Here is a 143,709-nt window from a genome sequence, read left to right as displayed (position 1 = left end):
GCTTTTCAATTTCGACCAGTATTCCAAGTTAAACAATATATATATATATATATATATATATATATATATATATATTGTCCAATTTAGTTGTTCCACTAGTCTCAAGCCTTCCTCAAATTGGAGCGTATTCAACTTGGCTAACATTTCATTTCCAATAATTCTCTTGTTCTAGGTTGATACTATGTTGAGCTGGTTTGGTACTGAGGTGATTCTGAAAAAAGCTGCTATAAAAAAAAGCTGGGAGCTGTTTTTGTGTTTGGTAAACACTCAGCTTCAGCTTTTTTTCACAGTTTTGGATGAAAAAAAGCTAAAAACAAGAAGCTGCAAAACCTAGCTTTGAAAAACTGGCTTTTTTTCACATCTGTTTTACATAAAAGTTTATCAAACACTCTAATACTGCTTTTTTTTTTTCAAAAGCACTTTTACAAAAAAGTTTACCAAACACTTTGCTGCTTTATTTCACAGCTGCTTATTCTCACAGCACAGTAGAAGCAACTTTTTTTCAAAGCACAGCAATACCAAACCAGCCAGTTGTCCCATCAAATGTTTTAGGCTTGTCACGCCGCTCGTGATACCAAGTGATCCATCTTCGGTGGCCAAATTAGCATACATTTCCTATGTGCCAAAAGGAAAACGTATATTTCCTGCATGTGGGGCATGCCATGTACCCTTTGGTGTTTTAGCCCGACAACATACCATAAGCTGAGAAATCATTAATTGTCCGCATAATCGCGTCTCTTAGAGTGAACATTTCCCCTGTAGACCTATCGTACATTTTTACACGATTTGGCCATAAATCTATCAACTTGTTAATCAAACACCGCAAATAAACATCCATGAAATCGCCTGGTGATTTAGGTACTAGTCATAAAAGGCTTATGATTGTAAATTCTTTCTTCATGCACTTCTAGGGGCAAGTTCTAAGGAAGAACAACCAGTGGCCAAGTTCTGTGCTCACTGGAAAAATTCCCAACCGGATTGACGCCGTTAGAAGCAAGTCTTAGTTTGACATTTCTTGGTATTGCGGCAAAATCGGGTAGATTTTATCAAATTCTTTCTATTCTTCACTGTCAGCCAGATGCCACAACACATCATCATTAACCCGTTCCTCCTTGTGCCACTTCATATCACGAGTATGGGCAACATGTACAATCTTTGTAATCTTGGTGTTCAGGGAAAATAACCCAACATCTTATTCAAAATCTTGTTCTTTTGATATATCAACTCATTCCACTTGGGACATTTATCTAACTTCTCAAACTCACGGTAAAATAATACACAATTATTTGTGCATGCATGGTTATTGTCATATCCCAACCCAAGATCTTTCTTCGACCCAGAATGATTTGCAGGAAATGCATTTGGTTGTGGAAGCATACATTTAAAAATCCACATCATCATAGCATAGTTCTAATTGGTCATATTACATTGTACTTTCATGTGCATCAACTCTACAACGGCTGTTAGGACCAAAAAATCTTCACAACTAGGGTACAATTCTCGCTCAGCTTCCTTCAATAATTTATCATACTTCTCGGGGTTTGTGGACAACTCTTCGTCCATATTAAGCGAAGCATTAAGGAAAGCATCATTCTATATGTCCACCACTTGGTCGTCATCAAGACGTCCAGATGCAGAAGGTTCATGCCAAAGTGTTCCACATCCGAAAGACATCAACGATGTAATGTGTGATTCTCCATGATAAGTCCAATTAGAGCAAGTGTGTACCATCTCATTCAAATACAAGAGATATTGGTCTTTGTCTTGTGTCATCTAAACACAATTATTACATTTTATTAAATTTCACACAAAGACACCTAATACGATTCTGAGCGCTAACATGGTGCCTTGCAAATTGAATTAAATTGTCGATCCCATCCAAATATTAGTTACAACTTTTATCTTGCAGTTGATCTACATCTTGTCCATTGTGCCTATAATCAGAGAATTTAGCCATCATAATGATTTAAAATACGCTTTATTGCCCCTTTATGCCTTCGGTAATGATCCTATTCCATTCAAAAGTGCACTTTCTATGTTGTGGTTTACGAATGACGACTATTTTAGATCGTAGAAAATCCTGCAGCATCTCCTCAGGGATCCTCAAGTGCATGACGTATATATTACAGACAAATATATAGTATGCACTTGAAGAACATTAGGTGGATACAACCAAATTATCCACAAACGAAACTTAGCCAAGTTCATTGCAAACCATGAAACACATACTAGTGCACTCCCAAACTGTCTGGATTGGACAATTCAAGATTCATTTCGATCACGAAGCCGCATATTGCGTCTACACGCACGTCCAACAGAATCTCAAATGGGTCTACGGTTTTTTTTTTTTTTTTTTTTTTTTTTTTTTTTTTTTTTAATGAACAAAATGATGCACAATTTAAATTCTCCTAATCTACACATATTTTAATAACACAAACTCAAAATTTCACATCATCCATAATTTCAACATATTTATATAATTAAATAAATTCAAACATTATCTATAATTAAGATAAATACATACGTTTCTTTTAATTATTCCAATCACAAACCTACATAAATCAAAATTAATTAATCACACTATTGAAGAAAAAATTAATCAACAAATAAATATAAACTAACCTTTAATTATTTGGGAGAGGAAGAGATGGAGGAGAGTGTGTATGTGCGTAAGAGAGAGGGAGAGGGCGAGGGAGAAACAATGATGGCCCGCGGGAGGGGAGGAACCTTACGGAATTCCTTGTTGGGCACCTTCCCTCCCGTCGTTGAGCAAACATGGTTCCGCTCGTTTTTGTAATGCGTCAGCGTGGTCCTTTACTAGAAGAACTAAAACCATTAGTCAACGGGAATTGTCCATTGAGCAAACTGAACTTAGCCAATGAACCATTGTTTCATCCCGCAAGCCTCAATGAATTGCGCGCCAAATTTTTTCCTCAACGCCAAATTCTTGCCGACAAATTTATCCTTGCCCTACGAAATTCTTCCGTCTCCTAAAGATTTTCAGTAAAGCCTAAACGGTGATCAAATTTGCCCCACAAACTGGTAATTTCGTCGGGTAAATGTTTGTTCGCCGATGAATTTGTCTTGGTCGGGCAAGGTTTCACAGGACAATCCCAATTTTCTAGTAGTAATACCAACTCAAGTGATGTAATTTGTTCAATCCGAAGACTATAAATAAACAAGGATCAATCATCGTAAATCATATCCCAAATGAAAAGTTGCATAGCAAAAAAAAAAAACCAACATATATGCATTTGGCATAGGTCTCTTCCTAAGTTTTTGAGGTTAATTAGGTATATTAAAGCCATGAATTATTAAACAAAAGATCAACAACAATCAAATTTTATCAACGAATAGTTCCATATAAAGTGAAATTCATATATAATAAAGTAACTCATAGATGATGACAACATCTAGCCAGCTATTTGTAGAATATAGCCAGCATTGTCACATGATAACCCAACTGAAAGAAGGGATCATCATCTGATTAAGGTCGCGGTGCACTTAGTAACTTCTTTTTTTTTCTTTTTTTTTTAATTTTTTTTATTTATTTAATAGGAAGCTGTAGATCTCTAATTTTTTGTGTGAGCGGTAATGATCGTCAGAGGCTGAAACCCATGCACAAGACTTGTTTGCCAAACTTTGTCGCTGTTGGACATGGTGTAACCACACTCATGCTCCTTCCATCCTTCCAAGGCATGCACTATGCCCGCAACTCGCCATGCACTCATCACCCTTCTTGGCAACCAGTTCTGTCGTCACAAAAAAAAAAAAAAAAAAAATAAATAAAGTGTTTAGAGCTTAGGGTTTCGGAAATTTTGACGAATAAATGAAAAAAAGCTTTACCTCGCAAGAGTGAACATTCTCAAGAGATGCAGGAGTCTTCATTGCTGGAGTGTAATGATAGAAGCAGTCCTTGCGCAATTTTTTGGGTGGGAATTGTGAGAAGGGAACAAATAGTGTTCCTTTTGGTGCACGCATCTGTTCTTTTTCGGTCAATCCATCACCCACCAACCATATCTGCAAATTAAATCAATTAGCTTTTATCATCCAACGTATATGAATAGATAGAAAAATATTAAAAATACGAAAATATGGGCGAGGAAGGAGAATTTTGAAGCAAATAATTGATATATATACCTTTTGTGCATAGCTTTTTGCAACAATTAGGTCACTTTTAGTGCCATTTAGTGATTTGGTGAGTTTCAAATGCTCAGCCTGGTATAATGTAGCTACCTGAAATATTAAGAAAATTCAGGTTATAAGATAGGAAGAAACATTATCTTAATTACAAACGATCAGGACCGACACATTACATGATCACGTGACCTTCGTATGACAGTTCTACCCTTGTTTATCTCCCCAATGATCTATATAGATTATGTATGTATACCTGGATACCCTTCTGGCTCAAAGCATAGGCAATGGCATAAGCAACCTTTGTGAGATTGCCTCTAAGGACGACTTGAGTTGTCCCTTTTGGAATGCTGTTTAGGATTACAGCCACAGCTAAGCTACTTCCATCCACCACCTTGACTTTGAGATGTGGATGCCTTTGAACATAGAGACCGCCGTATCTATTCAACTCTTCACCCTGCATATACATAATATATAAATTTAATAAATAAACAACTGTTTGAGTACATAAAATGTGACAACAAAATACAGTGCGCAGTAATAAATATGGTCCTTGTTCAAGGAAAGAAATTTATATAAAATGGATTAACTGTAATCATGTCATTTCTAAGTATACAATGTTACATAAATTTTATCAACATAATTTGCATCATGGAATCAGACTGCCTCGTTTCATTTACTTATTTCCAATCGAGAGTTTAGCAGTAAATGTCGAGTCCTAAATTAAGGTCAAATTTTAGATAAAATGGTTACGTGGTAGAACCTCGAGGTGAGCCCATGTATAAGACAGATGATCACTTTACTTACATGGTATACCATATGGCTGGACTAACAGTGAATTAAATTGTAGAGTACCCTACTGGTATTCTGTATAGACAAATACTTTTGCCATGGACCATGCATTAACTGATACACAGATATAAATACATAGACAAACATTTATAATACATATTATCTACCACAACGCCATTACTAAATTGGGAAGATTTAGTGAGGACTCTGGTAAAATTAATTAACTTCTGCTTCAACCAGCGATTAAATTGTAAAAGTTAATTACTTGATTTAAGCCACTTAGTATTATGGTCTAGTGGTATTCCTCTTCATTTGTAAATGAGATGTCTTAGGTTTGATTTTTATCAAAGGCGAATTTGAATGACATTAGTGCTAGCTCATTATGAGGCTAAACCTATTCCCTTTCGTTTAGTGTAGATAATATTGTTTGTTAAAAAATAATAATAATTACCTGATTTAAGAGGCCTAGGCTTAAAACTTTGACACCTTTTTCCTCTGCATCAAGTATGGCTTCCTCAATCAAGCCATTGATAGCTTCACTTTGCCATTTCATAAAGTACTGAGATTTACAAATTAACAAATTAAATCAGATCTCATTAAAAAAAATTAAAAACAAGAATATAAATGTAAATAGGGAAATGTTATTGGCACTTCAAAAATCTCATTCTATATTCCTCATAAGTGTATTTTTCTTTCTTAATATAGAAAGTTTGAAGTATATAATAAGATTTTTAAAGTACCAATAACAATTCCTTATAAATAAATAAATAAACAACAAGAAAAAGAAGAAGTAGACACAGATTTAATAGAGAAATTAAGAATTGGGCCTCACTTGCAAACTGTACTTTGGAATAGCCCAAGTCTGTAATTTGAGCTCGTCAAAGCGGTGCCTTTCGACGACAAATGTACGGCCATAGATCCAAGTTATCATCATGGACCACAACGTGAGAGGCCACATCAACCATAAGTACCACGTCCTTGTGTGGGGCCTAGAGGCCAAGGAAACAAATCCTTGCGGTAGATAATATATGGACTCGGGCGTTGTTAGATGGGTTAGATGGAGGACATCTGGCGATTCCTCCCCTCTCGTGAGCGAAGTTTGATAGAGGGAATCACTTGATTTGTCCATGGTGCCATACATGCAGTCGTAGATTGGCATGAAGAGAGAGTAATTGGTCCTGAATTGTGTATGGTGCAAAGAATGGTACCTGCATTTATATGCACGTTAAATTTGAATTGAACTCAAAAAGATACGTGTGGAGTTGCTATTAGTATTCAAAAATATTTAAATTATTAAATGTTGACAAAGTTAATTAGTCAGACTATAAAACTACACTGTTTTGGCACTTGTCACATAAAGGTATAAAAGAGTGAATAGTTAGTATAAATGTGACATTTCGAGCGTTGATTACGATTGCATGAAGGTATAATAATAAATAATATAAGTTAACAACAACAGTATATATCATAGGTACAATATGATGGTGAGGCAACCCCTAAAAATGAAATATATACGTGGACAGCCAATCGCACCAAAAAGGATTTTCCTGTAAAGACATTTATTGCCCGCCCGCCCGCCCATTTATTGGGCATCATGTGCCTAAAATTCTATTAAAGGAAAGGCTTAATCGGGAGATAACTTTTGTGATAAAAATAATTAGAATTTAAATTCTTATGGTATAATTCGTTAGTAAATTTAGTTTAAAATTAATTTTTTTTGTTAATTATCCGTTAAATGCAGGAATAAAAATGTATTTTGACGTGTTCTTCTTCTTTGTCTCTACTATTTATCTCTCACCAAGAAAATAATGAAAACGGTTAGAATTCGACTCCTGTATCGTTATATAGCACAAACATCATAGCATCCTGTAAATTTTGAGAAGTGTTTCAAAACAAATCTGAAAATGAATAAAAACCTTGTTAACCAAATCCATCACAATCGCATCAAACCAAAAACCAAACCAATCCGACATAGCGAAATCCAGTCAATAAATAAAAAAAAAATACTCTCAAACCCATCAGCCAATATACAGCACGTAGAAGCAAAGCAGCTCATGCGGCTGTATCGTTGGTGGTATAGAGAGGCTGTGTTCATCGAGATGGGACTCTATGCCCCCTCCCTCTCTTCTCGCTGTTCCGTCTAGGGAATCGGGATGGCCTCTTTTGGGAGTAATTTTTCAATATGACCAGAACACAGGATGATACACCACGTGCCATTATACAAATTGTAGGATATGTGTGTTAAAAAATTTATAACTGAGAAATACAAATTCCCACAATTTATATAAAAACATGTGGTGTATCATCCGTGTTCCGATCACAAGGAAAAATTTATCCTCCCTGGGCCCTTTCTGTATAATTCCCAAGTTGGGTTGGAAATAACCCCTCCATCTTGGTTGTAGGTAGATTTTTTTTGTAACCCTTTTGGCTAGATAGTTATTCATACTTACAGGAGCATGTATGTCCCTGATCTATGTAAGAATTGTGCTTATCTTCTCATTTTCTAAGGAGTTTTTATTTTTTTTGTATTGTTCTTCTCCTTGCTGCTTTGTTACTAGAATTCTTATTGACCAAAAAAAAAAAAATCCTTAAAAAACCCAATTACTACGAGGACCATTTATCCAATTAGACCTAAAGAGAATGCTAAATATTTTATAATATTAGTATCGAAATTGACGTTAACCAGTGAAGTGACAAATAGTCTAAGAGAGTCCTCTTAGCATCACTATTTGGAGAAATATTTTATATGTCATTATATAAGCAAAGAAAATATTTTATTTTTGTGCCTCTCTATCTGTGTCTTTTCACTTATTTGATGACAAGTGGAGCACCGAGTTAAAATATCGAGCACTTTGAAAAGAAATTCTTTAAATTGTTTGTGTATACATTTTTGTATTGCACTTGGATGAGATCAGAGATTAGGAGAATGTTTCATAATTGTTTCATAATTGTTTGGTGTGAATTATATGTTCTCCGTACTAAAGTACAACAATATATTAACTAAATGTCTTATAAGGACTATAATATCATATTATGAGTCAAATTTTCTGTACTTAAAAACTCTTTGTAGCATATTTTTGACCTATGTATTTGAGTGATACGTGTCATTTAACTTAATTTATTTAGTTTTTCATTTTTATTAAGGAGATAAGTTAAAATGTTAACATTGTTAAATACGGTTTAAATGGATGGTTAGGCGATGACAAATAAGATAAGTCACAGAGATGCCACGAAAATTTTTGGGTGCAGAAGATTTGATCTCATCATATTATGACACGCATATTTCTATCATATCAGAGTCAGGTTCATTTGAGTGCAACAAACTAAACATCTCTCACTAACAAAGGAAGATAAATATTATTAGATCGTAATGTTAATTGTGGCACAAATTATACCATTCAACTTATTTTCGATAAGATTAATTTTTATGGTATACTTAGTTGTGGATACCTTGCAACAATATCTAATTCCTAAATAATTGAAATTGAAAACAAATAGCATCTATAAGAACGTCATGAAATTTGTTAGAAAATCAATTGTACCAGAATAATTTTGAATAAAATGTATAAATTTATATGTACTAATTATGTATATGACATATGCATACTTCCCAAGACTTGCATAAAGTAATTCTTCCCTATAACCGGTTGTATTTGTATAAAGACAACGAGAGAGAGTGAAGCAAGACTTACGATGGAGTGTACATGAAATACTTGAGAGGGGGGAAAATGGTGAAGAGCCAATTTGGAATGAGCTCAAAATTGCAATGTCCCATGTTGTTCATGAAGTCAATATAAGTTAAATAACCAGCATAGACTGCGACAGAAGTTGTTCCGGTGAATATAGTTGTCAACATTGGTATAGCAAAGAGTATGAAATATGCGATGTGCTCCGCAAATGGGTGGATCACAGCTGCACAATACATCAAAAAAATATAAGTAATAATTAACCATTTAGAAAATTGTTATTAGCGGTCTATAAAAGTCTGTCTTGCACTCTTTGCTCCTTTATTTTTCTTTATCAACTAAAATAAGGTGCATGATAATTGATTTTGAAACGTCAATAACAGCTTCTATAGTATAATATTTCGTAAACAAAGAACATTTTCACCAACCAAGAGAAACAAAGAACATTTTTCAAAGCGCCGGGATTATGTGGCAGTACACCATATGCCATTATATTATATACGTAAAGCGAAGTTATATTTTCAGGTGCCCCACCAATTGTATAATCACACGCTATGTACCACCCTGTGTTCGAGCGCACTAAAAAAATCTCTTCAAGAGAAAGTGAAGTACAGAACTAATAAAATAAAAACAATGGAAGGGGTACTTGAGTAATTTTCTTACAAGTGATTGGCTCAGTGACAATGGAGGAATGGTGATGAGAGTGGTAGCGAGAGTATAGGAAATGGTGGTGAAGTGCTCTGTGGAACCAGTAGTAGAGAAACTCCACTGGACCAGCATGAAGCAGAATTGTTAGAATAACTCCATCTGTCCTCCACATTGGCATGTTTGAAGCCCCTGGCAAGTGCCTGCTCCCTAGGTAGAATAGAATTGAGTTGAACAATATTTGATCATCCCTGCCCAAACAAAAATTAAAAAAAGAAAGATATATAACTGAAGAAATTTAAATGAACTGATTATATATAAGACTACATTCGAGGTTGTAATCAGGCAGCGCATCTTTCAGCTTCGAATGGCTTTATTCTTTATACGTACCAGTTTCTTTCTCTGTCGACTTGTTCGAATTCGAGGCCCTTGTCAACAATCCGGCAGTTGCCCTTGGCCGTTCGATATCGAGAAAGAGAGATCCATAACTGGTTGTGGACAAACCTCCACAGAATAAGTGGAAATATGAGGAAATAAGATAGATCTTTATCTTCCTCATCGTTAGCAAAATACGAGTATGTACCGTGAATGATCCAAGGAGCCACGACCACATGCTGCATTAAAACCCCATATATATAGATCACAAATTTTAAGTTGTTAATACATCAAAATATGTAATGTATAAACAATGCATATACAATGAAAACCTTAATGGGGGAGGTAACAAAGTTTTCTAGTGTGGACTGGAGCATAGTATGCAACGAGATTCTTGACCGTTCTTAGCCATTACAATCTTGGCCTTGCAACCAGTCGCCCATCCCCTCGTTCATACTATGGGCTGGTCCATTCTAGAATTCTCAGTGTGTGGCACTGTACGTACACGAGAGAGAGAGAGAGAGAGAGAGAGAGAGAGAGAGAGAGAGAGAGAGAGGTAGGAGCTAGGGTTTGTAGAAGGGAAGACCTTAAAGCTTCCAAGAGGAGTCCATGGCCATTCAGTGAGAATTCCGGGAGTAGTAGCCATATCTTTTTTCTTCTTTGCTATTAAAGCTGGCTACTTAATTTGCACACAGACAGTTTTAGCTTTGGGTATGTATGAATATATATATATATATATATATATATATATATAGTAGTTGGTTGATGAGTACGTAACTGTTTTTGTTATTGCAACAGTGACTTAAATGTATGGCGGTGCCTAAAATGCAGGAGTTTTAAATTCGATTCGGAAATTTTGTCGAAGATGTTCACAAAATAGGTGAAGATGTAAGCAAAGTCCAATAGCAACGTGGTTAAAAGTGATTAAGAGTTGGAAATAGGTGGTGAAAAAATTGTTATGCAATTATGGTTGTATTGTACATTAATTAATGACATGCACTTGCCTTGTATAGTGTCATGCTTTCTTTTTTTCTTTTTTTTTTTTTTTTACTTTTATGGTTTAGATGTCAAAATGATTGTATCTCCATTAGTCAATTTTAGATAATTTATTTAAGGACCAGTCTCGATGATTTGATCTTGTGTGGATTTAATAGAGTTACAATGAAGTTACATGTATGTCCTCTCACGTGCAAAACACATGTATATTTTAATGGTCCTCTAACAGATTGTCTATGATTGGTTAGAAGAACATATACCACTTTGACCAAATTGACCGATAGGATAAAACACAGGGATATATGTAACTCAATTGGTACACATAGACTATTGTTGTATGAAAGATATTTGGTATTTTCATTTAAAAATGCATTTTCGTGTTAATGCATGTGTATTGCTTTTAAAACATAGTATACGTACAAGTTGAGGTCCATGATCTTGGGAGGACCATTTAAGCCCTCCGGGCCTCCCTTCTCTTTACTTCTCCCACCTGCTTTTCTGCTGCCCGCATTGATTTGGTCTTATTGGAGTCTGCAGTTTGAGCTACTTCTCACGTGATATGATCAGAGAGATGAGGACCGTGGACATACGCACTCCAGCATCTTGTCCTTGATAGAAGCATATTTATACAACTTTGTTAGCCAATTTCCTTACATTTAGTGAAGTTAGTTTCTTTTTATTATAGTGATTTAAGTTATTTTCGTGTGTTTGTGGGTTCAATTGGCTAAAGTTGCAAGAAAAGGCAATTTGGAGCATTTTAGAGCAGTTTTGGGCTTAGAATGAATAGCACATGCATGGAGCAAGGTGGATGGACGAATATGAAGTTCAAGAAGGGCTAAGAATATGCTAAAGAGATGGAAGAATTAATTCAAGACAAAGAAGATATGGAGCTTAACAAAGAAAGAAGGAACATGAGCCAAAATATCTTATTTTGTCTTAGCCAATCCTAATCCTACACTACTTTAGTTCAAGCTGTTAGGGGGATCCCTAACTATATTAGGACACTTAAATATATGTTTCTAGAAGGCTTAATCCTAATTCTACAAGGGTGCCGCACCTATTCCTTCTAGAAGAACCTTTCCTTACCGTGCACTCCCTTTCTCTTTCCTTCTAGGATCCTGCCGCACCTTTTCTTTCCCTTTCCCTCTTGGATTTTGATTTTAATTAGCCTTTTTCCTTGTGGATTTGGAGTGCAAGTCTTTGCAAAAAAAAATTAATTAATGCCGTGCCCTTTCCCTTTATTTTTATGTTTTTTCTGCCGCACCAAAATGGAAGACGAATCATCCATCTCTCATCACAATACACAACCACTTATCCATCTCTCAAGACAATTCGCTCTCACCCATCCATCACACACAATAACCCAATTTCAGAGACAAACACCTTTGTGTCGCAACTTTGCAAGGAAGGAGATGATAGCTTGTAGTCGTACCTGCCATTCAAGACTTTTTGGATTGTTGGAGTGTTTCTAGGTGTATTCAATCTTTTGTTTTCAATGTTTAAATTTAATTATACTTGTTTAATTGTGAACATGAGGAGCTAAACTCGTTTTGGCTAGAGGAGAATTCAAAGCCATGAACATATATGTGCGTAAAACATGAATGTGATTTACTTATCTGTTTGATTTATAACTTATTCTTGTATGTTGATTAAGGATGCATACTTAATTTGCATGCATAAATTTGATGCTAAAATATAAGGGAATTTCACCTAATCGTTATGAACTTATATTTATAAGTAGTGGAAGTCACTAATCATGATTATGTTAAGTAAATTCATGGCAAGAGTATCATGCTTTTCATAGTTACGAATGCTTTGTCAATTCTTATGATTTTCATAGAACTTAATGATCTTTGATATGTATCTCTATCATGCTATTCATATAGGGAACTTTATTAGAATAATTTGATTGCGTCACTGAGTCCAATTCAATGAAATTAGGAAAATCTGAGAGTTAATTTGTGTAGTTCACAATTAATTTGGGGCATTGCCATTCATGGTTTGTTGGTATAATAATTGGAAATCAATCTGTATGCATATGTGTCATGTGTGGAGAATGACCATCTAGCTAGCCTATCACCCATCAATTCTTCCCAAATGCGTATCAATTTACTTTGTTTCTGTAACTTGTTTGTTTAAGATTTAAATTCGTCAAAACCAATCCCCCTTTTTATATTTCATGTTTATTTAGTTAGAACCTGTTTGAATTTGTTTCTTTTAGTGTTTTGAGTCAAAGTTAATTAGAATTCGTCCAAAACCACCCCTAGTTTCTGCTTTGAGTCAATTTGCTTGTTTTGTGCTGTTTTGAGTCATTCTAGTTTGTCTTGAGTCATTAAAGTCTAGTTTTCTGTTTTTGGGTCTAGTTTAGTGTTTTAGAGTTTAAAATTGAGAGATTAGCATCCCTTCTAATCCCCGGCCTATAACAATCCCTACTTATTCATACTACAACTACATAAAAAGGGTTTAAGTTTGTGTGCTATTTTATATCACATCAGTCCTTTCTGTGGTTCATTGGTTATGTCTGAACAATTTCCTCGAAATGTGAATTCCCCCTGTCCTTTCTGTGTTTCATTGGTTCTGTCTTAACAATATCCCCGAAATGTGAATTCACCCCCCCTCCAACCCAAAACAAAACAAAAAAACAAAAACAATAAAAATAAAAAATAAAAAAACCAATAAATAAATAAATAATTATAAATATGATAAAGCACTTAAAACAAAAGTACTGAGCTAAATTTCACATTATAGTTAGGTCATTGAATTACTAGCGTAACCTACCCTTCTAGTTCAAAGTAACTAGAAAATGAGAGTGCTTAGAAATTAACAAGATTGATATCAACTAGTGGTAGTGGGATACAATTAATTGTTATTTGACAAATCTAGCAAATACAAATAATAATAATAATAAAATAAAAACATGTTGTAGGTGGCCTCACTGCAAATACATGAATATGGATGAGTGGATGACTACATATAATAGTCAAAACAAGACTCACAACTCCATTGGTGATAGTTAGTTGAGGTTGGAGTTGGGGTTAGGGTTAGGGTCAAGGTTGGGGTCAAGGTCGGGTCGGAGTCAAGGTTGGGGGTTGGGGTCACTGTTTTTAAAAATCTTCGCCTAGCTGTACTTAGGCCCAATTAGGCGTTAGGCAGCTGGTCACTGCCCCGATTAGTCTTTTAAGTGTATGAAAATTAAGAAATGGTGCCAAGACCTGCTTAGGCATCTGCCTAGATTGTTAAACATGATATCTTTATGTACCAATTAAACACCATAGAACTAACCTTGAGAAGTCATCTTCCTAGCACAACAAGGACTGCAATTGCAGTGAGCTTTCCTCGAACACCCTAGACTTTCAAGGTTGGTCTTCTGCACACTCACCACCACTGTATTACTCGAACCTATGAGGAGTTCTGCAAGTATGTGTATCCGTGGTGTATGCAGGGACCTTCGCTTAGTATTTATACTACTTCAACCCTAGCATACATTCCCATAATCATACGCTAGGATTCCTTATTGTACAAGGATATAATCTACCAAATCTCAATCCAAATAGGATAGTATCAAGAGCCTTTATTCTCCAATTATAACCGAGTTATATACCTTTACTTGGAGTCCAAGTTATAACTTATAACTAAACCCTTAATTAGTCTTATTTATGATTGCTTAATGCTTCCTATGAAACTTTCAAGCTATAAGAATAGCTTACATATATTTTTCGTGAAAAATTCAGTACATATGGCAATCAATCTCTCGGCACTACTAATTGCAGCTAATAACCTTTTGTTGCTACATTGTCTCACTGTAATATATCAGTTGCTTATGATCCTTCAACAACCTTTATTTCCAACAGAAAATAAGAATTTAGAACTATATTGAAACAATGTATGAATTAAGCAGTATCCCTTTATTAAACATTCAATTCAACCAAGTGCAGCAACTGGCTAAACATAAAACCAAAATTACTACTTACTATCACGATAATAACCAATATGCATAACTATGCTATATACTATCACTACTCCCACTAGTTCAACAAATCTAGGGTTGCAGTCACTCTCATACTGACTGCACGTTTGTGAAAAACTGCATTTGGTAATACCTTAGTGAGTGGATCAGCAAGCATTGCATAAGTGTCAATGTAATCAACCTTGATCTCTCCAGGCTTCAGTTTCTTCCTTGTCAATGCATATTTGGTGTTCAAATGCTTAGTTGACGAAGACCTTTTATTATTCTTAGAATAAAAGAACACAACTTTTTATCACGCCAAATTTGAACAAGCTTTGCAATTAAATTCATAATCTCAAGACTGATGATGAAATTTCTCAGCCATATAGCATGTGATGTAGCTTCATAACAAGCTACAAACTCAGCTTGCATAGTGGAATGGCAACAGTATCTTGTTTCACACTCTTACATAACACTGCCCCATATGCCAATGTGAATATATAACTTGAAGTTGACTTAAGTGAATCAAGGCAGCCTGCAAAGTCTGAGTCACTATAACCTACTAGTTTGAGTTTTGAATCCCTCTTGTATACTAGCTGATATTCTTTTGTTCTCTACAAGTATCTCAAAACTTTCTTGGCAGCTATCCAGTGTGCATTGCCATGATTAGACTGAAAACTTCCTAATATGCTAATAGCATATGCAATATCAAGTCTACATTCATATGGATACATGAGACTCCCAACGAGAGAAACATAAGGCTTACTAGCCATTTCTTTCTTCTTAAAATCAATCTTAGGGCACTGATCCTTACTAAGCTTTGTCTCCCTTTATCATGGTAACATAACAGCCATTCGAGTCTTCCATGTTGAACCTTTTGAGGACCTTTTCAATGTATGCTTTCTGTGATAAACCAAGTAGTCCTCTACTTCGATCCCTTGTGATCTGAATACCAAGAACACAAAATGCCTTTCCCATATCCTTCATCTCAAAACAGTTAGACAAAAATCTCTTGGTGTCACTTAGCAGTGATGCATTATTGCATGCTAACAATATGTCATCTACGTAAAGGATGAGAAAAATAAAATAGTTTCCATTCCTTTTCATGTAAACGCACTCATCACTAGGGCTCTTTTTGAAACCGTTTGATGAAGCAACCTCATCAAACTTCAAATACCATTGTCTCGAGGCCTGTTTCAATCCATAAATGGATTTGTTAAGTTTACAGACCAAATTCTCTTTTCCTTCTTGAATGAAACCATGTGGTTGCTTTATGTAGATCTCTTCCTCAAGGTTTCCATTCAAGAATGCAGTCTTAACATCCATGTGATGCAAGAGTAGATCGAAGTGAGCTACTAGTGCCATGATTCCTCTAAAAGAGTCTTTTGTAGAGACAGGGGAGAAGGTTTCATTGTAATCAACTCTTTCTTGCTGAGTATATACCTTAGCTACAAGTCTAGCTTTGTGTCTCTCGATATGACCCTTAAAGTTTCTCTTAGTCTTATAAACCCACTTGCAACCTATTGGTTTGCATCATTGTGGCAGCTCAACCAACTCCCACAATTTGTTTTTATTCATGGAGTCCAATTCTAATTGTATAGTTTCTTGGCAATGTGCATTATTGAGACTCTCAATTGCCTTCCTGAAGTTTAATGGATCTTCTTCTTCTTTACTGAACTCAGCCTCTGGCAAATACACAAGGAAATCATTTGAGATTGCAGGCTTTCTTGTACGAGTAGATCTTCTGGTTTCCATGTGCATAGGCTCAAGGTTCTCTTCTTGAATGGTTGGTGCATTGTTCAATTGCACATGTTCTATTGCTTCTGCAACTCAATCACTTTGCATTGGAATTGGTACAATAACTTCATCTATCATAGCATCACCTATGTTTTCTCCTTGTATTGCTTTGGCCTCTTCATTCCAATCAAGATTCTTTTCCCACTCATTATCATTAGCTTCTTCAAATCATTAGCTTCTTTAATGAACTTTGCTCTCCCAGTTTCAATGAATCTTGAAGTATGATTGGGACAATAAAACTTGTAACCCTTGGTTCTTTCTAGATACCTTACAAAGAAGCATGTGATTATTCTAAGGTCCAGTTTCTTCTCCATTGGATTGTATGCTCTGGCTTCTGCAGTGCATCCCCAAATTCTTAAATGATTTAGCATTGGTTTTATGTTAGTCCATAACTTGAATGGTGTCTTGGGGACAGACTTGCTAGGGACCCTATTTAACAAGTAGTTTGCAATTTTTATTGCTTCTCCCCAAAGAAAGGTAGGCAGTTTTGAATTACTCATTATACTTCTCACCATCTCGATCAAGGTTCTATTTCTTCTTTCACTAACTCCATTTTGGTCAAGGGTGCTTGGATTGGTGTATTGAGTAACAATTCCATGGTCTTGTAGAAACAATGCAAAAGGACCAAGTTGTCTTCCAGATTCACTGAACTTTCCATAATACTCTCCACCTCTATCAGACCTTGCTACCATGATTTTGTAGTCTAATTGATTCACCACTTCTGCTTTATAAATTTTGAAAGCAGCAAAGACACTAGACTTTTCAGCCAACAAGTATACATACCCAAACCTAGAAAAGTCATATGTGAATGTAATGAAATACTTGTAGTCGTCGTGTGTTTGTGTTGGAAAAGGTCCACAGATGTCTGTGTGGATCAGTTCTAGCAACTTTCTACTTCTATTTGAACCCTTCTTCTTCTTGTTTATCAATTTTCGCTTAATGCAGTTAGTATAAATTTCAAAATCACCATAGTTCAGTGATGGCAAAATTTATTCCCTAGTTAATCTTTGCATTTTTTCTTTTGAAATATGCCCTAATCTCTTGTCCATAACTTGGATGAGGTGTCGTTTATCAGTGCTCGTTTGTGCCCTATTGTGTTAACCACACTTGTTGGTATATTGCAGTTAAGCTTGAACATGTCACCAACCAATACTCCACCAATTAAATTGGAACTTCGAAATATTGAAAAACCATTCTCATTAATATCAAACTTGAACTTTGATTTAACAAGCCTACTAACTGAGACTAAGTTCCTTCTCATGGAAGGTATATAAGCAACATCAACCAAATCTAGCAAAAAACCGGAAAATAATTCAAGCCTAACTACTCCAATGAACTCCATTGCAACTCTAGCTCCATTGCCGACGAACATTGATACCTCATCCTTGTTCGGCACCCTTTTACTAATGTACCCCTGCAATGAGTTTTTCATATGAATTGTAGCACTAGTATCAAGCCACCAAGTATCATAAGATATCTCAACCAAGTTCGATTCAAAACAAACTGAAATTTTATGCACCATACCTTTGTTTTTCTTACTCTCTTTGTTTTCCTTCCAGCGTTTATACTTAGTGCATTCCTTTTTCTAATGTCCTATCTTCTTGCAGAAGAAACATTTCATTCTAACACCCTTATGAATTCCCAGGTGGTTATTGCCCTTATTGACTTTTCTTGCAAACCTTTTGTTGTTTTTCTATGGAAGGTTGTCTTTCTCATTGGGAGGATTGACACTCTCCACTGCATTGACTTGTTTCTTTCCCTTATCTTGTCGAATATTTTGCTCTCCATGCACACAGATAGCAATCAACTCGTTCAGGTCCCATTTTTCTTTATGAGCTATATAAGTACTCTCCAACTGAGAGTACTTGGGAGGTAAGGAATTAAGGGCAAGGTGCACTAGAAAAAGGTCATCTATTTTGATGTTAAGTGCATTAAGCTTTGTAGCTGCATCAACCATTGAGAGAATGTACTCTTTCACATCACCACCAAGGTATTTAGTGGTTATAAGAGTATTCATAAATGTTCCAGTTTTTGCCTTGTTTTTTGCCCCTTTAGGTTCTATTGCTGAGCTTACATGTCAGTGAGGATTCTTGGCAAATCTTGGTATAGACGATTACCGTCGATGGTATAATTCTCACCCTATCTTACTGTACTGTACTTATGCTCTAACATTACATGTGAAATAGGTTCATTCCCACTCACCAAGGTACTTTTATATTTAGGCAATTTTAGGTTTAAACTTATTCACATTTTCCACATCACTACACTTTATGGTTTCGTCACCCTCTCGGTGTCAGCCGGTATAGCTCGATTCGGAGTCCAAGTGGACATCCAGGGTCAGAGTGTGTCAGTTTGGTATCAGAGCATAAGTTTGGGCAGTATTGCATTCATCACACACGTGATGTAAGCATTCTTGGTTCTTAAACCTAATCTTCCAATATTGCCACCTTGTCGAGGACGAAAAATGTGTTAACTTTTTCTAATTTTTGAGCGACTTATACGACTTATCGATATTCTGGAACATCAATTTGGCAGATGCTTGTAGACTTTAAACGGAGAACCTCGCTGCCAAGGAAAATTCCCGATTTGAGACAAGTTGATGGCCCTGAAACATTGCTAATGTATCGATAGTTGTGTACCACTGGAGATTTACCCATCAATCCCATCATTATTCTCATGCCATCATTATTAACCTTTTCGAGATAGGAAACCAAAAATAGTTTTGATTCCTTGGTAGTATCCGTTAGTAATATCTTAAGCAACAACTTACTGCTAAAGTGGTAGCATTCGATGGAAAATCATATGGGGGATAGCCACTTTTGGTCCCCGATAACACTAATCTTTTCAAACACACCAGTGATCATTCCGGATCTTCAAGACGAAGATCGACTTCTGTTTAAGTCTGTTCTAAAATAGATTATTAACAAATTCCTTTTTCTAGCCTTAGGGCATCTCAACCAATACTAGTTCCCAAAATTTCTTTTGGTGTTGTACTCATCATTTCGATGAGTATAGGCTCTAAAGTATGGGTTGTTATACCTACGGTCAATAGAAATCCCAGTAAGTATTTCCCTAGAATTAATGAAACCACCTCCTAGGACCAATTCCTTACCAATCATCCGAAACCATCCACTCGAGCGAACTCTAACCTGTAATTAGCCTACGATGGTGCTACTAATTGACGATATTGTCCAATATCCAAAAGTTGTCAACCAGTATTCAGGCGGTATGATTTTTGATACCGGACGCAGGTACTAGTATCTGGGAGTGGTACCTTTATGCCAGAACGCAGGTTCATAGTTTTAGGGTAACGAACAATATCAAAAATATCAAAAGTATCATATATACATTAATTAGCAGCGCAACTAATAGACTGATTAACAGTGATTAACCGAGCCAAAGAAATTTAAATCGTGGAAACTTAGGAGCAAGCCTTTTAGGAGGACAATAAACTCACAGTTGTGTTAATTATTTTACCCATCTAGGTAACCAGAACATTCTCGACCATTCATCCTTTAGTTACTTCCACCGACAAACATTAGAATTGAAGCACGAGTTAATTTTTGTTGTAAAAGCAATTTGAGTGTCGAGAAAGCTGTGAAGACCTCTTAGCACGTGGCGTAGTGAAAGGAAGTAGTATGGTACGTTTTGAGGACGTATATCCCTTGCGTCATTTCTCAAAATTTTACCTGGGATATCACCAAATGGTGAAGTACATTATCGATCCACTTTCTCATACTACACCAATTTTCCTTCCATCTTTTCGAACAAGTCCTACATTATTAAGAAAACCTAGTTACCAAAGTTTATCTATTAGGAATTTACCCAACCAAACACTTTATCTAGGGAACCTCAACCTATCTGCGAAGGCGAAAGACCGAACCTTAGGATCGTACCTAGATTTTAGCAAGCCAATCGAGTGACAATTAAAACTGTTGGCCCCTACTTTGAGTTGATGGTCTCTTCAACCAACTTTTAGAACCCGAGTTTTCTTCCATAACCTAACGAGTTTGTAGTAGCCTTGTTGATGACTTTCTTACCTACTCCAGCAGCGAAATCCATTCTCCATACATCGATAATTAGCTTCACACCAAATTTCTCAAATATTACCTTTGTTTAGTTGGTACTTTTCTTGGGAGATGTAATCTCAGCAGACGACATTCTTGTTAATTTCCAAAAAGGTTGCAAATGTAGAAAACTTCATATTCCACAAATCGTTGTGAAATATGCCATATCCTTGGCCTTGTTGGTTTTATCGGCAGTTTATTAGTGACTTTCTGAGGTGGTGTTTTTCCTTCTATATTGGCCGAGGAAATATCAGTTTAGCTGAGACATGGGATATGATTAAAGTTACGACAATTGAGGTGTTGTCTATTTCCTACCCTTGTTCATGCACTTTTCGATAAAATCGATAAGTTCAGTATTCAGGATGACGTATCCTCTGAATGATTTGGTTGCGTACTAATGCAACATGGTGGAGTATCGCTTATGTTCCATCAGTCGAAACTGTACGAGATGAACCATCTTATTCATGACCTAAAGTCAACAGTTATCATCTTCATTCGAAAATCGGATGACACTTCTCTGTGGAGAAACGTGTCCAAAATCTTTGTCAACCCTAGACTTCTCAAATACATCTTTAAGTGAAAGGAACTAGATTTTGACATTGGTGATGGAAACACCAAATCAACGTCTACGATTGCACTATCATGTATCACCTCAGTTCTGCAAATGTAATTACTGTTTACCACAGCAAAAGATATATCTACCCTTGAACATTTCCAGCCTTTCCCATCCCATTCCAGCTGGAGTTAACAAGCATCGATTTGACGTTATTTTCGAATCATCAAGAAATCGTTTGAGTGGTTATAATCACTTCCTGTATCCAATGGAGATAGGGAAATATCACCATAAGCTCCCTATATGAACTACCATGTACATGTGGAGTTATGATTATGTTTCACTGATTATTGATCAACTTGACAAGTCAACTCGCCTTCGGTTGGTCCAGAGGGACTACGTTTAGACCATCTAGTAAAATTGCTCATTCTTGAATTTATTGGATTTTTTGGTGTTTCAATCATCATCTACTCTGACTGTGATTCATATTCACCTCTTGGTGCTGGAAGGCATTCCAGTCAACCTTGAGTACATGTCTACCCTACTGCACTTCGCATTAATTTGAAGCATATAAATCGTTAAGGAAGATCGCTCAGATATTTAATCTTTAGTTTTGACCATTAGTACTTCAATCACCCAACAAATACTTTGCTGAACGAATTTGACCATTGGTGATCGAATCTTTTAGAAGATATCATTGTAACAAGATGTAATACATTTAATCCAGATACCTTGTATTTTAGATTTGATGGATTTGTTTTGACTCTCAAATTCTTAATTGTTCTTTTAGTCTTCTAGACATAATTTTCTCTAAATTCAAGAGAAATTCAATTTGAAACTACTCTCTAAGGCGTTGTGAACTGATGTGAAAATTAACTTGACACACAAATTAAACCTTATCTGTGACAATTGTAGTATATATGTAAGTAAGGATCGTTCTAGGTCGGGGATTAACTAGGGATGCTAATCTAGACTTAACTAAACTTAGAAACACAAACTAGATTCTAAAAACACTAAACTAGACACAACAGACTCAAAACAAGTTAAACTGACTCTAAACAACTCAATACTATCAAATAGACACAAAACTGACTCTATGGGGATACTTAGACGAAATTTAACTAACTTAGACTCAAAATAAACAATGGAGACAGATTTAAACTAGTTCTAACTAAAGGACACAACTCAATGTAAAGGGAGGTTTATTTGGACGAATTTAAACCTAAACTTAACAGATTGCAAAACAACTTAAAAGACTTCAAATTAAGGTGAATTAAAGGGTGAAAGGCTAGTTAGAGGGTCCTTCTCCACACATGATATATGCATACAAACCAATTCCCAGTTATTATTTCTTTAAACTTTGAATGACAACACCCTAAGTTAATTGCATCGCACAACCAACCATCAGATTTTCCTTATTTCATTGAATTTGAATGAATACGCATTAGCATCAAATTATCTTTCTCAAGTTCTCTATATGAAACGCATGATAGAGAAACATATCAAAAGTCATTAAGTTTTATGAAAATCATAAGCATTGACAAGGCATTCATCACTATGAAACGCATGAGACTCCTGCCAAGGATTCACTTAACACAATCATGACTAATGACTTCCACTACTTGTGAATATAAGCAAATAACTATTACGTGAAATTCCCTTATATTCTAGCATCAAATTCATGCATGCAAACCAGATCCTCAATCAACATACATAAACAAGTTTTAATTACTTAGATAAGCAAATCACATTCAAGACTTAAGAAACAATAACTGGATGTAATCAATTCATATAAAACACATAATCATGGCTTCGAATTCACCTCCAACTATAAAGAAATTAGTTCCACATGCCTCTTAAAACTGAAAACAACATTAAAACCAACATTGAAACAAATCTAAAGATAGAAAGAACCAGGTACGTCCCAGTAACTCCAATGGCAGATTTTGAACCTCCTGGAATGCAAAACACGGCCAAGAATCCTTCTTCTTCTTCCTTCCTTGCAAGCACGCACAAATCTCCAAGACTTCTCCAAGGGACCTGCGGCACTTACTCTCAATTTCTCTGAATATAGGGTGTGTTCCACTGAAATTGGCGTATAAGAAGCATATATACAAGTTAGCACGACAAGGAAAGGAAGTAAGGAAAGGATTCTACAACCAAAACCCAAGTGGAATGGGTTAAAACAACCAGAAACCAAAGGGAATTAAGCTAGAAAGGTGCGGCCAAAAATCAAGCTTCTAGAAAGAATATGTTTAGACAGATTTCTGGACCTAAAGGGACAAGGACACACGACATAGGTGTAGAACAAGAATTACAACTCCTAAACCACCAAGGGAAAGGGATATATATGGCCAATAAGGGATAAGGTCTTCTAGAAGGGAAAACATGCTGCACCCTTTTAGGAGAGGGATTAGGGCTTCTAGAACCAGATAAATAGTTGAAATTAAGGCACAAACTGATTTGGATAAGATAAGATAGGATAAGATAAGGTTTGTTTGGATAATGTTTTGGATAAGATAGGATAAGGTTCCTTCATTGTAGCTGATTCCTTATCTTCAAAACTTCCAATTTTGCTTCTCCAACTCTTTAGCACATTCCTAGAAACCTTTGGTCTTCAAATTCGTCCATCCACCTTGCTCCACTCATAAGCTATCCAATAAATGCCCAAAACTGCTCTAAAAAGCTCAAAATTGCCTTTTCTTGCCAACTTTGTCATTAGACCTACAAACACACGAAAATAGCTTAAAACACTATAATAAGTAGTAATTAGCTAATTAAATGCAAGGAAACAACATAACTGAGCAGCATAAATATGTTCCTATCATGAACTATATTGTTTGGCTATATAGTATGTTTGTCACTATTGTATATCACCATGATAAGTGTTTCACTTCCAAGTCTTTGACAGTCATCTTGAAGGCCATGTGTACTAACTTTATGCTAGTACCGCATTTCACCCCAGACTAACGATTAGTTTGAACGAATTATCTAGACCTTGGTGGACATGTTGCATTTATTTGTTCTACAGTTTTAGTATGATTATGACTGACATTGGTCCATGTTAGAGTTATGTGTAACTACGGTTACAATTTTTTAGTTTTGGGTATGGCATCGTGTGAGACATTGTATAGAGATCTTATACATAGTACATGATTGACACAATAATTTTACAAATAGGTATATTGAAGAATTGAATTTACTATATAGTTAATTTGTGTGCTATATTAGTATTGCGAGTTGCAGACCGTAATATCAATACCTTATTCGTTAGGTTCATTAAGCAAGTAGACAAGTAGGTCCCTCTACGTTAGCATTTTTAGTTGTTTATTTATTGTTTGGGCTCTGCCCAAGGATACTACACATTTACCTTCGTAGTACGTGATGCGACGAGTGGGTAGGTAAAATTTTTCTATGCTCAATTATGATTTCAGTACAACTATTTCTATGTTATTACATATAAGTATTCTGACGTTATGTTTATATATATATATATATATATATATATATATATATATCTATTTTTAACCCTATGTTTTAATTAAACTATTATATTTTGGTATTGTACTAAAACAGAAGGAAAGTACGAGTTTGGAGGCATGAAAGAGCAATCACTGCAATTCGATCGCAACGGAATGACATTCTTTTTTATGCAACCGCTCTAACTTGATACCTTCTTCACATTTTTATTTTTCTGCTATCTTTTCACAACTTTTGTCTAACAAATGATTTAAAATTTTTGGGACGAAATTTTTTTAGATGGGTAGATTGTGACAACCCGTCCCTAATTTTACGTTTTTGTATAATTTTAAAGGAGTGAATTGGCAAAAATGCCCTTAGAGGCAAGGATTCTGTTTTCCATTGACCATCGTTAGAGAGACATACGACTTATTCTTTTAGTGTAAGTGCGTGTACACGATGATACACACGCGTAGGCGCAGGTGGATCCGAATTTGGAGCTAAAATGAAGATTTTACGGAATTCGAAACACAAAGGCAATTTTGGTAATTTTTCAAGTAGATATATTTTGCACTTCGGACCATTCCCGTGCTGACATGTGGCAAGATTCCCCATTTTTCTGGGGGGGGTCCTTTTCTGTCTCGTGATCTCTCTTTCACTCTCTATCTCTATTTTCTTCTTCTTCTTCTTCTTTCACTCTCACTCACCTTTTCTCCCTCTCTTCCTTTTTTGCCGACACACACACACACACACCTCTACACCTGCAACCATAGCAAGGCAACACCCTCACCATCATCCCTTGTAATCCTTGTGAGCCATTGGACCTAGGAATAGGAGAAAAACACCTTGAAAACTACCTCCCCGCGCTGCACAGTACCATCGAAAAACATAAAGGAAGGTCACTGTTCATTCTGGAAATTTCCAATCCATGGTCGTTTGGCCATTTTCTAGCTATTTTTCCGGCCAACTCCGATCTCCATTGGGCCTCCTAAGGGTATGAATCTCTTCTCTACAATTGTAACTTCAAAATGGCTTTTGAATCATCAATTTTGGTTAAGTATCAAACTAGAAATTAGCTATGAAAGTTGGGAAGAAATTTCCAGATTTCTGGAAAATAAGGCGAATAGACCTGTACTTGCGGGCACGTGGGCTGCACATGGTTACGCGTGGAGGAGCCCAAGATCCCTCCTTAGGTTTCTCGACATGTCAGACCCGAATCCGCTCTCCGTTTTTCAAAATTTGACCATTTTAAAATAGTTTCTTTATTAGCCATACTTTGTATGAAAACATGTTTATACGTTAGTATGTTACGTATTTACATAAATGGTTTCGTTTCTAGGCAAACCAAATTGCAAGGACTCTCGATGCTATGAAGCGGGTTCAATCTGACGACATAATCTGTGAGTGGGTCTTTTCTTTAATATATATATTGGTTAGTTTCCATATATACAATTATTAATAAATTCTCTACGTGATTGCCATGATTAAACTTATGTTTATAAGAAATGCCTTATTGTTGGGAAACGATGAAATAATCCTACGGGATGCACAGGTATGCGTACTTTTATGGGGTTTTAATTACAGCCATAAGTAATATCTTATTTATTATCATTATGTTGACTAGAATTATCAAATTACTATGGCATGACTATATTGATGTTATCTACTCATCGTTTGCTGAACCGGTGTTGGTACTCGCCCGGGCCAGGGCCAGTCTTTCATGTGTATGTGCACATCGCACCATATGCTAACTTTGGATCCATTGTAGGTGCCAATCTTGTCGTACAGGTTACCATAGGCAACTCCGACTCATATGTTCTGCGCATAGCGCCAGTCTTCACGTGATTGTAGTACTAGAATGTATATCATTGTTACACCCAATCTTGTTCATGTCAGAATACCTCTGCATGGACTCGTGTGTAAGCATGTGTCGATGAGCACTTGATAAAATATGTTTTCTTATGCGAGATTTTGTGATTTTGATCATCATGCGCTTATTTACGAGATATTATGCCGTAATGAATTCTTGAGATATTGCATGCTACACTAAGTATTTTCTAACTATACATAGTACGTATATTTTGGAAACTATACTTGTTTTACAGCGAGGGGTTATTATGTTTTCAAAAAGGTTTTTACAAAACTTTATTTTTAGGCCCACTCACCCTTATTTTTCACCCCTCTGGGTTTTATCGATGAGCTTACATGTCGATGAGGATTCTTGGCAAATCTTGGTATAGATGATTACCTTTGATGGTATAATTCTCACCCTATCTTACTATATTGTACTTATGCTCTGACATCACATGTGAAATGGGTTCATTCCCGCTCACCAGTGCACTCTTATATTTAGGCACTTTTAGGTTTAAATCTATACATTTTCCACATCACTACACTTTATGGCTTCGTATTTTAGACTTTTTACACATCTATTTACCTCTAGGCTACACACTAAACCAATCTCAATTCAAACCCCATGAGTTAGGGCCTTTTTAAAATAAATTAATCAGTCAATAGAAAAATTCCGAGTAACAATGTAGAAAAATTTTGGTTGCAAACTGTGCACCTTTCCTTTAGATGATTTTTTGTTTGGGAAGTATTTGGACGTATGATAGCTTAAGCTTTTTTTTTTTTTTTTAAGATTATATTTTGTGCAATTGATTTGAGAGAATGTTTTAATCAGAATAGAGACCTTAGTGGTGATGGTGGTGTTTTATCTATATGTCTATGATGACTTTTTTGTTGCCTAGTTTTCATCGACATCTCCTTTTTATCACTTTTTGGTTGTTTGTTCTTGTGGCCTCTGGTTTCTCCCTCTCTTTGTCAATTGTAAATCACTTTCAAACAAATTCATAATAATGATGAAACTGGAATTGGATTCCATTTGGATTCACTTTACCATTCATCGTATATCGTATGGTTAGAAACTATTTGACTTTTTTTATATTTAAAATTAGACACAAATAGTATCTGACGAAAACTGGGCGCATGATGTACGATGAATGACCTACAAAATGGATACGGAGAGGATCCTCTTCCGATTAGATTTAAGTCTACTTACTTCAAAGTACAAGGATTTGCTCTCTCTAATTTCAGTCGATTCATTAAGCCTTTTTTTTTTTTTTTTTTTTTTAAACAAACGACATTATCTACAATAAAAGAAAGAGAGTGGGCTTAACCATACAATGATTTAGCAATAATGTAATTCAAATTCGCCTTTGGTGAAAGTCGAACCTAAGATCTCTCATTTACAAATAAAGAGGAATACCATTAGACCGTAATACTAAATGACCATTAAAACCTAGTTTGTAGTTGGCAATGTTCTTCATCGGTCCATTTAAAGCCCCTTTCCCACACCATGCATATCAATAAATTCCATACCTACACAACAACAATAAAAATTTGAAAATTATGAAACCTTTAGGAACCGATTCATTTCGTTTTTTTCTCCACCGCCAGCCCAAATATATCAGACATACATCTGCCGATTTGTGAAGTAATAGTTAAGTCATGTCCCAAAAAATCCTCCTTCTAGCTAATAACTATGCGACAGCGATTTTACATAGCATTTACTACACGTGGAGGTGGAGTGGTTTATTTACATATTTATTCCCGTACTTATTTTAGCAGTAATGATATTTCTGCATCTACACGTATTTATTCCCGTACTTATTTTAGCAGTAATGATATTTCTGCATCTACACGTGAACATGTTTATTAAAATCTTGAAAACAAAACTTACATAGGAAGAAAATATATAATCGTTGTTGAAGCTTTTGGTTATTTTATTTGGAAAAGAAAAATAGGAGCAATTGAATGGTTATTTAGCTGTGAGGTTAGGAAAAAAAAAAAATTTATTTTGTGTTCATTTTACTATATTGCCTAGATTTTTTATTTTAATTATTTTTTTAGTTTTGGTGATAGGATTAATTTGTTCTTTAACTCTTTTTAGTTAACAAAGAGAATTTTATTAACAAGTAAGTTAGATATATTTTGGTTCCAGTCATCAAGTCAAGATTTGTGTGTGTATATATAATTTTTTGGGAGTATATTTGAACAATTTCACTTCTTTAAATGACACAAAAAAGGAAAAGTTTTTGGCTATGTGAAGAAGTGAAATTGTCCAAATACAAAGAGTGACAGTATTAACTTCTTTCTTTTGAACAAATGATATTATCTACACCAAGAAAGTAGATGAGTGAGCTAAGCCTCATAATACGTTAGTAATAATATGATTCAAATTCACCTTTAACACGAATCAAGCAAGAACCTGCCCTCCAAAAGAATTAATACCAACTTTAGATACTCCAATATAAAATGGAGGCAGATTGTCTGTCCTCTTGTTTGGGTGCCTTTTCCATCCCTTACTATTTGTGCGGTCACGGTTAAGCCAGGTCAACATTTTATATTCCTATTGTTTTTTGTCTTATTATTTCTATAAAAAAATCAATATAAAATATTAACGTGACTTAAACCGCACAAAATAAAAAATGATGAGAAGAACATCCAAACAGAAGGGTCGTACTAGTTAATTGGAACAGGTCATCCAATAGTCAAAGCTAAAATAATCCTAGCTTTTTTTAATTTATAAAAGTCCGTAATTATCCTTGTTATTAACCCGGCCGGTGTTCTCGGCCAAGTAGGTACAATATCGAGTGTCTATTCATGTGTCTAAATTAATGTAAAAGTTTCAATTGCTCTCACATCTTTTTAATAATAATTATATTTATTATTAAAAAGAAAATTTATATAAGCAATTCATAACTTTCTTTTTTTAGATTGTTGCTCTGTAACCACTTAGCGCTCTCACATCTCCTTAATTATAATAATATAATAATTAAAAAAAGATATCTTTGTAAACAATTCATCATCTTCCTTTTTTCGATTGTCACTCTGTCACAACCAAATAGTTGTAATTAAAATTGTGAATTTGTTGATGTGGGAACGTATCGACCATCCGCAGAACATGAGGACAGTTGATAAAGGTTTTGAAGGGGGCAGTTGTTGAAGGCAAGGCAGATGGGCTTCGTTTCAATCTTCACTTCCATGAAAGCTACCCTCAACTACTTGCTTCTCAACCCTTTTTAATCCCATTTCAATATTTATCCGGTGGGAGTGGGGGGATGTCGGCAGTTTTGCAAAAACTAATTACATTGCCCTTTTGTTTTTTATTTTATTTTATTTTATAAATTAGTGGAATGTAACAACCCAAGGCTTCATCTAAAATTGCTAGTTGAAGGTAACTTTACGGATGTATCATGTATGACCTTGCTCAAGTATAGTTTTTAAAGCTTGTAATCATCGCTTAGTTTCTCTTATACGTGGCTTAGTTTCCAATATAAGACACTATTACCTTCCATACACAACAGGAGTAACCGTTGTGTCATTTGCATTATCAGTAAGGATCCTCATCAAAACAACTCAAATGTGAGTTTCAAAAATAAGATTGTACCATCATTTGTAAGGATTGTTTTAAGTCTCTGAGAGTATTTTAGAGTCCCTAATGGTTGTCAGTGTCCGATTTAAATTTATAATATGTCGTTTCAAAGAGAACGAAGAGACTAATAGGACTCAATGTTTTTGGCTAATGCTAATGTAATGTTCATGCGTAAATATTTACCAGTAAATTTTCGTGCCAAATGAAAAAAAAATGTAAATTAACAAAGTAAAAGAAGGAAATATTAACAAGGTGAAGAAAAATAAAACAAGAAAAAGAAGAATGGGCCAAGAGGACTGTACCGGGCCAAGCCCAGCCTGGTTAACCATTTTTCTGTTGGGGTAACCGAAACGACGTCGTCGCTGATTTTGGCGGGTAAAAGATAAAAATTGAGGAAATCAATCGCTCCATAAACCTCTAGGAACTGGAAGTCTCTCTGTGCACACCTTCCTCACTCCTCACACTTCGAAACCCTGGCGAGTCAGAGAATCACAATACGGCGTCGTTTCCCCTGCAAAAATCTTGGACCATCATCTTTGCCGTTCTAGCATGTAAGTATCTCTCTCTGTTTGGTCATTTTCTATCGAAAATTCATCTGATTTCTCATTTGGGCAAAATTGGGATTGTGCAACTTGAGAAATGTCAAATTGTTTTTGTGTAATTTTTGGAATGCCGTTAGACAGTGTTTGGTTGCTGAGAAAATGCAGGAAAACGATAGAACGGAAAAAGGATCGGAATTAGCCTTTTGGGTTTTTGGGTTATGAGAACCGTAAAATGTTGGTGATTTGCAGCATCTATCCAAGAGCATAATTGTGGGGTTTCTGGTGTTGATTGGTAAACAGTTTCAAGCGGGTTAAATCCTGTTACCGAATTGGTTGATTGTTGCAATTTCCCTTGCCTAATCTGCGATTTTTAATTAGTTGGCAAGTTTAGATTGCATAATTAATTGTTACAATTCCAGAACATTGACAAATTTGATTTCTATATAAAGAGCAGAATTTTTTAGTGTATTTAGAATGAACATTAAAGATTACATTTGTGAGTTGTATCAATGGTTGTGATTCATTGTATTGTTTATTAGCAAGTTTCTATGATATGATTGTTTACCCATCTGGGCTACTAAAGAATTACTATACTTAACTATGGTGGTTTCTGTAGCTTCTTTGCTCGTATTTTTTAATTTGACACTGATAAATCCAAAATCTATAACATTTTCTTACACTTTAATTTTAGGCAACTCCAGTCCAGAAAATACAACTCAAGGCAATAAACGACGAGGGTTATTCATCATCTTGGCTTTCAACTTTTGATATTTTTTAGTGGAAGTTCGGACTTTGATGTAGATGTCTCATTTTTCCCTTCACAATCTGTCTCTGTGTGTGTGTATGGAGAAAGCTATGGATCCACCATCTCCAGGCTGCACTGGTGCTGAAGCAGTACTAAGTCTCCAACCCAACTCGTCAATTCCTATTACATATCACCCGCTTTTTGGTCCACACTGCACGAAAGGTGAGGGATAAGTTAAAACTACTTTCTGGAGCCTTTGTTCTGGGGTCAATAGAGTGTTATTTTTTGTTACTTACTTGCAGTTTCATCTCCAGGCTGCACTGGTGCTGAAGCAGTACTAAGTCTCCAATCCAACTCGTCAATTCCTATTACATATCACCCGCTTTTTGGTCCACACTGCACGAAAGGTGAGGGATAAGTTAAAACTACTTTCTGGAGCCTTTGTTCTGGGGTCAATAGAGTGTTATTTTTTGTTACTTACTTGCAATTTCTTCTGCACGAAAGGTGAGGGATAAGTTAAAACTACTTTCTGGAGCCTTTGTTCTGGGGTCAATAGAGTGTTATTTTTTGTTACTTGCAATTTCTTTTCTTCTGTTTTTCATTTCTAGAGTAACTGTTAGAGGACAGCCTGATGAAGATGCAGTCCTCTGCACAGAGTCAAAAACTTATGCAATGAAGTCCGTTGGAACTTCAAATTCTGTTTTTCTCATGCCCCCATGCAGTCAATATACTACTTTTGAATGCCCAAAGTGTTGCGATGAGAACTATCATGACCCACAATCTGTTGCTTCTGTCATTAAGGTTGCAACTGGTAACATGGAGCTTGTTGAAGTTGCGACTTGACAAGCTAAGGTTGCTAGTTTCCCAAAATACTTACCGATCTGATGAGGACGTAGAAATTGTGGATTTAGAGGAGATGGAGAGAACAAATACAGGACTGTATGGATAGAATGATCTTATCGAGAAGGTTCGAGCCAGTGATTACGAATTAAGGACTGGGTTGCAGGCTCTTTCAGCTATGGAGATAAATGGATACTGGAGAATTGTGGATGAGAAGTACATGGGCACAATTTTAAGGATGCTTTTGCACAATTCAGTGTTGAATAACTGGGCCTTGCCTTTGCTTAATCAAGATGATGTGTCAATATGTTGGAATCAGATGGCTTTCCTCGCAAACTTGCAGGCCACTGCTTGCATGTTTTTGGTAGTAAGGTGACTGAAGGTGCGACCACAAGTCGTGTCTGGAAGTTGGATGAGAGGAAGGTATGTGTGCATTTTGCAAGAGAAATCTTGAGACATGGGAAGAGGAACATGAAGAAGTTCATGGAGGAATAGGTCCGCAAGGTTCCCGAAGGGATGGCAGCTAGGTTTGACATATTGGAAGGTGAAGTTTTGATAGAGAGGTTTGGAGCTGAGACATGGATTCGAGCCTTCAGTTTTTCATCTCTACCCTACAATCCTGCAGAACAATTCTCCATCCTTTCTCAAGAGTGTCCAAAATGGGAATGGAAGGATCTAGAGCCCTTTATCAGGTTAGTTTGTATATTCTTGTGATTGTCCTTTTTCTTTTTTTTTGGGTGTATTCTTGTTTTAGAGATTTTGATCAAAAGTAATTTACATTTTCCTTTTCTGAATCTACTTCTTAGGGACTTGAATGTGCCGGGACTTTCTGCAGAAGGTTTGCTTCTCAAATACACTAGAAGAACACAACCAACTGCTAATGCAGAACCAGTCTTCAGAGCGAGATAGTGTTGGTGTATATTATTCTGCATTTCTCTGGTACTACTTTCACTTTGTCAGCGTGTTTGCACTTTTGAATTGGCTATATTGTTAACAAATCAAGTACTGTCCTCTACATAATATCGTTCAATGCACTCTAATCAAAAGCCTGCTTGATTTTGTTGGGATGCATAAACATGTAGAAGTGATTTTGTTGCTGCAGTCATGGTTAGCATTAGAGAAAACCTGCGTCACGGTAATAAATTGGTCACTTAGCAGGCCTTGTTTCTAATTATTGGATCTGGTAAAGCGTATGCCAAATGTGAATTATAGTAGCATGAACATCATATATGTTATGATTATAGAGAGATTATCTGCGGATCAAATTGCTTCTAGTTGTGTAAGTCACTGATACGATCACCTTTTTTCAATTGAATTTTCGTACTGGTTATTTTTCTGCGAAGTTTGTGGTTAAATCTTTCACTTGGGTCGGGCTTCCAAGCTAGCTTCATTTCAACTTGAAAAAGAAAAAGGTTGAAGAGTTGAGTCCTTTCTCTGATGGTTATTCCTCCTAATCCAGCTACCCTTGTATGTAACGAGGATATGAAGAACGGGAATGAAGCAAAGTAAGGCAAATCTAGCTCTAGTTTTGGGGCATCTTCTCTTTTGCTTACTGCGTGAGAGGATGCTTCCGAACCAACATATCAAAAGATTCCCGTTCTGGAAAACTTTCACTTTTCAAAGTCTACAAAACATAGCTAAGGTAAGGGACTTTGTATGGCACCCGCTCCGCTCTGTTCCGGTCCCAAGACGTTTTCGTCTGTGATTCATCAATCACATAGTTTATAAGGCTTTTAATATGTAATTGGGTTTAAAATTGTAAATGGTTTATTTTGACTTCTTGTAAGTTGTGGCCCAATTGTTAAATGGCCCATTAGCTGGTCCGCTTATAAGGGAATCACTACACTCCTTAACGGTCATAAGAATATTTTAAGGGAATTTTAAAGAAAAGCTTCCGGTACTGTTCATTTTAACAAAAAATTATATTTTTACACTAAAAAGTCAATCTTGGTACTATTCACCTTATCCTTTATTTTGTCGTTATTGTTAAAATTCAAAGTTTTCAAGCTCTTTTCATTAGTTTTCTTATATTTTAATAGAAATCAAATTGGCTTTTGCCTTCTTCCTCCTTCATCCATGTTCGCCATTGTTTTCCGGTCCTAGTTTCCCTCCTTGCATGCCATGCCATTCTACCACCACCCGTTTTGTAGACATAGATGCTCGTGTTGCTGTGCTTGAATCCTCTGTTGAGAATCTCCAAACCTCTTTTTTTGATACACTTGATGCCAAGCTGGCGGTGTATTTTCCGTCATGTACTAATAATCACGGTGTTGGTTCTTTTTCAAACCCAAATCCAACTCCACAACCGACTCTGGGTGATGCAGCCGATCCTCAAAAGGTAGAGCCTCTTCGCCATCATTGGCGTGAACTTGCAAAAACTGGGGGTAATGCTCGTCCTCCTTAGCAACTTTGTATTGAGTTTCCCCGTTTTGTTTCAGGTGAAAATCTGATTGCTTAGATCTACAAGGTAGAGCAATTCTTTGCTTACTACAACATCGCTGATCAACAGAAGGTGTTGACAGTCTCATTTCACCTTAATGGGGATGTCTTACAATGGTTTTGTTGGGTTGATTGCTTACACTCGACTCTTTGCTGGGAGGAGTTCACTAAGGCATTTTGCCGTGAATGTGGACCCTCTGAGTTCGAAGATGGTGTTTTCGTCAATCAGGTGCTCTTAAGGACTATATCTTTGAATTTCATCGAGTAGCTACCCGTACTACTGAGATTCGCCCAATATTACTGAAGAGTTGTTCTCTGGGGGGTTTAAAATGAGAGCTGAAGTATGATGTGAAATTATTGAGTCCTGCAAATGTTCATGAAGTTGTTGCTACAACTTTGCAATTAGATGCTGATAGAAACACATAAAATACCTGTAAGAGTACAAGGTAATCGTAGTATAGCAGCTCAAGTAAGGTCGTTCTCCAGGGATTGAAGGAATAATTTATGTAAAATCAAATCTTAATTAAGTATTTACAACAAAATTTAGAAAAGGTTGATTTTATGATTAAAAATAATAAAAACGAATTTAATTAAAATAATTAAACAAATCTGCAAAGCAAAGAAAACAAAAGAAAATAATTTTGAAAATCAATTTAAGCATTAGGGTTTCGTCGTCACCTCAACAATCCTATGTAGTTTTTCCAATTACTTATGAATTACACATGCATATTTGAAGGTTAGGTTTTCCTAATATATGCCTACTTGGACACTAACATAGAACGTATATCAAACATCCAATCCGTCTGTGGTATTTAGATAAAATTTAAACATGCATGACTCATTAAGTTTTATGAAACCTTTTGAAAAACCATATAACCCTTAAGATGTGGTATTCATCTTAAGTAAACTTGCACATATTAACCACAAGAAGCCTTCTTCAATTTCAAGACCAATCTCCAACCAAATTGCATCACATTACTTTTCTAAACATCATAATGGTAGCTAAGCATTAAGACAATTAGACAGTATAAAATAGTGATTAATAATTCAAAACTTGCATTCATAAAATCATAAGCAAATTGAAAAGAAACTACATATTCTTGGTAAGGCCCCTGGCCTCGCCCTAGCAAATGAAAATAAGTTATGAACAATTATAAAATAAAACATTATTAAAAACAAGGATATAAAACATCTTGAAATACAAATCGTCAAAGCCTAGCAAAGTTCTCCAAAACTAATGCGTTCTTCCCCCTCTTCTCTTTCAAAACCCTAATGGCTAAAAAGCCTTATTTATACCACTACACAATTAAAATCCTTATGATAAGCTCATATTTATATAAATTTTACATCAAATTCACTTGTCTTTTGTAGGATTTGTCAAGTAAAGAAAAGAAAAATAACACAAGTGGAATTTTAAGTAACAAATTCGTCAAAACTGCATGTGCAGGTCAGCTGAATTACTTTTATGAATGGATGACAATTGGTTCACTACTTGTCTCATTGATGAATTATTTATGTGTTTTCTACGGATGCATACTTAGTAAGTATATCTAGGATTCTAATGCTATGAATATGTGTGTGCCTGCCCTTGTCGAATGAGGACCTACATATGTTCTAGAGAAGTACTTGTTAATTGCGATTAACATGTGAAACAATTTCTAGGATAAGTAAGACAACGCTAGTACTTATGATGGCTTATGATGACTCAAACTCTTTTCGTTCTTAATGATTTCTACTTGTTAAATCTATGAACACACCATTCTAGATTGCATGTTAGGGACTAAGTTAAATTGAAAATGCCATTCTCTTAACATACTACATAAGAAAGAGTAATAGGTTGAGTTCTAACATTGAGCTAACTTGAGCATCTTCATCCGAAAATGAAAGGAATTTGAATGAAACATAACATGTTTGCATGATTATTTGGTGGTGGATAACAATTCCCTTAACTCATTTTTCTTAATTTGCGAACTACTTAAAATCTGTTTTTGTTTGATTTAATTTAAATAGCAAATCAACTCCAAAAATCCCAAAACTTTGTGTGAGTGTAGCTCTATGTGTCTAGTGTCTTCATATAAAATTTCGTAGACTTTAGATAAGTGTAAGTCGGTCTAATAATTATTTTTCGGTGGCTGGTCAGTAGGGACAGCAACATAGTTTTTGTAACATTTTAAGTAGTTAGATAAAACAATCTTTTGCCGGAAAGACCCTTATTTTCATATGCTACAATTGACAAATCTTAGTGTTAATAAGGAAAATCAATAGGACATTTGTGTGCTACTTTGTGGTGTGCATTTAATTCTATCAAATTTTTGGCGCCGTGTCGCCAGGGATTGTTATTTCTAATTACTTATTTTTTTATTGTTTTCTTTTCTTGTCTAATTAGTGTTTTTGTTTTTATTTAAGGTACTCTTCGTAGGATATGCATACTCGAAGGTCCAAAAGCATTGATCTAGCTTCCTACGATCCTGAGGTTGAACGAACACTTCGAAAGGTTCGAGGAACAATCAAGCAGAAGCGTGCATCGGTGTCTTTACTACCATCTTCTCCACCACATTTGAGTTCGAAAGAAGAGGAAGAACCACAAGAAGGCATGGTTGATGATTGTACTTTGAGGGAGTTAGCAACGCCAAATACGGATCAACAACCATTGTGCATCACGTATCCAAATGCAGAAGGAGGATTTGAGCTTAAGTCCGGCATGATTCACTACTTGCCTAAGTTTCATGGCTTCTCAACAAAGGATGCCAACAAGCATCTCATGGAGTTTCATGTGGTATGCTCGGGAATGAGACCAGCCAATGTGGATGAGGAGTAAGTCAAGTTGAGGGCATTCCCATTTACATTAAAAGCTAAGGCAAATGAGTGGCTTTACAATTTACATTCGGGATCAATGAACACATGGAACCAGGTGAAGCAAGCATTCTTGGAGAAATATTTTTCGGCCATAAAAGCTGTAAGCATAAGGAAAGACATGTGCAATTCGACAACAACATGGAGAGCCTTTTGGAGATTACTATGAGCGATTCACACATTTGGTTGCATCTTGTCCTAATCATCAAATTTCAGAGCATCTTTTAATATAGTATTTTTATGAAGGATTGTGTGGTACTGATCGTGTAATGCTTGATGCAGCAAGTGGAGGAGCATTCATGGATAAGACACCAACAAATGCTAAGGCATTATTAAAGAACATCGCTGGCAACACACGACAATTTGGAGGGAGAGATGAGCTACCTCTTAAGAAAGTTAACGAGGTAAGTGCTAACTCTAGTATTGAATTACAATTAGCTAACTTGACTGATCTTCACTTAAAGTGGAACAATCAAGACAACAAACAACAATATGCTCCCAACAACTATAACCGTCCACCTGGCTTTTTTCAAGCAAGACCGCAGACCTAATTTTAGCCTTAACAACAACAAGCTCCAAGTAAGTCTCTTGAGGATTTAATTGCTTCTTTAGCTAACTCTACTCAATCTCATCAACAGAAAACAGACAAAGCAATTGAAAACCTTGAGCGCCAAATGAGTCGGTTAACAAGTTTGATGGGGCAACAACATCAACCAGGAAGGTTGCCTAGCCAAACCGTGGTGAATCCAAATGTGGAGCAGATGAATGTTATGACTTTAAGGAGTGGAAAAGAAGTTTTTGAGCAGCCAAGGATGCAAAAGAGGACTAGAAAAGATACAAATGAGCAAGGGGAGCAACAAACCAAAAATCTTGAGCAAAATGAGGCTTTAACAGAAACTGAAAAGTCTCCTAAAGATACAGAATTGAACAAAAAAGATTCTGATAAGGTAAGTAAAGAAGTTCAAAATTCATTTAACTCATGTGTCCCTATTTCTTTTCCTCGTAGGTTTATGAAGTCTAAGAAAGAGCAAACTGATAAGGAAATCTTGGATACTTTCCGAAAAGTCCAAGTGAACTTACCTCTTTTAGATGCCATAAAACAAGTGCCCAAATATGCAAAGTTCCTTAAAGAGCTTTGTATGAACAAGAGGAGATTCAATGATCAAGAAACTGTTGCATTAAGCGAGGAAGTATCAGCTGTTTTGCAGAGAAAGCTACCACTGAAGTTGAAGGATGCCGGTAGCTTTACCATTCCATGTGTAATTGGAGGGAAAGAGTTTGGGAGAGCATTTGTGATTTGGGGGCATCCATCAATCTGATGCCATATTTAGTGTATGAATCACTAAACCTCGGAGACTTGAAGGAAACAAAGGTAGTAATCCAGTTGGCAGATCGTTCAAATAGATATCCCAAAGGCCTATTGGAGGATGTACTTGTGCAAGTGAATGAACTTATTTTTCTCGCTGACTTTTTTGTTCTTGAGATGGAACATGACCCTATGCCTACTGCACTTCCTCTTATATTGGGAAGACCATTCCTTAGAACGGCGTGTACGAAGATTGATGTCTACGATGGTACTTTAAGCATGGAAATTGATGGAGAAAGCGTCAAGTTCAAAATCTTCAATGCTATGAGGTACCCTAGTGATTTTGAATCTTGTTTATCTATTGATGTGTTTGACTACTTTGTGCAGGATTGTTTTAATGAAGGTGTGGGACAAGACAATTTAGAGAAGGCGTTAGTGCATAGCATTACACATGGAAAACTTAATTATTCTGAACACATTGAAGAAGAATTGATCTAGACAGTGGCAGCCCTTGAGTCTCTTTCATTAATTCATGGTAAGTCTTCTTCCTATTTTATTTCTCTTCCTACTTCTGACGAAAAAATTCTTCCTTCTGTGATTCAGGCACCCAAATTGGAGCTTAAACCAATTCCTAAACATTTGAAGTATGCATTTTTGGGAGAGGATGAAACATTACCGGTCATCATATCGTCACAACTCATAGCAGAAGAGGGGGAGAAACTGATCCGGGTACTGAAGGATCACAAAACTGCCATAGCTTGGAGCATTGCAGATATCTAGGGTATAAATCCAGCTACATGTATGCATAGGATTCTGCTAGAGGAAGGTGTAAAACCTACAAGGGAAGCTCAACGCCATTTGAACCCACTCATGATGGAGGTCGTCAAGAAAGAGGTTATCAAGCTTCTTGATGTTGGCATCATATATCCTATCTCGAACAGCAAGTGGGTGAGCCCTGTTCAAGTAATTCTGAAGCAATCCGGAATCACAGTTGTTAAGAATGAAGCTAGTGAGCTAGTGCCTACACGTGTGCAGAATAGTTGGAGAGTTTGTACAGACTATCGGAAGATAAACAGCACCACACGCAAGGATCACTTTCCAATTCCATTCATTGATCAAATGTTAGAAAAGTTAGCTGATCATTCTCATTATTGATTTCTTGATGAATATTCTGGATATAATCAGATTGCAGTTGCTCCGGAGGATCAAGAAAAGACGACATTCACATGTCCATTTGGCACATTTACATATCGAAGGATGCCGTTTGGACTTTGCAACGCCCTCGCCACATTTCAAAGGTGTATGGTAAGTATTTTTTCTGATATGATTGAGAAAATAATTGAAGTGTTCATGGATGATTTTTCAGTTTATGGTGATTCTTTTGATACATGTCTACATAATTTGTCCCTAGTTTTAAAACGTTGTCAAGAAACTAATCTGGTCTTAAATTGGGAAAAATATCATTTCATGGTTTCACATGGATTAGTTCTAGGGCATATCATATCTGAAAATGGAATTGAAGTTGATAAATCTAAAGTAGAACTTGTTAGTTCCTTACCTTTTCCTACTACTGTCAAGGAGGTTCATTCTTTTCTTGGACATGCAAGTTTCTACCCTAGGTTTATGAAGGACTTCTCAATGATTTCTAGACCCTTGTGCCGTTTGCTTCAAAAGGATGTAACATTTGATATGAATGAAGAGTGTGTGGTAGCATTCAACAAACTTAAGGAGTTGTTATCCATTACTCATGTGATCATGCCACCAAATTGGAGTTTACCTTTTGAGTTAATATGCGATGCTTTCGACTATGTTGTTGGTGCAGTTCTAGGACAGCGTGTCAACAAAATGCCACATGTAATCTATTATGCATCACGAACACTCAATGATGCACAATTGAATTATTTAACAACAGAGAAGGAGCTTCTAGTTGTTGTATTTGCTTTAGAAAAATTTAGATCTTATCTGATTGGAACTAAAGTTATTGTGTTTTTTGACCATGCAGCTTTGAAGTATTTACTCCCAAAAAAAGATGCAAAACCGCGACTCATTCGATGGATACTTCTGCTTTAAGAGTTTGACTTGGAGATCAAGGATAAGAAAGGGAGTGAGAATGTTGTCGCAGATCATCTTAGCAGACTTGTGCACTCAAACACAGAGGAAGATCTCATCCCTTTACGTGAGAGTTTTCCAGATGAGCAATTGTTTTCATTAAAGGTTACTGACCCTTGGTATGCAGATATTATCAATTACAAGGTTACCAAAAAGATTCCGGATGATTTTACACGTGCTCAGAAAGATAAGCTTGTCAAAACCGCCAAATACTACGAGTGGGATGATCCTTATTTGTGGAAATATTGCCCTGATCAATTGATTAGAAGGTGTGTCCCTGAATCTGAGTTTAAATCTATTCTAACTTTTTGTCATTCTTATGCATGTGGCGGCCATTTTGGAGCAAAGAGGACAGCCCTTAAGGTGTTAGAGAGTGGTTTTTATTGGCCTAGTTTGTTAAACTATTGAATATCATGTAAAAGAATTATGACTTGATGTTCATTACAACCTGTTAGCATGTTTAAGACTTAGACTGTGCTTAAGGAAATATGATTTCCAATTTGGTTTAATTCATGACGATATGATTTTGTCACAGATTAGGTTCAAGTGAATTGTTTCACATTTTATGGTGTTTTGAAAACTAGTGCAATGAAATTGTCGTTTTCTTCAAACTTTGATGCAATTTTCATGTGTTTTAAAACTTTGTTGCAGGTTATAAACCCAAGCAAGCCAGTTATATTTATTAATACAGGTTCACTGAAGTACTTTTATTTGTTTTCCATAATCTTTTCTTCTATATAAGCAGCGTTGGTTTGTTTGTCCCTTGGTTGTTCAGTATAATCACTTTTAGCAATGTAGATTCTTTACCTGCTTTTGATGAAAAGGATCACAAGATTGTGAGTAACCCGACAGAAGCTAACATAATTGTACAGGTTAGATATTCGCTTGAACATATATAACGCCATCATCCTTTTTTCCCCAAGAAAATATGTTTCTGATCTGTTGCAAACCGTTGAAGTAGCTTGTTTTAGCTATATAAAATTCTCATTTTGCTTATAGGTTGTGGAGGGACTAGTCAAGAGTGGAATAAAGGGGGAAGATATCGGTGTCATTACCCCATATAACTCCCAGGCATATATCATCTGGCTTGCCCTCAACCGCCTGACCTCTGTCGAGATACATACCATTGACAAATACCAGGTCCGGTTGAAGGTTCACTTTCTACGCTGATGTTATTGTTTTCTTTATCTAACTATTTGTTTTTTGAAAGCAGAAGGATGACGTTGTTATATCTGTTTTCGGTTGTCATGATTCCTCTATTATCTGATTTGCAATGCCTTCTTTTCTATCCAGGGAAGAGACAAGGATTGTATACTAGTGTCCCTTGTTAGGTCAACGGAAAATCCAACGAATTGCTCCTCCTCGCTGCTCCGAGACTGGCATAGGATTAATGTCGCTCTCACTCGTGCCAAGGTAAGAATCACTTTGGTTTGGCCTTCTCACTCTATTATAATGTCGAAGATCATGTTCCAATCTGAATTTCCAGATTTTCTATGTTTTCGGAGTGACCAAACTTAGTAACATGTTTTTGTTTTTTTATTTTTATTTTGGTTTGCTTTTGTAGAAAAAAATTGATAATGGTTGGATCGCGCAAAACCCTATCGAATGTTGTGCTGATGAAACTTCTTATCGAGCAAGTTGAACAGCAGTCGGGCATCTTAAATGTATCGAACAAGGATATTAAGTTTAACAGCGAGTTAAGGGGATGCTCTCAGGCTCAGGTCAGATAGATGATTGATTGTAAATTTTCCATCCTGTTCGTCCAGTTTTGGTTGGTGACTGTACTATGCTGCTGATGTATGAGGTTGAAAGTTGTATATTTAGAAATATCACTCTCTCTCTCTCTCTCTGAGGCATTCTTTCAACAGAAAATTCTTCATTTTTATTCTTTCCCTCAGAGTCTTCAATGCAACAGGGACCCTTTTGTATCAAGAGATCACAATCACCAATGCGCGAGTGACTGAACCTGGCATAATTCTAAACTAAAAGTAGCATACTAATGCAATATAAAAGTGGAGTGCAAGGGGTTTGCAACTCTACTGACAAGGATTCTGAGCTCGATTCATTTTGTTTTTATACAAGCGATATACTAAGTCTGTGTGCTCGAACTACAATATAGAAGGCAAATTTTATAAGGCAAACCCGATGATATCTTTTTTTGTCTCCAAAAGTTTCTTTAACTTGCAATTCTACAAAATTCTTAAATTATATAATGTAGCTTCATTCTTTAAACCCAATAGAAGTGAAAAGAATGGTAAGGAAAGAGGAAAGCAAGTGAAAAAAACTAAAGTAACAATTTAACTACAAGGCAATAGACAAAATAGCAAACTAATATGGTAGTTTGATTGAAACAATATGGTGGCAGACAACATTCACTTCTCAACAACTTATGGGTTAAGATGCTTTCATGGAAAAACAAGGTATTTTTTTAGGTAGGATGATGATTTTGAAGTTTTAGATCCTCCTATTGATGTTTTTAACGGAGGACATGAAACAGAATCGAGCGCAATGACGTTTTAGGATTTATATAGCCGACCTCACTTAGTAGGAAAATACTTAATTGTTTTTTTTTTGAGGTTTAGGAGCGTATTGCCTGCAAAAAAAGACTTTGTTAGCCCAAATATGCGTGTGAAACAACCGAATTCTTTCGAAATTAAAGTTGCAGCATGCGATTGTGCAGGCTTCATTCCATGCGTGTTTTTGTTTTGTAATTGCCTGCGAAACTGTTCGGTCAGAAGCTACCAAATAATTCCAAGTCGGTAGGATCTCACTAATAAACGGCCTCTTGGCTCCTGTAATACAGCAGCCCTCCAATCTCGAAAAGATAGCAAGCAAATACAAGACTCTAATGAATACCCATCTTTTGCGTAGAAAAATTAACATCATTCATTTTGACTGCTCTCTTGTGCCAACAGATTTCATATTGAATAAGTTGCAGAACATTCACGGGTGAAATGTAATTGGATGAGTTGTACAATATTGATTTTGAGTTTTTATTTTCTAAACGGGTGTAAAGATAGATCGACATATTGAATTGGGCTACCGAGGGACAATTTAGGTAGTAAATTTGGGCTTATTAATCCTTTAACACATGGATTCCAATACAAACTTACAAAACCATTTCCCTTCATTCTTGGCTATGGCAGCCCTCAATATGCAGGTAAACAACATAACGAAAAATAGCAACTCTCTACGCTCTAGAGACTGGAGATCGCAAACGAACTTGGCCTCCGTCCGTACCCTCTTCCCGAATATTGTAAAATCCTTGTATTTCTCTTCAGCATCGGCACGAAAATGATCATGTCAAATCTCTTTTTGTGTTCTACTCACTGACATTACAGATATCCCTCAAGCACAACACTCTCATTTGAAATCTTAGGCTGCAAATTCTCCACTTTCAGTCTTTTGCCCAGATCCTTCAATGCAACAGGAAAGTTCCGGACATCATTTTCATCCCACAGCGGCAATACTTCTACCACAATTTTTTGCAGCAAATTCTGTTCAATACCATCTTGGAGAAACTCTTCAAAATCACTAACATTTCCTTTTAAGTCGAACAAAACACTACACATTCCTTGAGAGTTACAGTATTCCAAAATAGCATTTAAGCTTATTTCATCAAACACCACTGTTTCGATACCTGTTTGAGCTCTCTCTAGTTCTACCGAAGTCTCCTTGTCTGCAAAGACTATTAGCTTATCTGTGGGTTCCACTTTGAGAGCAGAGATTTTGATTGGAGAACTAATATTCCTAGCTATTATAATCCGAAGTGGTTGATTGGCTCCAGCTTCTTTGGATGCGGGAATAGAGACGTTCTCCATTATTGAGGAAGGAGAAAGAATAACTGCATCATATTCCTGTAACAATTGCGAATAGTAACCACCAGACGTGGCAGCTCCTTCCCCAAGCTGATCCAGAAAGCGTCCATTGACTGAGATCGAGTATCTGCAAACAAGAGGAAAGTCTCAACTTCACAGTACCAAGCAAACAAATAAAAAAATTCTTTTGGTTACACAGCACAACAATCAAAGACATCACAGCTCAAATAAGGTATCATTTCCACTCATTTTTATGTCCATTGATTTTCTCTTGCTATTGACTACTGTAAACAGAATAAATTTACCTGATAGTGACAAAAGGATTCCCCGTTAGCATACGATGGATATACGCCTCATTTAGCCTCCTGCATAATTCTTCCTCTACGCACGTAGCAACATCAATTCCTGCATCTCTTAATCTATCCAATCCCCTTGATGCTACAATTGGATTCGGATCCACCATTCCGACCACCACTCTTTTCACTTTGGCTTTGATTAGTGCTTCACTGCATGGTGGAGTTCTCCCATAATGATTACATGGTTCCAAGCTCACATATGCCGTTGCATTCTCAGCCAAATCCCCAGCATCTCTCAGAGCAAAGACCTGTAACATTTAACTTCTGGGTATAAATTTTCATTAACAGCTACTTATAAAGCTCATGTCAAAAGATAAAACACTTAGACAGCATGTAGTATCCACCTATCCTTTCATTCTTTCAACTTCTAACCGATCTCTCTTGCTCTCTGCAAACGCACGGACACAGATAGACCCCACTATTACTAAACTAATAATTTAAAAACTTTATAAGCACAAAACTTTTAGAACGTCTGATGCACCTATAGCAAGAGCTGAAATAGGAAGAGAATTCCAGAATCCGGATTGCTATCCACATGCGAACATTTTCAGCTAAATGCTCCACAGTGGTGAAGAAAATATAATTGGAAATTTAACAAAAACAAGAGAGAGATAACCCCAGAAAGAACAGGACCATGCTATCCAAAAAATAAAAAGTTGAAAGAATCAGTGTGCAGGTATATGCTTTCCCTTCCTCTATTTATTTTTAGTGATCTTTCCAAAATATTTTAACTTGTAAGTTGTAAGCAACCAAACAAAGAGCAAAGTGACCAAAAATTTTGACCACCTCATTAGTCAAACCGGTATCCATGCATTGAGAAGGAGAACTAAAACTGAGGAAAAGAAGTTTACCTCAGCATGCGGCTGGCCAGCTTTTGGGTGAAAGCCTTCACCAACAACCTTGCCATCCTTGACAATAACACAACCCACCATAGGATTGGGGCTGGTGCACCCGATAGCCGTTCTTGCAAGCTCCACACACCTCCTCATGTAGAACCCATCATCTGTATCCTCTTGTTGTGCCACTCCACACGTGACCCCAACAAACTTACCATGGGTTCTTAAACCGGTTGGTGATTTCGACACCCTTTTGAGGGAACTGTAAAAACCCGATTTGGGACTTGGATTCAACCTCAAAAGCTTGGTAGAAAGTTGCTGTGATAGTGAGACATTGGGTGGACTTAGGGTGTAACTTGGGAGTGAAAGTTTTTGAACTTGCATTTCTTTTGTTTGTAAATGTAAACCTCCGATCAGAGTTTTGCAACTTCAGCCAGATTTGTTGAAATGAGTGCAACTCCCTGCGAGCCTCGGGTTGTTCCCGCTCTTTAAGGCCAACTTATTCACCGTAAGAGCTGAGCAGCACAGATTTTCCGTTGTTTCAGTTTCTTAGAAACTGTGTTTCTGCAAAGCAAATGAATCAAGAACTAAAGAGAGAGACTAGAAACGCAGATAAACAGCGGCCATATGGAGTTCTATCGCCTCAATCTCTTACTGTGAGATCACTTGTGCGTATATTATCTTCTGATAACAGATATTTTAACTTGTAATCTAAACCCCCATCAGCACAACCACAATTCCTCTAAACCCAACGATAAACTAAACCCATTTTTCCCCCTTTTCCTCGAGAAATCATGCCCAAGCACCTGATGCAGGTTCGATTCCCACCGATTTCCCTCCCCTGACAAATAACTATTTAACACACTAACGCTATCGGTCTACTTCAAAATAACTGAATCTGGAGACTGGAGATGCATACAATATAGAAAAAATGAAAGACACGAACTTAAATCTAGTCCCATATATACGATTGAAACCCAGAACCCAAGTACAATCAGTGTTACAAAAACTTGAACCAACTGAAGTCAAGAGTTGTTTAACAAAGAGAGCAAATCGTTTACCTTTGTGGCTGTGGGAATACCAGTTTCCACGAGGAATTGAAATGGGTGCAAATTCTTGTCAATCTTTCCCTTGAAAATGTAAAAATCAGGAAAAAAAGTGGAAGAAATGTAAAAATCAGGCAAAAAGTGGAAGAAATTGTTGGCAGCCAGCGTTTGATCGGGAGACTGAACCCAAAAAAAAAAAAAAATTGGGATTGAAAGGATACTATTGGCAGTAGGAAACTGGTAAAAATGTAACGTTTAAAAGTGTCTGAGCCCGGGTTCGAACCGGGGACCTCTAGTGTGTGAGACTAGCGTGATAACCGACTACACCACCCAGACAACTTGCTGATGGTGCTTCAGTTAACTATAATAACGTCTTGTTAGTAATTTCTATGCCAAGATTGTTTTATTCTCACTAAATTAGGTATATTGTTTTAACAATATAAGAATTTTATATGGTTTTTTATTTTATTTTATTTTTTTAATAAATTTGGGAGGGGAAGTTTCAAACCCAATACATACGGGTAGAAACTCAAACACCCTATCCATTAGAATATTGGATTACATGCGGTTACTAAAACATGAATATTGGAATATTTGAATTTATGAGTTTTTTTTGTGTTTACTTAAACATGAATATTGGAATTATCATGGCCAGGGCTGAGGGAAGGCGTAAAGAAAGGTTATATGCATATTGAAGTGGAAAGTTGCAGTAGTAAAAATGCACAGTCTTCGGTCTTGACGAATTTGTACTTACAAACTAAATAAACACTTCTGATTAAAGACCAAAGCCACAAACTCAAGGTGTGGGGGAGGGGGTTAGCCAATAGAACTCCGATGCCTAAGTTAGTTTTCTGAAAAAGAGAGAGGTTTAGAGCTTAATTGCATAGCAAAAACTTACCAAAATTTAGTAGGAATGGGGTATTTATAGGAATTAGGGTTGCGTACATCTGTAGGTTTTCCATGTCATGTGTCGTCCAGTTGGCCAAGGTGTGTTATCTGTTGGATGGAGGAGAAATGATTATCCCAAAGATATTATTAATTAAATACCTTATTGGGATTATCTTGTAATATTTTTTATTAGATGTGTTTATGATTCCTTACTTGATTGAATTGGTCTTCAATTCGAAAAAAAAATAAAGATAAGATTTATCAATTAATCCTATCTTTAATACCTTTGACATTTCTCCTTGCCATGGGTAGAAGAGCTTGATGAGGTTGTTGTCAGATGCTCAAGTCTTCAAGAGAGTTTAACTGCCAATGGAATAAATGTGGGTCTCGCAAATTTAATAAGGGCATTCTTGTTATTAGTTGGTGAAAGTCCACATATCAACTCTAGGATTTTTCGAATCAAATACCCCCATACCTACTTTGTTGCATGCAAGAAAGGGCAAGAGGGTAGAAATCCCAAGTTAAGTGGATAAGACAGAAGAGTTGATCGTCGTCGTCTTCTTTGACGTAGCTGCACCAAAGGTAAGAAAAAATAAAACTTTTCCTCTTCTTTTTTATTTTTGTTGTAGATGAGCCATGTTAGGATGACGACATGCAAGGTACTGTAATGCAGACTTGGGTTAGCTCAGGTGAAGCCGAGGTGCTTGGAGGAGGTGGGCCAATGGGCCTGCTTCGCTAGGTTGGGTTTAAAGAGAGAAGAATAGTCGAGTGCAGGGCGATGAGCTTCTACATGAGTGGGCCTACAGGCCAATTGGAGAGAGAGATGGCTCGTGAGGCCTAAGCACTTAGTCATTAGGTTCTTGTAGTTCTAGGCTAAGGGGTGGCACGCTAGGCTGCATCCTGGTGTGCTAGCTCTATTTATTATTTTCTTTATATCTCTTTGGCAATCTTTTAAGCACCTTATTGGTGTTTTTGCAAAGGAAGTTTTCAATATGCCCTCTTCTAGCTGTAAAAGTGACGGGTATCTTCTGCCTAAGTATTGTCAGGGTGGGTCTTACTGTAAAGTCAGTTACTTTATGGCTGCTCAAGTTAAGATTGGTTATGATGAGCTATTCGAGGATTTTCTTGAGACATAGAAGCACACAATCCCATTCGGAGTTCGTGTGAAGCGCGTGAAAGGTGGAAGTAATAATAAGTCATGTACTGAGGCTGCTAAAGCGAGGAAGAGAACTATTAACTTTCACCCGACTACTTCATAATGAGATTGATCTTTCTTGTGTCGTGTTTTTTCCTATGAGGTGTGTTCTTGCTCAATGCTCCCTGAATTCAATTTGTGCGAGGGTGGGATTCTCAAACTTGAGCAAGTTCTTCGATTTAGGCTTGAACATCAATGAGTTCTAGTATTTTTTGAGATTGACGACAATGATGGCGTGGGGTAGTGAAGTCTCGCCAAAAGCTTTTCGACTCCTAAAGCATGAGTGATCATGAATGGGTCAGGGACGCTCTGGAGGTAAGTGGATAATGAGGTAAGTGGAGAGTGGGAGTCTGTCTTTTCGCCTGAGCTGCGTGTTCCGACTGCTTAGAATTTTTGTTAAGCTGCTATTGACTTTAAGTTACTGAGTATGTTCTTTTCTTTTTGCAGATTTCGAGTTTGGCTTAACTCCCAAGACCAAGTCTAACATGAAGAAAGTGCATGCCATTTGGACATTCTTGTTGGGTATTGCGAATGCGTTGAGTGTTCAGCCCTTTGGCAGGGAGAAATGTGGGTTGTCTCCAAAGGAAGAGTTTAAGCAGATCAAGGAAGATGCGTTCACCCATTCGATCGCCACTGTCAAGCCTACCGCCAGTTAACTAAGCCTTGTTAAAGACTATTGTGGCTAATTCCTAGAGTGTTAATGCAGACTGTTGTGCTCCAGTTACACCTGGGCAGCAAAACCCATCCATGTGTGGATATCAAGATAGTTTACCTTCTCTTAGAGAAGAGCATGCCTCAAAAGGGTGTCGACAAATTAGTTTACCATATCGTGTTGGAGATCATACCAAATTAGTGTCAGGGGATTAGTTTTGCCTTCTCACGTTAGAGAGCATACTCATATGGGTGTTGAGGATTAGTTTACCCTATCGCGTACCCTAAGAAGGGTGTAAGAAGCAGCTTACCCTCTATTCTAGGAAAGTAGACCCTGAGAAGGGTGTTAAATGGTAGCTTACCCTCTCTCGGAGGAGAACATGAGTGTTGTTTTTGAAACATGCATTTTAGCCAAATTTATGAATAACTTCTCAAATCTTCATTGAAAATAGGCGAAATGTATCAAACTTTGTTGGAAAGTAGAATAGCAAAACAACTTGGAAAATTATCGGCTTGCGAGGTCTTTTTGTCAATCTACTTAAGACTTCGAACTTATTTGACTTGGACGGGATTCAACGAGCGAAGTTCAGGTCAGACGTAATACGTTCTCATATTGTAGGCATTCCACTACTTCTCAATTTTGTTGTCATTTATGGTGGTGAACGTGTTACTATCCTTCTGTCTACTCTGCTGATTTAGTAAGGACCTTCTCAGGTGGGATCCATCTTTTTGGAGCCATCTATAAATGCATTAATGAAGGTTTTTCTCAAGACTATGTTTCTAGGCTGGAACTACTGGATCTTAGCCTTTTAGTTATAGCTGGAGAATAATTGTTGCTGATAAGTTGCGATTTTGGTGACAACCTTGTCGCATTCTTCCTCTACCAAGTCCAGGTTGTTGGCCACCTCATTTTTCTTTAGCTTTAGATTTAGCAGTATAGTATTAATGGTTGGCATGATGACATTGGGGGAGATGATTGGCTTGGAGTTGAATGTTAGGAAGAAGGGAGTTTCGCTGGTTGCTCGTCGTTTGGTTATGGATACACCTATAGAATAACAGGGAGCTCGTCTGGCTGCTTCCCTTTCTTGTTTGTGAGTGACCTTTTGAGGCAGTCTAAGACAGTCTTATTGGATGCCTCAGCCTACCCATTACCCTGGGGTAATCTTGGTGTAGACATGTGTTGCTTGATGCCATATTTCTGGAAGAACTTCACCAAGTCTTTGCCTACGAACTCTGCGTCATTGTTTCTTTCAAAAGAGTATGATATTCTGAATTGGCAGCTAATGTTCTTCCGGATGAATTTTTCTATATCTGTCTGGGTGGTGGTAGTTATGGGTTTAACTTCAACCCATTTGGTAAAGTAGTCGGCCGCTACGATCAGGATGTTTCTTCCCTAGTAACAAGTGGCATTGGTCCCACCAGGTCAATCGTTAATTGCATGAATGCCTCAAGGGATTATCTGCGGATAGAGTTTGCTGGTAGGTAGTGCGGCACTGGCGTAAAGCGCTGTCAGTTGTCGCATATTTGTAGAAGTTCTTTAGCATCTTAAGGCATGGTTGACCAGTAATAGCCTACATTAAGAGCTTTCTAAGCCAAGGAACAGCCACTAGAGCACCTTTGTGAATCATGCTCAAAATCTTCAAGTCGTCAGGAAGCACCAGGTAACGGAGATGTGGTCCTATGAAGGATCTTCGAACGAGCATGCCGTTCACATGTAGTTGTGTCCTGCCTTCGCTTGGAGCCTTACTTGATGCCTAAGTCAGTTTCTCTAAAAAAAGAGTTTTAAGAGCTTAACTGGGTAGCAAAAACTTACCAAATTTGGTGGAGAATGTGTATTTATCGGAGCTAAGACCGATCACATGTGTCGGGTTTACCATGCCATTTGTTAGTATCGTTGGCCAATGTGTGTTATCTGTTGGATGGAGGAGAAAAAAATTATTACATAGGTATTATTAATTAAATAATTTCTTGGAATTATCTTGTAGGATTCTTGATTGGATGTGGCTGTGATTTCTTGCTTAATTGAGTTGATGTTAGAAAAACATAAGATATTATTTAGTAATTAATTCTATCTTAAATACCTTTGGGAAAAAAAAAATCAGAAATCATATCAACGAAAAAAACCTATAAATTGATCATAATATTCATGAAATTTCGCAAAAAAGAAAAAGAAAACGAAAGCTTTCGAAATACCGAACAGAAGTTGGTTTGAATTAATAGTAATGAAAAATAAAGGAAGGAAAATGAAACAGTAATGTCGGATATTCCTACAGCTTAATTGACAAGGAAAATTAAATCGTATCAACACTATCCTTAATTAACAATCGTGGACTTCTCTATTACAGAAAGTATCACAAAATCAAAATCATAACTATCCCAAAATGGCCTCAACGAATATAAAAATTTCACTATAAATTTGAGGCATATCAAGGCTTTGTTTTTCTGCATTCTTCTTGACTTATTAGCTCCCAGATTATTCAGCATGGCTTCCCCCAATTTATTTGGTTTGATTTGCCTTCTTATGTTTTTATTGACTACTCAACATGCAGTTCTTGGTGATATAGACTATGGCGATGCTCTCACCAAGTCTTTGTTGTTTTACGAGGCTCAACGTTCCGGTATATTGCCTTCCACGCAAACAGTGCAATGGCGTGGAGATTCTGGGCTTAAAGATGGAAGTGATGCTGGTGTAAGTTCACACAAATTTAACTTTGCTCCCTTTGATGATGAACAATTGAACATATAGAATTTTTCTTTGGGAAAACAATTCGCGCACGCCCTTCTTCTCGTGTTGCATACCCTGCCTGTTTATTTTGTTCCTTAATTCTCATTTGATAATTCAAACTAAATCCTAGATGCAAACAGACCTGTTAATGGGTAGAAACAGGTGTACGAAAACACACTTTCTTCAAAATCACAATTAACAATTGTTAGCATCCACAGTACACATTCGAAAACTAACGCTAGCATTTAGAATTTTGCAGCATGTTATGTTAGAGAAATTATTTTCTTATGCGCGACATGATCTTCCATATACTACTTGATCACATATAACAGGTTGATCTTGTGGGAGGATATTATGATGCTGGTGACAATGTCAAGTTTGGATTTCCCATGGCATTCACAATAACAATGCTTTCCTGGAGTACATTGGAGTTCACCAAACAACTCGAGGCCAAGGATGAGCTGTCAAATGCATTGGATGCCATCAAATGGGGAACGGATTATCTGATCAAAGCACACACTGCGCCGAATGTCCTCTATGGTGAAGTTGGTGATGGTGATTCAGATCATGAGTGTTGGCAGAGACCCGAAGACATGACCACTCCGCGAACAACCTTTAAGATTGATGAGCAACACCCAGGATCTGACCTTGCCGGTGAAACTGCTGCTGCTTTGGCTGCAGCTTCCATTGCTTTCAAGGATAAAAACCCTAAATATGCATCCGACCTTTTGACGCATGCAAAACAAGTAATACTCTAACCAGATCTCGTACCCTATTTTTGGGTTCAAAAATTTCGTACTAGATTATGCATATTATTACTTTTCACATATATAATTGGTGTACCAATATCTAAGGATACATGAAAATTTGCAGTTATTCGAGTTTGCTCGCAATCACCCTGGCATTTATTCGAATAGCATTTCAGCAGCAGGAAAATTCTATGCCAGCAGTGGATATGAGGTAATAATTAACATTTAACATGGGGTTTATGCAAATATTAAGTCTAATTAATCAGTTAAATCTTTGTGACAAAATTTTAAAAAATTGTGTACGTGTTTCTCGTCAGGATGAGCTATTATGGGCTGCTTCATGGCTTCTTCGTGCTACTGATGATAAAACCTACCTGGATAATCTTGGCCAAGCAGGCAATACTGGTGGTGCTAGAACCGTGTTTGCTTGGGATGACAAGTTTATTGGCGTACAAGTCCTTGTTGCAAAGGTACTAGACCAACTCTGTGTGTGTATCGCAGTAAATTTATTTATCATATAGTTTGATATATTATGTTAATTGTTAGACAATATTGAATTATAGTTGTTGAAAAACTGTAATATGTCTAAATATGTGGTACGGATTCATAATATGACGATAAAATATATGCAGCTTGTTCTGGAGGGCAAGGTAGACTCTGCAGGTGCATGGGGACAATACAAGAGCCAAGCTGAGCAATTCATTTGCTCTTGCATTCAAAAAGGTAACAACAATGTGAAGAAGACGCCTGGTGGGTTGTTATGGTTTTTGCCATGGAACAATCTTCAGTACACTTCAACTGCTGTATTCGTCGCAACCGCATATTCAGAGTACTTGAACGCCAAGCATGCCTCCATTCAATGCCCTGGCGGCATTGTCAAGCCGTCTGATCTTATTGCCTTGGCCCAGTCACAGGTATAAATATCTTTTTCATCCTTAAGATGACGGACAATTATTTAGGGTTAACATATTTGTTGATGAAGTAGGATGCTCTAAACTTAAACTTTATTCTCTTTCCAATTTACTAGGTGGACTATATCTTGGGATCGAATCCAGGGGGTATGAGTTTCATGGTTGGATTTGGGACAAAATATCCGACGCAAGTTCACCACAGAGGAGCATCCATTGTTTCAATCAAGGAGAATTCAGCTCCTGTTTCATGCAAAGCTGGGTTCGACTTGTGGTTCAACAAGACCTCGCCAAACCCGAATGTATTGGATGGAGCAATCGTTGGTGGCCCGGATGAGAATGATGGCTATTCAGATTCAAGGTCGAACTTCCAAATGGCTGAACCAGCAACTGTTTCTACAGCACCACTAGTAGGTGTCCTCGCTAGGCTTGCCTGAGTTGATTGGTAGTTTTCATCCATTGTCCTGAACTTGGCCACTGTCTAGGGTTGTGTTCTATCATTTTCTCTAGTGTCCAACAAAAGTCCCATTGTCCTGAACTTTAACTCTATAAAGTAAAAAGTAATTAACTTTTAGTCTATATTTAGGGAATAAAGGCCAATTGCAAGATATGAGACGAACCATAAAGCATTTGATCATGATCAATTTTGTAAGCCTACTTGAGTATTGAGCATTTATCTGTAAGAACTGAGTTCCTTCCAATGATTAGTTGTTGCAACTGAGAAAAAGAGAGTCAATTTTCTCACATAAAATCATTCATATATGTGTGGATATGGATAACATATCAATTTTTTTTATATGTATCCGTTTGATTTGTTTGATTCCTGCTCAAGCTGGATGATGAAAATTTTTCATGTCCAGTCCTTTCGAGGAATGGATCCTTTCACGTACGTAGAACTTTCGTATTAAGTTGCCTACCTTGGTTGTCTTTCAATCGGTCAATTATTTATCGTCACAAATTGAGTATAAGTTAATGACATATCTCTCCATCACATCATGAACTCATGTAGATAAAGAGAGAGAAAAAAAAAAACCCATTAATTCTCTTATGCATAGTGACTTTTTATGGGTTAAAAACATTTGTCCATGTAAATACGTTTTTTACTTGTGTAACAAAAGACCAATTGCATGTGTTTTTTATTCCCCTCTCAAAATCGCTTGCAAATATTTCAAATACATGTAGCCGACGGTGGAGGTACGTAAATTAAAAGTCATCCTGAGTTGTGTCATGTAGCTTTGGTTGAAAAACGAGAAGTTTACTAGACATATATGTTAGTAATTAAGGGCAGTTAGTTAGAGATAATTCTCCCTATTATCTTATTTATCAGTTTATGTTTGAATTGTAATTTAAACTTCAAATGTAATTGTTTAGATGAGATAGGACTCTTGTATCTCTACTGTATAAAACGATGTATACCAGCATTACGAAAGTTAATGAGAATCAGAAAGCTTACATGGTATCAGAGCCTTGAATTTTTTTTTCCACGGTTGAGGAAAATTAGTCAACACCGCCACCATCACACTGTACTCCGGTCCTAAACTGCGAAGCACATAAGGCAGCAAATCTTCATTGGCAACGGGTTGTCCAATGGACGCCAACTGATCAGCAATGTTCTTAGCCTGACCAAGATAATCTGCGATGGATTTTGTCCCCTTTTGAAGTGAAAACAATTGAAACTGATAGTGAGTGGCATTAGCAAGACTATTGTGAAAAATTCTGATGAAGATGCTCCAAATTTCACGAGAGGTAGAAAGCCCAACGGTCAAAGAAAGAATCGGCTCAGTGAGGGTGGCTCGAAGCATAAGGGTCTGGTCAGTTTGATACCAGGCAAGATACTCAGGGTTTGGAGAAGTATTGATCACTGCCGAAAGAACAGTAGAAGTATCAGAGTCTGCAGAGGTAATAGAAGAGGCAACTGGAGCAATGGTAGTGATGACCGGAGAAGGGCACATATACGATCCATTGACAAAACACCAAAAATTCTGGCCAATTAAAAATGGCTTCACCTGACTCTCCAATGAGAGATAATTGGTTTCAGATAGTTTGATAGAAACCAAGGCAGACATATTGGGAATGGTGGTGATGTTCAATGATCTGCGTTCTCGGTTGTTTTTCTTTGAATCACAACAGACTCTTTTTGAAACACCTGTATCTGCTCCTCATGCGTTATATTATGCTCGTAATGGTGGGAATGGTCCCTCAGGGGGCCGTAATAATGGTGGTGTGCAACCTCTTAGAAACCCTGACGGTAATGGTGGTTCTCGTGGGTTTTACGGACCTGGTGGCAATGGTCATCAAGCACAGGCTCCTGCCATTGGTGGCGCTAGTTTAGGGTGTAACAATCGTGGGGCTCAAAGTGGTAACTCCCTTGCTCTTGGACTTCTTGGTCCTTCTCCCAATTCTCGTGGCCCTCAGTGCTGGGCTTGCTAACAATGTGGTCATATTGCTATACAGTGCCCTCAAACTGCTCGTGGAGATGATGACTTATCTTGGGCCTTTGCAAGAATGCATGTTGCCTCCTCTACTAATCCTTATTGGTATCCGGATACCGATGCAACCCATCATATGACCAGCGATGCTCGTCCTATGACATCTACTGCTGGGAATGGTCAACATGGTCAGGTGGTTGTGATAAGTCTGGTTGTTCCTGTAGTTATAGGACTCAACCATTTAGTTTGTTTTGGTTTTAAATAAGTTCCTATTATCTAGGAAGACTTGTTCTACGTAGAATATTTCCTCATGCATGTCACCTTCCGAGTAGTGTGGATCGTGAACTGGTTTTTAGGGTTTTTGTTACTTCTGTAAGGCTATATAATAGCCAAACTCTTCTTTTAATAAATAAGTCATTCCTCCAGATTGTTTGAGTTATTTGCAGTATTACTTTGAGTCTTTACAGTGTTGCTCTTGTATATTTTGTTCTTGGTCTCAACAAACTGGTATCAGAGCCCCTCACTGGGGCCTGAGAACCGAAATGCTGCAGCTTTTGAGTGACTTCCAAACACAAGAGAGAAAGAGAGGAAAATGAGTTCTGAAGGAAACTATGTGCAGGCGTCCATTCCACGTTTCGATGGTCATTATGATCATTGGAGCATGCTCATGGAAAATTTCCTTCGAAGCAAGGAGTATTGGAGTTTGATTGAAATTGGTTATGAAGAACCAGCAAAGGGGGCACAACCCCTATCAGAAGCACAACAGAAAGAGCTTGATGCAATGAAACTCAAGGATCTCAAAGCCAAAAACTATCTTTTCCAAGCAATTGATAGAAGTATCCTAGAGACGATGTTGGAAAAGGACACCTCCAAGAAGATCTAGGATTCCATGAAAACGAAATATGAAGGGAATGCATGAGTGAAGCGCTCAACTCTTCAAGCGCTACGAAGAGACTTTGAGACTCTTGAGATGAAGGTTGGTGAAACAATCACTAATTACTTTGCTAGAGTGATGACCGTAGCAAACAATTTGAGAGTCTATGGGGAGACCATGACTGATGTCACGATCTGTGAGAAAATCCTGCGATCTCTCACGGACAAATTCAATTATATAGTTTGTTTGATTGAGGAATCTAGGGACTTGGATGCAATCACCATTGATGAACTTCAAAGCTCGCTCACTGTACATGAGCAAAAGTTTCACAGAAGCAGCAGTGTGGAGCAAGTTCTGAAGGTAACCACTGATGTCAAAACTGAGGGGGGTAGCAGCACTTATAGAGGACGAGGACGTGGAAGAAGCAATTATAGAGGACGAGGACGTGGAAGGGGAGGCCAGGTTTCAACAAGGATACTGTGGAATGCTACAAGTGTCGCAATCTTGGACACTTCCAATATGAATGTCCAAAGTGGGAAAAGGAGGCTAATTATGCAGACGTAACTGAAGAAGATGATATGTTGTTGATGTCATATGTTGAGTTACCTAAACAGACTGACGCTTGGTTCCTTGACTCAGGATGTTCCAACCATATGTGTGGCAGTCAAGGTATGTTCACAAATCTAGATGAAACCTTTGTCCATTCAGTCAAATTGGGAAACAACAGTAGAATGAATGTGGTTAGCAAAGGAAGTGTCAAGCTGTTTTTAAATGGACTTACACATGTTGTCCATGAAGTGTACTATGTTCCAGAGCTCAAAAAACAATCTCTTGAGCATAGGACAACTTCAAGAAAGAGGCCTGACTATATTGATTCAAGAGGGAGTTTGCAAAATATATCATCCAACTAAGGGTCTGATTATTCAGACTGAGATGAGTAAGAACAAGATGTTTATACTACGAGCTCAGACGCTAGTCTCTACAAATGTTCAACCAGCAAGGTGTCTTCACACAAGCTCACAGGATCTCCCTTATCTTTGGCATCGAAGATACGGTCACCTAAGCCACAAGGGTTTGAGAATTTTACAACACAAGAAGATGGTTCGTGGACTTCCTCAATTCCAAACCTCAAATACCATATGCACAGACTGCATTCAAGGCAAACAGCATCGAAATGAGATGCCAACAAAAAGTACGTGGAGAGCAAGTCAACCTTTGGAGCTTATTCATGTAGACATCTGTGGACCCATTTCTCCTACATCAAATAGTGGGAAAAGGTATACCTTATGCTTTATTGATGATTTTAGTAGTAAAACATGGGTGTACCTGTTAACAGCAAAGAGTGAGGCACTGCATTGCTTCCAAGTTTTAAAAAAAATGGTGGAAAAGGAGAAATGGCTGAGTATCAAGTGCCTACGGACAGATAGAGGAGGCGAATTCACCTCAACTGAGTTCGCTACCTTCTGCAAAGAAAATGGAATCAAAAGGCAGTTAACCACTGCCTACACGCCACAACAAAACGGGGTGGCTGAAAGGAAAAATCGAACTGTCATGAATATGGTTCGGTCTATGCTGTCTGAGAAAAAGCTTCCAAAAACGCTCTGGCCAGAGGCGGTGAACTGGGCTATCTATGTCCTGAATAGGTGTCCCACATTGGCAATGAAGGATATCACTCCACAAGAGGCGTGGAGTGGCATAAAACCCTCAGTTGAGCATCTCCGTGTCTTTGGAAGCTTAGCACATGTCCATGTTCCAGATGTCAAGCGAGGTAAACTAGATGATAAAATTTTTCCTTGTGTTTTATTGGGAGTTAGTGAGGAGTCCAAGGGATATAGATTGTTTGATCCTATAGCTAAGAAAATTATTGTGAGCAGGGATGTTATCTTTGAGGAAGAAAAACAGTGGGATTGGGATGTGAGTTATGAGGGACAGATTATGCTAGATTTGGAATGGGGAGAAAATGAAGAAAATGGTGAGGGAAAAGAAGGGGTGAGAGAAAATGAAAATGGCAATGAGGCTAGAGAAGAAAGAAATGTGGGTGAGAGCAGTGTGGGTGAGAGCAGTGAGAGCAGTGAAGAAACACAGGTTTGTACTCCAAATGAACTTGGTGAGGATGAAGGGAGGGTTTATGAAGGAAGAGTAAGACGCCCTCCTTCTTACTTAAGTGACCATGTCATTGGAAAAGGGCTAAGTGAGGACGAAGCACACATAGTTCAAGTTGTGCCAACCGAAGATCCTATCTATTTTGAAGAAGCAGTGAAAGAAGAGAAATGGAGACAAGCTATGGACAGTGAAATCAGCTCAATTGAGAAGAATAAAACATGGTCTTTAAGTGAATTGCCTACTGGAGCTAAAAGGATTGGGGTCAAGTGGGTCTATAAGACCAAGTACAACGAACATGGAGAGATCAACAAGCACAAAGCACGTCTAGTAGCCAAAGGCTACTCATAGAAGCACGACATAGACTACACAGAGGTCTTTGCACCAGTGGCAAGGATGGACACGGTGAGAATGATCATTGCATTGGCAGCACAAAAGGGTTGGAGGATTTTCCAGTTAGATGTCAAGTCAGCGTTTCTTCATGGAGAACTGAGTGAAGAGGTTTACGTTGAGCAACCAAGGGGTTACGAGAATGAAGGAAATGAGCACTTGGTCTATAAACTACACAAAGCTTTGTATGGTTTGAAACAGGCTCCACGAGCTTGGTTCAGTCGAATCGAGGCACACTTTATCAAGGAGGGTTTTCAGAGGTGTGACAGTGAGCAAACCTTGTTCACAAAGAAGAATGGAGCAGGAAAGATCATCATTGTAAGTATTTACGTTGATGATTTAATTTTTACTGGTAATGATAAAGATATGATGGAGGAGTTCAAGAAGTCCATGATGAGAGAATTTGACATGACTGATATGGGAAGCATGAGGTTTTTTCTCGGCATTGAAGTACTTCAAAGAACTGATGGTATTTTCATACATAAAAAAAAATATGCCCTGGAGGTTCTAAAGAGATTTAGAATGTTGGAGAGTAATGAAGTGAGCAGCCCGATTGTCCCAGGTGTTAAGATTAGTAAGGATGAAAGTGGGATTACTGTGGATGAGACATATTTCAAGCAAGTGGTGGGAAGCTTGATGTATCTCACTGCCACAAGACCAGACATGATGTTTGTCACCAGTCTTTTAAGCAGATTTATGGCAAAACCAACCGAGCTTCACCTGCAAGCTGCAAAGAGAGCGTTTCGATACTTAAAAGGGACAATGAATTATGGTATTCATTATAAGAAAGGTGGAGATGGTGGATTGCTTGCTTTCACAGATAGTGACTACGCAGGAGATGTGGAGGATAGGAAGAGCACAAGTGGTTATGTGTTCTTACTGAGCTCGGGTGTTGTGACATGGAGTTCAAAAAAACAACATATTGTTACACTGTCCACTACAGAAGCTGAGTTTGTAGCAGCTGCAGTGTGTGCGTGTCAAGCAATATGGATGAAGAGAGTGCTGAAAGAGCTTGAGTACAGTAATGAGAAGTGTACTTTAATCAGATGTGATAACAGTTCAACCATTAAGCTGTCAAAGAATCCTGTGATGCATGGTCGCTGTAAGCATATTGATGTAAGATATCATTTCTTGAGGAATCTCACAAAGGAATGTTCGATTGCTTTGATTCATTGTGGGAGCGAAGATCAGGTGGCAGACATAATGACCAAACCATTGAAGGTTGATGTTATTCAGAGACTTCGAGGTATGCTAGGAGTTTGCGAGATTGCTGGTATAAACTAACCGTTTGATAACAGTAAGTTTAAGGGAGGGATTGATAAGTCTGGTTGTTCCCGTAGTTATAGGACTCAACCATTTAGTTTGTTTTGGTTTTAAATAAGTTCCTATTATCTAGGAAGACTTGTTCTACGTAGAATATTTCCTCATGCACGTCACCTTCCGAGTAGTGTGGATCGTGAACTGGTTTTTAGGGTTTTTGTTACTTCTGTAAGGCTATATAATAGCCAAACTCTTCTTTTAATAAATAAGTCATTCCTCCAGATTGTTTGAGTTATTTGTAGTATTACTTTGAGTCTTTACAGTGTTGTTCTTGTATATTTTGTTCTTGGTCTCAATAGGTTGTTGGTAATGGTGATGCTCTCCCTATTGCGGACATTGGTAATATTTCCTTTGAGTCGGGGACCTATATTTTCCGTTTGACTCAAGTTTTACATGTCCCTGTAATTCGTAAAATTTTGTTGTCTGTTTCTAAGTTCACAAGGGACAATTGGGTTAGTTTAACGTTTTTACCTTGGGGTTTTGTCATTCATGATTTAAAAACTAGTGTTATTCTGTTTTAGGGCCCATGTGAGGATGGTCTCTATCCTATCAAACTTGATCGTGCACCTAGGAGTAAGTCTTCTAGAGTTCGTGCCTTTGCTTCCCTATTTGCGTCGCCCTCCTTGTGGAATCATCTTCTTGGGCATCCGTCTCGTCAAGTTCTTAGTGTTTTAGTGTCTAGTAATTTGTTAGGGCCCTCTTTTTCTGTTTCCAATAAAGAATTTTGTATAGTTGCGCATTGGCTAGATCTTATCCCTTGTTGTTTAATTCTTTAGAACATTGTTCTATGTATCCTTTTGATTTAATTCATTCGATGTTTTGATGTCTTCAGTAGCTTCTGTATTAGGTTTTCGATACTATGTTTTATTTACGGATGACTTTACGCATTATACTTGGATTTTTCCCATGTGTCAGAAATATGAGGTGTTCAAACATTTTAGTAATTTTTTATCGTATGTTCAAACTCAATTTTCTACGACTATTAAACATTTCAAAGTGATAGGGGTCGGGAGTTTAATAATTCATCATTTAAACAATTGTGTGTGCAAAAAGGGATTCATCATTGGTTTTCTTCTCCTCATACATCGCAGCAAAACACTATTGCTGAACGCAAGCATCGCCATATCACTGAAATGGGTCGCGCTCTTTTACTTGCTGCAAATCTTCAGTACAATCTTGGGGCCGAAGCTCTTACCACTGCGGTTTATTTAATCAACCATTTGCCTACACATGTACTCAAGTGGGCTTCTCCATATAACACTTTGTTTGGGCGTGATCCTGATTATCTTGCTCTTTGTATTCTTGGATGTGCTTGTTTTCCATGTTAGGGTGATTACACCACTAATAAGTTACAATCTAGATCTTTGGCTTGTGTTTTTCTTGGATACAGTGAGCAATACCAACGTTTTAAAGAACTCACCTCGGGGCGCGCCTAGGGCGCCCTTGAGGCTGGGCGGAGAGGCAAACGCCTCAGTTTTGCTGGAGTAGGCGAAATGCTTCGCCGGAGACGCCGAGGCGGCGGAGGCGCGCCTCAAGGCGTCTGGATGTTTTTTTTTTTTTTTTTTTTTTTTTTTTTTCAAAAAACTATCCAAACCCAAAACGACGTCGTTTGGGTAAGGATTTTCAGTCTTCATCACCCACCATACCTTCGAATTCGACCCATTTTTCTGCCTCTGCCTTTTGCCTTCTGCGACTCTGCCTTGCTTCTTCTACTCCAGCGCGCTAGAAGCCCAGAGGCTCAAAACATCGGTGTCGCCACGCCGCCACGCCGCCATCACCCCGCCGCCGCCACCTCAGCGCCATCAGCCCAGCCCCAGCGCCGTCAGCAAGGTCCCAAAGGTTAGGGTTTCTGAAATTAGGGATTTATTTTCTGGGGAAGGGGTTAATAGTTCTCTGGGGTTAATGGGGATTTAGTTTTCTAGCGAGGATCTTAAAGAAAAGTCCTCTGTAATAGTTTATAGTTCTCTGGGGCCGGTGTTTTCTGGGGAAGGCCGAAGCAAAATAGAAAACAGGGGACAGACAAAGAGAGAGACAGAGAGAGAGAGAGGAAGAAGCAGAATAGAAAACAGGGAATAGAAAACAAGGACAGAGCCCACGGTTTTATGTCTGTGGCTGCCAAACTGTTTTAAATTTATAGTCTTATACTCTTATACCAATACCATAAACTTAATGTTTTGCCGGCTGCCATAAATTGTGTTCATGTGCACTGCCAGTCTGCCATAAATTATGTTCATGTGCAATTGTGCACTGCCATAAATTGTGTTCATGTGCACTAAAGGGTTAATTGTTAATAAATTAATTAAAGGATTAATTTATAAATTAATTAATAAATTGTTAGAAATTTATTAATTGTTAGAAATTAATTAAGGGTTAATTGTTAGAAATTGTTAGAAATTGGCACTAAAGGATTAATTTATAAATTAATTAATAAATTGTTATAAATTGTTGGAAATTGTTGGTATTGGTATATAAATTAATTAATAAATTGTTGGTTCATTAATTGTATGCATGCATCTATTGTTTATTGTTTAGGGTATTGAAGAATATGGCTTCTTCTTCTAAGAAAGATTTTGCTTGGCAATGGACAAAAGATTTGGATCCTGTCACTAAGCACTTCTATTGTGTTTTTTGTAACCACAAATGCACGGGTTCAATTTCTAGATTCAAACATCACTTGGGTGGTGTAAGTTCGGGAGGAATGATAAGTTGTAAAAAAGTCCCACCCAATGTGAAGGAAGAATGTTTTGCTAATGTTATGGGAACTAAAGAAAAGAGGAACGCTAGTCATGAGTTGTGTCGTGGACCTCGTGATGGTGAAGAAGAAAGTGCAAGTGTCGATATGGGCACAACAAGGACAACATATGTAAGTAGTGGGAGTGGGAGTGCGAGTGCCACACATTCACAACAAATCAGTTCTTTTCTACCACCTAGGTCAAGGGGACCACTTGATAGGTATGTTACATCGGAAGCTCGTCAAACCACGTTGAATACACCATTCAAAAAAGAGGAAAGAAGACAAGCATCCCGAGCATTGGCCCGATGGTTCTACACTAGTGCCATTCCATTTAATGCGGCAAACAATGAATATTATGTTAATGCAATGAAATTGGTGTCCAATTTTGGTCCCGGCTTTGATGCTCCTACAAGCCATGAATATAGAACTTGGATGCTCAAAGAAGAAGTTGATGATGTACAAAGTATGATGAAAGAACATCAAAAGGCTTGGAAGAGATATGGATGCACTATTATGTCGGATGGATGGTCGGATGGCAAAAGTAGATGTTTAATCAACTTTCTTGTCAATAGCCCTCAAGGTACTTGGTTCTTGAAATCGGTTGATGCATCGGCCTCTATTAAGAATGGAGATTTGTTGTATGGCTATTTGGATGACGTTATTCAAGAAATTGGGGAGGAGAATGTGGTTCAAGTTATATCTGACAATGCTTCGAACTACAAGAATGTCAGGGCAAAACTTATGGAGAGGAAAGAGAAGGTGTGGTGGACTCCATGTGCGGCTCATTGCATTGATTTGATGCTAGAAGATATTTCTAAGATGGCATGGTATGATGACACACTCAAACGTGCTAGGTGTATTTCAAAGTATCTATATGGGCATCAATGGGTACTAGCTTTGATGAGAAAGTACACTAACAATTCGGAAATTCTTCGTCCGGCGGTCACTAGGTTTGCCACTTCTTTCCTTACACTACAAAGCTTACAAAAGCAAAAGGAAAATCTTGTTGCTTTGTTTACCTCTCAAGAATGGTCGGAAAGTACCTATGCAAAATCCCGTGAAGCAAAGTTGGCTAAGCATCATGTGTTATATGATCGTGAGTTTTGGGGTCGAGTTTCCTTTTGCATTAAGGGCGTTCTTCCTCTTGTTTGTGTTTTGAGAAAGGTTGATTCGGAGGAGAGACCCCCCATGGGTTTTATATATGAGTTGATGGATGCCGCAAAAGAGAAAATTGCAAGCAATCTTAACAAAGTGGAGAAAAAATATATGCCTATTTGGAGAAAGATAGATCGTAGATGGGACGATCAACCTCATCAACCACTACATGCGGCGGGCTATTACTTAAACCCACAATTTCGATATGAGGATAATTTCTCAGATACTGATGAAGTGCGAAATGGGTTGTTTGCTTGCATGGATAGGATGCTTGGGAAAGGGAAAGAACGTGAAGAGGCCGATGTTCAATTGGATTTATTTACTAATAAGCGTGGTCCATTTGCGGATTCTATGGCTATACAAACTAGGAAAAAGCGAACACCAAGTAAGATTTAATTAGTTAATTGTTAATATCTTTTTATCATTAACCTTTAAATTATTTACCTTATTAATATTGTTTTTTTAGCGGCTTGGTGGGAGCGCTTTGGGCATAAAACACCCGAGTTAACGAAATTTGCTATCCGAGTTCTAAGCCTTACTTGTAGTGCATCGGGATGTGAGAGGAATTGGAGCACATTTTCAATGGTAAGTAAATATATTATTAGTATCTTAAGTGTCATTTTTGCTTAAAATGTTTAGACTTGAATAATAGAATTGATTTATTTGTAGATTCATACAAAACGAAGGAATAGGCTTGAACACAAAAGGCTTAATGCTTTAGCCTATGTCAAGTACAATTTGGCTTTACAACAAAGAAGTAAGAAAAGGATGGAGAAGTATGATCCTATTGTTGTGGAAGAAATTGCCTCCGATGATGAATGGATAACAGAGATAGAAGATCCCGTTCTTCCCGAAGATCCTACATGGCTTGAGGATGAGTTATTGTATAATGTTGAGGCCGTAAGGAATGTGCCAACCCCGGTTTATGAAGGTGGCTCATACATTTGAGAGCCTAGAGAGTCTTCTCCTCCTCCTCCTCCTCGTGAGCCTACTCCTCCTCCTCGTGAACCTACTCCTCCTCCTTCTCCTCGTGAGCCTACTCAACCTCGGGGTCCTATTACATACAAAAGAAAACAGGGTAATGAAGAATCCTCAAGTAGAACTAGAAGAAATGTGGAATATGATTCAGAAGATTCTTTTGATGAAATGATGAGATACCCGACAAGTTCATCTAGAGTTGGCAATGAAGAGGATGATGTTGCCTTTTATTTAGATGAAGAGGATTTAGATGAATGATTTATATCTTTGTTTGTATTTTGATTTATATGAAGATGATTTGGATGAATGATTGTTTTCTTTGTTTGTATTACCTTTTGAATGATGAATTTGGGTGATATTACCTTTGAATGATGAATTTGAATGATATTATCTTTTGAATGACTATGGATTTGAATGAAAAATTGAGAATGGATGTTTATTTTACATAGTATTATTTTTTATACAATTATATGTATAATATATAAAACATATATATAAAAAAAAATTAAATCCTGTAAGGCTTCGCCTCACGCCTCACGCCTAGGCTAGGCTTCACCTCGGACGCCTCGCCCACGCCTCACGCTTTTAATACATTGAGCAATACAAGGGATATCGCCGTTTAATTCCTGCTAGTGGGAGAGTTTATTTATCTAGCCATGTTGTTTTTAATTAGGAAGTATTTCCCTATGATTCTCTTGCTATCACTCAGTGTGTGGAACCCTCAGAATTTGTTTTTGTTCCTGTGGTGCATATGACGCCTTTTTTGTTATCAGGAGCTTTCTCATTGCCCCCACCACCTACATCTCAGATGCTCTGCCTTCATCAGCTGCGGTATGGCTTGGTACTGAACAAGATGCTTCTCTTGGTGCTCCATTGGTCGTTGATCATTCCGTGATATACTTCGTAATGTGCAGCCCGCTTTGCCTTCCACCAAACCACTACCGTCTAAATCGGTTTTGGCCTTATCTATTGGCCCATAAACTCGGTCCAAATCTGGGAGATTTAAACCCAAAGTCAGGTCGTATTTTGCCTCTCACCACCCCCTTCCTCAAGCTTTTACGGCTCTGGTAGAGGAGTATTCTGAACCTTCTTGTTACAGTCCAGCATCCCGCTCTCCCTCGTGGCGGCAAGCCATGGTCGATAACTTTTACGCCCTACTTAAACAACAGACATGGTCAGGGACGGAGCTAGAGATTTTTTTAAATGGGGGCATCCTAGCACAACCAAGTAAAATAATGGGTTTTAGGTTGTTGAGAACAAGGTACAATAAAAAATCTCTAAATTAGAAAGCTAAATTCTAAATTGTAATGCCCTTAACGAATGGATGAAGTAAATTCATATAAATACATTGGGGAGTGAAATTGTTGTGTCATTGTGATACTTGATTAGTTGAATCTTATGATACTTGATCATTTGAATTCAATGTATGTATGAAACCCACACCCCACCACCACCCCCCTCTCTCTCAATTGAGTTTGGTTTAGGTTAGGAAGCGTGGAACGTTTGGAACCAAACTCAAACTTTTAATTGTCATATTACATTTTTTTCCTCTTACCCAAAAAACTGAGTGGGGGCGGATGCCTCCCCAGGGCCTTATGCAGCTCCGTCTGTGGACGTGGTCCCTTGTTCCTCCTGTACCTTATGCCAACACCATTGGTTGTAAATGGGTATTCAAGTTAAAGCACAATTCCGATGGTTCGATTGAGCGCCATAAGGCACGTCGTTGCCAAGGGTTTCCATCAACAAACTGGTGTTGATTTTTCCGAGACTTTTAGTCCCGTGGTAAAATCGACGATGATTCGTATTGTTCTTAGTCTTGTCGTATCTCTTGGGCGGCCTCTTCACCAACTTGATGTGAAGAATGCTTTTCTTCACGGTTCGCTAATGGAGGAAGTTTACATGACTCAACCGCCTGGTTTTGTCGATCTAAATCGTCCTCATAATGTCTGTAAGCTTCAAAAGGCAATATATGGACTTAAGCAAGCCCCACGTGCTTGGTTTCAATGTCTTAGCTCCTTCTTGATTCAATCCGGGTTTCTCCAAAGTCGATCCGACAATTCAATATTCACATTTCATCGGGGTTCTATAATTCTTGTGCTTCTTCTCTACGTTGATGATATTGTGCTCACGTATAATTTGTTGGAAATTCAAATCAAAACAAGGTTGCTATTGTTGAAAATCAATGTCAAAGTTAGGCATGGAAAGTTAGGCAATGTTAGGTATGGTTGAATAAAAATTATTAGGTGCAATTAATGTGTTTTGTGTGGTAATAAATAATCTTAGTTTAATCATTTGGTTTGCTATAAATACCCAAGCTCTCAAGCATTGTAAATCATCCCATTCGAATCCCACTTCCAATTGTGAAGAAGCTTGTAAGCTTTCTTATTCCAACAGTTTGTAAACCTTTTCATATATCAAAGTCCAAGTGTTTTGCCAAAACTTGTTGCTTCCCTCCTTTCTCTATTTCTTTCTTTGTCCAATTTTATTTGAGAGTGCAAAGTGAAAGAGGTGTGATAGAGTTTGTAAACTTATCACCCACATATTTTGGTATTGAGTTAGTAAACTGTAAAATACCAACAATTGGTATCAGAGCCAGAATACCACTCTGGCAGGTGCAGCAGTTATGGCGTCCAACTTAGTGCAACTCCAAGTTCCCACATTGAAGAAAGAAAATTATGAAAGATGGTGCATCCAATTCAAAGCATTGTTTGGATCACAGGAGCTATGGGAAGTTGTCAGTAGTGGGTATGTTGTACCCACTGCCGAGCAAGAAGCCGTATATACTGCGGATCAAAGGAACACTCTCAAGGACTTACGAAAGAAGGACCAAAAGGCGCTGTATCTTCTATACCAGGGTTTGGAAGATTCAACGTTCGAGAAGGTTGCAGAAGCAACAACGAGCAAGCAAGTATGGGATACACTCAGTACAATCTACAAAGGAGTAGATCGAGTCAAGAAAGTGAGGTTACAATCACTTCGAGCAGATTTTGAAACTGCTCATATGAATGAAGGGGAGAGCATCTCCGACTATCACTCAAGGCTCATTGTGATAGTAAATCAGATGAGGAGAAATGGCGAGAGACTCGATGAAGTACGAGTTGTGGAGAAGATACTCCGGTCACTCACATCTAAGTTTGAGCATGTGGTGACTGCCATTGAGGAATCCAAGGATTTGGAGGTGATGAGCGCAGAAGAGCTACTAGGATCCCTCCTAGTTCACGAGCAACGCATTCAGAAGAATGCAAGCCCCACAACGCTAGAGCAAGCTTTGGAGTCAAAGTTGAATATTGACAAACCAAATAAAGGTCGTGGGCAGTGGAACTCACGTCGTGGGAGCTCATCCAACCGTAGCCGAGGACGAGCCCGAGGAAGAGGTCGAGGCTATGCACAAAATCAAGGTCAGTCTCAGGAGTGGAGATCTACTCGAGGAAAGGCGCATATCCAGTGTCACAACTGTAAGCAATATGGACATTATGCCAATGAATGTTCACATAAAAATGGTGAGCATGTCAACATGGCAGAATCAAGTGGAAATACTGATGAAGAACTTACAGTCTTACTAGCACACCATGATTCCAGTAGCCAACAAGATGTTTGGTATTTGGACTCTGGTGCAAGCAATCACATGTGTGGAAAGAAGGAGTTTTTTGCCGAACTCAAAAAAGGGGCCTATGGATCTGTAAGTCTTGGTGACTCCTCAAAGTTGCCAGTTGAAGGCAAAGGGAAGATCAAGATCATCCAGAAGGATGAAAGAGAAGAATACATCTCCGATACCTACTACATACCAGGTATGAAGAGCAACATTCTGAGCATTGGTCAACTGTTCCAGAAAGGGTACATTATACATATGGAGAACATGCTTCTCACTCTCAGGAATGTAAGGAGAAAGCTTATTGCACGTGTTCGAATGTCAAAGAACCGGATGTTTCCGTTGAATTTGAACACAAAGATTGGAAGCTGCAACATCGGTGTAATGGAAGATGAGTCATGGAAATGGCATCTTCGATTTGGCCATCTTAATTTCAATGGCCTAAAGTTGCTGTCAAGTGGAGGAATGGTTCGTGGTCTACCCCAGATTGAAGCCACACGCCAAGTATGTGAAGGTTGTGTGCTTGGCAAGCAAGCACGACTATCGTTCCCTGTTGGTGATACATGGAGAGCAAAGGCACCACTGCAGTTGGTGCACACAGATATATGTGGTCCATTGGATCCCATGTCTTATGGAGGTAATAGGTATTTTATTACCTTCATTGATGATTTCAGTAGAAAGACTTGGGTCTATTTTCTCAAGGAGAAGTCAGCTGCCCTAAAAAATTTCAAGGAGTTCAAGGCACTCACAGAGGCAGAAAGTAACCACAAGCTTGTGGCTGTGAGATCAGACAGAGGTGGAGAGTACACCTCCAATGCTTTCCAAGCATACTGCAAGGAGCAAGGAATTAGGCATCAACTTACTGCTGCCTATACCCCACAGCAAAATGGGATAGCCGAAAGAAAGAATCGAACCATCCTTGACATGACAAGGTTCATGCTTAAGGAGAAGAATTTGCCAAAAGAGTTATGGGCAGAAGCTGTAGCTTGTTCGATTTATTTGTTGAATCGATGTCCAACAAAGAGTGTCAAGAAGATGACACCACAAGAGGCTTGGAGTGGATACAAGCCGAATGTTACACACCTAAGAATTTTTGGGTGTGTTGCATATGCTCAAGTTCCAGAAGCCAAGAGGAGGAAACTTGATGATAGAGGTGAGAAGTGTGTGTTTGTGGGCTATAGTGAAGAGTCCAAGGCATACAAGCTCTACAACCCACTAACTGGCAAACTAGTGGTTAGTAGAGATGTCATCTTCAGTGAGGAAGAGACATGGACGTGGAACAACAAAGAAGTCAGTAAAGAGAAGATCGTCTCCACTGATTTTGAAGAACCAGAAGTTGTACCACCGATTGAGCAACAGCCTGCTCAAACAATCACAACAACTCCAGTGCACAGAATTGCAAGGAGTGGTCCTACATCTAGTGAGGAAAGCAGCTCCTCAACTCCAGTGAGGTTAAGGAGTCTCACAGAGATTTATGGACAAGAAGAAGAAGAAGAAACCAACCTTTTCTGCTTGTATGCAGACCACGAGCCTTTCTCATTCAATGAAGCCGTGGAAGAAGATTGTTGGAAGAAAGCCATGGAAGAAGAGATCCATGCCATCGAGAAGAATGACACTTGGGAGCTGACAAAGCTCCCACCAAATCAGAAGGCTATTGGTGTCAAGTGGGTTTACAAGATCAAACGCACTGCAGATGGGAGTGTGGATCGATACAAATCAAGGCTTGTAGCAAAGGGCTACAAACAGAAGTATGGAGTGGACTATGATGAAGTCTATGCTCCAGTTGCGAGACTTGACACGGTAAGATTGCTAATCTCTCTTGCCGCACATCATAAATGGAAAATTTATCAACTAGATGTCAAGTCAGCCTTCCTTAATGGAGTACTTGAGGAAGAAGTGTACGTGGAACAACCGGAAGGCTTCCAAGTACAAGGAGAAGAAGATAAGGTGTATCGTTTGAAGAAGGCTTTGTACGGCCTCAAGCAAGCACCACGAGCTTGGAACTCAAGGATCGACAACTACCTTCACCAAAATGGATTTCAGAAATGTCCATACGAGCATTCAGTTTACATGAAGAATGGTGAAAAAGGGGAGTTCTTAATTATTTGTCTCTATGTAGATGATTTATTGTTTACAGGAAACAATGAGGCAATGTTCCATGAGTTCAAGCAATCCATGTTCAGTGAATTCGAGATGACTGACAATGGATTAATGTCATACTTTCTTGGCATAGAAGTGAAGCAAGAAAGTGATGGTATCTACATCTCTCAACAAAGGTACATGAGAGACATATTGAAGAAGTTCAATATGGACAAGTGCAACACTGTCAATACCCCAGTCGCAACTGGATTGAAGCTGTCCAAAGGAGGAGAGGGTGAGTTTGTAAACTCAACAGTGTACAAAAGCCTCGTTGGAAGCCTAAGGTACCTTACAATCACAAGACCTGATATAGTTTATGGTGTTGGACTCGTGAGTCGATACATGGAAACACCAAGGGAGTCTCATTGGCTGGCCGCCAAGAGAATTTTGAGGTACATAAGAGGTACTCTAAACTATGGTCTATTTTATAATTTTGGTGAAGATGCAAAATTATTTGGTTATTCAGATAGTGATTGGGGAGGTGACCAAGATGAAAGGAAAATCACAACTGGCTATGTGTTTTTTCTAGGATCAACAGCTTTCTCATGGACTTCAAAGAAGCAATCAATTGTTGCTTTGTCATCATGTGAAGCCGAGTATGTTGCTGTAGCCTCAACCGTGTGTGAGGCAATTTGGTTAAGAAATCTGTTGAAGTCAGTGTGTCATCCACAAGTGGAATCGACTGTGATTCACGTAGATAACGTGTCTGCAATCAAACTTGCAAAGAATCCTGTTCAACATGGAAGGAGCAAGCACATTGATACCAGGTTCCATTTTCTAAGGGACCATGTGAAGCAAAAGACAATTGAACTTGTCTACTGTCACACCAAGGAACAAGTGGCAGACATCTTCACAAAGCCATTGCCAATTGAAACATTCCGGCTACTGCGTGAAATGCTAGGAATGAAGGCGTTTTGATTTGAGGAGGTGTGTTGGAAATTCAAATCAAAACAAGGTTGCTATTGTTGAAAATCAATGTCAAAGTTAGGCATGGAAAGTTAGGCAATGTTAGGTATGGTTGAATAAAAATTATTAGGTGCAATTAATGTGTTTTGTGTGGTAATAAATAATCTTAGTTTAATCATTTGGTTTGCTATAAATACCCAAGCTCTCAAGCATTGTAAATCATCCCATTCGAATCCCACTTCCAATTGTGAAGAAGCTTGTAAGCTTTCTTATTCCAACAGTTTGTAAACCTTTTCATATATCAAAGTCCAAGTGTTTTGCCAAAGCTTGTTGCTTCCCTCCTTTCTCTATTTCTTTCTTTGTCCAATTTTATTTGAGAGTGCAAAGTGAAAGAGGTGTGATAGAGTTTGTAAACTTATCACCCACATATTTTGGTATTGAGTTAGTAAACTGTAAAATACCAACATAATTCTCCTAGTTTGATTAAATCTTTTATAACGACGTTGGGTCTTGAGTTTGAACTTAAAGACTTGGGCAAGTTATATTACTTCTTAGGTATTGAAGTATTATATTTGTCTACTGGCGTTTGTTTAACCCAAAACAAATACACTTTGGAGATTTTGAAGCGGAGCAATCTCCTTGAATGTAAACCATGCTCCACTCTTGTGACTGCCAAACCGTAGCTCTCTGTTCATTCAAGTTTTCCACTCCCTGATGCTTCCCTCTATCGTCAACTCGTAGGAGCCCTTCAATACCTAACGCTCACTCGGCCGAATATTTCGTATGCAGTGCAATCTGTCTCTCAGTTCATGGGTTCGCCTACTACTGAGCATATGAAGGCTGTGAAACATATATTACGATGCCTCAAGGGCACTCTAGGCAAGGGTTTATGGTTCAATCCTTCCATTTCACCATTTCATCTTGTTGCATATTCGGATGCCGATTGGGCAAGTTGTCCGGACACCCGTCGGTCTACCACTGGGTTTTGCATATTTTTGGGAGGTAACTTGATTTCCTGGTGCACTAAAAAGCAAAAGACAGTTTCACGTTCAAGTGTCGAAGCAGAGTATCAGGCTCTTGCTTTTGCATATGCAGATACAATATGGATAATGAGCTTGTTACGTGAGCTTTGAGTGCCTCTTCGTTCTCCAGTTTTGATGCACTGTGACAACTTAAGTGCTCATATATGGCAGCTAATCCAGTTTTTCACGCTCGCACGAAGCACATTGGTTTGGATTATCATTTCATACGTTCGGACACGTGTTGCGTCTGGAACTCATCAAGTTCAGTTTCTGCCCTCCATCTCACACAGTTGGCTGACATTTTCACAAAAGGGCTTTCCAAAGCACGCTTTCAGACGTTGTGTTCAAACTTTTTCTCCTCCCCGAAGTCAAGTTTGCGGGGGAATGTTAGTAAGGGCAGTTAGTTAGAGATAATTCTCCCTATTATCTTATTTATCAGTTTATATTTGAATTGTAATTTGAACTTCAAATGTAATTGTTTAGATGAGATAGGACTCTTGTATCCCTACTGTATAAAACGATGTATACTAGCATTACATAATTTAATGAGAAATAGAAAGTTTACAATATATTTTTATGTATTACCAATTGTAACCCACTATTTATCCAAGATGATGGGATAAATTCTTTGCATTATTTTTCAGTTAGCTTTATCTCTCTTATTCATATAATTATTTTGTTTCACTTTTTTATAGACTTGCATGGTTTACAAAATGATACTTGGTTCTTCATTTGCATAATATATATATATATATATATATATATATATATGAGCTTAAGAAAAAAGAACATTCAATCTTAAAGCTAGCCGACCTTCGAAAGAATTTATAACTCCGCCCTTGAATGTATTGAAATATGATCACATGTACTACGAAAAGAATCTGCTATCCAACTTTGTTTTCGCCTTCTCGGGAGTTCTGTTGGTTCCGGAAGGAGTTATAAATCCAAGTTCTTTTGTATAGTAAACTGATAACACACATGGCTATAACAGTGGTCGAAAATGGTGAAAACTGTGGCGTGGGGCAAAGACAATTAGTTTGTCTTGGAAGAACCTCACTAAAGAAAAGCAGTATTCTTGTCTTGGATGAAGCAACTGTGCTGTATGGTTTGGATTAGACTAGTACAATGTTAGGTTGTGTTCCTAGTTTTTTTCCTCAATTGAGATAAGAATGTTGACTGTAAAAACCCTACTACTCTGATGATATATATGAATGAATGCGGCTTCAAGGGAGCACACTACCCTCGCCAACTAGTCTAACGACTTTAACACCCGTTCGCTTTCTAATGTTTTCTTGGTTGGATTTCAGCATATTTTTTCTATTATTACCCATCTTTTTGCTTAACCAGAAATCGTTACAAGGTATAATTTTCCTGTTTGAATTAGGAATCGAACCCTTGACTTATCGTAATCTTTTACCCATTTGGGATATCCCAACAGCTTAGCTTATATACGAATTCACTTTCATTTACTTTTTTCATGCCACAAACGCTCATATTCTGAAATCCTCTCTATTTTAATTCTTGTTCAACCAAATTTATAACATGTTATAGGTTTAAATTTGAAATATAAAATAAACATTTGGATTCGAAAATGTTGGGAACACTTCAACTCGGAAACTCAAATTTAAAACTTCAATTATAGACAGATTGGATGTTCTAACATCCAGTTCGTTTCAGAATTCAGGCTTTCAAATTGCAGGTATAGTTTTGTGTAACTTCCATTGTATCCTTCTAAGATACATCTGCTTCCTTTGAAACATCATCTTATTCATGCTTAGATTGGCTTAAAGAACACATGATAACATGATTAGTTCCGTAACTTCCGCAACGACATGTTCTTAGTCTCCGTCTTCATTACCTTGGCAACTGCCATCTCAAAATCTTCTTGTGTCACATGAATCCTCATCTCCCTCAAAGCAAACATCCCTGCTTCTGTGCAGACTGACTGCATCAAGGAGAAGGACAACATATGCTTTTTTAAAATGTGCACACAAACCCTGACTTCCTAAGAAATCCATGGGATACAATAAAAACAGAAAATCATTACCTTCAGCTCCGCATTAGATGCACCATTTATCTTCTCTACAACCTTCTTCAAATCAATGCCTCACATTAAATTCATTTTCCATGCATGTATGTTCCAAGATTTCCAACCGAGACTGCAATTTGTTATATATATATTAATGAGTATTGTATGTTAAAATAAAATTTCTAACATTTTCTTTTTCTTTTCTCTCATCTAAGAACTATAATTAAGTTATACTGCATGACTGAAACCCATAGACGAGATATAAATAATCAATTGAAAGAACAAGCTTAAAACTAGAATTATGAATGCATCAACAAACCTGTTGAAAGTAATAATCCCACCAGTATTTGGACTTTCATGTACCTGTTCTTTAGCATTTGGAAATTTAACCTTACTGTCAATTCGTCCTGGCCTGAGGAGCGCTGGATCCAGCATATCAACACGATTTGTGGCCATTAAAACCTGTATGAGTTGCAATTTGAAGAGGATGATGGTCAATTAAACGATAATGTTTACAAATCTTATAGTGTTTCGATATCAATGCATCCACATTCTCTAAAGTACCTTTACCCTATTTGTTGCCTCAAATCCATCCAGTTGGTTGAAAAGCTCTAGCATAGTCCGCTACAGCTCACTGTCTCCTTTCCCACTACCAGATTCCGTATGAGCAGATCCAATACTATTAATTTCATCCATAAAAATGATAGATGGAGCATGCAGCCTGAACAAAATAGAAAGTTAAAGGATGAAGTTAGTAACTGGGGAGCAGAAGTATAAGAGGAAATTAGATTAGAAGACTTAAATGTATGCCCCCATATTTAATTTTCATTTCATTTCGTTTCACAGGCTAGAAAGAAGTCGCATCATTGAGTGATCCACAACCAAGATCTTTGCAGCATTTAAACGTAAAACTTGCATTCAAAAGTTCCCGGACATTCCAAAAAGCTATTGTTCCTTTATTTCTTCTAGATTTAGTTCCCAAGGGCATCGAATTTACATGCATGCCTTTGACCATCCCGTAGTATGACTCTATTTCAATACCATTGATACCCAACATCACAATTGCACGAAAGCTTATTCTAGCTCAGACTTTCCCTCCACGAATTAGAGTCTCACCATCAAACCTAAGCATATGTAAAATTCGAGAAATGGAGCAACGGAAATATACAAGGAGATAGCAAATGCAACATGTTGAGACAGGGAATCATGCTATCTAGAATAGTCCTCATAAAATGAGATGAAAACCAACCTAGCCATGAGAAAAAGTACTTTAACCATCATAGCACCTTGCCCAATGTACTTTTGGACTAACTTGGAACCAAAAAGCCTTATGAAAGTACAGTCTGTATGATGAGCCACAGCCCGAGCCACCACTGTTTTCCCAGTACCAGGTGGTCCATAAAGCAGGATGCCCTGATATATGAAAGAGTGAGTTTCAGGGCACTAACGTAACAGTTGGTGCCTACTAAGCAAATGAACGAACAAAAATAACTTGGCAACATAGTTCTACCTTTGGTTCTGCTATACCAAGACACTTAAACAATTCAGGATGTTTAAGTGGAAGTTCAATGACCTGGAAAGATGATCAATATGAATTGCCTAAGAATGTGAAGAAGAAATACCGCGGAAACCAAGCTAAACAAGAAAAAAATCAACCAGCCACTAAATATAAGTTCGGACAATAGGGTTGTGCAAAATAAAACCTCTTTTATTTCTTAGATTTGCTTATCCAGACCACCAATCATTTCATAAGTAGAATCAGGAACATTTTCAACTTTCATAACGTTGACAAGAGGATCAACTTTTCTTGGCAGTATTACGTGAAGAGCGTAGGTCTCAGGGTGGAGAGCAACTCTCATTAATGGTTTGAGCATTGTGACATCAATATTTCTATCAATATTAACAACAAATTTTCATCTTTGGCGAACCTGGAAATTGAAAAGAAACAGAAGTCGGTACTATAAAAAAAGTACTGAATTTGGTATGCATAACTTCCGAAGTATCTGCAACGAACAAAATGTACAACTACTTACCAAAACCAAAGCCTTGTTCCTCTCGATTAATCTTATAAACACACCAACATAAGATGGAGGCTTCTCCTGCAGCTGGAGTTCTTGCTTAAGAAATCTCACTGTTCAGTTTACAATTTAACTCATCAATCAGCTATATTTGATAAAATCCAAGACCACCACCAGATCCCCAAATTTCATATGCATTTCAACCATGCAAAAACGCGAATTGACCAACAACGTGGTTGGTAAGCATAGAACCAATATAAGTTTCTTGCTCTCTTAAGTACATATGAAGTATGTGATTGTTTTGCTCGAAAGTCGAAACAAACTGTTAACCCAAAACGCTTTCGAATAATTTAACCAAAAACAGATTTTAATATACGTTTTCCCTACCAAATTTCAGTAACAATATCTACGTTCTCATAAATCAGTACAAGGATCGAACCACAGTCGATAAACAAGATCATAGAGCAAGAATCAGACCAGTAAATTGACCCTAGAGAGAAATCGATTGTGCGAATTAGAAACAGAACTCGGACAAAGAAATGGAATCTTGAAAAAGAAATGGAACCTTGATTGTTGAGCATGTGGGCTTCAGCATAGAGGCGACTGATACGGGGAAGCTTTTCGGTCCCTCGATGTATGACGCTTGCAATTTGTTCGCAAAGGTACGATTTGACACCATCTACTACTCCTTTGTCCTCCGCAGCTATGGCTGCTCGATCTCGACGCCGATAGGATGCCTCCGTAGTTTGTATGTATAATTCCCAATAGGCCACGCTTAAACGATTGGGACTTGACTTATATCCCAAGTCATCAAACGGTTTTTTATTTTAATTGGCGCCAAACATAACAAACCCTTAAATTCTATTAGTACAAATGACTAAATTTTAGCACACATCCCCAAGTCATTAACATAATTTTTTTTTTTTTTTTGTACAAAAGAGGGATGGGCTTAGCCTCACAATGGGTTAACAATAATATGGTTCAAATTCGTTTTTGGCTAGAATCAAACTTAAGACCTCTCACTTACAAGTGAAGAAAAATACTATTAGACCGTAGTACTAAGTAGTCATTAATACAATCTTTAGAAATTGTATTTTATTCTTTGTTTTGGTTCCTTAACATCAAATTGGATGAGTTAACGAAATTGACCAAACTATCAGTTGAGACTTGAGAGCGAGCATAAGGAACATAGGAAAATAAAATCATGGATCAGAGATGAAAATGAAACACAGTTACAAGTTCAGTGAAAATTGGAGTAATTAATCCTTATTTTATAAAAGTAAATATTAATTTGATACAAAAATGACCACAGTAGTGTGCCCCGGTTCCCATGCATTGTGTTTTTATCGCCGGTAGTGCTTGTTTACCTTTTCTCAGGGCTAATGGGAAGTGTGATCCCAAGGAGGCTTTGCCTATCTCTTCCTCTATTAAATGGCATCCTCTTGACCAGCACGATGTGATTAAGCTCAATTTTGATGGCTCAGTTTCAAACAATCGTGTCGTTGCTGCATTTGTGCTCCGAAATAGTAACTCACAAGTGATTAGGGCGAGGGCTCTAAATCTTGATGGCACTATTATTTCGGTTGCAGAAGCGATGGGTTTGCAGGTCTCCAGTGTGCTAGGTGCAAGGGTTTCACTAAAATATCAGTGGAAGGGACTTTAAGATCGTCATTGAAGTTGTGCAGGGTCATTGGGGAGTTCCTTGGAGAGTTAGTTCTATCATCAATGATATTCATGTCTTGGCTCGGTTTTGTAGTCATATTGATTGGAAGCACATTTTCAGGGAGGCAAACTTTGTTGCGGATACCTTAGCTCACCTTGGTCTCTCCCTCTCGAATTCTCATTTTTGGGATTTCTGTTTACCTGATATTGCTCTTCCCGTCTTTAATTTTAATTGTATTAGAAACGGTTGTACTAGAGGTTTCGTGCTTTAATGAATTTCTTTGCATAAAAAAAAATGACCACGGTACTGGCAAACTCTTTTAAAGATGTCGGCTATACCATTCTATAGGAGACCCATCCATGTTAGACAGTGTGACAACAATATAATTAATTTGATATGTCTGAAAATCACAAAAGGAATGTTTCCCTCATTCTCCACCGACAACCCTCCCTTGCCCCTTTCTCCCTTTCTGTCCTTTGGATGAGTATAGGGTGGATACGGTTCAATTATGTCCAGTTCTACTTTAAAACCGGAATCAAAATCAAAATTGGTAAATCTTAATGGTTCAATTCGATGCGGTGATGACTATGGGTCATCAAGGACAGTGGCTCTCACGGCAAACCTCAGCTATAGGCAAGCATGGTGGTGGCGATGCCAAAAAATAAAGTCGTGGGGTCTGGTTTTGAGTCTAGAACAACAAGGCTCCATAGTGGTGGGTCACAGGGTCAGCTCGGGTTGCTTGGTGGCATGACTTCTAGCCACTGCTCGTTGGGTTTGAAACCCTATGAGCAGTTCCACCAGAGGTGGAATAGCCTAGCACCCAGTAAAAAAACCAGGCTGGTACCCTGTCAATTCACTCCAACCCGCATGTTTGCCTGGCACCTAGCCCAAGCTGGTTTCCAAACCAGCCCATTTTTGACAGACCTTGGGACCAGGTTATTTGTGTTGTTGCACGTGACGCATGGCACGTGTGCGAGTAGCAGACAACAAAATCAGAGACGGGGCCCAGCATCTCAGGCGCACTAACATCTCCCCCAGGTGGGCGACGTGGCCCAATTTCTGCCGTTGGATTTCCAACGGCTAGTTATTCTAGACTGTTGGATTTCCAACAGTAAAAAAATTTTGAATTTCACTTTTAAACTGGACCATCCAATTACAGATCAATGGTCCACTTTTTTTTCCCAAAAAAAAAAAATTTAAAGTAAAAAATTAAAAATAAAATAATTAATTTTTATTATTTTATAATAAAAATAATAATATTTTAATAAAATTGACCAGACTATTTTTTGTTTTAGGGGTGGAGATGCTTTGGCCTATTACTATTCATTGAGGTCTATTACTGCTCACTTGAGTAGATAAATGCGTTGGGTGCTGGCGCAAAGTCTTTAGGGGTAGAATTGCTCTACTGAAAAAGCTTTTTTTGTTCTTTTCTCATAATATCAATTTACAAAAATATGACAATATTCAGGATATAATGCAAATGCAATTTATTCAGAATCTATAATTCGAAAAGCGTAAAATTGACTTCATGTATTATGATGAAGGTTCATGCAATTAGGCCAAGAAAATATCGACAATTAAGATCGTGCCTGGATTGCCATGATGATATCATGAACTGGTATGTATTAGAAATTCCTCATAAAATGCGAACCGGTATTTATCAGAAATTCCTCATTAGATTTCGTAGTGCAACGTCGGAGCGTACTAATAAAGTGTTACCTATTTAATCTGCTGATAACGTGTTATGACCTATTTAATCTGAGAGTGAGAGGTGCGGCAATACATAGAGTGGAAAATATTGTAGGATACTTAGGAATTGTGTAATTCTCCATATACCAGTGCCTTTATTTATAACAAACCAACATAAGCAGATTAACTTATCTTCCAAATAAATACAATTCTATACAAAAAGAATCACTAAAACATTAAGTAATCTAGAAACCAAATCTATCTAGATTTAGATGATCACACATCAAGTAATATTCATAACAAATTCAACAAAGTTGTGGACGGTTTTACGGAGTTAAATATTGTCCAACGAGTTAGACTCTGAGTGATAATTTTATTTGTAAGAAAATAGTTTGTGGGAAATAAACCAAAATTTAAAAAATTTAAGTTGCGATTTGTGCAATTTTCTCGAAAAAGAAAACAATGAAAGAACTATCCACACGGCCGCTTTTCCGATTCGAAAGGCAGTGATAGATGGCAGTCAGAAGCCTGAGCTCACTACCAGCCGTCCGATTCGATGCCTCAAAATCAAACGGTGCTCCTCCTCCGCCTCTTCCTCCGCCGCGGAATCCAGAGCCGCGGCCCCGACTCTCCCTCTCCAAGCCCTCTTGGGTCGTCCGTGCAGAGGCAAGTGCTTCATATCTCTTGTTTGATTCCTGAGAAAATGGTGGAAATTAAGTAAGAGAGGTCAATTAAAAGTAAACCAAGACAAGAATTGATATTTAGATGTTGAATCACTAGAACCCAAATGGGGTTTTCTGTATTGGGATTGTTTCAAAAGTTGAAATTTTTAGTTGGGTGAAATTATATTTGCTTTGAAATTAATTTCAGAATTTCTGCTGGGTTTTGTCTGTATTTTTGTTGATTATTATTATCTTAGTTGGATAGTTCTATAATAATATTTTGATTATTGGATGAATCTTTGAGCATAAGTTGGATAATTTGTATATTATCTGACATTAAACCAAAACCATGGTTTTGGAAGTCATTGGATTCTGGAACATGGGCTGAAATAGTGGTGATTTGTACTCTGCCAATCATAGACACTAAAGTGCCTGTATTGGCATTTGTTTTTTCGAGAAATTGTATCACAATTATCTCCAAAACATTGAGTTTAGCTCTTGCTAAAGTGTAAGGGATGGATATGTGGCATGTGTTTCTCATGCTTTGTGTGTTTAACTTTTGGATCACGCGCTGTTTGTTGCAGTCAAATGTTCACAGAGAAGTAAGGAAGAAACCGGATCCTCCTTGTGAGGTCTGCACTGGGAGTGGAAGGGTCAATTGCCATGATTGTTGTGGAAGAGGTCTCTCTCTTTCTTTCCATCTTATGTGCACACTATTTTCTAAATTTTTATTGTTTGCCTGTTTTCCCATAGTTCTAAGGCATACAACAAATATAGTTCAGTCTGCCAGAAATATTGAAGTTATACTGGAAGTGCAGTCAAAAGTGACTAAAGAGATGTTTCTAGATCTATCATTTTCCCACAGAAATCTGACGGTTTTTGAGAGAATGGTTGAGATTCCAAAGTTTTACCGTCAGCATATGCCACTGAAGTTTTCAATCCTGAAGTCAAGAAATCGATGTCAGTTTATTGCTGAGTTCTTGACTTTCCTTTGTTTAAGCCTTGAATACAATAAGATTGTTTTCTTTACATTAAGATTTCATTCATCTGTAGCAATTAAAAAAATGTACTTATGGTTTTACTTAATAAGATCTCATATATCAGGGGACAATGAACTAACTTCAATTGATATGTGAGCCGCATAAACATTCTTATTTAACGAATTTGTTAACCATCCTCTGAATTTAGGTTGCCAACATACAGTAAACAAATATACGCTTTGTCCAGAGACTCGTTATTTTAACCCAAGTCTTCTGATACTGAATTCATTTTATATTGAAAAATGAATGAGTCAAATCCTGATGTCTGTCGAGTCCAGTCCTGTTACCCCAGTTTTCTCGCTGTGTTACAGATTTACGTTTGGAGGTTTGTTTCGTCTATTTATAATGTTTGGCTAGATGTGTGGATTCCTATGTTTGTTTGCAAATTCTATCGTTATATACTATTTTTGCTTTTCTCTGTCTCTCATAATCTGTTATCTTCTATCTTCTAGGAAGGACAAATTTTATTGACATGAAAATGCTCCCCAAAGGAGAATGGCCAAAATGGTGACGTTTCAAGACTTCATATACATTGTAAACTGCAAGTTCTACCCAGTTCTGAATGTGCTTCCATAAACTGCTTCAACCACTCTTGCAGGTGCAGGACTTGCGGTGGAAGTGGTCTCGGTTACTGCTCCCGCTGCCTTGGGACCGGTGAGTATCGGTATATAATGGGATTTCAGTTCATGAAGATGAATTCGTCTCATAGCAGAGACATTAAGAATGAGGCTCAACGCAAGCAAGATCGCTGTTCTGCTGCAGATTTCTACGAAGGGTAACTAGTTAATATATATACGTTTTGACAGACTGAATCGATGTTGTACCAAAATTCGGTTGGGTAAAGTAGGAATGCTATCAATAATTTTGATCACGTATCCGCTGTCAGTAATGCACAATCAGATTGTTATTCAATTCAGATGAAAAAGCGCTTCTTAGTGTAAACATTGTTTTATGCAGCCCAACTCGAATCAAATCCCGCAGAGGAAACAGAAAACTTTCTACAGCTTCAAGCTTCTTAGGGATGCCTTTAAAATGACTAAAAACTCTTTTAGTGAAAATGTTTTTGTAATCAATTCTTAGTAAAAACACAAGAAAAGCACTTGAAGTGCTTCATGAAAGAAGCGTATAACTGGTGTCTAGGAAACACTTCCAAGTGTTTTTTGGAATCCAAAATTATTTTCTCTAAAAGAGCGTTTAGTAATTTTAAAAGCACTTTTAGACGAGCCCTTAGTGTATTGATTGTTTTGTGTCGGTTAGGCCTAATTCCGAGGAACCATCAGGAACATAAATCCAGATGCGCCAGGGTGAGTGTGAGGTTGGAATAGTGAGTTTGGAGGAAAATGAAGCGTTGCGTTGGATACACTCTGGTAGTTAAGAAAAGGAAACTCGACCACGCTTAGGGGTGGAAAAATTTCCCGAAAATCCCGAACCAAACCAAAAATATTCCGATCCCAAACCAAAAATTTCCTAAACCGAAATTTCCGAAATTTTCGGGATGCTATCCCGAACCAATTCCAACATTTCGGTATGGGATTCGGGATTGGCTTCTCGATATTTCAGGAATCCCATACCAAACCGAAAATATATAATATTAATTATTATATATATATATATTTATACATATATATTATTCTTTTATAATTGATGCTAGTAGTTTCTAATTCATGCTCAGCAACCTAGAATGCCCTACACCTTGCATATTTTTCATGTTCTGTTTGATATTCATGTGGATTTTATTATTGCTGCTGCCATGGCTGATGATTTCAGAAGGCTTGATTCTTTTGTCTCTCAACAGATTGCAAAAAGAGTTTAATTAATTTGAATTTTGACTATGATAAAAAGAGTCAAGCATGCCAGTGTTCAATTAAATGGTAGTGTGAATGATATGCAATTCCTAGTTCATGAATGTGTTCTTGAATTATATATTTGAAGAACAATTCATAATTTCATATTTCAATTTGGGATTCCCGATTAGTCCCAAAATCCCGAAAATATTTCGGGATTCCCAAAATTTGGGATTCCCAAAAATTTGGTTTGGGATTGGTCTTCAAATTCCCGTCCCGAAAAATTTCTGTTTGGAATTCGAGATACTAGTTTTGGTATGGTATTCCGTACCGAACCACCCCTAACCACGCTTGTCTTAAGGGGAATCGGAAACTGGACGCTTGCCTGTGTTGCCTTTTGAGGAGCTAAATAATCAGCCTGTATTGTTATGTCCTTGTGTTGTCATTTTTTCTGTTTTCTTCTAGTTGCCCTGATAGCCGCCACGTACAAGCCGGCATAGATATTGCTTACCGGAGCTGTAAACAGTATACGGCTAAATATAGCAAAATGCATTTTTGCTCACCACCCCTAATTATCTGTCACATGTTCTTTCATTTAACTTTGGTTAATTTTTGTTTTTTTTTTTCAGTTGAAATGTAACATCTAATGTAAAAGTTAACTACAGTTAGGTGAAATGACATAATGCAGATAATTAAGTATATGGTGAGCATACACCATAATTATGGTCGTAAATGCTTCCTATATTTTGATTAATAATTAGTCAATTAATTGTCTTATTTGGACGTACATGCGAATGAAAACGAGAATTTTTGCATGGAAAATGACAAGCAAGTACGTGTGTGCATGAAGAAAGATTCTACATTAATCGGCTTTGGAACTAGGATGGATACTTACTTAGCTGCAATATTGGACACGTTCTTAATTAAGTTCAACTTAACAGTAATAATGAGCAATATTAGGGCATATTCGTGTGTTAGAACCTTCGATTTCAGGAACAACATGAGATGCAACTTGCAAGATACGTGTTTGTATGTTTTAGCTTTTTTATTCAACAGTTGTCGTCTATAATATTTGAATTCAAAACCTTCTTCAACCAAGTGTAAATAAAGCTATGAAAGACATTGACTTCCCAACTCGGGGTTCTACAAAACAAAAGCTTGCCGTAATTCTGAAGCATACAAGCACTGACTCATGGTTCTTTCTGAAGATGAAACTGTGATTCAAATTCCCAACATTCTAACAATCTCATTACATTTGCAACAATCTCATTCTGCGGAATAAGAATGAACGGTTGTAGATATAGATGAATGATAAAAAGAATGAATAGTCCTGAAGATCCATATAACCAAATGAAAGTAGAAGAGGACTTTTGAGTTTTTAATTTTTCTTAACATGATCTTTAAATGCTGATAAGAATGAACAATTCTAATTATGATGATTGTACAGTGAAATGATGTCACCATAGCATTTCTTAGTGAAATGATGTCACCTTAGCATTTCTTACTGGAAACGAGGGAAATATTGACCGTATAGTACTACAGTCTGGTGGTATTTCTCTTTACTTGAAAGTGAGAGGTTTTAGGTTTGAATCTCGTAGATGGTGAGTTCGATAACAAATTAGGTTGCGCATTGTGTGACTTAACCGAACTTCCCCTCCCCTTAATGTAAAAATATCGATGTATTAAAAAAAGTACTTTAATAAAAAAAAATGATAGAATTACAGGGAAAACCGTACATCAACAAAATCCAAAACACAAAGTTATCAAATAAAAGTTTGCATAATAAGCAAATTATTAAGCTCAGTCGCACTTTGTTATATAGGAGCTAGTGGGTAGTGAAGCCAGTCTTGATCTTCTCAATGGTACCAACATCTGTCTTAAATGATTTGGCAAGGATCACATCGTCGATTCCCGTGCCAAATACAGACGGCGGGATTGTAACTGCTCTAGCACTTGCACTTCCGAATGCTGCAATGGCAGTGGCTGGCGACTGTGGATCCGAGTTGTACAGGCAAGGGACTAAGCCTTTGGGAAAAACAAACAGATCTCCAGTTTGAAGCTTCTGAGTATATAGATTGTTTTTCGTGTCGATCAACCCTACTTCCAAGGTACCATCAAGAAGAAACAATAGTCCAGTTGCGTCCGGGTGGGTGTGAGGTGATAATAGCGAGTTAGGAGGAAACTGAAGCACTGCATACGACACGCTTTGGCCATTAAGAGCGGGGAACTCAACAATGCTTGCCTTTGACGCCTTAACGGTTTGAGGAGCTTGATCGAAGATGCCGCCAAATCCAGTGAAAGTGAAGAATGTCCCATCAACCGTGCCGTTGTAATCTGGTGGGACTATAAAGTCGGAAATAATGTCAGGATCACTTGCTATTACTGGCGTTCTGAAGGTGGCCAAGGAAAATACTAATATGACCGGTAATTGAACCAATCTCATGGCCATAGCCATGGTAGACAATTATAATGTAGCATATAAATGCCGATGCATCTGTTTAATGTTTTGTTTATGGAGATTGTGGTGCTTCGATTGCTGACTTGCTAGTATTAACTATTATGAATCAGATGAAGAAAATGAAGAGCTGTGTATGAAGAATTGCAGAGAGAGAGAGAGAGAGAGAGAGAGAGAGAGGAATGAAAGAAGTGGTTGTGACTTTTCAGATTGCGTTTCGTAAAATGTAAATGTTTACAAGATATGCCATATATAACATTTTACACTTAGACAGCTCACCTTTAACTAACTTTTAACAACTCAGCTAACTACTAACAATTCTCAACTATATTTAGCTGACATGGCACACACTCACACTTGATGCGATATTTATACGCACACAAACTAAACCCTATTTGTGACAATTGTAGTAATGATGTAAGTAGGGATCGTTCTAACCGGGGATTAACTAGGGATGCTAAACACTTGACTCAAATAAATAAAACTAACTTTTAAAACACTAAGACAAACTAAAAGACTCAAAACAAGTTCAAAAGACTCCAAATACTTAAAAACATAAAATAAGACAAATCAAATGATTAAGACTTAACAAAATAGGGGGGGGGATTGTGGTTGGACGAGATTAAATTAAACGGACAGATTATAATTTAAAATAGATAGTAAAGATGAATGTGATGAAAATATGGATGATGGAATAGCTAAGGGGTTCTTCTCCACACATGTTACACTTGCATACAAGATTGATTTTCGGTTGGTCTTTCGATAAATTATGAAACTCAATGCTCCAAGTTAATTATGTCCGCTTAAATTAACTTTCAGATTTCCCTAGATTCGTTGGATTGAATGGAATACGCATTACAACCAAATTATTCTTAATCAAAGTCCCTAACTATGGAATACGCATGATAGAGACATTCAACAAAGATCATTAAGTTCAATGAAAATTATAAGTGTTGACGAGGCATTCGTTACTATGGAATACGCATGAAACTTATGCCAAGAATTCGTTTAACGCGATTGTTTATAAGCAACCTCCACTACTTGTGAATATAAGTTCGTAACTATTAGGTGAAACTCACTTATATTCTAGCGTCATATTCATTCAAACGGTTAAACAAATTGAATCCACAACTTATGAAATTCCAACCAAAAGTAATCAATTCATATTGCAAGCATAAACATGTATTTTGAATCACCCCCTAGCTAAAGGGGGGTTTAGTTCCTCATAACTTTGAAATCAAAGAAACACCTAAACATTCCAACAACTCAAACTTGAATTGTATGAGCGTTTAGGCACTCTTCTCTTCCATTACAAAACAAAGAAAATTGAATTTAAACATTGAAATCAAAGAAACACCTAAACATTCCAACAACTCAAACTTGAATTGTATGAACGTTTAGGCACTCTTCTCTTCCTCGTTGTTGTAGCACAAGGTCTAAGGTGAGCTTTGGGGATTATGTGAAGTGTTTTGTAGGGATGGGAAGTGGTTGGATAGTGGCTGCAATGGAGGATAAAAACTGCACAGATTGGAAGGACATGCACGGCAATGGATGTGTGTTTGTGTTGTGTGTTGTGTTGTGAATTGAATGAATGAATTGTGGCTGCAATGCATGCTTATTTATAGGTAAATGAGAGGGAACATGACAGTTTGGAATAGGTGGAAATGTGGCTGCAAGTTTGGTGAATGATTATGAGTGAATGCATGTGAATGTGGCTAGGTTGGAAAGCTGGAATTGCTGGAATTGTAATGTACCCCACGGCATTGATTGTGTTTGAGTGTTGTGGCTGCAATGTTTGTTGGTTAAAGATGCATGTGGATGTATTATACAATGGGAAAGTATGTGATTGACAATTAGGGTGAATGGTGGCTGCAATGATGAAGTGTGATGGCTGAAAATGCAAGGGAAGTGCACGGCATTGATTAGTTTTAGGTGCATGTGGCTGCATTGTTGTGCAATGATGGAGGAATAAGTGCATGTGGTTGAATTGGTGATGAATGTGCATGTCAAAGAATGGATTTGGCTGCAATGGTGTGTAATTGGGCTAGGTTTTAAGTGCATGAAATGGACCCAAATTGCTCCCCCTTGCATGGCAAGGAATGGTGTTTGTGTTAAGCCCATGGCAAGGTGTTATGTAATTGGGTTAGGGCCATTGTTTTGTATCCTCAAGTGCATACAAGGCCTTCAATTTCATCCAACACTTGGGCTCCAAGCATAAGCTATCTATCCTTAGCCCAATAGTGCTCCAAAAGGCCCCAAAACACTCCACAATGCATCCTTTCGCCAAAACACGTCTTTCGATCCTGAAAACACACAAAAGAAGCATAAAGGTCTAAACTAACTAAAGAAACATAACGTAAATGTACGAGAACAAGCCATTTAAGTCGCATGAATATGCTCCTATCGAATACCCCCACACTTAGCTTTTGCTAGTCGTCGAGCAAAACAGAAAAACAAAACAAAGCAAAACGAAACAAAACAAAACAAACCAAAGACAATCTTAAACCTTCCAACGTTGCCTCAGGGATTTCCAATGCACATGACAAGTTAAAAATCATCATTCCCATAGATTTTGGTTATCTTTACACTTAAGTACATACTTAATCATAGTCACCACATATTAGTTCACAATTAAGCATTTAAAACTATGTTTTGAATGTAGTAACATGTCTTAGAGAATTTGCTCAATTCCTTACAAGATATGCACTCTGTTTTCACTCAGATTTTCTGACTACACACCCTAAACTAGTTATATGTGAGAAGATTGATGTAAACATAAAAACAAACATTCACATATATGTATTTTAAAGGAAGCAATTTCTGGAGTTAATAAGCATGTTTAGATATGATCTCATGAATGGAATGCTACTACTTGGATTCGAGAACCAGTGACACCATACGCTTATACCAAGTTCAAACTCCACAATTGAAATACATAACACTCAAGATTGAAGTCACGGGTTGTAACGGGGCTTGGGGTGTTTGGATAACAAAGCCGGAGTATGGAAAACAAAGGTTCTTTAAGCAATAGTGAGCAAAGTAATGAATTTAGACATTTAGAATTCCCTTTAGAACGCAAAAATCAACTTTGAACACCCAAGGGGAAATCACACAAATCTTAGGGTCATATTCAACTTTTTTTTTTTTTTTTTTTTTTGGACCCTTTCTTCAACCATCAACGCTTGTGAGTTCATTCTTACTTATTTTCACTCCTTTTCTTTCTTTTCTTTTTCTTTTGAATCTCAAAACATATATATAAACTTAAGAACAAACTTTTACTCCCCCACACTCATTTTCTTGCATAATGTAACTCAAAAGGAATTCATTTTCCGTCATGCTTACTATGCTTCAAGAACAAGGGTACAGATGGTCCTAATCTAGGCTAAGTAAGGGGTGATGTGGTTAGCAAAGAAAAATAGGCTAAACGAGGCTCAACGGGGTTAAGACTTACAATATATACGAAATATAGGAAGTAAGGCTATTTGGCTATGATGGCAACTACACAACTTCATCTTGATATATGTTATGCAATTCAATGTCATGCTTTGAATGAAACGGATATAAGTTCTAGCATTTAGTTCTATCATGATACAATTGCATTCTAAGTAGCAACCAAGCAAGGAATAATAAGATCATGCAACAACTTTAGAAAACAAAGAATCACAGATTATAACTCTCCGAAGAACGTAATGGCTCGAGTCTCACAGGGATGTAGCGTTATTATGAGTTCCTTCCTTCAAGCATGTTACAAAAACGAATTTTTCTTTTATGATTGCATGTGAAGTCATACATTATAACCATAACTAAGCATATACCAAGAGTAAATCAAACTTTCATCCATGTTCATAACTCTTTTTAACAGTCATGCAATTACAAGCCAAATCCTCATCATTGTGTTGGAAGATACCCTAAGACACAAACACACAAAAACGACTCAAAACACTCTTTTTAGGTTTTTCAAAACATGTTTTTCAAATTTTTATGTGATTTTCGGAGTTATAAAACAAAAAATACTAAAACACTTCTAAAACAGCTTAAAGACATTTTAAAACAGCAAGGAACAACACTTGAAGTTAAGGGTGATAAACTCCACGAATTTGCATCAAATATACTTAGTTACCCCCCCCCCCCCCACACTTAAATCAAACATTGTCCTCAATGTTTGAAGCTTAAAATCATACCAAACAAAAGTAAACATTAAAATAGCAACTTAAACATACTAAACATGGCATAATGTAAATAACAAAGAGAAGAGTTTAAAGACGTAAATCTGGTTATGGAATGTAAATTCCATCTTCTCCTTGTTGATTGCATTGAGGCTTGATGTTGGTGATTCCACAGGCTTAATCTTGAGCAGGTTTTCTCCCTTCGTTGATTTTCCTTTGTGCTACTCTTGAACTGGGCAGCAGGATTCTTTTGGTCTCCCCCGAAGGTCTGAGCTTACTCCTCTTCTTTGTTCAATCTTTCCAATTCGTATTGAAGACGAATTGGAAAGATTGATGTTTCATTGTCACCCGTCTTATCTGTCCCTTCTCTGGCAGTGTGTCAACCGTTGAAGATGACTACTCGAGAGCAATACTAGGTAAGCAACCAGGAATAGATTCCAGGTAGTCGATTCCAGATCGGAAGGCTAACTTCAAGTGCCTCTGATTACTCTCTTTCACTTTGCCATGCGAGAAATAACAAGGACAAAGGAAAAGACAGGGAAAGAGCATGATATGAGATACTTTTGCTTTTGACCTTGATGATATGAGATACCTTTGCTTTTGAAGAAACGGTGAATGAAGCAGCACATGTGGTTGTCTCCACATGCTTCGATCGACCGTTTCCTTCTGCCTCCCGGTATCTGGTATCTTCTTTGGGGGAGAAAAAATTGAGTATTTCAAAAGGCGTTGCTGGGAGAGCGCCCTCAGAGGTGCGGAGGAGTTGGACATTTTCTTCAGGTCTGCTTTGCCATAAGAGGTGAAGGTCGACATATATAGGGATTTCTCAATAACAAGTGGTGGTACTGTTCTTTTACCCTTGTTGACAAACGTCTCTTCAATTTCTGAGCAAACGGCTCTTCGATTTCTGAGCGAGCATCCCTTCGATTTCTGCATGGCCTGTAGTGATCACGGGTGTGGCCCTGTTACCACACGGGTTGGCAAAAATGCTTAGCTGGGATGAAAACCTTCACGTGTTTTCAACTTTGTCAGAGAGCTTTTGACAAAGTTGAACGCGTTGTCTGAAAACCCGTGAAAGTGTCGCCGAACTTCACGCAGGAAAATCCGGCTCCTTGAATCCGTGATCGTGTCGCCTTGGCTTTTTATAGAGGTAACGATCACCTCTAACATTCCACTTTGCTCATTTGTGAAAATCTTCTTCGACCCTTACAGATTTTACTCCATCCACCTTTCTCTTTTAACCCTTTGATAATGGCAAACCCGTCGAACATTTGCTTAGATTTGAGTCTAAGCAGTGATCCGAGTGCGCCGCGTCAGGTAAATGTGTGGTGCCCTTCTTTCATTTCTTCTAATGGCCCTTTGACAGGTGAAGACTCTGTGATGAAGGACACAACAACAGCCACGATAGTAGCTAGGAACCTCCTCACTCCAAAAGATAGTCGGCTGCTTTCAAAACGGTCTGATGATTTGGCCGTTCAGGAGTCCCTAGCTCTTAGTGTTCAGTGCGCAGGCTCTGTGTCCAACATGGGCCAACGCCTACTTGCTCGCACCCGCCAAGTGGAATCATTGATGGCGGAGGTGGAAAGTCTTAAGCACGAGATCAAACAGCTTAAGCACGAGAATAGAAGTTTGCATGTGCTTTCAAATAACTATTCGACTGGCATGAAGAGGAAGCTTGATGAGCTGCAAGAATCCAACGGTCGAATTGAAAGTGACCGTCAAAGGCTTGCAGCTTTCTTCCAGAGGCGCCTTTTTCATGGCTCATCCAGTGTTCCACCAAGTACTGATGCTTCTTCTTTGATACCTCCCGCTTCTGTATTTTTCCCAAGTAGTGGGGCTTCAAGTAAACGACCTTTGTAAGGGCTCCATCTTTCTTTGTTTTAGCCGTGCCTATCAATAAATCAAGCATTTTCTCAATGTTTCAATCATAGACTCACATAATTAACAAACAAACAAACAAAACAACAACTAAACAATCATGGCAGAAATGAAATGGCAACGAAGAGAAGAGTTTAGGAATGCAAGTCTGGAATTGGAGTGCTTTCTAAGTCTTCCTTTGTTGAATGCATGGGTTGCCTCCCAAGTAGCGCTTTCTTTTACATCTTGCAGCCGGACGTTACCTCCGTTTAAGCTTGACTAGGTTCCACGGCATGGAGGGGTACCTCCTCCACGACATGCTCCTCAAACGTCTCGTAATAGGGCTTCAATCGATGCCCATTCACTTTGAATTCTTGCTGCGTCCTTGAACTTTTGATTTGTACTGCACCATGAGGGAAAACATTAGTGACAATAAAAGGACCAACCCATTTGGAACGCAACTTACCCGGAAACAACGGAAGGCGAGAATTGAACAACAACACTTTCTGCCTAATAGAGAACGTCTTGGCACGAATCATCTTGTCATGGAATGCCTTCGTTTTCTCCTTGTAAATCCGGGCATTCTCATATGCTTCATTTCGGATTTCATCAAGCTCACACAATTGAAGCTTCCTATGTAAACCTGCGGCATCAAGGTCCATATTGAATGTTTTGACGGCCCAATGTGCACGATGCTCTAATTCGACGGGAAGATGGCATGGCTTCCCATAGATGAGCCGAAAAGGTGACATCCCAATGGGGGTTTTGTAGGCAGTGCGATACGCCCACAATGCATCGTTTAAGCGCAAACTCCAATCCTTCCTTGTAGACCCCACGGTCTTCTCAAGAATCTGCTTGATTTCCCTATTCGAAACCTCGGCTTGCCCGCTCGTTTGAGGATGATAAGGTGTGGCCACCTTATGCATGACATTGTATTTCTTGAGCAACGCCTCGATGGTTCGATTGCAAAAATGGGAACCTCCATCACTGATTAGCACTCGTGGCATTCCAAACCTTGCAAAAATGTTAGTTTTCACAAAATCTGCAACCACTCGAGAATCATTAGTTCGGGTGGCTTTTGCTTCCACCCATTTCGACACATAGTCCACAGCAAACAATATATAAAGAAACCCATGTGACGAAGGAAAGGGACCCATAAAATCAATACCCCACGTCAAAGATTTCAACACTAAAAATGGGGGTTTGCGGCATTTGTTGTTTAGGACCAATATTGCCCGTTCTTTGGCATCTATCACAAGACATGCAAAATGTTCTAGCATCCCTAAAGATGGTAGGCCAATAGAAACCACATTCTAACACCTTAAGTGTTGTTCTTTGAGTGCCAAAGTGTCCCCCACAAGCATAAGTGTGACAAAAGGTTAGAATAGCATTAAACTCAGAATCGTGCACACACCTACATATAACTTGGTCAGGGCAATATTTCCATAAATACGGGTCATCCCACACATAAAACCGTGCCTCTTTCTTCAATTTATCACATTGGTGTTTAAGTAATTCACTAGGAACATGTTTAGACACTAAATAATTCACCAAATCAGCATACCAGGGTTCACTTACCTTGACGGACATCAGTTGCTCATCTGGGAATGTCTCTATGATAGGCACGGCATCCTCCTCATGCACCATACGGCTCAAGTGGTCAGCCACCACGTTTTCACTTCCTTTCTTGTCCCGGATTTCGATATCGAATTCTTGGAGAAGAAGCATCCAACGAATGAGTCGTGGTTTGGCCTCTTTCTTGGTGAACAAATACTTCAATGCTGCATGGTCAGTATAAATAATAACTTTAGTACCAAGCAAATAAGAACGGAATTTATCTAAAGCAAATATAACAACAAGAAGTTCTTTTTCAGTGGTAGAATAATTCAATTGTGCATCATTTAAAGTCCGAGAGGCATAATAGATAACATGCGGCCTCTTTTCCTTCCTTTGCCCCAAAACAGCTCCTAATGCGTAATCGGAAGCATCGCACATAAGCTCAAAAGGAAGGCTCCAATCCGGTGGAACTATGATAGAGGCCGAAGTTAGCATTTCTTTGAGGTGATTGAACGCCTTCTCACACTCCTCGTTGAAGTCAAATGCCACATCTTTCTGGAGGAGACGGCAAAGAGGGTTTGAGATCTTGGAGAAGTCCTTGATAAATCGCCTATAAAATCCTGCATGACCAAGAAACGAACGAACCTCTCGAACCGAAGTAGGAGAGGGTAAGTAGCGCACAAGATCTATTTTCGATTTATCCACTTCAATTCCTCTTTCAGAAACAATATGCCCTAGAACTATGCCTTGTCTAACCATAAAGTGACATTTTTCCCAATTAAGCACAAGGTTAGTTTCTACACATCGTTTCAAAATTATTGTGAGATTTTGCAAACAACCATCAAATGAATCACCAAACACACTGAAATCATCCATAAATACCTCAATAATCTTTTCCACAAAATCTGAAAAGATACTTACCATACACCTTTGAAACGTGGCCGGAGCATTGCATAAACCAAAAGGCATGCGACGATAAGCAAAAGTACCAAAGGGGCACATGAAAGTTGTCTTTTCTTGGTCATCCGGCGCTATGACAATCTGATTATATCCAGAATAACCATCAAGGAAACAATAAAAAGAATGACCGGCTAACCTTTCAAGCATTTGATCAATGAACGGCAAAGGGAAGTGATCCTTCCTTGTGGTGGCGTTGAGCTTCCTATAATCAATGCACACTCGCCAACCTGTTTGGATACGGGTTGGCACAAGCTCGTTCTCGGCATTCTTCACCACTGTCACTCCGGACTTCTTTGGAACACATTGCACCGGTGACACCCAACGACTATCAGAGATCGGATAAATCACTCCACAATCAAGAAGTTTGATAATCTCCTTTTTCACAACTTCCATCATTGGAGGGTTGAGACGGCGCTGAGCCTCTCGAGTTGGTTTAGCCCCCTCCTCTAGAAGTATGCGATGCATGCACGTAGTCGGGCTAATTCCCCTAATATCGGCCAAAGTCCACCCAATGGCCGTCTTGTGCTCTTTCAACACTCGGATCAACTTCTCCTCCTCTATGGCGGTGAGTGATGAGGAGACAATGACGGGCAATGTCTCGTTGTCTCCCAGATAGACGTACTTTAAATGATCGGGCAACGGTTTAAGCTCAAGTACGGGTGCCTGAATCACTGAGGGTAACAACTTATTAGTGGAAACTGAAATTGAAATTGGGTTAGAAGGCTTACCATGGTGTTGAGGTAGTGACTCAAGGGCAGCCACTATCTCGGCCTCCTCCACACTTCTAGGCACGGCAAAACCAGATTTTTGCCCAATTCCTTGTGAAATTGTTGTTTCAAGTGTATCCCTCTCCAAACAATCGAGAAAATCCTGCGCCAAATCATCAATTATATCAATAGAAAAGCAAGAATGATCGTCCTTAGGAAATTTAATACTTTCAGAAAGATTGAAATCAATGACTTCCCCATCAAATTCCATCGTTAAAGTTCCTTTAAACACATCTATCTTGGTGCGGGCTGTTTTCATGAAAGGCCTCCCTAATAGAATCGGCAATGGGATGGAATGGGGTGAATCCTCCATGTCAAGCACGTAGAAATCCGCTGGAAAAATCAAGTTACCAACCTGTACCAAAACATCTTCCAAAACACCCTTTGGATATGCATTAGAACGATCGGCTAATTGAATTATCACACCATCATTTTTAAGCTCACCTAAGTTCATAGATGCATAAATAGAGTATGACATAACATTAATCGAAGCCCCTAAGTCTAACATGCATTGTTCAAACTTAGTATTACCCATAACGCACAGAATTGTAAAACTACCCGGATCTTTGCATTTAGGGGGTAATTTCCTTTGTAACACAGCAGAGACATTTTCACTTACTTGAACCACCTCTTTGTTTGAAATCCTTCTCCTTGTTGTACAAAGTTCTTTGAAAAACTTAGCATACCTCGGGACTTGCTTAATCGCATCAAGGAGCGGAATATTGACTTGAACTTTCCGAAAGGTCTCTAGAATGTCCTTCTCAGCTTCTTCCTTCTTTGATTGCCTAAACCTGCCAGGAAAGGGCACATTTAGTGGAATAGAACTAGAAAAAGTTGAATTGGGACTTACCTTGGTGGTTTGGAACGGTTTAGGAGGACTAGATGAATTCGGCAAGGTTTGGTCATCCTTGGCCGTGGGCTTTGCTCCCCGTGCTTCTTCTTGCAGCAACTTGTCCTCCTCGTCTTGACTTGATTTGGATGTATTTGAGTCCGTTCCAACCTGTTTACCACTTCTCAACATGATGGCCTTAGCGGTTTCAAATCCTCCCTTCGGGTTCATAACGGTTGAACTAGGCAATGTGCCTTGTTCTCTAATTTGCCCCATAAACTCGGCAATTTGACCCATTTGCTTCTCCAAATTATCCACCCGTTTGTCTTGGATTTGTCTCTCCTTATTTTGAGTTTGTACTTCCTGCGTCAAAGTAGTAAGTAACTTAACAACTTGATCATTATCCAAAGACATACCTGAGGTTGTTGGGGCAGATTGCACTTGGTTTTGATTGGGGATGAATGGCTTTGTATAAAAGCCCGGTGGTTGCTGCCTAAATCCTCCTTGTTGTTAGGGTTGTTGAGGATCCCGCCATTTGAAATTTGGATGGTCCCTCCAACCCTGATTGTAGGTATTAGAGTATGGATCATGGCGTGGTTGATTTTGGTTCCCAAAACCCACGGCATTGGCAGATTCCCAACCTCCATTCTCTATTAACTGAGGGCACGTCTCCGATGGATGCCCTTGCATTGAACACACGCCACACACTTGGTTTTCTTGTGGTTTTGACCCCTTGACAACCTGAGATACGAGAGAAGTAAGATTAGCTAATTGTGACTGAATATCAGAAATTGCACTTACCTCATTCACACTTTGTTGTCGTGGCCCCTCTCTTTGTCCAACACCTTCATATTGTTGAGCGTTGTGTGCTCGGTTGGCAATTAGAGCTTTGGCATCCATTAGAGTCTTGTCCACTAATGCACCACCCGCCGAAGCATCTAGCATTTGACGTTCCATGGGAAGGAGTCCCTCGTAGAAATATTGAATGAGCAGCTCCTCCTTCATTTGGTGCTGTGGACATGAAGCAACAAGTGATTTAAAACGTTCATAATAAGATGGGAATGACTCACCTTGATTTTGTTGAATGCCACTAATTCGTTTCCTCAAGAGAATGATCTTTGCAGTGGGAAAGAATTTCTCTAAGAATGCACGTTTCATACTTTCCCAAGAATTGACAGTTCCAGGAGACAATTCAAACAACCAATCTTTGGCCTTGTCCATAAGTGAGAATGGAAAGGCCTTCATCTTCAAAATACTCCCATCAACGTTGATGGGTGTCATACATGAGCAAACTACCTCAAATTCCTTAAGATGTTTGTTAGGATCTTCCATGGACAACCCATGGAATTTAGGAATATGATGTAATAAACTAGACTTAAGTTCAAATTCTTCTGTCTTACCTTCAGCTGCCGTAGGGTATTGTATGCATAAAGGAGCGGCATTGCCCATACCTGAGGCAGAGAGCTCCTTGATGGTCCGATTGTCCACTGCCATGGTTGGTACTTCTTCTTTAAATTCAGGTTCGGGACTAGGAGGATTAGATGCTTGTGATTTCTTTTTCCTTCTCAAAGTCCTCTCGAAATCACCGTCAAAGTCGGAGATATACTCACGAATAGGTTGTGAGCTACGGGTCATAAACTAGTGCCTACACACAAGAGTGAACAAGATAAGTAATCAACTTAATAGACTTGGCAAAAAAAACAAAACACATACACACGGTGCAAAAAAAATTAAAACAAAACAGAAACTAAACAATTTAAACAAGACTCAAGATAAGGGATTAGCAAATTTGCCAATCCCCGGCTACGGCGCCAAAATTTGATGCGATATTTATACGCACACAAACTAAACCCTATTTGTGACAATTGTAGTAATGATGTAAGTAGGGATCGTTCTAACCGGGGATTAACTAGGGATGCTAAACACTTGACTCAAATAAATAAAACTAACTTTTAAAACACTAAGACAAACTAAAAGACTCAAAACAAGTTCAAAAGACTCCAAATACTTAAAAACATAAAATAAGACAAATCAAATGATTAAGACTTAACAAAATAGGGGGGGATTGTGGTTGGACGAGATTAAATTAAACGGACAGATTATAATTTAAAACAGATAGTAAAGATGAATGTGATGAAAATATGGATGATGGAATAGCTAAGGGGTTCTTCTCCACACATGTTACACTTGCATACAAGATTGATTTTCGGTTGGTCTTTCGATAAATTATGAAACTCAATGCTCCAAGTTAATTAGGTCCGCTTAAATTAACTTTCAGATTTCCCTAGATTCGTTGGATTGAATGGAATACGCATTACAACCAAATTATTCTTAATCAAAGTCCCTAACTATGGAATACGCATGATAGAGACATTCAACAAAGATCATTAAGTTCAATGAAAATTATAAGTGTTGACGAGGCATTCGTTACTATGGAATACGCATGAAACTTATGCCAAGAATTCGTTTAACGCGATTGTTTATAAGCAACCTCCACTACTTGTGAATATAAGTTCGTAACTATTAGGTGAAACTCACTTATATTCTAGCGTCATATTCATTCAAACGGTTAAACAAATTGAATCCACAACTTATGAAATTCCAACCAAAAGTAATCAATTCATATTGCAAGCATAAACATGTATTTTGAATCACCCCCTAGCTAAAGGGGGGTTTAGTTCCTCATAACTTTGAAATCAAAGAAACACCTAAACATTCCAACAACTCAAACTTGAATTGTATGAGCGTTTAGGCACTCTTCTCTTCCATTACAAAACAAAGAAAATTGAATTTAAACATTGAAATCAAAGAAACACCTAAACATTCCAACAACTCAAACTTGAATTGTATGAACGTTTAGGTACTCTTCTCTTCCTCGTTGTTGTAGCACAAGGTCTAAGGTGAGCTTTGGGGATTATGTGAAGTGTTTTGTAGGGATGGGAAGTGGTTGGATAATGGCTGCAATGGAGGATAAAAACTGCACAGATTGGAAGGATATGCACGGCAATGGATGTGTGTTTGTGTTGTGTGTTGTGTTGTGAATTGAATGAATGAATTGTGGCTGCAATGCATGCTTATTTATAGGTAAATGAGAGGGAACATGACAGCTTGGAATAGGTGGAAATGTGGCTGCAAGTTTGGTGAATGATTATGAGTGAATGCACGTGAATGTGGCTAGGTTGTAAAGCTGGAATTGCTGGAATTGTAATGTACCCCACGGCATTGATTGTGTTTGAGTGTTGTGGCTGCAATGTTTGTTGGTTAAAGATGCATGTGGATGTATTATACAATGGGAAAGTATGTGATTGACAATTAGGGTGAATGGTGGCTGCAATGATGAAGTGTGATGGCTGAAAATGCAAGGGAAGTGCACGGCATTGATTAGTTTTAGGTGCATGTGGCTGCATTGTTGTGCAATGATGGAGGAATAAGTGCATGTGGTTGAATTGGTGATGAATGTGCATGTCAAAGAATGGATTTGGCTGCAATGGTGTGTAATTGGGCTAGGTTTTAAGTGCATGAAATGGACCCAAATTGCTCCCCCTTGCATGGCAAGGAATGGTGTTTGTGTTGAGCCCATGGCAAGGTGTTATGTAATTGGGTTAGGGCCATTGTTTTGTATCCTCAAGTGCATACAAGGCCTTCAATTTCATCCAACACTTGGGCTCCAAGCATAAGCTATCTATCCTTAGCCCAATAGTGCTCCAAAAGGCCCCAAAACACTCCACAATGCATCCTTTCGCCAAAACACGTCTTTCGATCCTGAAAACACACAAAAGAAGCATAAAGGACTAAACTAACTAAAGAAACATAACGTAAATGTACGAGAGCAAGCCATTTAAGTCGCATGAATATGCTCCTATCAACACTCTATTTGATGTCTACACTTATCATCCCCCCTCAATCTCAGCTAGGTTTACCAAGCCTGAGATTGCAGCAATGTCTGAAGAAGGCTGGACCATGTAAACCTTTAGTTAGAATATCTACAATCTGATGTTTTGTGGAGACATATTGCACTTGTAAGTCTTTTCTTTGAACCTTCTCCCATCACTGCTCCTTCCGTGGTATATTACAGCCTTGGTTACCTTGTCCTTCACCATTGCCTATTGTGATTTTGTCATTGCCTTCATATGTAGAAACTTGCTGCAAAGAATTCAGGTATGATGTCATGTGGTGTGATGCTCCAGTGTCAATGATCCAAGAATCATTGGGAAGAAAGTTGGCTGGAGCTTAAGCTTGCATAGCAATCAGTGTAGGTGCAAGTGCAGAACCTTGATAAGCAAAATTGTTTATGTGGTGACAATCTAATGCACTATGTCCTCACTTGCCACATATTTGACATTCAAGAATTGATCCACTTGAACTCGGATTGGTAGACCTCTTCCGGCAATTTGGAGTAGTATGCCCCCTCTTGGAACATATCTGACATTCAGGAACGATATTTAGCCTAGTTTCAGTGTTTCCAGACCATGATTACCAATTTCCACCGTTTTGTCTTTCACTAGATGAATTCCCACTATTGCCACATGATCTAAAGTTACCATTACCAACAAAACCATATGCATTAGAGAAATCAAGGTACAATTGAGGTTGAGGCTGCATAATAGGGACTGACTACTAGGAAATGGTGATGGATACACTACTTGAGGATTTGAAGAAAATGACATTGGTGGTGGTGGATGCATAACATGATTAGATGATGATTCTCCCTGACTTGGCACTCCAAAGATTGGTACTTCATTTGGAATCCGTGTAAGAATCCTTCCAGTACTATATGCAGCCTTATCAGAATTACTTGAAGATCCCTGAGCCTTTGTAAATTGTGAAGTAGAGGCTACATTCCCTTGCACTTACATCCCAGAAAAATTCTGAGACAAGCCATTCACCACAGACTCAGCCTCCATTTCTGCACATAATAGTAGTGTCTCTTGTAAAGATCATTGTAGAATATTCCCTTGGTAAACCAGACAGAGCAGCAACAATGAAATCATTATCAGTCACAAATTCTCCCACAACAATTAACTGTTCTTTAATACTTCTAAGCTTACACAAATATTGATCTATAGAGTCACCACCCTTTTGCATATATAGTCTGAAACTCAGTCTTTAACGTATTCACCCTTGCTTTAGAAATGGAAGCATACCTATCTTAAATGTTAGTCCAAGCCTCATGAGCAGTCCTAGATCCCAAAACATGCTCAACATGCTCAATCGACTCATCAGATAACGTAGCAATCAACAAACTCAAGAGAGCAAGAAATAAACAGCTTCCCATTCTTTATACTCATCAAAAATTTCATTTGTAACACCATGATAAGTGTTAATCACAAATTTTGCTGGACACTTAGTCGACCCATCAAAATGATCAAACAACTTATATCCTTTTAGAATAGATTTGAACTAGAAGACTCATTTCGAAAAATTCTTGTCATTCAACTTAATTGTCAACGTTCCCAAAAGCCCTTCACTTTTGACAAAAGAAGATGCCATTGCTATTTGCAGGATTTATAGTTTTATCAAGAAACTAATATCTTCTCAATACTTCAAGAATCACAGATTATCAAGAAATGCTTCAAATTTCAACTAACAATGTCCACAGAAATTGAACTAATCTTCATAAAAATTCACAGAAATGGCTTCGTGCACTCAAATTTCAACAACTCTTCAAAGAAATTCACAAAAATAGCTTCGTGCCCACAAATTTCAAATCAATTAATCTGTTTAGAGAATGGCTTCATGCCCTCAAATTTCAACAACTCTTCAAAGAAATTCACAAAAATGGCTTTATGCCCACAAATTTCAATCAACTAATCTTTACAGAGAATGGCTTCGCGCCCTCAATATTTAGCTACTAATGGCTTCGTGCCTAACAACTATTTATCTAGCTAAATCAGGCAATAGACTACCAAAGAGAAAATTTTCAAGAAAGAACCCAGAAACAAATATTCCATTTGGCTCAAGTGTTCGAGATTTCCAAAACAAACTACAACAACTTCAGAAAAAACCACCGCTAGAAACCCAGAAAGCACTTCCGATCAGCACCACCCAAGAACCCAATTTCGACCTCGAAACTTCATCAAAAACACGACCCGGTAACTCCACAGCAGAATCCTGGCTCGATACCATATTAACTATTATGAATCAGATGAAGAAAATGAAGAACTGTGTATGAAGAATTGCAGAATGAGATAGAGGGAGAGAGAGAGAAAGAGAGAGAGAAGAATGAAAGAAGTGGCTATGACTTTTTAGATTGCGTTTCGTAAATTGTAAATGTTTACAAGATATGCTATATATAGCATTTTACACTTAGACAGCTCACCTCTAACTAACTTTTAACAACTCAGCTAACTACTAACAATTCTCAACTATATTTAGCTAACATGGCAGCTGACATGGCACACACTCACACTCTATTTGATGTCTACACTTATCAGCTAGAATGGTATTTATAGTCTTTCTCTAGGAGCTGATATATATATATATATATATATATATATATATATATATATATCAGTTTCTAGAAGGCTATCTACATATTGTTGTCGGTGTGCTGAAATTTTCTATGTCATTTCTCTAATTTTTTCTCTTTGTCTTGATTGATACATGCCACAAACCGGCGAAGAATATTAAGAACTATACATAGCTGACTAGCAAGAGGATACAAAAAGTCAAAAGATAGTTACCAAACAAAATTTCACTAACAAGCAAATTATTAAACTGTTGTCATTCATGGGCTACTGATTGATGAGGGCAGCCTTGATCTTTTCAACGATGTCAAGTGTCAACATCTATCTTAAAAGATGGATTGCGTTGTTGATTCTGGTGGCAAAAACAGTCGACGGCACAGTACTGCTTTAGCACTTGCACTTCCAAATGTTGCAATGGCAATGGCTGGCAACTAAGATCGAGTTATACTGATAATGGAGCTACTTTGGGAAAGATAAACAGATCTCCAGTTTGAATCTTTTGAGTATACAGATTTTTTTTTGTGTCCACCAAGCCTACTTCCAAGTGCCAAGGAGCCTTCAAGAAGAAACAACAGTCCAGTTGCGTCGAGTTGGGTGTGTGATGGAAATAGTGATTTTGGAGGAAACTGAAGCACTGCGTACCAAAGGCTGAGCTCCGGGTGGACTAGCTAAAAGATTTGAATCTTTGTAAACAAAGAAACTTCATATTGTATTTTCATAATATTAGCTAGCTCAAGAAAATTTTCATGGTGAGTGAGAAATTTTTCATTTTTAAACAAATATGTGCTAACAAAGCCAAACTTAAAACATTTATGTAGAATAAGCAATGAGAAAAAAAAAAAGGTGTAAGAAAAAGAAATGGATTGTAAATCGTATTATAATTTAATATGATTAAATTGAAAGAATCAAGTGGCTAAGTATATGATGGGCTACGTCTGAAAATCAATGAAAGTTATATGTAAACTTTTATTTTTCACCAAAAGCAACCTAGGCTTAACATGGCTTTAGCCAATGTTAGCCTTTAGCATGGCTCTCCTAGTGCTGCTACCGTTTTCTGTTTTCAAGGTTTCGGGGGCATATGATCGAATATCCCACGAAAGACATCTAAGAGCAACTTTACCGTTGCAAAGGTCCCCTCGGGCTATTCACTATTTAATCCACCCAGTGAATAGTAATTGCCCTTAATGAACAGTAACTGCCTTTTGTATCTCCATCCCTACACTGAATAACCCTAGCAATAGGTAATAAAATATTAGTATTTTTTTATTTATAATTAATATTATATTATTTACTTTGTATAAATTGATATTTTATCATTAATTTATCTTTTCCTTTTGGAAATTTCTTCTTATCTCTCGAAACTTCTACCATTTTTTTTTTGTTGCACTTCCGACACATAGCTGAGCAGCACACCTGAATGCCTTTCTTAATTTCTGTTGCACTTCTGTAGTCTATGGCTTTGCGAAACGGTGTGGTGCAGAGGGGTGTCGTGAAGCTGGATCGTTCAAGTCCCAGCTCCCTCCTTCTCAATCTCTCGGATTCGCCCTACGCCAGAGCAGCTTCGCGCAGTCTAGCTCTGCAGCTTCCAAGGACGACGGAGGTAAGTTTTCGTTTTCCCAGAAATGCAAAGGGAGAGAAAAAGGATGACAACAAATCAAAAGCCAACCAAAATTACATAATATATTATAGGTAAGCAAAAGCATCAAAGTCCTGGCTCGTCTAATTGTACCGTTGAACTGGATTCGCTTGTCACCACCGAAACGACAAATCACCACAAACCCATTTATTAAACCCCCTCTCCGATTCGATCTCTCCCACTCCGATTCCTTGTGGGTTTTTTCCTACTTCCCTCACAACCTCGCCGATCGATCTGCTCCTAAAGAAGAATCAGCTGCTGCTGCCGCTATGTTTCTGTTTAACTGGTTCTACAACGTTCTCGTCTCCCTCGGGTTATGGTAGAAGGAGGCCAAGATTCTGTTTCTAAGCCTCGACAATGTCGGCAAGACGACCCTCCTCCACATACTGAAGGACGAGGTTTGACTCTCTCTCTCCCTCCTTGAATTGAATAGTACACGGAAGAGTTCGAGAAATGCAGAGGAAATGATGGTTGACGTCACCCAGACGTCAGCCTTACGTCACATGGCCTTCAGGCTCTTGGGCTGGCAATTCCTGTCGACCTTTCCTTCTGGCCCGCTCGGGCTTTATCGCCAGTACACGCTGGACCTCCCCTCTCGGGTTCTCTAGCCCTGTTTGAGAGCTAGTCCATCAGGCAATAACCCAGGGTGGAACTACTCTAAGGGCCCTGGACAAGAAAACACCATTTGAAGCTTTTAGTGGTAGAGTAAGGCATTTAAGGGTCTTTGGTTCAATATGTTATGCACAAGTTCCCTCACCAATATGACAAAAGTTAATGAAAATAGCAACAAATGTATTTTCATAGGATATGCAAGTTGTGAAAAAGGTTACAAAATTTCAATTTGAAAACTTAGAAGATAAACATCTTAAGGGATGTCATCTTCCATGAAGAAGTCATCTGGAACTCAGAGACCAATGCTGAAGTAATGGTCACAACACCATCAACATTGAGGAGATTGGCATCACCTAAAATTGGAGCTAAATCACTAATTCAAAACACACATCCACGCCACCTCAAACATCTCAGGGTTCAATCTTCCATTCCACAACACAAAGTGCAGAATCAAAAGGGAGTACCCCTAGCTCAGCACCATTGAGGATGAGAAATCTCAATGACATATATGCCACCTGCAAATTCTGTGTGATTGAACTTGAAACATTTGAAGAAGCTATGAAGGACACTACATGGTATAAAGTAATGGAGAGTGAGATTGGAATGGTTAAGAAGAATGAGACTTCAGATATAGTGAATAAACCAAGTGACAAGTAAATAGTTGGAGTGAAATGGGTTTACAAGACCAAACTCAATCTTGATGGAACAGTGCAGAAGCACAAGGCAAGGCTAGTTACCAGGGGTTATTTACAGCAACTAGGAGAAGACTTTAATGAAACATTTACTCCTGTGGCAAGACTTAATACAATTCGGACTCTAATTGCATTTGCTGCACAAAAAGGATGGAAGCTTCATTAGTTGGATGTGAAGTCAGTTTTCCTAAATGGAACACTAGAAGAAGAAGTATGGTATGAAGTTCCAAATGAAGAAGAGAAAGTCTATAAGTTGAAGAAAGCTTTATATGGACCAAAGCAAACCCCTAAAGCTTGGTACAATGAGACTAATTCATATTTCAATCAATGTGGCCTAAGTCCAAGTGAAGCCAAATTTTACAGAAAACCTGGAACTGGCTTAGATATATATACTTACAGTGTCTATATATGTGGATGATGTTGTGTTCACAGGGGGAGTAATGATGAAATGATTGTTGAGTTCAGAAAATATATGATGAGAAAGTTTGGAATGACAGATTTGGGACTTTTGCATCACTTTCTTGGAATTGGAGTGATTCATAGTCCCAGTGGAATTTTTATCCACTAGCAAAAATATGTAGAAACCGTGCTTCACAATTTTGAACTGAAATGATTTAAATCAGTTGCTACACCATTGATCACTAATAAAATTTATGCAAAAATGATGGTTCTGGTCTTGCAGATGAGACTCTTTACTGGAAAATAGTTGGTAGTTTACTCCACTTGACAGCAACTAGGCTAGACATCATGTTTGCTCCTAGTTTGCTATCAAGGTTCATGCATAATCCAACCAAGGTGCATATAGGAACAGATAAAAGGGTTCCAAGGTATATATGTGGAACTATTGACTTCGAATAAAGTTTGAAAAGGAAGAAGCTGCTATACTTGTGAGATTATGTGACAATGACTAGGGAGAAAGTGAGAATGATATAAGAAGTACAGCAGGGTATGCATTTACTTTTGGTTCAGAGATCTTCTGTTACAACCCGTCTATAAGTTACTATATTTTATTTTCTGGAAATTGTGAAATGTCCAAAATAATCCTAGAGGAGAAAGTGTTGACTTTTGTTGACAATTGAACTCGTGACACGTATGTCTTAGCACATGTTCGTAGTTCTCATTGATATGAGCGCAAGTGGAGAGGAAATTAGAGCAAGAACGAAGATTTTACAAAACACAAATGTTAAGGGTATTCTTGTAATTCTAAATTTAAAGAGTAAAACTAATAATATTATAAATGTTAACTAAAGTAAAGCAAAGGGGGGAGAAAAAGGGGAGGCTTCTAGAAGGGGGAGGAAGAGAAGATAAAAAAAGGGGGGAGATGTTAAATTAGTAATTCCAAGTACTTTGACTAGAATTAGAGTTCATGTCATGCATTTAGTAATGTCTTATATTTGTGAAAATGGAATTGGCCATGTTGAAGGATCCGTGTACTAGTGACTAAGAGCAATGCTTAGGAATCTAGTTAGGGGAAATACGACAGACATTTACGGAGTTTGATTATACTAAACTTCGTGGAATCTTATATTATTATTTATATCATTGGTTGATTACTCTTGTTGGGTGTTACTTGATCGTGTGCATAATTGGATGACTTGGATGGTAATTGAATTATTGCTTTTGTTAGATGTCTATTGGTGTGATTAGGGCTTGCTTTGATATGAGATCGATTTCTTATCAGACTTTGTAATAACGTGAGGTATGTTAGGGAACTACGAATGGCTTGATCCCTTCTTAAGGTATGTAGGCAATCTAACACTAAGGTTAGATGCAGCCATGAAATAAAAGAAAATGATTGCATGGTTGAATCATTGATTGTGTTTTGGTTGTTTTGGAGGTAAGACATGATGGATAAACAGGGATGTGATGACGTCACGTGTCGATCTTAGACGTATATCGGGATCGGGGTGTGACATCTTCTCTTGGGCATCAGTGAAGCAACAAAATGTTGCACTATCAACAGCTAAGGCAGTACGTATGAGTGCTGCAAAAGCAACATCAAATGCCATTTGGTTGAGGTATGTGTTGAAGTATTTTGGAGAAATGCAAGTGGATGCCACACCACTTTTGTGTGACAGCACCTCTGCAATAACTTAAGAATTCAATCTTTCACATTAAGACCCAACATATCAAAAGAAAGTTCCATTTCACCAGAGAAGCCTTGCAAGAGAACATCAATGAACTTCTAAACTGCAAGTCTGAGGATCAGATGACTAACATTTTCACCAAGGCATACCTCAATTAAGATTTGTGTATCTAAGAGGGCTACTTGGAGTCAAGACCATAATTCATTTAGAGGGGAGTGTTGGAACTAAATGATCCCTACCCTTGATCTTGGATTAATTAACAAGGAAGTCCAAAGGGTCCAAGGGCTAGTTTTCAATTTGAATGTAAAATAGAATTAGGTGATGGGTTTTGTCTTATGGCCACATGCAAGGCTTTGATTAGAATGTGTTGTAAGGCTTGGATTGAAATTAACAGCTGTTACTGTTTGTGCAGCTTGTTGATAAGCTTGTACTACACGAATGGTGGAATCCAATGTGATCGATATCATCACTGCAATAGTAGCAAAGTTTTGCACTGTACTTTCTCTTAAAAAATTTTGTGCAGGGAGACTTTAAATGCGGTCTCTAACTACCAATATTCTTTGACTAAAACCTTAATGGTTTTCAGTTTTTGATCGAAGATAAATTATACTCTCCATTCTCCTATATATTGTGTGTGTGTGTGTGTGAACATGGGTACGTTCATCAAAACTGCGAAATAGAATGTACCCATGTAAGTTTAAAAAATATATTAGAAAAAAATTGAATGGATTTTATATTAAAAAAAGGGGTACATTTTGTATAAAAAAAAAAGGGCACATTTTACATATAGGAAATTGATATATTTAAGAACAGGTAGATTTAAGATTGGAAAAAAAAAAATGAAAAAAAAAAAAAAAATATATATATATATATATATATATATATAAATGGGTACATTTAAGATTAAAAAAAAATTTAAAAATATATAAGTTTAAAAAATAGATTAGAAAAATTGAATGGATTTTATATAAAAAAAAATGGGTACATTTTACATTAAAAAAAGAGCACATTTTACATATAGCAAATTGGTATATTTAAGATACATTTAAGATTAGAAAAAATTGAAAAATTATATGAATGGGTACATTTAATAAAAAATCAAGAGCATGGATAATTCCATGTTTTAATTAGTTGTCTGCCTGCATAGATATTGCCTATACACGTTTTAGAGAATTATTGGCTGGCAGACAAACTAGAACATGGATTGAGAGAGGGCAGAGTGCCCACTACCAATACAACTGGGCGTTGTTCTTTAACTAATCACCTGTAATTAATCAATGCTGAAATAAATCAACCTCTTATATGGTTCAAGACAAGCAAAATACGACAATATACCCAAACACCTATTTGCTGCAATGCTGCAAGCACTGACCTTTACTTAAAAGCACTTTCAGCTAACCAATGCAGAGGCTTCACAGATGCCTGGCATCTTCCGAAGCTGTAATCTTTACATGCTAAGCAAGCAAGTTTTTGGCTCTATTAACTCAAGATATCTATACGGATCAAGACCTTCAACTTTAGGAATAGGTTTAATTGTTTAATGTTAACGCTAAGGAAGAGAAATCTTTTCCGGAAAGACGGGGATGTAAAGTTATGAAAGGTAGTTTGCTCGCTCGACCAAAAAAATAACGATTGAAACAACCAAGAACAACAAAAACCTTTCAAGCAGACAAAAGCTTTTGAAACCCAGATGATTCCATCAAATACAATCCTTCAAGAGCGGGGGATAGCAACCAAGGGAAATCGTTCGCAAGGCTAGCCGGTTAAATGGATAAGTCGTGTAACAAACAATCCTTGTTCATTCGGCGTTGCTGCCTTCGTCTTTCGGCTTTAGGACTAGCTCAGTCTTGTTCAATAAATAGACGGAAATGGATTAAAAATGTGCTTATTCAAACTAGGTAAGTACTTTCGTGCTTCCTGGGAAACTACCTTCTAATAAGCAGACCTGGTGTATTTTAAATGATGTTTCTAATGAACTACTAATCTTGTGACCAAAAAAAAAATAGTACAAAGATTCATTCGAAAATTACTTCCACGCCGAAGTACTGCATATAATTACTAAGCATGGGTCAAATACATTACTCATCTGACTCAGTAAACAACACACAAATCCTCAAATGCAATGGTGAAAAGGGAAGAAAAGAAGAAAGTTACACAAAAACATAAATAAACAAAGCGCTGCATGCCTCCTTCCCTAATTAGCTTTGACTGACTACATTTGGCTAAGTATTGGAAATTACACTAAGGCTTTGCCGGTTCTTCAGGTAAATCATCTTCGTCATGGTAAATGTTCTCTGCCATCTGCCAAATCTGGAGTATGTTATCTTCAGCCACGCTAGAAATAACCCAATCTTCACACGGGTTCCACGAAAAATCAGATATTTTACTGGTGTGACCCCCATGAATAAAAAGTAACTCTGGGGGGCCGTCTTCTGCATCCTCTGGTGTCTGCTCTTCATCAATTCTGTAGAGAACGAAGTTATAACATTTAAGTTAAGATTTGTTTTCATGCAAATATAATATACAGTACACAATGATCAAAAAAAGTTTGTAGGGCACCATAATTATACAGGTGCGGATGCTTATCAAACCTATGTTCGAAGATTCTTTCTTTACTGACAAAAGTAAGCATGAAAAGAGAGATCTCCAAATACATCAATTAAGTCCAAAAATTAAAAGAGATGCACATCAGAGACAAATATACCCTCGTTATCTTCATATGAAAGCTAGTATAGCAACTAAACCTGGGACATAAGATGAATGGGAGGAGTGGCGTAATAGTACTGACCAAGATACACATATAATGTTTTTAAGTTCCAACTCTGAGGATAGTCCACCATACCCCTGGTTTTGCCAGTGTCATTTTATATTTTATTTCCAGAGTTTCTTTGCTGTATCAAAAACCATTTATTGAGGCTTGTGTCGAAAATTTTGCCAAAGCATCTATTGTGAGATCCAATGAAATGTCCAAGTGGAATTTGCATTTATCTATTTGTTACTGTGTACCCAAATATATCTGTCTTCTATGTGAGGTCTCAATTGGCTTCATTAACTCTGGGCTTTTGTTTTCTGCACACTAATACTTAGTTTGGCTACTCTCTTTGGTTCATTCTCACGACCAAGAATAACCAACAAGCTTGGACAAGCTTAGGACGAGCTTTGGATGTATGTGCCTGCTATATACTTCAACGCTCAAAATATAAAGAGGATGATGCGTACGTGTGGTCTGATGCCTAAGACCCCTACATTTTTATGATGCTTTAGGCTCCACTGACTCTTACTTTCCTGATGTATCTATCACAGTTCTCATATCTGGTTTCCCAACTAAACCACTATTCTAGAGCCATAACCTAAATGCTTTCACAAGAACAGGCACTCGAAATATATTGATTTCTGTTAAAATAGAACAAGTTGGAGTGAAGAATGCCACTTCCTATAAAACAAAGATAAAATATGACACACGGTTCTTAAAGGAATACCTGCTAAGATCCCAAACCATGAGCCTCCTACCAAGACAACATGAAGCTAAGATAGTTTCATTCTTTGGATTCCAACCGACTTGGAAAACCTCCTCCCTGAAACACCACAAAAATAAAACTTGATATCAGATCTATAGACTGATTACAGCAAAAGATAACTTTGGACATCCAATTTTATAAGGTCCAGGTAAGGATCCTTACTTATGGCAATCAAAGGTGTGGAGTGCAGTATTGATTTTGCGTAGATCAAACAGCTTAACAGTTTTGTCAGTAGATCCAGTTGCAACAACCCATTCATTGAAGGGATTGAAAGCCAAACAGTTAACCTGAAAAAAATATTACATAAACAAGCTAATTTAAAATGTCCAAAATTTCCAAGGCTACTAATCCGTTCATCACTTACAATATTAGATAAAGAAAACTAAAAGCCTTAAAAATGTTGCAAAATTGTAACAGATATATTACTCTACACAAAGTTCATCAGCTCTAGAGTCTAGAAGTAAAAAAATCACACAGGACTTTGCCTGCTAAGATGACTCACACCTAAAAACATCATAACTATCTCAACAACGATTGCTTGCTTTTGTTTCTATTAGGTATCCGACAACCCTGCAATAAAATAAAATAAAATCCATTGTAACAAATTGACCAAGCTATCTAATATTGCCGAAATGTCACTAATACAAAATTTTCCTTTTCAGTATTACCAAAATGTCAATAATTATACATAAAAGCTGCCACCCTAGCCTTCCTGAATAGCCATCATTGTCTCAGTCCTTTCCAGGTTTCCACAAAAGATCTACAGACTTTCATCAGGCTTTTCAATTACCAAAATACATTATTCATCAACTGGCTAAAAACTCTTTGAATCAGTGATGGAAAAAATTAGCTTAAGGGCACCAATTTACAGCAATCAAAACATATAAATTTGAACGTTTGAACATAATACACAAGAGCTTTTCAATTTTATCAACATACAGTATTCATCAACTGGCTAAAAACACTTTGCTTTGGATAGAAAAAATTAGCTAAAGGCACCAATTTACAGCAATCAAAACATATCAATTTGAATGTTAGAACATTATATAGAAGAGACCTGAATGTACCAAGATTGACATTTAAATCTTAAATGCATAAACATCAAATATCTGTAGCAATGACAGAATGTTCACAATTTCACATCACTCACCTCACTCTGATGAGCAACCACAGATTGGACAGGCTTGGTAACTGATGGAGTCCGGAGATCCCATATGAGAAGGTATTGATCATCACCAACAGAACCAAATAAGTATTCATGCCTCAAATGCCATGCTACATCTTCCACAACACCTTCATGAACCTAATCCAGGAACCATTTCAAACAACATTAAAATTTTAAATAAAAGATGCGGAGAAGCAGCAATCGTATAAAGTGCTATCTTATTGCATCCAAACTCAACATGTTACTGCCATCATGTTTAAAGATAGCCTTACTCTGTTATATGTGCAAATTTAGCCTTTACTTTAAAAATAGCAACAGCTACACAGAATCATCTGTATCAAATTGCACACACAGCTGTAGAGACATACCTTAAATATCTGCATAGCTTCAAGAGTTTTGTTCTTAGCAGTCGCATTAATGTCCCACAGGCATATCTGAGCATCATCCGAACCACTGAGTAAATGACCCTGCTTGAACTTACTCCACGATAAACCGTATCCTTCAGTGCTGTGGCCCCTCAGCCTCAAATCAGGACTGCATGCACCATCCAATGGAGGCTTCGATGGATGTTTGCTATAATCGAACACAAAAACTTCAGCATTAACAGTCTTTGTGGCAATAATAAATGGATTCTGAGGCATATATCGAGCCCGATTAACCTCTCCATCATGATTTATTTGCTGGATTATTTGCACCTGCAAGAAAATTTAAGACCACATATCTGATTCCATTTAGACATGATACTGCAAATACAGCATAAACCAATATACAGTGTTTCAGTTCAGTTATTAGAATGTCATATGGGCTGCAGCTCATAACGTTTTTGGTTCTTGGACTCTAAGGACATTTATCCTCTACCAATGGCCATTGGTACTTTTCTAATTCAAACCAGTGCATCCAGCCTTATGGAACCAACTTGGAACACAATTCAGGAAGCTTGTGTGTTTTCTCGGATAAACTGAATTTCCTTTCTGTTTCGTTCTTCCTCTAATTCTTAATAAACAACTTTAGCCAAAAATAAAATCCTTACAATGACCAAAAACAAAATAAATTGACTGAAAGTTCAATAATTGTTCTTTATTTGTAACATACAGGATAGACATTTAATACCAAAAAAAATAAAAATTCGAAATTTCTTGTATTTCCTAGCAGTTCCTCTGCACCCAAACAGGCCCACATTGCAAAACCCCCAAATTTGAAATCTTTAACAAATCAGTACGAACTATTCATGTTCCTAGCCACAAAATGGTTAAACCTGGACCACAAAATCAAGCGTTACCTTTCCATTGGCGCAACCGAAACCGCCAACCTCTGCTCGATCATCGTCATAATGGCGAGCATCGTTCTCGGCATCCTCCAATGGCAACTGGACCTGAGCAAGCATAAGGTAATTTGGCTCGTTCTCGGAGGTGTGGGTCCCCAAAATCATCTTCTGCACCGAATAGTCCTTCCCCGGAGGCTCTTCTCGGTCGGGAAGCCACTCCACCGTAAGCGACGGCCATTCTAAGGCATGGGTTATGACCAGATCGTACAAAAACGGTGTGTTCTTCTTCCATATCTTGTACTCCTCGTTTATCAGCCGCTCCTCTATCTCTCCCCTCATTTCTTCGTCGTCTTTGCCCATGCTCTTCCTTCCACTTTCTCGGAAATTCTCGGATTTTCTCGAGAAAATTGTTGAATCTGAGGTGTGGGTTCTTGGCGGGAATTTGGTAGAAACAAACCCTAAATGTAGGGTCTGAGGACTCTGAGTGAAAAGGGCAGAGCGTGTTTGGAACTTTGGAGAAGTGAGAGATGTTGGGCTTTTCTGACGGGTCTTTGGTTTGGGAAGGTCCAAGGGATTTACGCGGTTATACCTTTCCCATTATAATTTTTTTCTTTTCAATATGTACTTCTGATTTTCTATTTTAACGTAGAACCATTTAGTATTACAGTCTAGTGATATTTATTTTTACTTATAGAGAAGTTTTATATTCGATTCTCGTAAAAGACAATTTGAATCATATTATTACTAGCACGTTGTAAGGTTACGTTCACTCTCTTTCTTTAGTACAGATAATATCCTTTGTTCATTGGGGAAAAAAAAATCATGGTTGGTAGATTACCACCAAACCCTACTAAGGGTGGTCATGGTTTAGTTTGAAATCGAAATTTATTTTATTTTGGTTCATTTCGGTTTTGGGGTGAGAACCAAAAGGGAACCAAACCATTTTATTTCGGTTTGGTTTGTTTTGGTTTCAAACGGTTTTATTTTAGCTTGCACCTCACTTGTAGGCTTTTAAAAAATTAGCATTTATACAAGTATTCAACATTCAAACAAACTAAAAGGTTCAAAACCTAGTCATTTGCAAGCCAAATGCTTTATGGCGTTAATCAACTCAATTGAAAAAAATTCATGATCACCATCACCATAATGAAATTCAACATGAAACAATGTTCAACATCAAAATGCCTCGTGGCATTAGGTTAGGATAACCAAATTGAAAAGATTAAGTTTACCATACTAAAATTAGAGTTCAAACAAAGTTCAATGTCAAAATGCCTTTTGATATAAGCATTAGTAGAATCTGAAAAAATAAATTGTTCATGCAATTCAATAAAAAAGTTTTGGTGTTTTAAGTCACTACTTTGAATCGTTCAACCATTTGCCTTTCCATTTCATTTTTGACACCAACTCTATGAAGGTTTAAGAGGCCCTTGAGACCCTTGAGCTTGTGAACGGGCTTGAGAAGGCGATACTTTGGAAGACATTCAACCTTGTAAAAGTGAAACCGATGGATGAAAAGCTGTTAAACCTTGTGAACTAGAAGCTTGAGATTACCTTGAAACTTGTGGTTGAGGATTAAGAGTAAGATAACCGATGCTTAAATTCGAATCGATCAACTCTACACAATACAAAAACATAAACAATATAAATTACATTAGTTAACTGCTAAAAAGTAGATATATTCATAAATCATCACTAAAGAATTTTCCCACCACCATTCCCGGCCTACTTTTTAACCAATTTTCCCATGGATATAAGCTTATGTTGCAGGATCAGAATGTTAGGGTAATTTGACAGTTGACCTCATTCGAATGGATATAAGCTTATGCACATACAAATTGCAAAGCAGTTTGCCTACCATTTGATATCTCAAGGCCTTGTTTAGTATTTTTTGTTGATCCAATTTTTGGTTTTCAAAAAATAGGAGTAAATTACTTATTACTTGTCGGTTTTAAAAACTAAAATTCAATAAAAAAAGGATACCAAACAGGCACTAAACACGTTCATGTTCTTCTAGTTTAGCGACCACGGTAAGAAAATACAAATCATTTTTCAGCTTTCTCATTATTACGAATAAGGAATTGAAGCTTCAATTCATCATTCTTCATGATGTTCTCTTGAGAGCAGAATAATTGACTAGCTAACCACCACAGATGACTCCCGGGCTCTCAAATTGTCTTTCCTTTGTTTCTTAACCTCGATACTCGTTGGATGCACAGCCCTTGTCCGGTTGGCCTTCATCATCGGACATCCATGCTTCATCGTCAACCCAAAATGAAGCTTGCTTCAAGGCCAGAGTAGGACTGACACCAAAACATGATTCCGAGGGCACGTCGGGTGAAAATGAGTTTCAGAGACAAAGTGAGACTCGCAAGCAATTTCATAGGGTTAAATCGAAATTAATGAAAAAGATAAAAGGGCGAGTACAATGTGATTGATTACTCAACAAAATTTGAGCTTACAAGGTCAAAACAATGATATCATACAACAAACCAAACCATTTTTTCCGCAAAAGGGGGAGAAATGAGATTTGTGAAGCCCTAGGCGGGATTATCTTCCCAACAACCTTCGGTTGTACAAAGTTCCAAAACAACAATCCATGAAGCAGGGCGTCTCTCTCTGTGGAAAACTTTTATTTTTCTATTGACAATCCTGTTTCCGACGAGGTAGCTAGCTATACGGCAGTAACAGAAGCTGGGAGGGCACACCGCCAACATGAATTTGATCAATCAATGCCCAAGGTGGAATAGGGTTCATAGCCACCCTGACAAAAATTCAAAACGAAAACTCTCAGCGAGTCAGCACTGCTTTCCCGACTTAAATGGTAAAAACTATGTAAACGCTTAACTCCTATTCTCCCTAGAAACTAAGATTTGTAATAGAACCTCAAAGGGAAGTACAGAGCAAGAATCAAATGGTTTTAACACATGAAGCAGAGACGCATGACATTTTTTGCCCTTGCCCACTGACTTCATTATGTTTTTTATATACAGGCCAATCGCCAGACAAATCGATTGAATTTGTTTATGTAACCAGGGAGAATGGACTAATTTTCTGTAAGAATCGTATTAAACAAATTTTATTGATATATGCTACTCACAGAGCAGTCATCATGAACACGCCATATGGTCTCGCCCAGAAGATTTGCTACTGACAAGACAGTTAGCTGGGGAAAATAATTCTGCTCCGACACTGGAATGGTATTTGTTATGATCACCTCTTGAAACAAACCGCTCGACAGCCTCTCGATCGCAGGAGGGCTGCAAAAAGACAAAAGATAAAAGTAAATATTCTAGCGTGCTGTTGCATATACTGACCGCGGCCTATAGCAATATCAACTGTCAACATTAGTTTCATGCAGAAAATACGTATGAACAAATAAAAGGCTCTCCCTAAAACTCATTCCTTCAAATGTCACAAATGCCAATCACCTAGAGATGACATTTAAATATCAAAACTGCGGATTTTTTTATTGGATCCTTTCACCTAATCATAATGCATATTTGAACAGATGTAGATGGCAGAGTGCATTAAACTCCCACTAACATGGGTTCGGAGGAATGCAAGATAAATCCACCTATATTTCCACAGAGGGTGTTCCTGCAATCATCGAGTCTTAGGCAAGTCAAACCATTAATGCTAAAGGCCACTCTGTCCAAATCATGCCAATATGTATCGAATAAGATTGGGAAAAGGGAAAATTGATTGTTGGCTCCAGTGGATGTTTTAAAGATCATAACCCCGACTTAAAACGCTCTTTGTGTCATGCTAAATGAGTGAAAGTGGAGATTCATGCACATATAAATTCCACGTACCTAAAAACCGCATGCGTACTGCATGCATAGACTTCCCTGGCACCCTCTTGATGTAGTAAGGCAGCACCTTTCGTAATAGTCCCTACAACCAAACATCCAAACAATGATACTCTGTTGCAAGAATAACAAATAAGAATATAACTGCAAAGACTAGTTGATACAGAGGAAACTGCTATGAAAACATCAATCAATTCAAAACCAGGACAGTGAATCAATAGTGTTTGTGGCATTTGTAGCTAAGATGGTTAAAAATTGAAAATACAAGTAGTGTGAACAAACTTGTGATTTCGTGAAACTAGACTTTCGTGTAACCGAGAGGGATTTTTGCGTATTCATTTATGCACAATTAAGAGCTCTTACACTAATGGCTGTGGATGTCCAAAATTGTAAAAGAATATCTGGATTTGGAACAGTGCTAATAACCAACTATCCAATGCTGACCCCAGGCACATTTCATACTTAAGGTTTTAGTAAGTGGGGTCGCGACAGGGATAGCTTCCCTTAGAATCTCTCTAAGGTTTGATGATTTCCACACCGTCAGATAACCCCCTGTATAGTCTTAGGCATGAACTTTCAAGTTAAACTGACATAAAGGGCTATCAAAAGGGGAATATCATTAAGTCTCCGTCAAAATGAAAATTTGTTCCAATCCTGATCTACATTTAGATGTCCTTATAGTTACATTTATGAAGATGAACTAGTACAATGCAATGCTTCCTATGGTTAAAAGATACGGGTTCCAATCCACAAAAAAAAAACTACACTATTATTATTTGTTTTGGTTGAAATATATTTCTCATTTCTTTTCATATGAGATGTAATAGTTCTTTTCAGCCACTGTTACCCCCTATTTCTGATTTTACTAAGATGATTTCTATTTCCATAATACTCGCGTCATAGGCAAGATCCTTTTTTAATGATTACGATTTCTCCAGACAATAGCTTTACCATCACGAGCTAGGCTCATCATCAATATCTAAGTGTTCTATATTATGTCATATCATTGTCGGTACTCTATATGATCAATTTTGTAAACAGATTAGAGCATGTACAAACTAACCAGCTGTGTCAATCATGTCATCCACCATAACTGCTACTTTTCCTTTCACATCACCAATCAAATTCATCACCTGCAAAAGAGATATACAGAAATGAATTCCAAGATATGTTTCCATGGGGAACCCAAAAAATAAAACTTATGCATATGTGGATGACTGTCCTTTGATTAAAGTGAGAGAAGAGAGAGAGAAGAGAGAGAAGAAGAAAAGAAAGAAAGGTGGGTCATTGACAAAAATCAAGAGAGGCTTTTAGGAAATCCAGAGTTTTGAAAGAGAAATATGGTAAAAATACGGCATATTCAACAATAATTTTCAGAATGTAAGCACAGGGGGTGAGAAAAGTGGTAATAGCTCGGGTGAATGGAGTTTATTGTCCGGATAAAGATGGCAGAAATGCAATCAAGTCATCATATTCTCAAAGAGAAGTAGCAACACTGGCAATGTCAGGACTCAGAGGTAAACAGAAGTAAGAACAACAATAAGATATCTGAAGTTGTCCCAGAGAATAATATCACAGATAAAATAGGCTGCCATTACGAATGATGAGGTCAAGGAGTATCAACTGAGTAAGGAGGGAGTTTTTAAATGACTTCAAAGAAGCGTACAACAATTGATTCAGACTTCCAAGATTATGTGTTGTTATTTTCAGGAGGTGGAGGTTGTGCATTAATGGATGTTTCAAGTCGGTTAATTTTAGAGTTAAATAATAGTTTTTTCAGATTGTTTTCGAAAATGCAACACCATGAAATTAACTTCGTCCCTCATAGTCTGCACTAGTTTATCTAAGCTTGATATACAATGTGAAAGCATTCCGGTTTCACAATAATTTACCTTTCCAACAATTTCATTTGTTGCTTCAAATATAATGAAAGAACAAGACAATCATAGGAGGCAAATCAGATATTCGTCAAACCCATCTGAATAGATAGTACCTCTGCCACATTGTGCCCATGACGTCTTTTATCAACAATGGCTAAAGGAGCATCAGATAATTTTTTTGCGAATGCACGAGCTCTAGCAACACCCCCAACATCTGGTGAGACCACTACCAAATCATCAGAGCATATAGTCTTGCTGGCGAGGTAATCAAGTATCACAGGCTGTGAAGACATAAAAAAAAAAAGGTTATAAAGAAGGTGAACCACATAGGAGGAGATGTCCAACAATTCGAACTCTGTGATCAACAGTATTTAAAATCTTATACAACCCTCAGGAGTTTGAGAGAAGAACCCAGTACATTCCTAAATAAGCATATATACTTTAAACAGCTAAATCAAGCAAAGTGAATTTTATCAAAATCCTTATAAAATTGTTTCCTTAAAAGATTTCTAGACACAAATATATTTATAGTTCAAGGGAATATCTCTTTCAGCCAGTTTAACAAATAATATGTCAATTTAAATAGATTTTATTTCAGGTAGCCAAGCAACATTCTTGTAAGAGTCCAACACCCCCGGGTCCGTGAATTATGAAACAAAGGGGAGCGAAGTATTACAGGTATTACCTGACCATATACATGATCCACAGCAATATCAAAATATCCCATAGACTGCCCAGAATGAAGATCGCATGCAAGAACACGATCTGCACCTGCTTCTGTAATCAAATTTGCAACAAGTTTGGCTGCAATAGATTCACGCCCTTGAGTCTGTAACAACAAACAATTTAAGATAATAATTAAAACAAACTCAAACTTAAAATTGATTAAATCTTACATATCACCTTCAACTAAAATAACGGCATCGTGGAGTTTACCACAGAACGCATTTGTATATATGTTATCAACTCAGCATTTTAAACTTCTGCTTATTCATAATTCTATAGTGTAGCTCAACCCATTTGTGGAAAAATTCAAGCAAAAATAGTACTTAAACTTACTTTTATGTTGATGACCTGAACTTTCTTAAAACCTAAAACCCCAATTTAAGGAATCTAACTTGCATATTCGGAATAACTCTCCATCAAGATATTTAATTGAATTTTTGTACTACGACAAATGGGAATCAATTATTACCAGTAAGCTATATTTTGATGCTCAAAGTAAAAATTTACCAAAGATAATAAGTTTCAAGAGTCCTTGCTCATAATACGAAGTTACCTTTCTATCAGCCCTGGCATAGCCAAAATATGGAATCACAGCAGTGATATTCTTGGCTGAAGCCCTCCGACAAGCATCAATCATGACCAGAAGCTCCATAAGATTTTCGTTTGCAGGAGGACATGTGGGTTGCACAAGATATACATCACACCCTCTTACACTCTCTTGCAACTGAACATAAATCTCTCCATCAGCAAAGCGTTTGATCTTAATCCTTCCAAGTTCCAGACCCATGCAGCAAGCAATTTCCTTTCAAATAAAAACATTAGGTCAGACCATCGTGCAATTAAATGATTCATAAGTTTACAATACATTATGGCTACGCTTGCTTTGGGGAAATTTTTCCAAGCAGAAGGTTTCTGAATTAGAAAAACTTTCTGGTGTTTGTTTGAATGGTCAACTTCCTGGAACATATGAGCATTTTTTTAGCTTGTGTGTCGGAAATGTTTCCTTAAGAGACAAGGAGAGCAAATAAAAATTTCCTTGGCAAAATTCTCTCGAGAGATTGTGTTTCTCACTCTACCAAAAGTGAAAGATATTTCCAAGAGAATTTTTGTGATTTAAGTTTTTTTTTTTTTTTTTTTTAAATTATTATTTTTTTTTGCTTCAAATTTCTATTTCCTAAACAAGGATGCATCTTTCCAAACATACGAACACCAAAAGATGGGTAATGCAAATGACTATCACCATGAGCTATATATTTTATAGAACAGAAGAAATTCAAATCATTACTTAAACAAGGATAATGGTGCATTTTGACATATATTGTAAGTTGAAGGTACTATGCATTCCTGTAACACAGTAAAAACCAGAAAGTAAACGACAAAATCGATAACCAACAGCATTTTTGCATACAAATCTTGACACACTAGCTAATATACTTTTAAGTAGGGACCGTATCCTCTCTTCGATTTTGTTAATTCTCATTTATGATCTAGAAGATGTTCACAAATCCTTCTTCCCACTAGCTTTGTCATTCTAACTATCAACCATAACAAACTGACAGCCAAACCGATAAAGCAGAAAACTACATACATACAATATACCTCCTTCCAACAATTTACTTATATATGTTCAGGTGAAACCGTCAACAGTCAATTATTAGTACGTAGATAACTAATCAGTTTGTCCGATCCTCTGCATTTCCTTGGGTTTCTTGATCCTCATTTTTCCACAAGTAAATCTGACAGTTTCCAATTGCAAAACACCAGGAAACAATAAAAAAGAACAAGTAAACCCTGATTCCCAACACCTCTACCAAGTCCTCCTACTAACTCTTATGCAGAACCAAAAGGTCCAGAGCTCAAACAATAACACACGAAACTTTTGGTATCTACTTTCCCTAATCTTATCATGATAAAATACAATAAATCTTCATTGAATAACAAAATTATCATTAAAAAATACAAGCATAGACAATCTTCAGTGGTAAACATGTCTAAAGCTAAACCTGAGAAAGCGCGGGGTTCGCAGTGCCCGAAAAGATCCTGAGCCTGGTATCATTCTTGCCAATTTCATTCACCAAATGTGTTTTCGTGGCCGAAAAATTCGATATCATATCTTCACTCCTGAAGAGTGGAACGCACGGCTTTCCATTTGCATACTTGAGAGGACCTTCCACACTACACCTCTGCAACACATTATTCAGAACCAAGAAATTTCGAATCATATTATCGAAATACCGCTCCAATTGAAAATAATTAGCGAGAATATTCGAGAATTAAAGCATTTCTTGAACCAAGAAAATCAGAACATGAAAGCAAAGAAAGGCTACGGCAACTTACGACGGCGTTTGGGACCGGGACTCGAGACCGGGAGAAGTTGGGGATGTAAGCGCGAGTGTGTAAAGAGTTGCGAGAAGCGAGAGGGGACCGGGAGACTGTGTGAAGCAGCGACGCCATTTCCTGGAGTTGGAGGTAGCGATCAGTTCTAGAGAGAAAGAGAGAGAGAGAGAGAGAGTTAGGGTTAGGGTTTTAGAGAGTTGCTCGTCATGGGAAGGAGTGGTAGTAGAGTGGGAGGTTTATTGGTTGTTTCTCAGCAAATGCTGCTGCTGCGAGTGGCGGGATGGGTTCAGGGGAATGTGAGGAAGATACAATACCCATTAAACATTTAGAGTAACTCCGGGCCCCAAAAAAAAAAAAAAAAAAAAAAAAAAAAAGAGAACTTTTTTGAGAAAACATTTCTTTATTTTCTATTTTGTTTTTTAACTTTTCTTTTTGGTTTTTCCAACAAGGGCAAGTTTGTAAATGCATCCAAAATGACTAAAAGTGTTTTTTGGTGAAAGTCTTTTCAATTCCAGAAGTATTTGAAGTGCATTTTGTAAGAAGCACTTTAAGTTTCTTTTTTCAGATTCACTTGTATTTTTAGTAAAGATTAGTTTCAAAAGTATTTTTATCGAAAATGCTCAGTCATTTTAAAAACACTTTCAAACATACCTTTAAAAAAAAACATCATTTTAATTGTTTCACACGTCTATGTTTAATCATGCTCTTTTTATTTATTTATTGAATTCAATGATCAGAAATGTGGGACCATGATTTTCTAGGGCCAAAGTAAAGGTGATCTGAATACCGTCACCTCAAAAGTCTAGTCATGGACTCACCAGCTCCAAGCAGAGCTGGATCAGAAGAAGCAATGGTGCCACCATTGCCCTGTTCCAAGGCATTAGGCAAAGTCCAAGTGACTCCGTTGGTATGACCAAACTTGTTCCGCAAGACACTCGATCTAATCTTGATATGGACTCAATCAGATCCTTCATAAGTCTTAGAGTTCCTACAATCCAGAATTTGGCATGCGCCCCCAATAACCATAGCACCTAAGAAGGTGCAATATCTACTTATAAATATCCTCTAGGATTCTCCTGGCTTAAAATGAGGATTATATCCTAAAAATGTCTCTCTCCATAGTATAAATACACATATCTAAGGTTCGTCTCTGGGAACACAATATACTTTAACACTCTTACCCATTGCTTGAGTCTAAAATACTTACTAACTTGATCGTTTGAAAGCTTCTGGCTGGCACACACACCCCCCTTCCTCCCCCCAGGTCTTAGGCTTGCTCATGATTTTTCTCTGTTTTGTAGGTTATTCGAATTCGTGCCTTCACCATCCTTGGTGGTGCACAGATTTGGTTCCAAAAATTGGTGTTTTCATTGAAAGCGAACTCATATTCCTCTCAACCATATCACCCTACCACTAACATATATGTTGAAGAAAGCTCGGTTAACACCAACGTTAATCCTGTTAGGGGGGACAACCCGCTTTCCGGTGCATTCGTCGTTCCAAGGATGGATAATCTGGTGCCTAACCCCTCAATTACTCCCAGACCGAGTAGTAATCCACATGAAATAACAATTTCACCTGGGATCAAAGAGGGCCTAGTCCATAGACCTCCTCCTTCCATGGACCAGATTTGGGAAACCCTAATAAAGATTAACACCTCTTTTGATGAATTGGAAAATAGCTAAGTAACTGCTTAAGCTGAAAGCCATTCCGATATTGTGGGCATAAAAAAAACGTATGCAAAACCTAGAAAATTCGAGCAGAACAACCTTTCAAACTTAGATCCTTGCTTTCGATTATGGGAATATCAGTATTATAACCCTTGAAGGAGAACTTATAGTGTCGTATGTTGTCCCAACTTCAGAAACATCACTAATCCGACAAGGACCCCTTACGCGACGGACAGGTTGATAATGTGGCATCTGCAAATAGGCTTCAAGCCTCGCAAGACTCTCATCTAGTGAACATGATAAGGGCATTGAGATCAGAGCTCTGCTGCCTGAGATTCGACGAGCCCGAATCATCTAAAAAATAAGAGCATTAACGCCCCATGAACAAGAAAAATCCTAGAGGTCTGGTTGGAAAAGGTAATCATCGTGCCCCTAGTAGGCCAATGGTTTGCATCAAAAGTCTACTCTCGATGGCAATCGAAGCCATGCCTCCACCTGAAAAATTTCCACAACCATGGTTCAAGTCATTTCACGAATATTCTGACTAGACTATCATATTATGACTATCAAAACGCCATGGCATACGATAACAAGGATGCTTGGATGTGTAAGATGTTATTGTCCACCCTAAAAGGACCGACTATGAGATGGTACTTAGAGTTGCCAGCTAGGTCCATTGATTGCTTTGAAAGTCTATCTGAAATCTTCACCAACACTTACTCATTATACCGCGACGTGCGCAAACGTCATGAAGCCATGTTAAGAATGGCTCCCTAGTCTAGAGAAAAAAAACCTTGGAACCTATCTGAAGCGTTTATGTGTGGAGCTGGCAGAGGTTGAAAAGCCAGATGATAGGTTGGCCACCATGGCATTCAAGCAAGGCCTCTATGTCCACTCACCCCTTTCCCAAAAGCTAAATAAAAGGAAGTACGTGTCACGCCCTAACTCTAAGGGATATAGAATCTCACCTTTCCAAATTTGGGGGATGAATCATCACCAATCATTAACTCCTAAATTCCTAATGATTACAAAACTTGCCATCTCACCCTTATTTGGTAAAAATATCAAGCCAATTCCATATAATCACCCTTCTCCAATTCAAACTAAAAATATTTCTAATTACATATGAACATGAAATAATACTAGCTAGTTTTTGAAATAATTTTGTAGCAAAATGAACTTACGTTGAGACTAGTTTACACATCAAAAGTAAATTCTTGTACACATAGCATATAAATAGAAATCCAATAAAACCATTACATAAAAATGACTTCGCACATACACACACATATGTAAATTTTTTTTTTTTTAAAAAATACTGGGTATTACAATCTACCCTCCTTAAAATAAATTTCATCCTCGAAATTTGTAAAACCTTAAACATTGTATAAATAAAGTAAACATATCTCAAAGACATAAAAAAATATATCACAAAAATTATAGTAATGGTTAAAAACATTAAGAAAATATATAGTTATAGTGGTTGCTTGGAGACTACTCTTCCATGTCAAGTGGATTACAGTTCTCCAAATATTATGCCTTCCAACTCTAGCGTATAAACAGAACACCTTTATAGTGAACTTGAGAGGAAAATAAAATTAGTTTTTAATTGAAAATCACTTAATAATGAAATCAGTGTAGAAAACTTGATGGTTATATAAATCAGATCTGCAACTCACCAATCACCTTACTAATTGGATTTCTATATTCTCATCACATGTCATTTATAATTTTATCTCATCACATAGTCCAAAACATGTAGAAATGAGATTTCACTAGCTCATCGCACAATCCGTAGTTGTATAGGAATGAGAATTATTATCAACGTTACCAACTCGTGTAGGAATCAGAATTTCACTTCACAATAGCCTTTTTTTCTTTCTCTGTTTTCTTTGTGAGTAGGAATGAATTACATCCAAATTCGCTTTACCATCAAAATTTACAAAATTTTACTAAAGAAAATATATTCATGCGAACCAACTGCAGTGTTAAACAACAATAAAAAGTTAAATTACTATTTTTACAAAACCATTACACAAGTATATTGAAATAAAGGAACATCATTGAAAAACCCAACATTTTTCTGAAACAAAACTCAAATTCTAAAAGAAATATGCACACATATTTATACCGTTACTTTATGGGCTCTGACTCCTCCTCCTAGTAGCCTGAAATTATAATTAGTTCATTGTCCTAGTAACATACTAATACAAGCCAAGACCCACAATCTAGATAACAAGAAACTACTAGTCAAGTCATTAAACTAATGACTCTAAGTGCACTTCCTCTATATAAGAATCAGAACGGAATTATAAGTCCAAAATCATAAAATATAAAATTTAAGCTAATTTGACAAACATAGTAATCATCACAAGTTCAATCCTAGAATATCTAATCCCTAAGCTCTAATACCATTTATCACGCCCTAACTCGAAGGGATATAGAATCCCACCTCTTCAAATTTGGGGGATGAATCATCACCAATCATTAACTCCTAAATTCCTAATGATTACAAACTTTCCAACTCACCCTTATTTGGTAAAAATATCAAGCCAATCCCATATAATCATTCTTCTCCAATTCAAATTAAAAATATCTCTAATTACATATGAACATGAAATAATACTGCTAGTTTTTGAAATAATTTTGTAGCAAAATGAACTTACGTTGAGACTTATTGTACACATAGTGTATAAATAGAAATCCAATAAAATCATTACATAAAAAAACTTCGCACATACACACGCATGTATAATCATATATATATATATATTTTTTTTTAAATATGGTGGATTACAGTATGACTATGCCACTATGGCAAAATGCTTCGCTATTGCAGACGATTTCACGAAATAGGACGAAGAAACCAGAAGGACAACTGTCGAATCAGACTATGCTAAGAGGACATACATAAGAAGGAACGATAGGGACACACCTCCCTCTTCCCCACCAAAAATTGGCAAAGGAGGTCGTCGAGACAAATAGGCCTTGTCCAAACCAAAGTTGAACACTACCATCAGCAACAACATCTATAACATATTGTTCTGTTTGCACCCAAAGCCGCTCCCAGAGCATCTAGAACGAGTACTGCTCATTCTAGAAAAGCATGTTGAGAGATCATATTGAAGAGTTACTGGATCAAGGGCATTGCTGGAAATTTGTCAAACATAAAGCAAGGAAAGAATGCTCACTCGAGCCCAAAGAAAAAGACAGGTCAGACAAGCATCCCGACAATGAAGATTGACGCCCAGCTAAGAAACCCACTCTTAACGTAAACTGCATATCGAAAGGTGAAGAGATGCAAGGGTGAGCTATAAGAAATCCAATTCCTATAACCGTGAGATGGACCCATCACGGACACCTTCAGATTAAATAAATAAAGGTACCATCTGAACTACACGTGGTTTGATTCTCTCCCTAGGATATGTAGCCTGTCCATCTCGAACTCAATAGCAACGCCACTGTCTGCGAGAAGGTAAGTCTATGGAGAACTCATCACCCAACACCCCACCATAGGCTCATCTTCTAAAGTGATCCCCGATGTAATTTTTACTTTATATATTTTTCTTAAAACTACACTAGTTATTTGATTCTCCTTCTCGAAGATATGTAGGCAATCGTTTCCAGATTCAATCACACCCTTTTGTCAATAAAGAAATTAAGAAGTTTATCTCTCTTATGGTCGATGTTTGTTTCTTTTTTTTTTTTTTTTTCCTTTCAGTGATGCAAATCATTTAACTAAAGCATAAACTATGAAAACTTCGTATGATTGCAAGTCTAAAAACTTACTCATGTTCTGCTTTGCCACATGTTACTTCGAAGTTAGCTTACATAAAAAATATTGCCGGATTAAATATCATTCCGCGGAATAAAGGCACAAGATGGAAAATCACATGCACTCAGTTGCTTGAATACGAATTGTTCTGAAAGACAAACACTATTGAAGAAGATCACGTATTAAGTAAAAAGGAACTTTGAAAAAGGAAGAGCCTAGAACCCATAACTGGGGCAGGAAAGTTTAAGATATGGAAGGGACAAGCTTCCACCCTAGCCAAATGACAAACTAGTAATAAACTTACAGGTTACAGCTTGTCGTCACAAACTACGTTCGCAGCACCCCTATAACCTACTGGATTTACAAGAGCAACGCTTGGATCAACAGGATCAGCTCCCTTTAGTGGCCCCTCGGTGCCAAAATACAACTTGCTTCCCTTCAATACTACAATCTCTGTCGCATTAGTTGCAAGAGATGAGGAAAACCAGCCTTTCGAATCTTCGCCACTAAATGAGGAAATCACATTCGTCCCGATGGTATTGACCAGTGTAACCCGCGAGGTGGCCTTAATTATACCTTTAGCTCGGTCCCCTCCTTACACAACCTTTGAATCTTTGTTTGGTCGACTTCGTTTTGTTCAAGGATTTTCATCTAGAACTTCTTGCTCTAAACCACTTTTTGTCAAGCTGAGCTTAAGTCTGACTAAAAAAATTAGATCAATCAGCAACTTCACTCTTACACCAATATCCGCTCTGCCTCCTGTTCGCTTTTAACACTTGAACTTTCGTTGATTCAGCATTGCCCAAACGCCGCGCTTAAGTACCATTTTTGAAAGCCTAGGCTCATTCGACATCTAGGAGTGCTTCGAGGGGCCACCGAAAGGAGCTGATCAAGAAGTGAACAATCACATGATAAATAATATTTACAACATGTAAAATATTATTAAGACCGAAATATTTGTCCATCTCCAGAAATTAAAAGCTCTTAAAATGACCACAGAGGCAGTGCCACTCGTCCATCCTTTCCACAAACTTCGGGGTGGATGCGTTAGAGCTTCAGCATGAGATGCATAAGTTTCGTAATAGTTGTGCATATGGTATATCTATCCTTAAATTGATGAGTCACAACCGGGTTATGTACTCGGACATACCCAATTCTTCCACGTTGACCTTGAAGTTGACTTGAAATAGATAATAAATAAAAAAAACTAGTTTTAGTTTAAAAATACAATAAATAAATAAAATTAATAAAAATAAATTGAAAAGAAACACACATCATCACCTTCTTCACCTTGGAGGCAAGCTTGTTCCATAGAGGTTACTCAATACTTCTATTAAGTAAAACGTAATATTTTATGATAATTACTAGTGTAAATGTTTTAAATTGATGATCAAGCTAGTTCATTGTATTATTCTTGGGTCGATGAGTGTAGTGGTATAAATTATCTAAATCGGAGCTAAAACAACCTTTAAATCGCGATGGTATGTGTGTAATCGTCAAATGATTTCGTCTTACCTAATCCTGAAAACTTGCATTTGGGTGATTTTTGACATATGCCATCCCAGAGTATATACCAACTACATTGACGATTGGATTGTTGAAATTAATTTCGTAGACTGTGAAAATAATCAAAGAAATAGAATATGCCAAAATCTTCCCCACCCTTGCCCGACGAAACCTTGAATTTACCCTAAACCATAAAATACACCTTTACCTGATGATTACTTTCACTTTAGCCGCGAACTTCTTATTAATTCGTCAGCTAATATTTTAAAAGTTTTAATTTCTTTCATCTTTGCCTGACAAAGTTTGGGAGGTTTCTCAGGCAAGGTTATTTGTCTCATTTCGTCGGGCGAAGTTTGGAAAGATTTTTTTTTTAAAATTCTTTTAATGTGAATGTTAATAGAATACTTTAAAGTTTTTTATTTTATTTTATTTTTAATTTTTTTAACTTGAAAATTAAGTAGTACATTGTGAACTGAAATTAAAATAATAGGATTGTACATAATATTACAATAGTGAATTTACAAACTGAATTCAGTATACTCGTCCAATTCATTGTCGTCATCTGAATTGCTTTCAGTACTTGAGACACTATTGTTATTGTTAAAGAAGGCATCTAGAGCAATTGGTGGTAGGGGCCAGAGGTCAATATATATTGCATCTATTTTAATTGGGGAGACATTTGATATCTAGAATGATGGTTATACAATGTGGTTGCTTCGTACTCTGGGAAAGTTTTGGGTGGTTGTGAACGAATCTTATTGGTAAACATTGTGGCCATCATCAGTTTCTTGACCATCATCCTGTTGTGGTTCAGGCAACTCCCAAATATTTATATGTTGTATTAATTGGACTACTAGCCACCCTTACCTTTAGATTGCTGGGATGTAGTAGACATCATCAAGCCACTGGTGTTTGTATGATGGTGTTGACCCTAAAAACTACCAAACCTACGTGGCGTGCAGGCCGAGTACCTAATGACTAATTACGTCATTCGGTTGATGCGGGGTGTGCCAACTCGTCGTTCGAGGAGTAAAAGTTGTTGATGTTGTGTTAACGCGCTACTAACTTCTTGATCTTGCAATTGCGGCCGAGGAAGGAACATGTCTCGGCCTTCGGGTTCTCGAGGTTGACGACAAGGCTGCTAGCTTTGCGAAATTCAATATCAAATTCAGCTTTCGATGTGCCTAATGTAGTAATCTGTAACACCTCACTTCACCGAGATGGCTAATGAGATGACCTCTGGATTCGAAAATCCTTCTAGACTAAGACTTGGATAGATAACCAGTCAGCCTCGATGCAGTGCTGTTTATCCAAACTGAAGGTGCTCCAGGAACGACTGATTCTACGGCAACAATGCTGTTTATCCAAACTGAAGATGTCACCGGTTGCCTTCACAGTGCTGTTTATCCAAACTGAAGGTGTGTTGGCGGAAAAAGAAAATAAAAAAATCTCAAGATGTTTGAGAGGTTTGCGCAGGGCAATTTGTGTGTTGAATTGGAGAGGGCCTTTTATGTTGCCACTGTCTCTCTACTTATAGTTCATCAGTAGCCTTGCCGTCGTAAATTTCAAGATAATAAGAACATTATCTTTCAATTACACATATTCCTGCTTGGCACGACTTGATGATTCTGTAAAGTCCAATTGGGATTCTATTACTTCCCAAGTTTGATAAAGATATGATAGAATAATAGTTGCACTAGAAGTTGTCAACTATCCCATTGACTCACATTTTGTACGTTGCCTGCATGGAATCTTATCCTCATTCATCAAATGTAATATCCGATTTGCCATGCGCTAAAAATGGGATTGCATGGAATTATCCAAATATCCAAGACCTCATCAGCTTGAATCATTTGGCTAAAGATAAAGCCCAAGTAAAAGAATCCCAATGTTGCTGGTAAGCGAATTGCTGCGTGCAACCTCTTTTTTTTTTTTTTTTTTTTTTTTTTTTTTTTTTTTTTTTTTTTTTTTTTTAGCATATGAAAGTGGTAAGGTAATTTAGAATTTTTTTTTTTTTTTTTTTTTTTTTTTTTTTTTTAGCATATGAAAGTGGTAAGGTAATTTAGAAAGGTATGAAGAGATAATTATCATGATTAAAAATCACAATATTATCACTCAATTAAAAATTATCTTAACATCTCACATACCCAATGATCTAGAACTCTGCTTACTCAACGGCCTCAACTGCTCGGACCGATAGTGTAAAATTGGGTCCAAACATTGCCCCCCAGTTTCCTTGAGCTTCGACCAATAGGCCGAATGTTTAAGGAAATTAAGCTTTACAGCACTCCATAATTCTACCGAATGCTCATACCTCCGCCGAATATGAAATGACGCCTCGGTCGTCTTCATCCCACCGACTTGGAGAACCCATAACACAACCGAGACTTGGAGCCCCAACCATGCATACATATTTATGAAATAGCAGGCATAAACTGAGCGAGTCTTGCAACCATGCATCCTTGAGCAATGTGTGTATAATATAATTTTATTATATGCATTTCTTCCAACATTTGGAGGATGCAGTATGCATTCACCTGGCCCAAATCATGGCAAACCAACCTTGACCACCAAAACCCCATAATGCTTCTGGCCAAGCCCACCAAAATGAGTTCACCATATACTTTTGTTTCTCGGCCACCAAAGTTCTTCTGTGTTGAAATTTGGGTTCTTTCTCGGCTCTTTTTGCCGCACTAAGTAGCCTGCTTGCCTCCAAGAAATATTCACATGAGCACAGTCGTTCGACATGTCATTCGGCCATCTACTCCTCCGCAATTTTAAATTCGATAGCGGCATCCTGAATACCTGATGTGATACTGCTAATCATGTATACATATATATTAAAGCCCATGTAGAAAACTCAATTGAGCACGTTCTGCAACCATGCATCTTTGATAGTCCTCCCAACTGAGCCATGCATATATAATATTGAATTTGTATGCAATTTTTACCACCAAGAAAGAATGCTGCATGTATGCACCGAATGGCCACCAAAAAGTGGCCTACTTTTAGTACTTCCAACCCCATCAAAGCGTATATCCAATTAAATATCATGCCTCTTGGATTACTCCTCTAGTAAGAATGTCAGAGAATGATGATGACCCAGGGCGTTGTCAGATGATGACAATGACACAAAAGACCAGGATCACCAACCTCGGTCTAGTTCTTATTGCCATAGCCTGGAAAATGGAACCTAGCCATCAAACCTCGTGGCCTTCATAGAATTAAATATGCAGCAACGCAGCAAATAATTTCTCTCGGCGAGGCTTAAAATGAAAACTTAACCGTCGAAATGTCGATACCGCTTATTATACCACATGTTGTCCCTTTGTTTTCTTATGCATTGGCTGAGAGGCCGAATGGTTAAGAAAAAAATTTATTCACTCTTTTTTTTTTTTTTTTTTTTTTTTAGTACGAGGTACGAGGTCAGGATGCTTGTTGCCCCCTATTTTCTTATGCATCATCGGTTCAAACAGCCAGATGGATAAGAATATATAAAAAGAAAACTGAAATCTAATACATGGGAATAAAGTGGCCGATCCATGAGAAGGAGGAGGCCAACGATGTTTTATTCCTAGTTGAGATCTTTTCATATTAAAATTTTCAATTTGATTTCGCTTTAGGCCAAATAAAGAACAATCTCCAAATACTCTTGACATGGCGAAATATTTTTTCATTTTCGATTGCCGAATGTGTTGAACAATTATTATGCCCCGGGGCATAATAACTTCGCCAATTTCGGCTCTTAACTCGAACGACTCAGCCAAATGAGATTTCTCTATATTGGCTTTATCACCAATAACCATGTCAATTGGTGTAATTTCAGCGTCTAAGACCATGTCTCCAATTACCATATCAATTGATGTGGCTTTTTCGTCCGAAGCTATGTGTCGGCTTTGTTCATCATTGGAACAGTCTTCTGACGAATCATTTTCTAAGTCGATTTGTGGCTTAGAAACCTGAACTTTTGCTTCTAGGCCTACCATAATTTCAGTCTCAACCAATAAAACAGGTGGCTTAGGTTCTTCCTCGGCCGTCTCGACAATCTTCTTAGGCCGAATGTTGGTTATGTTTGGAGCGAAAAATTGCCCCTAAGCCTTCTGATATAACCATTCTTTAAATGGAATTGATTTGAACCCAAATGGCATTTTTTATCAAGCCACTCGTAAAATCGAGCTCTATTTTCATTTAACCATTGATCTTGTTAGCTGTGATGAACCTTCACCTTTATCATTTGAGAGAACTTTTTTTGCCTTTCTTCATTCGCTTCAACGATCCGATCAACGAGTTTTTGTTGCTCGACAATTTCCTTGAATAGACGCCCGATCTCATACTGATTGTTATCTTGACATATCATGTGAACTTCATAGTTTTAGCATTGGGTCCCACTGGGCATTCCAAAATATTGACCCTAAAAACTACCAAGCTTACGTGGCGTGCATGCCGAGTAACTAATGAGCTACCTACGTCCTTCGGTTGATGCAGGGCGTGCCAACTCGTCGGCCGAGCTCGGCCGAGGAGTAAAATTTGTTGATGTTGCATTGAATGCGCGGCTGACTTCTTGATCTTGTAATTGTAGCTGGGGAAGGAACACGTCTCGGCCTTCGGGTTCTCGAGCCTGAAGATAAGACTGCTAATAAGGGTATATTTATGCGACTTAGTTAGCTCGTTTTCTTGCATTTACATAGTTAGTTTCCATTTATTATAGTGCTTTAAGTTATTTTCGTGTGTTTGAAGGTCCTAATGGCAAAAGAAGCAAAAAAGTGCATTTTAAAGCTATTTGGAGCAGTTTTGGGCATGGAATAGATAACTTGCATATGGAGTAAGATGGATGGACAAAATTGAAGTCAAAAGAGGTTACAAACATGCTACAAATTTGGAGAAACAAGTTCAAGACAAAGAAGATAAGGAAAGAGCAAGAAACATGGAACATTATCCAAAATAACCTTATCTTATCCGAATCTTATCCTATCTTATCCTATCCTAATCTTGTTCCACCTTAATTTCAGCTGCAAAGAGGACTTAATTTCATATTTATACACCTAGATATATGGTTCTAGAACACCTTATATGCTCCTAAAACGGTGATGCGCCCTTCCCCTCCTAGAAGTCCCAATTTCTGCCACAAAACACATTGTTTCTAGATTCCCTAGAAAGGTGGCGCCTCTCCCTCTTCTAGAAGCTCTAGAACCTGCAATCTTTTTCCCTTTCCTCCTTGGTTTTTGCCGTGTAACCCTAGTCCTTTTCCCCTAGGATTGTGCAATCATTTTCCCTTCAGAAATTGTGCAAAACCCTAGCCTATAAATACATGTCTTTGCCGCATATATCATCCATCCATTCACTCATATATTCATTCATACATTCAGCCATCAAACACCCTAATTCACCCTAGTGCCGCAGCAAGGAAGGAAGGAGAAGAGGACTTGTGCCATGCTTGCCACCATCCAAAGAGGGTTCGAAATCTGCCATTGGAGTGTGGAGTGCTTCTGGGTTCTTTCTATCCTTAGTTTTAGTTCAATGTTTATTTTAATTTGGTTTTCAATTATGATGAACATGAGGAACTAATTTCTTTATAGTTGGAGGTGAATTCAAAGCCATGATTATATGTTTTATATGAATTGATTACATCCAGCTATTGTTTCTTAAGTCTTGAATGTGATTTGCTTATCTAAGTTATCACAACTTGTTTATGGATGTTGATTGAGGGTCGACACTTAATTTGCATGCATGAATTTGATGCTAGAGTATAAAAGAGTTTCACTTAATCGTTATGAACTTATATTCACAAGTAGTGAAAGTCACTAGTCGTGATTGTGTTAAGTAAATCCTTGGTATGAGTATCATGCTTTTCATAGTTACGAATGCTTTGTCAATGCTTATGGTTTTCAAAGAACTTAATGACCTTTGATATGTCTTTCTATCATGCTTTTCATAGTTAGGGAACTTGATAAGGATAATTTGGTTGCGATGCGTATTTCATCCAATTTAATGAGTTAAGGAAAATCTGAAAGTTAATTTGTGCTTTTCATGGTTAATTTGGGGCATTGTCATTCATAGTTTAAATGAATAATAACTGGAAATTGGTTTATATGCATATGTCATGTGTAGAGAAGGACCCTCTAACTAGCCTTTCACCCTTTTTAATTCACCAAATTCGTTTTTATAAAGTGTTTTATGCAAAGTTTCTGTTTTAAGTTTTAATTTCATCAAAAACATTCCCCCTTTCATTTAGTCTTGTTATTTGAGTCAAAATCTATTTTCTTTTAGTCTTTTGAGTCAAGTTAAGTTTTATTTTCATCAAAATCACTTGTTAGGTCTAGAATTGAGTCTTTTTTATTGTTTGTTGCTGTTTTGAGTGTTTTGAGTTAGTTTTGAGTCTATAGAGTCTAGTTTAGTGTTTTTAAGTCTTATTTTGTTGATTAGCATCCCAAGTTAATCCCCGGTCTAGAACGATCCATACTTACATATATAATACAATTGTCAATAATAAGGTTTAATTTGTGTGTCAAGTTAATTTTCACATCAGCTGTTAGTTCTGCGAAGTTCAATATCAAATTCGGCTTTCGATGGTCGAATGTAGTAACCAGTAACACCTTACTTCGTCGAGATGGTTAATGAGATGACCTCTGCCAATAAGGATTCGAAAATCCTTCTCGACCGAGACTTGGATAGATAACTAGTCGGCCTCGACGCAGTGCTGTTTATCCAAACTGAAGATGCCCCAAGAACGGTTGATTCTACAGCAACAGTGCTGTTTATCTAAACTGAAGATGTCACCAGTTGCCTTCACAGTGCTGTTTATCCAAACTGAAGGTGTGTTGGCGGAAAAAGAAAATAAAAAAAATCTCAAGATGTTTGAGAGGTTTGCGCAGGGCAATTTGTGTGTTGAATTGGAGAGGGCCTTTTATGTTGCCACTGCCTCTCTACTTATAGTTCATTAGTAGCCTTGCCGTCGTAAATTTCAAGATAATAAGAACATTATCTTTCAAGTACACATATTCCTACTTGGCACGACTTGATGATTCTGTTGAGTCCAATCGGGATTCTATTACTTCCTGAGTTTGATAAAGATATGATAGAATTATAGTTACACTAGAAGTTGTCAACTATCCCATTGACTCACACTTTGTACGTTGCCTGCATGGAATCCCATCCTCATTCATCAAATGTAATATCGGATCTGCCATGCGCTAAAAATGGGATTGCATGGAATTATCCAAATATCCAAGACCTCATCAACTTGACTCATTTGGTTGAAAGTAAAGCCCAGGTAAAGGAATCCCAATGTTGCTGGTAAGTGAATTGCTGCATGCAACCTCCTTTTTTTTTTTTTTTTTTTTTTTTAGCATATGAAAGTGGCAAGGTAATTTAGAAAGTTATTAAGAGATAATTATCATGATTAAAAATCACAATATTATCACTCAATTAAAAATTATCTTAACATCTCACATACCCAACGGTCTAGAACTTTGCTTATTCAACGACCTTAACTACTCGGACCGATAGTGTAAAATTGGGTCCAAGCATATGGATAATAAGAAATTATCTCGAATGACAGTGACTGGATTGTTTGGGTTCGTATCATACCAATGACACTTGAAAAACATGACCTCATTGTGGTTTGTGTGTAACAATTCAAACACAGTTATAAGTTTGATGTAGAGAAAAGTATTTGTAGTTTCCCTCGAGATAAAAACTCCACTATTTTGAGTGCACAATTTATCGTCTCGTTCCGCTGTCAAAAATTTAATTCCATTCACATAACAATGAGAGTATGTTTCAGCTCTACTGGGACCACATGCCAGTTACAAATTTTTTTTGTGGAACAAAGGGGATTGTCTTCATCTAATAAAATTCAAATACCACTAGATATTAAGTTTTTTCAACAAACAAAAACAATAAAATAAAAAAAAAAAAAAAAAAAAAAAAAAGAGGCATGAGAACTTAATTTATTTATTTTTAATACAAAATCATTGGTACACCCATTAAACTTAAATTAACTCTGATGGACATAAAAACTTGATAAAATTGAAAAGGAGGGGCAGTGATAGGAAATAGCGTGAATTTAATGTTTAATTGCTGCAGCCGAAAGCTAAACTTTTGAGTTTTGATGTCACTTACATTAGTCTCTTGTATTAATAATAATCCAAATTCCAAATTGGTAGGTTAGACTTTGTATCCAAATTCCCTTTCCCAACAAAATTGAGCTTGAAAAGACGCCGCTCTTATTGATGTTCAATCCATGCACGGCTTCTATTTCCCACAGCTTATCAATCTTAAGAAAAGTCAATTATTTTACACAAATAAAATAAATTAATCAAAGTTATCTTTTGCATCTACCATTTAGACTGAGTTGGTTAGAAAATGCTTCATATAAAATCTTAAATAAATAAGCTTAACTAAGTTGATTAGAGCATTGTATTCAATGTTTTCTTCATTCTTGTCGTAATTTAGATAAATTTAGTATAATTTGTATAAAAATAAAAACAAAAACTTAAATACGGAAGACAAATAATGGCTTAGACACAAGACAAATAATGGCTTAGACACAATTATAATACGGAAATGCATTTTATTACATATTGTAGGCGACATCAAAGATTGCATTGAGTTTTACACTGGCCTTGCCACATTCTTTCTACAACACCTTGTGCTCAACTTGGAGAAATGAAAAAAGCATTTCTCTAGTATCATTGCAAGCATTGACTCTATGTATCCTCATGACGGCCCTCCCCTTTCTAACAAAATCTTATATGTTTAGACGATATATAACCTCTCTCACACAATGTTGAAACCCACCACTAATAGTAGCGATAAATACCTGCTATAAAAATAAAATGACATATGACCGACACATACAATAACTTTATATCTTTATGACCCTCCTCTTTTTTTAACCCTAGATTTGATTAGACTCTAAGTTCAGCTTGCCCAATATTGCCACTGTCATTTCCACCTTTTCCTTCAAACTTGATATACTTATACCATTTGGCACATAATACATAGACCAAAAGATCAGCTGTTGTCAAAGCTGCTAAGAGAAAGTAGAACCTATCCAAATGGCCTTTGTTAAGGTTTCCAGGGATCCATCCTGGCATGTCTTCCCTTGCAGAAATCTTCATCACAACTGTAACAAGTAAGCTACTCACGTAGTTTCCAAGTGAAATTGAAGTCATACAAAGTGCACTCCCAAAGCTCTTTAATCCATCAGGAGCTTGTCCATTGAAGAACTCCAGTTGACCAACATACATGAACACTTCTGATGCTCCTATAAGCATGTACTGAGGAACTTGCCAAAATATGCTCAATGAACTTGGATTTTCGCAATCAATGTTGCAGTCTTTTATCGCATACTTTAACCTGAACAACTCTACGACTCCTGCTGAAATCATCGCCATGATTGCAATAACAATACCAATCCCCATCCTTTGAAGCTCAGTGAGTCCTTTTTTCCACAGTCTGGCAACAAGAGGGTCAAGAACTCGCCTGTAAAAGAAGATAAAAGCTGCTACGCTGAGAATGTCGAAGCTTGACATACCGGCTGGGGGAATGTGGAAGCTTGAAATGGTGGTCTTCATTGCAGCACCTTGTTCTACAAAAAGTGATGCCATTTGAGTAAAAACTACAGAGTAGAGAATTGTGCACAGCCAGATTGGTAGTAGTCTAAGTATGCATTTCACTTCTTCTACTTGTGTCACTGAGCAAAGGCGCCATGGATTTTGAGCTCCCTTGCCCATTTGATTCATCTCCTTTGATGTGATGATTGCTGCTTTATCCAGGAATCTGGCAAAGATTAACATGGATCAGTTGAAGGATTTACCATTGGTCATATAATTAAGCACATGTATTCTTATTACTTTTAATACAAAAAAAAAAAAAAAAAAAAAAAAAAATAGCCATCATCACTTTGTACTACTTAGCAATGTTTTTATTTTAATTAATAGGTTTATTTGGAGTATTTTTGGCAGTTCACTAAGCATGTTTTTAAAGCGCTCCTGAGAAGAAGAATCTCATAAAGAAAATGTTCCCAAAGAGATTCATGTGACTAGTGAAATTATCTATTAAAATCTAAAAAACATATATATAACTTACTTGAATCCGTGGGTGTGAACTATTTTCCTACTCTCATTTGAAGAGCATTCCTTCTCATCCTCTCCCTCGTACAAATCCTCCCCACTTGGTGTCATCTCAACCTTCCATTTTCTTGTTGCAGCGACGATTACCCGAAAAAACCTAGAGAGAGGGTTTCCCTGAGGCTTGAAATGCCTGTACATTGGTGTACCACATAGAAACAACACCAAAGCCATGGCAGCAGAGCCAGTAGATACCCAAAACCCTAGAGTCCATATTCCCTTATCCTCAAAATATCCCAAGATTGTGTTTGAAAAGAGAGAGCCAAGATTCAAAGCCAAGTAGAAGTAGCTAAAGAAGGATATCTTTGAGTGCCGTTCATTCGGGTCCTCCTCATCAAACTGGTCTGCCCCAAATGTAGCTATGTTAGGTTGGTAACCTCCATTTCCAAGTGCAATAAGGTATATAGAGATGTAGAACAATCCGATTTCAAAGGTCGAGTGTTCTCCACAGGGAGACTTTTCATCACCACAGCCTTTAGGCTTAAGTAAGAATATATAGGTCGATATGGATAACAATGACAAACCCTGCTCAATGGAAAAGAAAATTTGCATGAGTATACTTGCAAGAAATAAAAGTAATGCTATGACAAACTAGTATGCCTAAATAAGAGAAAACAGAAGACAGTCTAGGGTTTTCTTTCTAATATATCATCAGATCTATCTATGAAGTGAATCTCATCTTAATTTGAGGAAAATTACTCGTGCTTTATTAATTTTTTATTAATCCTAGTTAGATATTTTGCTTACCCATTTTGCCACAAAGTTGAGCTTACTTGTCTCACACTTTTTTATATATATTATTCAGGCAATTGTCTGCACTATATTAATCTCAACTACGAGGAGTGACATTTTAACTTGGGTATAGGAGGGAAGAATACCCTACTTAAACAAATTGCCTACGACTAGATTTGCTGAACTGGTGTCACTTAGATGAAAGGATTGAGCTCAAACATACAAATTTCATGTACATATACGTAATCATTTTTTCAAGGAATCTACTACCTATTTTTTCGAGAATAAGCAAATTACTAGTTTGGATATTAAAAAAAAAAAAAAAAAAAAAAAAAAAAAAAAAAAAACCGAATGAGCTGCTTTAATTTTCAAAAATCAACTTGGAGTTTTGGGATGAGTAAAAATCACACCAATTGAATTCATATTTGTACTATATTTCTTTCAATAAAACCATGGATTCCATTTATTGACGAAAAAAAATGAGGTTAAACCAGCAAAATGATTAATATAGTTATTGGATTTTAAGCTAGTAATTTGTAAATAACTTACAATGACATAAATAACTTGAAATATAGCACAAGTTTTGTACCTCCCCCAGTAAGAGTCACTGAGGAAGGCACCAAGAAGAGAGAATAAGTAAACTGTTCCAGTCCATTTGCTGACGTTATTTGCAGCCTCTGCGTTGTCTTGACCCAACACTCTTGTCAAAAACAATACCAAGTTCACTCCTACTCCAAAGAACGCCAATGTTGCCAGCCCTTGATTTACTGATCACGATTGAGATAACATTTTATCAATTAAAAAAACAGGTCAATTGTGTTACGAAACGTTATTAATTAATTAGGGATGTTATATTATGATATGATGGTTGCACAACTAAAAATGAGGGTCAATGAGATCATGGATATAAATGTGGCAGCTAATCACAATAGCCACGTTGGAAAAAGAAATCACAATAGCCACGGATATCCTATGTGGCTACAGATCATCATGTTGAATTATATGTACTTGTGAATTAACTTGGTTCAATACAATAGTGTGAGATCTGTCTTAAGACTTATGATGTGAAATAATGATATGGAGAAAAAACGAACTCAAAAATATCACATAATTTTGATGATCCAACTAATCAGACAATAGAACTAAATAAGAATTATGTAAAGTTAAATTTTCTTAAAATTACAAATAGTTAAAATATACAACAAATACTGATGTCACTTAGTACTACGGTCTAATGATATTTTCTTTTGTAAATGAGAGTTCTTAGGTTCGATTCTCGTCAAAGATGAATTTGAACTACATTATTGCTAGCCCATTATAAGACTTAACCACTTTCTTACTGTTTTAGTGTAAACAATATCATTTGTTATAAAATATATATATACACATACACACACACACAACAAATACTGACAAAATATGACATTTGAAATCTAATGTAACTGCTTTTTGGAAAAGTTGTTGGAACAGTGAGAATTTCCTTACAGCAGACAAATTTCTTCCACACAATAAAGAAATTGATATTTATTTTCAGATCAAAATAAAAAACTTAACCTAAACATTAGTTAATAATCCAAATAAATAATCGAACCAATCTTGTTACTAAACAGTATAATCATATATAATTAATTACCTAATATGAGAATCCCAGCAACCCATCTTCCAGTTCTTCCTCGGACAGCAGGGCGGCCATGCCTATCAGTGGTTCCATCGAGGGTACAAACCTCTTTTATCTTCTGGTTCTTTTCTTCTGCATATCGCTGAAAATGTTTGAATTTATAACAAAGTTAGCTAGCAATACGTATATCCTTCTAGTAGATACAATAATTGAGACGTACGTTTGGAAGTTATGTTCAACAATTATATTTTTAAGTGATATCCAAGTCATCAATGCACCTCCGTTAGAGCATTCATCAATTTTATTTGGAAGTGTTCTTAATTAAGGTCACACAACTTCACATCTTACCAAGTGAATATGTAACATCCAACATTGTTTAGGGAAGTGGATTATGTAAGCCTTATATGTATATTCTCATTTCTACCTAACACGAGGCCTTTTGGAAGCTCATTGGCTTCGGGTTCTGTAGGAACTCCAAAGTTAAGTGAGTTCGTGCGAGTGCAATTCCAGGATGGGTGATCCACCAGAAAGTTCTCGTGTGAGTTCCCAGAAACAAAATCATGAGGGCGTGGTCGGGGTCCAAAGCGGACAATATCATGCTACGGTGGAGTCGAGCCTGGGCCGGGTTGTGACAATTTGGTATCAGAGCCAATCCCTGGTCGGAAGTGTGCCGACGAGGACATCGGACCCCTAAGGGGGGTGGATTGTAACATCCCACATCGCCCAGGGGAGTGGATCCTGTAAGCTTTATATGTATATTCTCATCTCTACCTAACACGAGGCCTTTTGGGAGCTCACTAGCTTCGGGTTCTGTAAGAACTCCAAAGTTAACCGAGTTCGCACAAGTGCAATCCCAAGATGAGTGACCCACTGGGAAGTTCTCATGTGAGTTCCTAGAAACAAAATCATGAGGGCTCGGAGCCCAAAACGGACAATATCGTGTTACGGTGGAATCGAGCCTAGGATGTGAGAACAATAATATATAAAATAACCTTTAATTTTCTTTTGGTGTACATAAATTAAGATATTAATTTGCTCTTTGTGTACACGTCATTAACCTGCATGCACTACACA

At 37.6% G+C, this 143,709-nt stretch overlaps 9 protein-coding genes, 2 long non-coding RNA genes, 1 other non-coding gene and 3 pseudogenes across 16 annotated transcripts in view; 7 read left to right on the top strand and 8 right to left on the bottom strand.

Moving 5' to 3' along the window:
• Positions 1 to 3,341: 3,341 nt before the first annotated feature.
• On the bottom strand, positions 3,342 to 10,369 carry LOC137747689 (very-long-chain aldehyde decarbonylase CER1). The gene is made up of 10 exons (XM_068487845.2): positions 10,222 to 10,369; positions 9,651 to 9,874; positions 9,279 to 9,511; positions 8,622 to 8,841; positions 5,762 to 6,137; positions 5,381 to 5,488; positions 4,394 to 4,594; positions 4,141 to 4,236; positions 3,847 to 4,020; positions 3,342 to 3,752 (listed from the first exon to the last, which is right to left on the bottom strand). The coding sequence occupies exons 1-10, from the start codon at positions 10,279 to 10,281 to the stop codon at positions 3,573 to 3,575; spliced, it is 1,872 nt and encodes a 623-aa protein (XP_068343946.2). The 5' UTR covers positions 10,282 to 10,369; the 3' UTR covers positions 3,342 to 3,572.
• A 14,810-nt stretch (positions 10,370 to 25,179) lies between these two features.
• LOC148698441 (uncharacterized) lies at positions 25,180 to 26,478 on the top strand. The gene is made up of 3 exons (XR_015967100.1): positions 25,180 to 25,447; positions 25,793 to 25,853; positions 26,222 to 26,478. It is a non-coding gene; the product is annotated as an uncharacterized LOC148698441 (long non-coding RNA).
• A 3,809-nt stretch (positions 26,479 to 30,287) lies between these two features.
• LOC137747955 (uncharacterized) lies at positions 30,288 to 33,290 on the top strand (annotated as a pseudogene). Its single transcript, XR_015952457.1, has 5 exons — positions 30,288 to 30,441; positions 31,124 to 31,399; positions 31,492 to 31,584; positions 31,734 to 32,709; positions 32,824 to 33,290. The product of XR_015952457.1 is annotated as an uncharacterized LOC137747955 (transcript).
• Positions 33,291 to 37,932: 4,642 nt separating this feature from the next.
• Positions 37,933 to 39,770, top strand: LOC148698440 (uncharacterized; annotated as a pseudogene).
• Positions 39,771 to 41,372: 1,602 nt separating this feature from the next.
• LOC137746719 (uncharacterized) lies at positions 41,373 to 42,611 on the top strand. The gene is made up of 5 exons (XR_011069901.2): positions 41,373 to 41,415; positions 41,523 to 41,596; positions 41,724 to 41,864; positions 42,018 to 42,137; positions 42,289 to 42,611. It is a non-coding gene; the product is annotated as an uncharacterized LOC137746719 (long non-coding RNA).
• Positions 42,612 to 43,777: 1,166 nt separating this feature from the next.
• On the bottom strand, positions 43,778 to 47,053 carry LOC137748309 (riboflavin biosynthesis protein PYRD, chloroplastic). Of its 3 annotated transcripts, none has more exons than XM_068488446.2 (4): positions 46,796 to 47,053; positions 45,750 to 46,298; positions 44,848 to 45,146; positions 43,778 to 44,669 (listed from the first exon to the last, which is right to left on the bottom strand). In XM_068488446.2, exons 2-4 carry the CDS (start codon positions 46,116 to 46,118, stop codon positions 44,060 to 44,062), a joined length of 1,278 nt encoding a protein of 425 aa, XP_068344547.2. In that variant the 5' UTR covers positions 46,119 to 46,298; positions 46,796 to 47,053; the 3' UTR covers positions 43,778 to 44,059. The 3 variants fall into 3 exon arrangements, with proteins under 3 accessions (XP_068344547.2, XP_068344548.2, XP_088539668.1); XM_068488447.2 differs by having other exon boundaries at positions 45,750 to 46,290; positions 46,796 to 46,992; XM_088683542.1 differs by having other exon boundaries at positions 45,750 to 46,282; positions 46,796 to 46,992.
• Positions 47,043 to 47,116, bottom strand: TRNAV-CAC (transfer RNA valine (anticodon CAC)). Its single transcript has one exon. It is a non-coding gene; the product is annotated as a tRNA-Val (tRNA).
• Positions 47,117 to 48,961: 1,845 nt separating this feature from the next.
• LOC137748875 (endoglucanase 14-like) lies at positions 48,962 to 54,333 on the top strand. The gene is made up of 7 exons (XM_088700810.1): positions 48,962 to 49,003; positions 52,024 to 52,203; positions 52,572 to 52,985; positions 53,113 to 53,199; positions 53,306 to 53,458; positions 53,621 to 53,902; positions 54,016 to 54,333. Exons 1-7 carry the CDS (start codon positions 48,962 to 48,964, stop codon positions 54,331 to 54,333), a joined length of 1,476 nt encoding a protein of 491 aa, XP_088556936.1.
• A 9,502-nt stretch (positions 54,334 to 63,835) lies between these two features.
• On the top strand, positions 63,836 to 66,197 carry LOC137725030 (uncharacterized). Its single transcript, XM_088683515.1, has 3 exons — positions 63,836 to 65,283; positions 65,365 to 65,483; positions 65,568 to 66,197. Exons 1-3 carry the CDS (start codon positions 63,849 to 63,851, stop codon positions 65,844 to 65,846), a joined length of 1,833 nt encoding a protein of 610 aa, XP_088539641.1. The 5' UTR covers positions 63,836 to 63,848; the 3' UTR covers positions 65,847 to 66,197.
• A 9,011-nt stretch (positions 66,198 to 75,208) lies between these two features.
• Positions 75,209 to 81,925, bottom strand: LOC137748963 (26S proteasome regulatory subunit 8 homolog A-like; annotated as a pseudogene).
• ENA (DnaJ/Hsp40 cysteine-rich domain superfamily protein) lies at positions 81,253 to 83,575 on the top strand. 2 transcript variants are annotated; one of them, XR_015955313.1, is made up of 5 exons: positions 81,253 to 81,597; positions 82,178 to 82,274; positions 82,347 to 82,553; positions 83,086 to 83,140; positions 83,232 to 83,575. XR_015955313.1 is itself a non-coding variant. In XM_068488893.2 (4 exons), the coding sequence occupies exons 1-4, from the start codon at positions 81,445 to 81,447 to the stop codon at positions 83,410 to 83,412; spliced, it is 486 nt and encodes a 161-aa protein (XP_068344994.2). In that variant the 5' UTR covers positions 81,278 to 81,444; the 3' UTR covers positions 83,413 to 83,575. The 2 variants fall into 2 exon arrangements, 1 of the variants encoding a protein (XP_068344994.2); XM_068488893.2 differs by lacking the exon at positions 82,347 to 82,553 and having other exon boundaries at positions 81,278 to 81,597.
• A 2,667-nt stretch (positions 83,576 to 86,242) lies between these two features.
• LOC137747957 (putative germin-like protein 9-2) lies at positions 86,243 to 86,872 on the bottom strand. The gene has a single exon (XM_088678109.1). It carries the CDS (start codon positions 86,870 to 86,872, stop codon positions 86,243 to 86,245), a length of 630 nt encoding a protein of 209 aa, XP_088534235.1.
• A 23,645-nt stretch (positions 86,873 to 110,517) lies between these two features.
• Positions 110,518 to 115,028, bottom strand: LOC137747390 (histone-binding protein MSI1). The gene is made up of 6 exons (XM_068487495.2): positions 114,462 to 115,028; positions 113,551 to 113,877; positions 113,168 to 113,320; positions 112,180 to 112,304; positions 111,979 to 112,074; positions 110,518 to 110,963 (listed from the first exon to the last, which is right to left on the bottom strand). Exons 1-6 carry the CDS (start codon positions 114,804 to 114,806, stop codon positions 110,741 to 110,743), a joined length of 1,269 nt encoding a protein of 422 aa, XP_068343596.2. The 5' UTR covers positions 114,807 to 115,028; the 3' UTR covers positions 110,518 to 110,740.
• Positions 115,029 to 116,858: 1,830 nt separating this feature from the next.
• LOC137747621 (ribose-phosphate pyrophosphokinase 1) lies at positions 116,859 to 123,537 on the bottom strand. The gene is made up of 9 exons (XM_068487762.2): positions 123,202 to 123,537; positions 122,868 to 123,047; positions 121,418 to 121,666; positions 120,824 to 120,967; positions 120,252 to 120,419; positions 119,322 to 119,391; positions 118,262 to 118,343; positions 117,547 to 117,706; positions 116,859 to 117,210 (listed from the first exon to the last, which is right to left on the bottom strand). Exons 1-9 carry the CDS (start codon positions 123,316 to 123,318, stop codon positions 117,172 to 117,174), a joined length of 1,209 nt encoding a protein of 402 aa, XP_068343863.2. The 5' UTR covers positions 123,319 to 123,537; the 3' UTR covers positions 116,859 to 117,171.
• Positions 123,538 to 138,704: 15,167 nt separating this feature from the next.
• The window catches only part of LOC137746706 (protein NRT1/ PTR FAMILY 7.3-like), a 5,561-nt gene continuing 556 nt past the window's right edge, over positions 138,705 to 143,709 (bottom strand). Inside the window, exons 2-5 of the mRNA XM_068486714.2 lie at positions 142,651 to 142,777; positions 141,567 to 141,784; positions 140,245 to 140,810; positions 138,705 to 139,935 (exon numbers count right to left, since the gene is read on the bottom strand). Coding sequence (XP_068342815.2) covers positions 139,062 to 139,935; positions 140,245 to 140,810; positions 141,567 to 141,784; positions 142,651 to 142,777 — 1,785 coding nt within the window. The 3' untranslated portion in view covers positions 138,705 to 139,061. The remainder of the gene's footprint in view (positions 139,936 to 140,244; positions 140,811 to 141,566; positions 141,785 to 142,650; positions 142,778 to 143,709) is intronic.

The sequence above is a fragment of the Pyrus communis genome, chromosome 2, assembly GCF_041283825.1.
Source record: "Pyrus communis isolate YQ-2024b chromosome 2, ASM4128382v1, whole genome shotgun sequence".
Classification (NCBI taxonomy): Eukaryota; Viridiplantae; Streptophyta; class Magnoliopsida; order Rosales; family Rosaceae; genus Pyrus; species Pyrus communis.
This window is presented reverse-complemented; position numbering and strand designations above follow the sequence as displayed.

What these genes read in the sequence shown, in the direction of transcription:
- ENA (XM_068488893.2), top strand. Translation starts at nt 81,445, where the DNA reads ATGGCAGTCAGAAGCCTGAGCTCACTACCAGCCGTCCGATTCGATGCC. An exon ending in CTTGGGTCGTCCGTGCAGAG is followed by an intron (nt 81,598 to 82,177) that starts GCAAGTGCTTCA and finishes TGTTTGTTGCAG; the next exon opens with TCAAATGTTCACAGAGAAGT. An exon ending in CCATGATTGTTGTGGAAGAG is followed by an intron (nt 82,275 to 83,085) that starts GTCTCTCTCTTT and finishes TCTATCTTCTAG; the next exon opens with GAAGGACAAATTTTATTGAC.
- LOC137747390 (XM_068487495.2), bottom strand. Translation starts at nt 114,806, where the DNA reads ATGGGCAAAGACGACGAAGAAATGAGGGGAGAGATAGAGGAGCGGCTG. An exon ending in AAGCTATGCAGATATTTAAG is followed by an intron (nt 113,321 to 113,550) that starts GTATGTCTCTAC and finishes TTCCTGGATTAG; the next exon opens with GTTCATGAAGGTGTTGTGGA. An exon ending in TGGTTGCTCATCAGAGTGAG is followed by an intron (nt 112,305 to 113,167) that starts GTGAGTGATGTG and finishes TATTTTTTTCAG; the next exon opens with GTTAACTGTTTGGCTTTCAA.
- LOC137747621 (XM_068487762.2), bottom strand. Translation starts at nt 123,318, where the DNA reads ATGGCGTCGCTGCTTCACACAGTCTCCCGGTCCCCTCTCGCTTCTCGC. An exon ending in CGAACCCCGCGCTTTCTCAG is followed by an intron (nt 121,667 to 122,867) that starts GTTTAGCTTTAG and finishes TTTATTTGAAAG; the next exon opens with GAAATTGCTTGCTGCATGGG. An exon ending in TGGATCATGTATATGGTCAG is followed by an intron (nt 120,420 to 120,823) that starts GTAATACCTGTA and finishes ATGTCTTCACAG; the next exon opens with CCTGTGATACTTGATTACCT.
- LOC137747689 (XM_068487845.2), bottom strand. Translation starts at nt 10,281, where the DNA reads ATGGCTACTACTCCCGGAATTCTCACTGAATGGCCATGGACTCCTCTT. An exon ending in TGTCACTGAGCCAATCACTT is followed by an intron (nt 8,842 to 9,278) that starts GTAAGAAAATTA and finishes TGTATTGTGCAG; the next exon opens with CTGTGATCCACCCATTTGCG. An exon ending in TGAGCCAGAAGGGTATCCAG is followed by an intron (nt 4,237 to 4,393) that starts GTATACATACAT and finishes TTAATATTTCAG; the next exon opens with GTAGCTACATTATACCAGGC.
- LOC137748309 (XM_068488446.2), bottom strand. Translation starts at nt 46,118, where the DNA reads ATGCAAGTTCAAAAACTTTCACTCCCAAGTTACACCCTAAGTCCACCC. An exon ending in CTGGCCAGCCGCATGCTGAG is followed by an intron (nt 45,147 to 45,749) that starts GTAAACTTCTTT and finishes TAAATGTTACAG; the next exon opens with GTCTTTGCTCTGAGAGATGC. An exon ending in AATCCTTTTGTCACTATCAG is followed by an intron (nt 44,670 to 44,847) that starts GTAAATTTATTC and finishes TCTTGTTTGCAG; the next exon opens with ATACTCGATCTCAGTCAATG.
- LOC137747957 (XM_088678109.1), bottom strand. Translation starts at nt 86,872, where the DNA reads ATGGCTATGGCCATGAGATTGGTTCAATTACCGGTCATATTAGTATTT.
- LOC137725030 (XM_088683515.1), top strand. Translation starts at nt 63,849, where the DNA reads ATGGGCACAACAAGGACAACATATGTAAGTAGTGGGAGTGGGAGTGCG. An exon ending in TAGGAAAAAGCGAACACCAA is followed by an intron (nt 65,284 to 65,364) that starts GTAAGATTTAAT and finishes TTGTTTTTTTAG; the next exon opens with CGGCTTGGTGGGAGCGCTTT. An exon ending in ATTGGAGCACATTTTCAATG is followed by an intron (nt 65,484 to 65,567) that starts GTAAGTAAATAT and finishes ATTTATTTGTAG; the next exon opens with ATTCATACAAAACGAAGGAA.
- LOC137748875 (XM_088700810.1), top strand. Translation starts at nt 48,962, where the DNA reads ATGAGGTGTGTTCTTGCTCAATGCTCCCTGAATTCAATTTGT. An exon ending in GCTCCCTGAATTCAATTTGT is followed by an intron (nt 49,004 to 52,023) that starts GCGAGGGTGGGA and finishes TTATTTGGTTTG; the next exon opens with ATTTGCCTTCTTATGTTTTT. An exon ending in TACAAGTCCTTGTTGCAAAG is followed by an intron (nt 53,459 to 53,620) that starts GTACTAGACCAA and finishes AAATATATGCAG; the next exon opens with CTTGTTCTGGAGGGCAAGGT.